At 39.3% G+C, this 142,432-nt stretch overlaps 9 protein-coding genes and 1 long non-coding RNA gene across 30 annotated transcripts; 6 read left to right on the forward strand and 4 right to left on the reverse strand.

Annotated features, from left to right (window-relative positions):
• The first annotated feature begins 21,760 nt into the window (after positions 1–21,760).
• LOC101168570 (kelch-like protein 38) lies at positions 21,761–25,876 on the forward strand. Of its 2 annotated transcripts, XM_020710049.2 has the most exons (6): positions 21,761–21,978; positions 22,511–23,731; positions 23,815–23,956; positions 24,046–24,151; positions 24,435–24,508; positions 25,108–25,219. In XM_020710049.2, exons 2-5 carry the CDS (start codon positions 22,512–22,514, stop codon positions 24,482–24,484), a joined length of 1,518 nt encoding a protein of 505 aa, XP_020565708.1. In that variant the 5' UTR covers positions 21,761–21,978; position 22,511; the 3' UTR covers positions 24,485–24,508; positions 25,108–25,219. The 2 variants fall into 2 exon arrangements, with proteins under 2 accessions (XP_020565708.1, XP_004078088.1); XM_004078040.4 differs by lacking the exon at positions 24,435–24,508 and having other exon boundaries at positions 21,791–21,978; positions 25,108–25,876.
• Positions 25,877–29,694: 3,818 nt separating this feature from the next.
• On the forward strand, positions 29,695–35,614 carry fbxo32 (F-box protein 32). Its single transcript, XM_004077769.4, has 9 exons — positions 29,695–29,934; positions 30,409–30,530; positions 30,726–30,775; positions 30,897–30,989; positions 32,577–32,670; positions 33,109–33,293; positions 33,386–33,568; positions 34,275–34,418; positions 34,539–35,614. Exons 1-9 carry the CDS (start codon positions 29,825–29,827, stop codon positions 34,620–34,622), a joined length of 1,065 nt encoding a protein of 354 aa, XP_004077817.1. The 5' UTR covers positions 29,695–29,824; the 3' UTR covers positions 34,623–35,614.
• A 695-nt stretch (positions 35,615–36,309) lies between these two features.
• Positions 36,310–39,835, reverse strand: prelid3a (PRELI domain containing 3A). The gene is made up of 7 exons (XM_004078041.4): positions 39,448–39,835; positions 39,023–39,191; positions 38,845–38,934; positions 38,664–38,734; positions 38,415–38,517; positions 37,548–37,622; positions 36,310–37,408 (listed from the first exon to the last, which is right to left on the reverse strand). Exons 1-6 carry the CDS (start codon positions 39,480–39,482, stop codon positions 37,563–37,565), a joined length of 528 nt encoding a protein of 175 aa, XP_004078089.2. The 5' UTR covers positions 39,483–39,835; the 3' UTR covers positions 36,310–37,408; positions 37,548–37,562.
• Positions 39,836–40,615: 780 nt separating this feature from the next.
• Positions 40,616–47,425, forward strand: LOC101161285 (elongation of very long chain fatty acids protein 4). 3 transcript variants are annotated; one of them, XM_023964399.1, is made up of 7 exons: positions 40,616–40,681; positions 41,491–41,573; positions 42,667–42,854; positions 42,979–43,059; positions 43,596–43,767; positions 45,327–45,454; positions 45,575–47,425. In XM_023964399.1, exons 2-7 carry the CDS (start codon positions 41,507–41,509, stop codon positions 45,899–45,901), a joined length of 963 nt encoding a protein of 320 aa, XP_023820167.1. In that variant the 5' UTR covers positions 40,616–40,681; positions 41,491–41,506; the 3' UTR covers positions 45,902–47,425. The 3 variants fall into 3 exon arrangements, with proteins under 3 accessions (XP_023820167.1, XP_023820168.1, XP_023820166.1); XM_023964400.1 differs by having other exon boundaries at positions 40,652–40,732; XM_023964398.1 differs by having other exon boundaries at positions 40,658–40,856.
• A 2,377-nt stretch (positions 47,426–49,802) lies between these two features.
• LOC110016634 lies at positions 49,803–58,724 on the reverse strand. 3 transcript variants are annotated; one of them, XR_002874896.1, is made up of 6 exons: positions 58,646–58,724; positions 55,689–56,089; positions 55,490–55,613; positions 50,939–51,018; positions 50,644–50,833; positions 49,803–49,957 (listed from the first exon to the last, which is right to left on the reverse strand). It is a non-coding gene; the product is annotated as an uncharacterized LOC110016634 (long non-coding RNA). The 3 variants fall into 3 exon arrangements; XR_002291949.2 differs by lacking the exon at positions 58,646–58,724 and adding an exon at positions 58,355–58,547; XR_002874895.1 differs by lacking the exons at positions 49,803–49,957; positions 50,644–50,833; positions 50,939–51,018; positions 58,646–58,724 and adding exons at positions 54,827–54,941; positions 58,355–58,548 and having other exon boundaries at positions 55,056–55,613.
• On the forward strand, positions 50,728–71,839 carry LOC111948921 (protein SOGA3-like). Of its 13 annotated transcripts, none has more exons than XM_023963983.1 (12): positions 50,728–50,870; positions 51,727–52,494; positions 52,624–52,848; positions 52,933–53,091; positions 54,124–54,195; positions 54,363–54,682; positions 54,813–54,972; positions 55,096–55,162; positions 55,338–55,884; positions 55,965–56,091; positions 56,378–56,522; positions 64,134–64,423. In XM_023963983.1, the coding sequence occupies exons 2-12, from the start codon at positions 51,772–51,774 to the stop codon at positions 64,232–64,234; spliced, it is 2,646 nt and encodes an 881-aa protein (XP_023819751.1). In that variant the 5' UTR covers positions 50,728–50,870; positions 51,727–51,771; the 3' UTR covers positions 64,235–64,423. The 13 variants fall into 13 exon arrangements, with proteins under 13 accessions (XP_023819751.1, XP_023819750.1, XP_023819752.1 ...); XM_023963982.1 differs by having other exon boundaries at positions 51,731–52,494; XM_023963984.1 differs by lacking the exon at positions 50,728–50,870 and adding an exon at positions 59,713–59,880 and having other exon boundaries at positions 51,524–52,494; positions 64,134–64,345.
• Positions 71,840–73,092: 1,253 nt separating this feature from the next.
• Positions 73,093–77,209, forward strand: echdc1 (ethylmalonyl-CoA decarboxylase 1). 2 transcript variants are annotated; one of them, XM_004077772.4, is made up of 7 exons: positions 73,093–73,302; positions 74,088–74,153; positions 74,447–74,622; positions 74,685–74,827; positions 75,159–75,211; positions 75,286–75,366; positions 75,447–77,209. In XM_004077772.4, the coding sequence occupies exons 2-7, from the start codon at positions 74,089–74,091 to the stop codon at positions 75,862–75,864; spliced, it is 936 nt and encodes a 311-aa protein (XP_004077820.1). In that variant the 5' UTR covers positions 73,093–73,302; position 74,088; the 3' UTR covers positions 75,865–77,209. The 2 variants fall into 2 exon arrangements, with proteins under 2 accessions (XP_004077820.1, XP_020565709.1); XM_020710050.2 differs by having other exon boundaries at positions 73,287–73,302; positions 74,451–74,622.
• Positions 76,719–81,249, reverse strand: LOC101165757 (E3 ubiquitin-protein ligase rnf146-like). Of its 3 annotated transcripts, none has more exons than XM_011485061.2 (3): positions 81,145–81,249; positions 80,488–80,547; positions 76,719–79,031 (listed from the first exon to the last, which is right to left on the reverse strand). In XM_011485061.2, exon 3 carries the CDS (start codon positions 79,017–79,019, stop codon positions 77,892–77,894), a length of 1,128 nt encoding a protein of 375 aa, XP_011483363.1. In that variant the 5' UTR covers positions 79,020–79,031; positions 80,488–80,547; positions 81,145–81,249; the 3' UTR covers positions 76,719–77,891. The 3 variants fall into 3 exon arrangements, with proteins under 3 accessions (XP_011483363.1, XP_004077822.1, XP_023819754.1); XM_004077774.4 differs by having other exon boundaries at positions 81,099–81,220; XM_023963986.1 differs by having other exon boundaries at positions 81,094–81,211.
• Positions 81,250–81,273: 24 nt separating this feature from the next.
• Positions 81,274–82,824, forward strand: mdh2 (malate dehydrogenase 2). Its single transcript, XM_004077775.4, has one exon. It carries the CDS (start codon positions 81,417–81,419, stop codon positions 82,428–82,430), a length of 1,014 nt encoding a protein of 337 aa, XP_004077823.1. The 5' UTR covers positions 81,274–81,416; the 3' UTR covers positions 82,431–82,824.
• Positions 82,825–83,880: 1,056 nt separating this feature from the next.
• On the reverse strand, positions 83,881–94,856 carry rspo3 (R-spondin 3). Its single transcript, NM_001252249.1, has 6 exons — positions 94,757–94,856; positions 91,069–91,263; positions 90,491–90,634; positions 90,234–90,380; positions 89,917–90,099; positions 83,881–84,098 (listed from the first exon to the last, which is right to left on the reverse strand). Exons 1-6 carry the CDS (start codon positions 94,854–94,856, stop codon positions 83,881–83,883), a joined length of 987 nt encoding a protein of 328 aa, NP_001239178.1.
• Positions 94,857–142,432: the final 47,576 nt, after the last annotated feature.

A 142,432-nucleotide genomic window follows, 5' to 3' on the forward strand; every position in this document is an offset into this window, starting at 1 on the left:
AGCAGATGTGTCTTGTTATTCCCTTTTGTCTCATGTGTCCACCTCAAAAGGACATTATGAACATGGAATGTATGATTGTTGTTTATGTGCCAAGTGTATGGTAAAGTATTTGCAAGGATACTGTAATTTCCAGGCACTCATGACATATGGGTGATGCTGTCATACGTGTTCCTTACGCCACACTCTAGTCATTAGTAAGGAAGAGGCAGGAGGTCACACTTATCGCTTGTATAGCACTAACGGGACCCTTGCATGGTGTGCAGAGTTTGGAGGAGTAGAAATAATGAAAAATTAGTACTTTACGCTTGTGTCTCACCTGCTTCTTTCTTGTGTTAGGTCTACGCTACAACCTGTTGGCTGCAGCATGTCCCCAGAAAAAAATGTCTATCATCAAATTTGCACTACAGGCTTACTGAGCAGTCTTCGACTTTGATATTCATTGATATTTTCCCTGCAGACAGCACATATTCACCTGTAAGAGTAGTTGTGACTGAGACATAAGCTTTAAAATCTCCCCATCTGATACATATCCCGTTTTACTTTTTCAGTATTTTCTATTAAATCCTGTTTCTAGTAGTTACCTTAAAAACCAACTAATTTAATAAATAAATCATAAAAAAGAGTCAGAGAAACTTAAAAGTGGAGGAACAGCTTGGAGATCAGTGTATTCATAAAAAAACAAAGAGGTGGCAGAGTGGTCAAGGTCAGGCCAAGCATGTCAGGTCTTGGCTTTCAATAATGAGCCTGTGTTGGAAACTAATAAAGGCAAAGCCAGCTTAGTTTCACTCTGTGGCTGCCTTGACATCATTTTCTCAACCATAGAGCTGCATTCGAAGATGTGGATTTGCATTGTTCAGGCCGGCTTTGGAGAAGAGAAAGAAAATGCAGCCCAGCTGCTATTTGCTGTAAGTCAGGATAAATCCGAACCACCGCCCTGTCCGCTTCAGGAAACAATCCAGATAAACACTGAAAACATCCTGTCTTGGCACATACGCAAATAGAAACAAGTGTGTTCTCTTGCCAGTGTGGAGTTGCACTTTTGCTTCTTGGAAATTTGTGACTGCAACACATTTTAGTAGGATAATTGCAGCATAGCAGAGATGGATAGTTTTCCCACAAGTCCTAAAGTTTATTGCCTTATAATTATGAGCCTAATTACAAAGATGTATTACAACCTCCCCTGTGCTAAGATATGTGTGTACAAACATTTCTGGCATGCACACATCAGTCAGGAATAGTGTAGCTGATGATTAAAATCTAAATATGAAAATTGGAGGCAGTAATGACTTGCCTTCACAAGCCTGAGCATTTGCTCTGGAGCAATGATGCAATTTCCACTCTGTAGATGTTGGGATTTGTTGTCAACTAAGCTCCGGATGCCATTTTTCCCAAGTTTTGTTGACAGCAAATAAGAAATGAAGCCTTTAAATATACAGCTTTAAATTTGTATACCTTTCAAAACCCTCTTTAAAAAAATTCTATAATGGCTACATGGAATTATGTTCCTATTTGTTACAACTTTCAGCTGTGAGGATTTTCTACAGTACATGGAACTATCACCATGAATGGTGGGAATGGAAAAAAAACCAGAACATGAGCACAATAATTGTTACAAGACTTTTCTGTGTCATGTTACATCAACTGTTTTTGGCTGTTTTAAGACAATAACAAACATTTCACAGAACATTGGTTGTTCCTGAGAAGTTAAGAGATTTAATGCCAACTTTTTCTTACTGTCAATTACAGGTGTGAGAATGACCTGGATGACTGCAGACAATGAGTTTGGGGTGATTAGAAAATAGAGGAATAATTGGTTTAGGAAATGATTGCTTTGGAAGAATACATGGACAAAAACAGAATAGTGAGGAGAGAGAATGGGTTGGAGGAAAGAATGATTAAATATATGACAACTATCTATTCACTGCAGGTAATTGATGGATGGTTTAGTGGAAGGGGATGGGTTGGTGGCTACAGGCCTGTAAGGGTAGAAAGTAGGGATACAACCATTGACTGTACTCCGTCGCCATGTTGGAACCAGAAATCGTTTATAATTGGTTTGAGTTAGTTTGGATCAACGCTTCTATGGAAACCACTCTCCCCAATCAGGAGTGAGCTTGTTGGAAGTCCACACCCCTACTCCTTGAGACCAGGCTGGGGGAAGAATCTGTCAAACACTCTGAATGTTCAATGTGAGTCCAAGTACTTTTATGGAGGCATCTGATTGGTCATATTATAACTTAAATGACTTGCAACAAAGAAAAAACGTATATAGTGCAAAATAAGCTAGGCTGATCAAAAACATGCTTAAAAAAAGGTAATAAAGCAAGAATGGTTCTTCTGACAAATATTTATTTCTCAAAAGAAGTCTATGGGATTTTGGCTTCTTTGAACCAGTGGGTACTTCCTGTTTGGAACACCAGGGGGGAGGGGTCATCACTCCAATTCTCATTTACAGTCAATGAATAGAAAACAGAGTTGACGGATTCCATCTTATCCGTGTCATCTCTTCCTCTCTATGTCATCCCCTCATCTATACAGTCAATGGATAGAACATAGAGATGTGGGGATTGCATCTTCCCATGTCCTCCCCTCGTTTCAATGTTCTCTCCTTTGTCTGTACCTCTACAGTTAATGGCTAGAACATAGAGGACAGGTAAGATGGAATTCAATGAATAAACAAATTAAGGGGACGGTTAATAAGACCTATTTTGTGATGCCAGTGGTTCATTGTGTGTATAAGATATGGCCACTGATGAAGTATATACATTATATACTTGAGTGAGCAGCTGTGGTTCTGAGGTGGAGAACTAATTTTTCAGCCAAAGAGTTGATCATTTGATTATTTGATACCCCAGTCTAAGTGTTGACTTGCTACCCAGTCAATGTTGTATTTTTTTTAAACCTTGTCGGTTTGGTATGTCTCAGGAATCTATAATAAATAAAAACAATATATTCCTTCAAGTGAGGAGATCAGAAGCCAGCTTTTTTCTTTGAACATTGGAGGAATTTATTTGACAAATTCTGAACTTTCACATGTGTATTTTGGATATTCTCCAAACAAGAACAGGTGAAGAAAAGAAAAAACAGACCAGAAAAGGCACAAAGATGTACTATGGTACTATGTACTCAAGAGTCTCCTTTCTCATATACGATCTGACCACTGGAGTAAGTGTATCCCAGCATTGCGATTGGCACCTTTGTCTTGTAGTGCGTTATGGTGATTGAATCATTCGTCTTCTTGTGTTGTGATTTGTTGGATTGTTTTGATCTTTAAGAGGGAATCGGATGTCTGTGATATCATTATTAATGATAAGAAAATCAATTGTCTCTAACCACCATCATTGCAACAACACCTGATGAAAGACAAAGAACTTTGGAAAACTTAGATTGTTGTTTTGCTGCCTCCTTGGTGTAAAGGTCTGTGACTTAAGGCTATATGCCTCTGGGACATAAAATCTTAGTGTCCTTGGGTGAAAGACTGAACCTTTAGCTTGGTTTGCTGGGTTAAACATGTTTAGGGTATCCATATGGCAGCTGTGTGAATGTGCGTCCTTGAGTGAGCAGATGGACATGTGAACTAATGTGAAAACCCTTTTGAATACCAGTTGATAAAAAAGGCTGCAGACCTTTTACCAAAAACATTTACCATGTGACATATGAACCTTTGAAATTTCAATATGTACAAATGTATTTTTATATTTGTCTAGTCCCAACAAAAACTGTTGCTTCCTCTACAATTTTAGCATAAAACCTCTGCCAATCAAAAATAAAAAAGTCTTCAAACTTTTGGAAATAACTATTATAATCCACACAAAGGTGATGAACTCCAAATTTGTGGCAGATTTTTAGTCACAGAAAAACTAACAAAGGCATGCAAGCAGGCAAAAGTGCACATTTTCAGCCTAAGTTTTCTACTTCCTGTTTTATCTTTACTTCTTTTTCTTTTTTTCATAATTTTTCCTTTTTTGCCAGATGGTTTTCAGAGTACTCCATAAGCTTTTCTTTAATATTAGCACTGCACTCACAGACCCAACCAAACGAGACAGCCAAAGCCTAACAAGTTAACGACATAAAAAAAGAAAAAAAAAAAGTAAACTTTCATTGAAGTTTATCAAAGTGCATTCTTTTCTTTTCGGCAAATCCAGTTATGCTCTTGATCTGTTGCAGCAAACCAGTGATAAGTGTGATGTGATAAATACTCCTCAGGAGGCTCTGAAGAGGGGAAGGAGGAGGAAGTGGGGGAGATAATGACACACTGTTTCTAAACAACTGCAGGACACATCTCCTGGTGGTTTCCTGTACAGAACATTCCCTCTGATAAACAGTCACTCAGATACATTAGGTTGTACATCGGTATCGCCAAAATTTAATGTTAGTTGTTCTCTTTTACGTTTCCAAAGTCGTTCTAGCTCAGTGAGTTTGTTCAATCATTAGCATACATGAACCAGAGGAACCAAGGTTATCTGCATGTTGAATCTGTGGAGTGGGTTTGGAGACTCAAAGTTGTGGCGAACCGTCTGAGGGACCAGGGTTTTCATCAGAGAGACACTGACAGTAATTTCCTTTTGGCAAAAGCGAGATAGAGCGTTGTTGCCCCACAAACCATCTGAATGCAGAGTGCAATAGCTAACACACATCCCTACCCACACTTTCGATGCTATCACGCCTTCTCCAACACAGTTATTCAAGTGAACAAATATTCAAATTTGTGTTTGGCATTTTCACCACAACTTCCAGATAAATAATTCAGAGGGTGGCGTGAACTAAACACAGTGGATCAGACAAAAGCCAGCTTCGGTCTGCCTGTGTTGAATGAGCAACCTGTGAGTGGTTTTCCTCTTTGGATAAACTCTCATTGACTTTAACAAATGTAGGTGTGATGTCTGAGCAGTAAATTAGTAATGTTGGGAGCTGACCAGTCAAAACCATGACCCGCAGCCCTATCTCTCCCCCCCGCGTCATATTCTGCCCCCGGTCTCCATCCTGTCATTAGTAACTACAGGCTTTAAATCCTTGATGATTCTTGGTGGAGTGTGAGAGCGCTCTCCAATCCCCACATTTCTCTTTACTCTGCCAGTGACGCTCATCCCCTTGGTGTCACATCCTGAAGCCCTTGTTAATCCCCTGGTGGCATTGCGCGAGGGGCCCCAGCTGTCTGATCCCATGCCACGCTGCTTCTTTGCCCGTGGAGTTTGTCGCCCTGCTTGGGATGCTATCAACATCACCCAGTCCCTCGAAGTCCAGCAACTTCTTAAATTCTTGTCCTCTTTCTCACAGACCCCCTTTCTTTCTCTCTGTGTCTCACTCTTGTTTTTGAGCTGTTACTAAGTAAAGACTTTTGTTTTCTGTGTTTTTTTAAGAGGTGATGTACTTTTCCCTCAATCTTTCACATAAAACAAGAAAAAACTGCCGTCTCCCCTCCTGTTCTCCACTAAAAGCTGAATAGAAGTGCTGCAGAGGAGATTGAGACAAATGCAGCCCAGAGAAATTTGGACTGAGAAGCTGAGGGCAACAGATTAGACATCAGAATGATTGCACATAAAGAAAACTCTGTTTCAATTAAAGATGCTCGACAATGCATCAGTATGCAGGGTAGCTTTTGCAGTCTTGTTCTGGCATGAAGAAAGGAGGCTGGAGGGAACAAAAAGAAGGGGCGTTTAGGGCTGGTGGTGTGAGGGAATGACTTGTGCTCTTTTCTTATTTTCTAAGCTCTATGGTGCAGTTCAACAAAGCAGTGGGCTGCAAAACAATTTTGGACACCTTGGTGATGGCCACCCACACTGCAACCACTCATTTTTCTGCCAGGAATGTGGACACAAAAACAATAAATGCATTTTTATTCACCTATCTGCTCATTTTAACCCTTGTGCTATCCCATGGGGTCAAGATGATCATTCACATGTTATCCTTACCGTGACAAAGGTGGATAAAGGTGGAGAAGATCCATGGAAACCAGTGACGATCACAAATCATTGAAGAAAAAAGGTTCAGAGCACTGTCTAGTGGGTCTAGATGACCCAACTCCCAACGTTAAAGTGCCTAGGATAGCACAAGGGTTACATGATGAAAAACAAGTTTTTCATAGTAAAAACAAAAAACTGTTTAAGAATAGATACAAATTTACTTCCAACATTACTGCATTGCATTAAAATGTATTTTTTTAAATCATAAACATAAAATACTCAGCTCATATTTACAGAGACTTCATTATTAATATTATTATTAATTATAACTATTATTGTTATTAATAATCTTCACGGGAAAAAAAAACCTGATGTAGTTACAAAGTTACATTAAATAAAAAGAAAAAGATTTGAAACACCAAATTCCCAAAACATCTTTTGAAATAAAACTAAAACCAATGTTTTCTCTAAAATTTATATTCCCTTACAGACAAAATTAAGTCAGCATGCCAAGGGTTTAAACAAAATAACTGATGTCATAAAAATTCTTTGAAAATTTGCAACACATTTACATCAGCCACTGTTGAACAAAAACATGTTTTCAAAGAATAAATTTGTTGTTATTTTTTTACACTCTGTGAATTTGTAATGTTAGTCTTTTCAACCTCTGTTGTGTTACGGGTTAGCACATCACTTGTCGTAAAAAGTGTTTGCATTGCATTTAGGAAACAAAAAGGGATTTACAAAGAGTGACTAATCTAACAGCAACCCAGAGGAACCAAAGCCTAAAAAATATTCAATTGAATGAAAAACAAGCAATTTGGAGTGGAATAAAAAAATATTCACTTGTTGCATCAGAAAGTTACACATCAAGGTCCATGTGACCTTTTTATTGAGACTAGACAACAATGCAATGTAAACTGGGATCTGTTTTGCAATGTTGATGTTCTGGGATGAGAACAATAAAAAATAAATCTTGAAAGTATTTGTGATGAAAATAAGCCATATCATCGTTACTAAATGTTGATCGATTGTTTTGTCTATATAACGTAAATACATTTTCAAAATGGTTTTGCACTAAGTTTAGTCGTTGATCATAATAAGTACGTGATTTATAGTTTTATTAATAATAAATTGCTGCACTCCAAAAGCTATTGTGCAGCACAAAAAGGATTGAAAAGGAGCTGCTTTCTACCTTGAATTGACTGCCTGTAAAAGCTTCTGCAAATTAAAATGTTTTCAAAGAATTTTTGAGAGCTTTCTCTCAGTCTGAGTGAAACAGTCAGAAGGGAGAGAATAGTTTAGAAAGAAAAGAGAGAGGGGGGGGGGGGGGATACCAAACAATAGCAGTGAAAACCAAAAGAAAAAGCTCCCAGCTAAGACACCAGGAGACGACATGTGGAGCTGACCCCATTCCCAACTTCTCTTTGCGTGGCATCATCGATGTGACATGTATTTCCATTGCAGCTTCAGATTCTGGCCCTGCCATTACTTCCCTTTACCATGCTCTCTGTTCTGCCAGTCACGATCACAGGCTGGTGCTAACGTTCAGAGCCAACACGCCACACTGCTCAATCCGTATCATCCCTTTTTTTTTTTTACTGCCATGAAGATAAAAAAGAAAGGGAAGTCAATGACAATTTTTCATCAATCACTCTTTCTTTGTAGATTTCTCTTCTTCGCTTGTGTGTGAGGGTCCAGGATTATCTCGCGCAGTTTATTGGAGGTCAGAACGAGTATTTACGAGTCTGCCACAGAGTGATGGAGATGATTTGAGGAAAAGTATCGACAGGACTGACACAAATGCAGTTTTTGAACTAGGAAAAGTGGATTTGAGATTCCACTCTGTTGACATGGAGCCCTTTTGAGCTATTTATAGCTGAAAAACACGTTTAGAGAAACAACTGTGAGGTCTTGTTTGCTTTTGTTCACACTGCTTGGTTGTGTGGAAACTCAATTTATTTTAGAATACGTGGAATTTTAATCATACCTTTGATCGTTTTTTTGTTTTCCTTCTTGTCACTTTGTTGGAGTGAGGTGCACTCTAACTTCCCTTGAGTGGAAAATGGGGAGCAAACTCAGTGTTTGCTAACAAGCGTTTGTAATTGGTTCCCAGCGGAGTGCTTCTGTTTTCCTTTGACAACTGAAATCAGCCCCCAGTCCCATCACTGGACTGAAGACAGAGATACTGGTGGGGCGGATGAACAGACAGGCGGGGAGACGAGAGGCCAACGCTGAGAGAATGTGAGCAAATGACCAGCATAGAAATGAGTCAAAAGCCTTTATATTCTCTGATGGTTTTTGTTATTTTCAGGTGCATCAAAAAACATGGAACATTATGAAAAAGTCCTACATTTTCTATCAGTCGTTTCACAGAGAAAAAAAAACAACAGTTTTTTTATATGGAATAATTGCTCATAGAGGAAATTATTTCCAGCCTTTATTTCTTTTAATTTACCAAAGATACCAAAAAAATTAGATTTGGTGTCTCTGAAAATTTGAAAATCAAGTCTAAACAATTAAAACCAATGTTTTCAGCATAAACGTCTATGGATTCCACTTAATAATCCTCTATAAAAAAAAAAGTTATCCCTGATGCTGGAGCACTTTATCCCACTAAACCTTTTCTTTTCTTTTTTGGCCAATAAATACAACCTTTATTTAACCAGGTAAATTAATTCAGAATCAGTCCACCTGTCGTGGACACAGCACTCTTCTGTGGCCCCTTGTGAAGGGCGTCGATGAGAGCAGACATGCCTATGATTGCCCACTGTCCCAGAGTGAGAAACCTTTAAAGGCTTCAGAAAAACTTTGCAGGGGTTTTGAGTTAACTACCTGATTTGAGGTGTCACACTACCGGGGGGTCCAGGACGCAGAGGTGGGAAGGTCAGCCTCTTGATCAGAGGGTTCCCTGGTTTGGTTCCCGCCTTGCCTGCCTATGCGTTGAAGACAGTTTCCATGCGGGAACCTCCCAAATGGATAAATAAAGTTGTCTATCTACCCCACATTGCTGTTGGTGGTCTGGTTAGTGCTTAGCATGGCAACTTTGCGATCATCAGTGTGCAAATGAGTCTGTGATCAGGTACATTTTTTTCTAAGACATTACATTTTGGGTTTTATATTCTGTAAGCCATAATCCCTCAACTACAATAAACAAAGACTTGAAATGTTTAAATCTAAGTGATGAGTTTATGTAGTGATTTAATTTTTGAGAGGTGCCTGTCAATATTTTAACCCCACCATTTTCGTTTTCAGCATTAAAAACTACGTTTTTTTTTAAAAGGAGAAGTCGTGTGCAATATATATTTGGATTTTGTCCTGTTCAAAACAAACTTGTGATTCAAAGTCATGACCATAACTGAAATGTACACAGTTTTGCCCACAAATTCTTTTTACAATTTATTTTGCATCCTCAGATAAAAAGCAGCTTTGAATAACGCAGAAGTTCTCACTGTGCTGAATTCAAGATTTATATTTTAGATTAACTCACTGTTCTACACCCTGCTTGAATATTGCACTGCAGTAGCCATCATGCATGGCTACAACCTTCCCAAATATTCAAACACTTCATCCATGGGCCCTGCCTTGTGCCGATGGATGGTGGTATTATGTGCGCTGGAGTTCACATGAATTTTGCAGGAGAGATTATGGAGGAGCCCGGGAGCTGCAGCGATGGAGACTGAGAGCTAATACCTCAACGGCAGTGAGACTGACATTGATGTGGGGAGGAAACTGGACAACACATTATGTTGGGCTTGCATCCCAACAGCACTTGATTACAAAATCAGAATGAGGGTGCAGAATAGGCAGATATGCATGCATTGCAAAGATTTAGTCTATCACAAAAGCTTACCACTTTTACACAAGGTGACAACCTCTATATCCTGCATTTTCTAGACTTTAGCTCTTAGCTCCTAGTACACAACAATACTGGTCCAAATAATGTGATTAAATGAAAAAAGTGTTTAACATTAAGACGATAAATTATGGTGTTGGCCTTGAAACTAAAACTATTCAATGTTATTTAGCTTTATGCCACACTCCCTGATCAACAAACATCTATAAACTCAATTTGTCGGCAAAAGTAAAGTAAGTGTAAGAATCAGTATAAATTATTCATGTGAATGACAAAGATCTTTCACCCATTAACTGCTAATAACACACAGAGGTGCTACACCATGTGCGAGAAGCACCCCAGGGTTGCTTTAAGCCTGGGATTTCTATGGGAGTCTCTGATGGTGATTTGCATCACCCCCTCTAGGCACTTTCATCCTGACCTGGCAGCACTCTGCACGTGGCAGCACAGTAGCCAGTGCCGTTGCCCGGACAACAGATCACTGGAATCCAGTTTGTGAGAAAGGAAAGAAAAAGAAAGACGGAGGTGAAGGCACAGAGGGGAGTCTGGGGCGTTTGGATCATTGCTGAGGGTTTTGGCCAAATGGTGATACACCTGGAATGCAAGGGGAATGTAATTAGTGGGTTGGCTGGGAATAAAACCCAATGCTCTGTGGTCAGGTGGTGTGAACTCACATATTGTAAATGTGTGGCATTGAGGATGTCGGCATGCTGAGCTTATAAAGGCAATTTGTGAAACCCCTAATTCTGGGGATGCTCTATTATTGGGTTATGGAACTAGAGACTGTGATTTATGATTTTTCCAATTTGGGGCTTCGGGATATATTTTTCATTTTTTTTAGATCTGTTGTCGTTAATGCAATTAAAAGACATTTCAACGATGTCTTACTGCCATTAATGGATGTATGTGTTGTTTCTCTTTGTAGTTAATTCCAAACAAGCACACTATGAAGAAATAAATAAATAATGAGGTTTTAAGCTACTTTCAGTTTCTTCTATACCCAGAACATACTAACAGGGCCACCTTTTTAAAAATCAAACATTTTTTTGTTTCTTGGGGGACAAAGTGAATTTTTTTTTTCTTTTTTCTGGCACCTCTCTTAAAATTTTGATGAACTTCTGTTCCTTTTGTGATTTTGTTTCACTGCCCACAGTAAAACATCAAACTGATGTGACATCAAAATTGAATCTCAATGCGTGTTAAGTGACACCAATTTGTTGTTGTTTTTCTGGAATTTTATCCATGCCTTGGCATTTTACTTTAGCTATAAAGGTCCAGTGTTACATTTACTTTTATTTAATTTTTTACTTTTTTCTTCTCTGTTACTTAACTTCCTGTTTTGATAAAATATTTCTGAAGCTTTCTGTCCCTGCATCATTTTCACTTATAGCATGGAATCGTGTTTAAATTTCTGGATTACTTATTTAACATTCTTCTAATGTTATTTATAAAAAAGCAGGCTTCTTGGTCATCTGAGACATTCATTTGATTTTAGGCTCTTTATGACCATGTGTCCATCTGTCCATCCAGTTTATACATTTACTGCATGCTTTGGAGAGTTTTTTTTTTTTAATCTTTTGAAACTGCAAGACTCCTCCTCTCATTCTGCATAAACCAGCCCAATGCTTGAAACCTCTGGGGAGATGAAGAGTTTCTTCTCCTGCTACATATTAAATCTAAGCCATTTTCTGTGACTGTTGCATGTTTTTTATATATATATATATATATATATATATATATATATATATATATATATATATATATATATATATATATATATATATATATATATATATATATATATATATCTCAGGGATTCCACAGAGACCCATACGGGTTTGGGCTGGCAGCTGCGTGATGAGAGTGGGAGCTGCGGTCTGACTGATAGTTTCTAATAATGCTGAGTCGCTATACTCACATTTAACCATGGAGCATGGAGATATTGTAACAGTGGCGCTCTGTTTTCCTATTATCATCAAGCAAGGACACAGGTCATAATTTATGACAACAATATACGGTCTTCATTGTGTCTTTCTAAATGTCCTTTCAGTGTAACATGACTGCCTTTCGTGCTCATTTTACACAGATTGAAGCGGGTTCTTGACTGGCTGCATTTGGTTTACTTACGCTGGATTATTAAATGAAAACAATTTATTTATGTTTGCTGATATGGCTGCTTTCTCTTGATTAGGATTTTGGTTTCTTCTTAGAGGGTATGCACCAAAAACCTTCTTGATCTGCTCTCCTTGAATTAATCTTGCACCTCTTTAGGCAGTGCAAACTTAAAAAGATGTTTCCAAAAGTACTTCATGTTATCAAACCATGATAACGTAAACATGAACTTAAATATATTCTCCATGACATCAACATGTATTTAGCATTCGCTGATTGTCCAATATCTATAATGCAGATCCATCTGATTCCTGGAAGTCATCTGAGAGCTTTACCTTGAAGTGCATCTCATTCTGTACACATCATGAGCCCCCCCCCATTGATTCATGGATTAACATGCATTGCTCATAAACAGTCTCGCCCTGTGGATGTTTTAAAAAAACAGCTTATTTCGAGGAATCCATGGCTTGAGCTCTGCTTGTGCAAACCAAAAGCTCCCCAGCCTTAGCCTCTTTATCTGAATAGTTTGGTGCACCAAGGTGGTGATCCATTCTAAGCAGGTAAAATGGCAGTTTTTTTGCAGCACTTTCCCAGTGCATTGAGTGAAATAAAAAACAAGCTGCAGGCAAAAACTACATCCGCCTGAAATTATAGTGCCGTCAATCGTTTTCAAACAAATTTCACGTTTTTTTTTAATTATTTTGTCATAAACTTTTTTAATTGATAACTTAAAAGGTTTTGTCCAACAAAAACTGCATAATTTTTTATTTGGTCATTTAAAAACTTCTATTAGAATATCATAAACAAAAAAATGAAAATTTATACCCTCACAGCTCAAAAACTGCCATCAGTGGTGATTAAAAAAACTCAAGTTCACTCCCAATTTTATTTTTTGTTCAATCAAGTGAAGTGAATGTTTAGCAATTTCTTTTACATAAATAAATTTTCTCCCAAAACCAATACAGTCACTTTTTTGTATCAAACATTGATGACAGTGTGTCTAACACTCAGGTCACAGGTCATGAGATCATGTGAGTGTCAAGCCCCAATAAATCCTGCAAACCCTCTGAAAACTCTTGAACTTGAGCAGCACTCTGTTAACATCACCTGAGATTTAGTCCTGTCAAGCAGGGCTTGACTTACTGTCTGACTCTGTTTTTATCATATCTGAAATCCCTTTAAGGAATTATGCAGTACATTTGAATAATAATTGAAAAAACATTTTTTTTTTTTGCTGTGGTAACAGCCCAACCCTCCAGCTGCTAACTAAAGGTTAGCTCATCTGTGTGCATATATCCTAAAATGGAAATGATGTCACACCAATCTTAAATAGGTGTCTTTATCTCTGTAAGATCACAAAATTATCAAATGACAGAACGTGATCTTCTGGCTGCAAATGAAACTTACTTTAAAATTGTGGTCTTTTCTACTTTTTTTTAAGTTAATTTTAAGGGTTTGATCTACTTTAAGTACATTTTTTTCAACTTCACTCTTTCAGTATACTCTTCATAAACTCTTTGCTTTCTATCCTTTACTGCCAAGTGCTCACAAGTTCTTTTTTTCCCTATTCTTTATTAAAAATGTTTACTTTTTTTCTTTGGATTTATAGTTTTGTTTTATTAGAACAAAGTGAATCAGCTTTCACTGATTTGTACAGGTGGTTTGACAGAGATTTTCTTCGCGCTGAATCCCCTTCTTCCTCGGGCTGGGGACCAGCACAGTGGGACCCAGACTTGGGCTCCCTTGTAGCTGCATAGGTTGGCACGATCTTGTTCAAGGACCCACAATGGATGAAGCCCCCCCCCCTGGGAAATTAACCCTCCAGCTGCCAAATATTCCAAAATGAATCCAGTTTTAAACAAGAGACACACTTTACATTACTTATAGGCAAAAACCAAAACAAAAAAAAAGATTAACATGAGAGTTACACATTTAAATTGGTAATCCTTTAATAGCATAGCAACACAAGGAAATCTCATAGGTCATTTTTAAGGTCAATGGACACTGGCTGAACAGCAGTGTAAACATGAAGTGCAGATCAAAAAATTCTACTATAGTGTGACCTTGAACATGTGAAAAAAAAACAAAACATACATCATCTAACATTTAGTCTCAGCGTTCTTTTCTTAAAATTTCGAGAGACCTCTCTGTATGGACTTTGCATGCTGTCCCCGTGTATGCTGCAGCTCCCCCCCACAGTCCAAACACATGCTTCATAGGTTAATTGGTGATGCTACAATGCCCCTGGGTGTGCATGTGAGAGTGTGACTGTGGAGCACTGCAACAGACTGGAAACCTGTTCACACCCTGCCTTTACCCAACAGTAGCTGGGATAGGCTCCAGCAGCCCTGTGACCATGGAAGGATGGATGAATGGAGTGTTCCACAAAATTACTACATTGCTTTGATGAGCAATGTATCTCATCCCTGACTTACTAATGCAAAGTTTACAACCATTAATATAATATTTAAAAGTTCCAGATTTAAAAAAATAACACAAATTAGTCTGATCTGTCCATGACCTGTTCAAGATAGTCTATTTATCACATCTAAAGATGTAGTTTAGATTTTTAAATTGACTAGATGGTACTTTTTCAGATGGAAGCCTTTAATCCAAATGAGACTCTAGCTTTTTCTATTGACTTTTTGTCTCAGAAAGTTTAGTTTTGGGAGGACTAACTGCATACCCAATCATCGAATCAGCCTGGCTGGACAAAACACTGCCAACAGTGGACGTGCTTTGACCACCTATTGTCATAGCCCAGCCAAGTTACACAAAAGGACATTCCATTCATTTGGACGTTGTTTGGAAAAGTGAAATAACACATTGGTGCCCCCGATAAGGGGGAGGAAAGAATGAGGAGCGTGAGAAGAATGAGGGAGGTGGGGGAGGTGGAACAGGTTTCCAGGAAGAAACTGGGATGATGCCAGGGTGCAAGAATGATAAGAAATGAAACCAAGGAAAAACTTGAGGGAAGTGATGGATGGTCAGCGGAGAACGTCAGGAGAATGAGAATCTCATCAGACTTGATCTAAGAGTTTAGCAATTTGAGAAATTTAACCCTTGTGCTATCCTAGGCCCTTTACCATTGGGAGTTGGGTCATCTAGACCCACTAGACAGTGTGCTAAACCTTTTTTTCTTCAATGATTTGTGAACCTCACTGGCATCTAAGATAGCACAAGGGTTAAATAAAACACTGCAAACGTTGCTTTGTGCTTAAATGAGGACACAAACCCCAAAACTTTTATTTCATAAATAAATCAATATTATTATTATTTTTTTTTCTCTGGTCAGTAGATTATAACAAAATAAAGATATAAAGAGATTTTTGATAAGGAAGATTAGTATATTTATTTATCTTTTGTTTATTAATGACATTTATCATTTTCATTCACTACAAACACGAGACAAGCCTGCACTTCATACTTCAATTTATAAATCCATAGCTTAAATTTTTCTCTCTTCTAACTTTTAGGACAAACACCATCCAAACTATTAACTTCCTATTTGTGGTTGTCAAAGTAATAACCCAAAAAACACAAGGCTTTTATTATTCATTCTTAAAACAATCCCATTCTTGGATTATTAATGTTGGGAAATGGGTTTGGGTTACATTTTGAAACAATTCAAATTGCTTGGGGTTATAGTTGTTTCATTTTAACCCAATTTATGTTGCTTTTTTTGACTTTTTAACTTTTTCCTGAGTCAAAATAACCCAGAAAAAAATGTTAGTCCCCTTCTAACCTAAGAGTTGGGTTAAAAACAACTTAACTAGGCTTCTTTTTAACTATGGCGTTTTAAGTGTGCACCTTTTTATTTAAAAAAACAAAAAATAAAAAGATTAGAAAAAACATTCTGTGAAAAATGAGCCAGATCGCAGACACGTGTTTTTTTAGTGATTGAAAACATAATTTTAGATTTTACAATTTATTTATTGAGGCTTACGAGCTGAGCAGAATCTGTTGCAAATTCAGCTCTGACGTTTGTATGATTTTCAAAGCAGTTATGATGTGAAGTCTTTCAGCAGAGAGCTGAAGTGGAACCAACGGAAGAGGTTGGGTGCTTTTCAGTCACAACAGTCCTCTGCGTCTCTGCTAGTCTTCCCGTTTAGAAGTAAGTCTTTGGCCAGTGTAAAAAAAATGCAAGACTCTATTTTCACCGGTGAGAGAATATCCAAATTATTTGTTATAGCTTCTGTTTCCCCCTTGTATTGAGAGCCAGCCTGAGCGGCAGGTCTGTGTTTGGCAGCTGTTCCTTTCTAAGCAAACCCTTCCTCATCACACACACTGCTACATCTCAAAAAAGACAATCTTCTTTTACTTTAGCCTTGATTTTACTTTTGCTGTTTGATTTGTGGACTTCTTTATATTTTGTTCTCAAATCTTCATCATCAGGTTCATTATACTTTTTCATCTTCTTACTGTGGCTTAATGTTAGTTTACTGTTGGGTATCAAACATGAGTTTCACTTTCTTTGCACGTAAACACTATTTCACTGGGTAGGCTTTTGTTGTGGCATCTAAACTGTTCCCTTCTCCTAAATTATGTAGATTTAGGTGTTTTTAAGGGGAAACATTTTAACTACTGAGGTGGCTTATTTTTCCATTTTGAAAGCATGGGATTTTATGACTTAAAAACAAGCGAAAAACAACAAAATCTAGCTCTGGTTCCCCCAAACACAAACCAGTGTGTGATATCACACAGCCTCTGTTCATCTAAAACAACTATCTTGTTCCTGTCACCTGCAAACTCAAAATCGAATGAATGCATGTCAGTGGATCTCTCATGATCCGGGAGCTGGAAATCCATCCATCCATCCCCTTGATGTGCTATAGCCATATTGGGGTCAAAGGGATGCTGGCAGGGTAAACCCCATGACAACAGTCTATCACAGGGCCTCACAATCATTCCAACACATACACATACATGCACAACTGTAGGACACTTTAGAACAGAGGTGTCATACTCCAGACCTCGAGGGCCGGCTTCCTGCTGGTTTTTCAGAAATCCTGCCTTATCTGCTGCTGATCATCTGAAGCAGGTGTGTTGGAGCTTCAGTGGCCGGTTGGTTGGAGAACATATTGAACCGTCGAGGCCTGGATTCTGACATCCCTGCTTTGGAGTAACCCATTTACCTTGGAAGCATGTTTTTGGAAGGATGGGAGCAAACCCAGGCATGCATGGGGAGAAAATGAAAAGTCCATAAAGGAAGGCCCCAGCTGGGACCCGAACCTTCTCGCTATGAGGTGGTAGTCCTAAGCAGGGCGCCACCTTGCAGTATAAATGCAGGTTGTTGGGACAGAAGTGTGAATATTTGATTTAAAAGTCTATATCAGGGAAGGCATTCAATGTTTTATTGTGTACCATGTTTGTGAGGCTTTAGTTTATGTTTTAAACAGTTAGAATTTAAAAAAAATTCTAAAGTCCCACTCAGTCCCGCTTTTTAAATCTGCATTTTTCATCTGCTCCCGATTCACAATGATTTGAATATAGAAATACTCAGAAACATAATGTTGAGCCTAAAATTCCACAAGAACATTTTAAATACACCAAAAACACAATTGTCATTGGAGTGGGTCTTTAATGATTTCAGGAACCTGTTTGGACCCCTGCAGACATGTGTGATATTCTCTTGTTGTCTTTTGTTTATATTTAAAAACAGCCCATTGGAGGAAGACCTGATTGGAAACAGAGTTGCTGTTTGAACCGTCTGCACACCTCAGGAGAACAAATAATGTACCATAGGAAATATAACAACACTTTGAAAATCAGAATAGTCCCGAAGAAAGCCATACAAAAAATGCTGACGTGCCAAACTGGCTTTAAAGGTAAGCAGTGCTTTTTTTTTTTGCGTGTTTGTGCATTTCTTTCCTGTACGTCTGTGAACTCACTGACCTTCTCAGCACCACACAAGTGCGCTTCTGCTTTGTTTTTGAAACCTGACAATTTCAGCGCATGTCCCTGCAGCTACCACTCCCTCTGCGACCGTCTGTTTCTCTGTTTGTCAGAATACAAAGGGAGAAGAGACACAGAGGTCTTCAAAGACATCTGAGTACTGTAATTTCACCTCCGGCAAACCTGCCAAAATGTCCCTTTCCTCCCTCCAGTCTCCATGTTTTTTCCTCTCTGTGTCTCCTCACCTCCTCTGTCTTTGTTTTTCTGCTTTCTCTCATGGCTTCACTCTTTCTCCCATCGACCCCCCCCCCCCCAAAAAAAAATAAAATAAATAAAAAACCATACCTCAGGTACACCTGGCTGGCTGCTTAGGGCTGACACTTTAAAGACACTGGCTTCAGCTTCTGCTGCAAGCGGAATATCAATATCTGCCTCGTGCACATACTTACATTCACTCCATGTTCCAGAGAAACATGAAGTCACCAAATCTGCCAGCCCCCTCACTTTATATCCCCTCCACCACAAACCCACCTGGCGCAGGAAACTCAGTCAGAGCAGACATTAATGAAGGCCACACCTGCCATTTTCCCAGCTGAGCCGATGGAGGGTCCTTCCAACATACGAGCAAAAAAAAAAAAAAAAACCTCTTTCCACGTTTCTTAGCGGTACAATGGATTCTTTTTTTTCCTTTCCAAATAATGTGTCTTGAGTGTGTTGGGTACATCAGAAGAATGTTAAGCAGCTAACTGTAAGCCCCTTAAGACCACAGTGCTGCTTGTGCAACAGTTTATATACAGAAACCCAAACACACTCGATTTTAAACAGCCCCCCCACACAGAAACACACACCCTCCTCATCCCCGGGCACCTCACCTGATCGCTGTTTTTTCTTCCATGTATCCCTGATTTTTATGTTTAGTTTGTTTGTTTTTCACTGAACACTCCTCTGTAGAAACCTTTTTCATTTTCTTGACGCAGTGCGCTAATAACTAAACTTTTCTGTTGTTTATAAAAGCCTCATGAGCAGGGTCCAAACAAAGCAGAAAGTGAAATACAGTGATGGTGGTTCATGTGGTTATTGCAATGATAACCGTGCGTTGCAGACAAAGTGGAGGAACAAAGTCGGTCTGCTACTTGGCAATTTGCATAACGTTGGCCTGACACCTAGTGGATGGAAAGATTTCATATGAAATCTGACGTGAAGATGAAATAAACCTTCATTTCAAGCTCTGTTCTCCTTTAATGAACCAAAGGAATCTCCATTTAGGAACATTGACCACTTTGCTACAATAACATCAGGGAAAGTGTAAAAGCTCCCCAAATATGTTATGATTATTATTACTTACCTCATGCTGCAAAAGTAATTCAGAAGTTTTGTTCAGTTTTATAACTGTCACTAACCAGTGGGGTCTTCAAATGGAAAAATCCACTTAGAAGGCTGGATTTTTCTCAATAAAACCTGCCCACGTCAAGTGTTGATGCTTCTGGTTTAAGTGGCTGTAAGGATTTCAGTGCAGCCTAAATACTACCGCATCTTTCAAAGCAATGACTCATTCAATGAAAAACTCAAGGACACAAATCAAAGTGCAGTGGCCACACTCGTGTGGAAGCAAAGCGAGCTGGGGCTGGAAACCTCAGCGAGCTCAGTCAAGCGCGGAATCGGCACCCAAGCAAAGCTATCTAAGCAGACATGACAGAGTGTCAGTGGCGTGCACTTCAGCCTGAAAATTTACAAATCAACAACAAGAGAGACATTTTTCTGAGAAGCTTCCAGTTGAAAGGAAAACAAGTCAAACCAAATCCATGGCAAGGCTGTTTGAAAAGGTGCTGGTGGCCAATAAGATCCCTAAGAAGCAGGATTTACAAGCAGGGTTCCTTTTTAGTTCACATTGATTTAATAAAAAAGGCCTTAACTAAGCACACAAAAGTAAAAAGTGATCATTATATCTGCTTAGATGGAAATAAGATTTCCAATCTCCAACTTTAGGCCAAACCAGCCTTTTTTTTTCATTTCAAAGCAATTCACCCTTAATAGCTGTATTATAAAACACAGCAGAAGGCATAACAAATGTTTGACAGAAATGTTATATTTGTCCTAAACTGAAGAGAAGCAGCAAATACAGTTTGGACTTGATGTCCACTTTGCTGTTAATTAGTATTTAAGTCTATTACATTTTGACAATGATAAAGATTAGCAGTTTCTGGTAATGCTGTGCTGCAAAGTTTGCAAAAAGGCTCCTGTTTGAAATAGAAATTATTAACTACAATTGACTTCTTCTTTATGAGGTGACTATAGCCTGTTTAAAAAATGGAGGGTTTTACGCCAATGATCTGTACGTAGTTTGATGTTAAAGGGTAAACTTGATTTAGTCAAGTCATTCTCAGTGTTAACACAATGACCCCCCCCCCCCCACACACACACACAAATCATTGTTGATGATGTGTTTTTAACGATATTGTAACTTGTTTTTGTGACAACACACAAAAATGCCAAATTGCTATCTTGTTTGCTGGAGCAGTAGACTGAGGGTTGCAGACTCAAACAGACTGAATGAACTGATCTGAAAGGTGCTGTATGTGGTGGGAGTGAAGGACAGGACTCCTAAGAGACAGTGGAGCATCCTGGATAACTCCAACCATCTATTCCGTCTGCTCCTGGACCAATGCAGGACCACATTAACAGCTAGACTAAGCTTTACCTTGACAAGAACTTAGTGCCACAGAAGGTCTTTTCTTCTTGTGGCAAAACAATTGTGCAACCCTTTTAAATGTACAAACTTCTTTAACCCCCTGACAGCATAGTATGTATCATTTTATACACTGCTAATTTGCTCTGCACTGTTTTTTTTAAACCACTTTTTGTTTTTTTCACCCATGTTAAAATTTGATGATAGGTATTTTGCGTAAAAATCCAATTTCCTCCTACAATAAATATAGGATTCTGACTCAGATCAGTATCGCCACTAGATGGTGCTGTTCGGTTATTGCTGCCGTGTTAAAAAGTATAGCTATGGATGTACTTACTTCACAACAGCTGTGCAGCTGATTAGACACCCTCACATGTTTTTGTATCATTCATTACCCCATAAACTGAAGCAGCAAGAATTTAAACTGACGAATGGGTTGCGCAACATTTATTCAGCTGCACTCAAGCAGTCATGGCGACTGAATCCTCTGTTTGTGTCTGATTTGTAGAGCTCAGTAAACAAGCTTGAGTACAAGGAGAAACATGCCTCGTCGGTGACTGCGATAAGTGTTTTGCTTTTATTGTTTCTTTTTGCCCACATATGAGAAACACACTTTCATTTTGCTCCAGCTTTAAGGCCCAGGCAGTCAATAACATTGCCACCTTGTGGGATGTTCTCCACATAAGCTGCTGCAAATAAGAATGTTTGTGTCTATAGAAGCATGACACAAATAATATGTAAATGAGCAGGAATGCCGATATGCAAGCATCAGTTGTGGACACAGTTAAATTAGGATGAATCGTTGCTAAAACAAAATGGATACGTTTTCATTTTTTCCAAGGCCCGTGTTAAACTCTTCTCATCTATTTCCATTTACTTTCATTTGAATATTGCTACACTTGGTATGCTTGGAGGCCCAGCCAGAAACATTTTACTTGGTCTTGTTCCCTTCAATTGAACGCTGATCTCCTCAAACCTCTGTGTTTATGTTGCTGCTGCAGTAACACGATCCAGCTTTTCCATCTCTGCGTGTTCCAGCATCAAGCCAGCACCTGACAGATTTAGTGTCATCAAGTGTCACTGCTGTATTATCATCAAAAACATGTCCCAGATAGAGAAAAAGATGACTGGGGGATTGAAAAAAAGAAAGAAAGCTTGACTGTCTATGTGAGAAAGAATGAAAGGAAGATGGGTGGAAAAGTAAAAGTCAGAAAAACAACAGAAAAGAGAGTCATTAGGTTCTGAGATCAGACAGATACTGGGAAACCTTTCTGACATGTCACATGTGAGTCTGCAGTGGTCCTGCCAAGAGAGGCTCTATTTTTAGGGGAGGAATGTACACAGGCCTCGTGGAAAGAGACCACGACAACAAACAGCATGCAACCCGTGCCCTACAAAGAGGGAGGCACATAGAGTTGCAGAGCATCACCAACAGGAAAACATCAAGAAATTGAGATTTGTTCTGAGAATTTGCCCTAAAGAAAGCATAATCCAAGGAGTACTATCTGAGAAAAGAAAGGATACAGGTAAGAGCTACTTTGTAGTGAAGCATCTCAATATGCAAAGAGCAACTGCCTGTCTACTGAAGCTATGCGAAAATCACTGTATTATTTGGCGCCACAATACTTTTAAAACTCAACTTTTCTTTTTGAAGACTTCAAACTCAAATGTTGCATGAAATGGATTCAGAAAAGATTCAACCAACTCTTGAAGGGTGCTGATACCCAGATGCAGCAAAACGAATGCATGACGGCTGCACAGAAGAGAAAATGTGCATTTGTAAAATGTGCATTTGTTTTTGCAACAATTGTGTTGTCACATGTGCTCTGTTCATGAAGATATAACATGCAGAATAAAGCCCAAGTAACAGTTAATGTTCTAAAGCCATGCATTAAGGAACTAGCAGTTGAAAGTTGAGCTAACAAAACAGACTGATGCTTTGGTTTCAAGTTCTCCACATAGAATTTTGTTCCAGATAGGCTTTTAAAGAACATGAAAATCCAACACTGTTTCAATGTGATTGACACCTAAATGGTTTTACACTTTGTTGCCTTCCAGCATGGAGACACCTCAGACTGAGGTCCACCACTACAGAGACAAGGAGCAGTCTTCCAGTCTGCTTTTGCAGCTCAACAGACTGAGACAGGAGAACATCCTGACTGATGTGTTGCTGTGTTCGGGCACCACTCAAATCCCCTGCCACCGGGCTGTCCTGGTGTCCAGCAGTCCGTACTTCAGAGCCATGTTCTGCCACGACTTTGCGGAGAAACAGAAGACCAAGATTGACCTAAAGGGCATCTCACCAACCATTCTGAGCAGCATCGTCGACTATGTGTACACCGGCCTCGTTAGTCTCAGAATGGATGTTGTGCTCCCTCTGATGCAGGTGGCGTCCATGTTGCAGTACATCCGTCTTTTTGAGATCTGCTCAAGTTTCCTTCAGGAGCACCTAATTCCAGACAACTGTTTAAGCATGATAAGACTTTCTGAAATCATGAACTGTAGCAGTTTGAGAGTAAAAGCAAAAGAAATGGCCATGAAGAGCTTCTCTGAAGTGTCAGCATGTGAAGACCTGTGTGAGCTCTCCCTGTCAGAGCTGATGGGGTACCTGGATGATGACAATCTTTGCGCAGAGGAAGAGCAGGTCTTTGAGACGCTTGTTGCTTGGATCCACCATGACCCCATGTCCAGGCGTAGGACCATCAGTGACCTTTTCAAAAAGGTTCGCCTTCGACACATCCACCCAACCTACCTCTTCCAGTTTATAGCAAATGACCCTCTAATCCAGTCCTCCACCCTCTGCACTGAGCTCATAGACTCTGTGAGACGCCTCATGTTTTGCGTCGACTTAAAATGCATCCAAAACTTTGCTGTTGACTTTTCACCTCTCTGGCACGCCCCCCGCCGATGCACCTACCAAGAAATGTTGGTGGTGATTGGAGGGAGGAAGAATAGCGAGCAGACTTCAAGGGAGGCTTTAGCCTTCGATGAGAGTAGCCAGAGATGGAAATTGCTCGCTAAAGTGCCCGTTCGTCTTCACAAACCATCCTACGTCGCGCTTCACAGCGTCCTGTATGTAATCGGAGGCTTGACCACAAACACAAAGCACAGCCAAGTCAGCAAAAGCGTCTACACGCTGTCTCTCAAGAGCAACCAGTGGCGAACTGCAGAGTCAATGCTGGAGCCACGCTTTGCCCACCAAAGCGTATCATACCTGCACTTTATTTTTGTCCTGGGGGGTCTCGGACCAGACAGACGATTAACAAGCAGTGTTCAAAGGTACGATTTTCCTTCAGCACCTCTATAAGTATAAGAAAATGCACTATTGAAAGTTGACAACATTATTATAATGACCTTTAAAGGTACAACAGTATGTTCAATCAATGGGAGTGGATAGCGCCCATGCCGGAAGCCGTCCTACACCCTGCAGTTGCAGCAACAAACCAGAGGATCTACGTATTTGGAGGAGAGGATGTTTTGAAGAACCCTGTCAGATTGATACAGGTAGGGGTTGCTTGGACTGTCATGTTTCTTTTAGGGAAAAATGTATTATGCTTCTTTGCTTAACCTGTGCCTCCTGACCGCCACTGCAGGTGTATCACATAGGCCGGAACATGTGGTCTAAGATGGAAAACAGAACAGTGAAAAATGTGTCCGCTCCAGCTGTTGTTCTGAAGGAATTAATCTACATCGTTGGAGGTGGGTGGTGGAGCTGTGATTGATAACACATAAGGACATTATTTCTAAAAACATGAAAATCTAATGTGATAAATCATTAATAATCTAAATCGAGTCAAAGAAAAATTAAACTAAAATAGTTTCATACTACACGTTAATAAAAACAGAATAGCAAGGCCATAAGGCAGCGTCACACAGCCAACTCTTACATTTTACACAAATGAAATTTGGTCTTTCGTAAAACATTCGTGATATCGATAATTCATGAGTGTTCCTTATGTTCGTCATTCATTGATGTGTGCAGATATCCATATAGGGTTTTGGCCAACAGGGATTTACGTGAATTCGGTTTGAAGCTGTTCAAAAAAAAATTTTGAGGTGAGAATTATACAGTTTCTGCATATTTTACGTATAGTTGAATTATTATATTACGCAATTATGCATGATTTTTGTGAAATGCATAGCCAAATATGTGACTTTAATGACCCTTCCATGTATATCTAACAGACTTTTCACGCATGTACCACCGATGTATAAGTCCTATATCATCTATACAGCGCACATATCATGTTCAAATTATATCATTTATGCACAAATCTTTGGGCCAGATTTGGCTTTTACGTTGATTCATGTGTTCTTTGTGTGGATTATTTGTAATTCCTAGTTTTAATGTAGGTTTTTTTGTTATACATCTGTGAAAATTTCACATGAAGACCCCAACTTTTCTCATTTATTTCATGTATTTTCACGTCTGACCAATTTTCCTCCATGCAATATGCACAAAATGTACTTATGGCTGTGTGACATTGCCTTTAAAAACACAATTACAAAGCATACATTTCTAAAACACAACAATAGGGCAACAACTTTATTAAAAGCTGATCCTTTTATTAAGATTATGAAACAGGTTTTACATAATAAAGACTGCATCATTGCAAAAGCCTATCCCTCTAACATTAATTTCTCCACTGACGCAGGATACACTAGGAGAATGCTAGCATACGACGCCAAGACCAACCGCTTCACCGTGTGTGCCAACCTGAAAGAGAGGAAGATGCACCACTCAGCCATTGTTCTCAACAACAAACTCTATATCACGGGCGGACGCTACCTCACAGGACAAGATGATGTGGAGGACTCTAACTCCTTTGAGGTCTACGACTCACTGACAGACTCTTGGACGTCAGCAGGGAGCTTGCCACACAAACTGTTTGACCACGGCTCTGTGACTTTGACGTGTGTCTCAGAGACTCGAGCGAAACAGAACTAACAGAGGCCAATTGTGTAACAAGATGCTTGTTTTTTATTTATTTAAAAGGGACTTCACTTTCTGATTTTGAGACAATACATAACTAATGTCTATGTAAAACAATGTTGACTTCTGAAAAGGTGATTTTCTTATTTAAACTATTTTCTATGTTTTTATCCATATTTCTTTCACCTCAGGTTTAAACCTGCTTAACTTTGGAAAAGGTAAAAATGTAATTTTAATTTTTTGACAGTTTTCACTGGAAAAGTGTCAAGTTGTCAATCTCCCGGTTGAATGGTGTTTGGTTTGGTCCACGGTGTGAGGCCTGAAGTCTGATAACACAGTTTCTCCAGTGAATACTTACTGAACTGAATGTGATAAGTCTGCAGAACAATCTGTTGGAACATGTAGCCCATGTCCACTAATGCTTTTGTATTTTTGTTTTCGGGTTTATACGTTTGTTTTTGTACGTAATAAACACATTTCTTTCCAACATATAGACCTTCTCCGTTTCTCTAATTATAGTATGTAACAGCAGTGCTTAGTCAGCTGAGGGGATATTTGAGCAGCACACGTGTTGCTTATGTCTCACTTTATGACTGTTTGATCCCCCTCCTAGTGTGTCCATCAAGGACATAAATGTGTCCAGACAGGTTTCTGCACTAAACACAGGGGACACAAGAAAACACAGAAAGAACATTTGATCAAGAGATGGAAAACATCATTAGACAAATAGATGTTTCACGCATACAATGATCCTATGGATGCAATCAGATACTTGTCTCTCATTTGATGTGAATGAATGAGTTTATAAGAAGTACAAAGCAGTTGATCGGATGTTTTTGTTTCTGCCAGCGAATGGCATACAGGGGTGAGAGGGTGAGAGAGGTGATGGGAGGGGCTGGAAAAACTACAGGTGATCTGATGTTATTTCGAGTAACAAACAAGGGAACAAGCATTACATGTGGGGCGTAGGGCTCTGTTTGCCAGAGCGAGAACTGGCAGATCTGAGGGAAGACTAGAAACCTAAGTGCCCCATTTCACAACAGAGAACCTGCGAGAGTGATGAAAGTCATGCAGGAGGAGCAGCAACAGGTGGAGGAGGTGGTTGAGAGGGTGCAGGAACGTGTTTGTTTGTGCGTCTGCTTCCGTGTAGTTTGGAGAGTTCGAGCAGGACTGGCCAGCTGTCATCTCTCTTTACCACATCAGCTGTGGCGATGGAGAAATCTGTGGGAGGAGGACACAAGTATCGACATTCAAAACCTGTTCTAGTTAGATAACAAGTCTGTATTTCCCAGACATAAATAAATAGATGCATACTACTGACACAAAAAAAAGAATTTAGACAACAGCAATCTAATGCTGATCTGAACTAAACATGCCAAAACTTTCTGAATCTCTGTAGAATATACTGAGAAATCTTTCTCATTTTGTCTATTGTGTGACATTATTGTTCCTCCTATTGTTGTTAGGCCACATTGTTTACAATCATCAAGCAATTTTGGGGGTTTAAAGTCCCACTCCAATCATTCCTTTGATCTAAAAGCGGTCCCAGTGGTCTTTTAATTACGGTTATTCAGAATTACGATTAGGATTGCGATTATTTGTCATGTTTTCTAGGACATAGTTTCTGCGAAGTGGCAGTAGTTTATCAGAAATTTCCCTCTGACTTGTGGCAGGACTGTTGGCCCGGATTTAGTCCGACCCCACTTCCTTTCACCCATTTGTTTACATGCTCTCTCGCTAATGGCCCACTGACTGTAGCTTCTACATTACAACTAAAACTACAGCCTTTTTCCAAATCATTTTTTGTCTTATCCTGATTCACAGCAAATTGAATATAGAAAAAGTCACGATTTTCAGCTTCATTTTCTTTACATTTGTCCAGACAAAAATGAGAAAAACGCCACAAGAACTTGTTAAAAACACAATTTTCATCAAATTATGTCTTTAAAAAAATATTTAAAATTTAACCAGAACTTGTAAAAGTAACTTTTGAGCATGTTTGATAATTTTATTGGAATATTTGGTGTAAGACATAAAATATGGCATTATTATTCACTATAGAATAGTGCGTAAACACCTTGTTTGAAAAAAAAAAATACACACAAGATGAGGTACATACGTTTTACCATGTTTTTTTTATCTTTTAAATCAAATTCAGGAATTTTTATTTCAACTAATATGGTTTTCTAAATATGACCTATTTAAAATTTATGAACAGTGTTGACTTTTGCTTTCTGAGAATAAAAGGTGAACTAACAAAATGCATGACTCTATTTGTTTTTCATTCTGCAGAGTAGAAATTTCTACTAAAAATAAGGGGTGCATTTAAATGCAATATCTGATTTAACTGAAAGGTTGTAGACTTTTCTTGGTATGAAAGATTATGCTTTATATTTCTATTTAATAAAAAGAAGGATGCATTTTTCTTTAGATAGTGGGTTGGGCGGCACGAGATTTTCACACAAAGATTAGCCATCAAAAATCCTACCCAGTGAAAAAATACCTGAAAGGAATTTGTCATGTCCCTAAATCAAATCATTGAGTTTGTTTTAGTATCAAAACAAAATATCAGAACAGTGTAAGCTGGAAAAGGATGTTACTCATTTTTTAAAAAAACATCTAAAAAGGCAAACATCTATATGTACATTACTCCAGTGTTTAAGACTAAAATCTAACAGACATGAAAGGTCTTCATACAAAGGGTGTTGTTAGAGGAGCAGCATAAACTGCATTACCTTAATGGTGATTCATGTGACTCTGATTAAAGGCAACTATCTAATTCACTGATGCTCATCATTCACTGATTAAACAGAACTAAAAATATCTGTTTGTTAGGTCATTGCACAGTTGTCAACTGACCAGGCACTTGCTGGGACTTTCCATGTCATCCTGTGATTCAACCTGCCCTTTAAATAGTCTTTAAATAGTCTCTCGGGACTCAAAACGCCATCAACAATACCTCAGCAGTTCACACAGCATTAGCCATTTATTCTTAAAGTTCCACCATAGACTGTAAAAAGTCTTCCACTTTCTACCACATGCCTCAACTCTGCTACCCACTAGAGAAACAATTTCAGCTCTTCTGCGACACATATGATCAGTCAGAGCTCTGTCGGCTTATATATCCCTGTCATACACAGTTTTTTTTTTGTCAGATGTCAAATTCTGCACAGCTCATAAACAGATAGTATGACTCTTTGAAATAGAGTGCAATCAAACTCAAAACACAGCCTTGCTGTGCTGAAAGGGGACGGTTCTTGGAAAAAAGACCCCACTCGTTGTCCACAGCATACAGCCACCATGCTTTGTCCCACACACAAGACAGACATTTGTGCACAGCTTCTATAATGAAATTCACAGTAATAAGCCTTTCGAGGACTTTCAGGAAATGTTTTTTAATTATTTTATTATTTTATTGAATTTTATTGTGCTTGTCCTTTATATGACAGATGTGACATTTCTTATTGTCATCAGACTGTCGATGACCAGTCTCACTAACACATCCACTGCGGATGATCTGGAGCTAATATGATCAATGATATGCTGCAAAATCAGTGAGTTGAATAAATTAATATTTTAAAAAGTATTTTCCAATGTAAAAATATTTTTTCCAATACAACCAAAGGGTCTAACTGCTTGACAGAACTTTCATTGCACAAGTCAAAATCAAATCAACTTGGTCAAGGCTCTTTCTGTCTTGGTGGATCAATTACAAATTTAAATACAGTGGTAAACTTCCAGAGATTAGTTTTACAGTCCAAAGTGCATTTTCAAGAAGTTATAATCTATAGGTCAAGCTGTTAGTAAATCAGGGGGACTTTATTGCCATTTTCAAAGTTCAGAGGTCATGACAGAACTCCTCAATGCATGATGTAACGATGCTCATTCTGCAGACAGCTGTGGGAGATGCTAATCAGCCTCATTATTTAAAACACCCGTGATACATCCATACACAACCACAGGCTGGTAATGTTTGAAACTGGTTTGAATGGGAGGCTCATGTTAAACTCAAGCATACTTGAGTAATCCTGCTACAGAACCCTTACATAACAGCTTTCAAAGTTTGTTTTCCTTCAAGTCTATCTCCCCGTTTGATCATTTTTTAAATCCGACTTCCTTGTTGTCTTCTGTGTCCCATCCTCCGTGACATTAAAACGCTCAGATTCCCGATGCCATTTCTCCCCCCTTCCCAGAGGTTTTGCAATGCTTGAGATGGTAAACAAAGCCACGTGTTGCAGCTAAGTTTCCAAAGGGGGCGGGGCCAATGAGCTTCCGGGTTCAGACTCGGAGGATAAAAGCGGAGCTGCGCAGCGTCAACAGTAGGATACAAACCGAGGATAAAACTGCGCGGCCCCAGAACACTTTTACTCTCTGACGCTTTCTACATAAGTTTCAGAATTTTATTTTACTTTTTTTATTTTTATTTTTAAAGATTCGGGATGCCTTTTCTGGGACAGGACTGGAGGTCACCGGGTCAAAACTGGGTCAAAACCGAAGATGGTTGGAAGAAGACAACTTTAGAGGAGAACAATAAAGTCTCGATGGAGAGGTTTGTGCTGAAGCAATGCATTTAGCTGCAGAAGGAGATGTTTTAGCAGACAAAGATTGTGATGGAAGAACTGGCCTGAGTGACACGCTTGTTTTGCTCCTGGTTGCCAGGCTCCCTTTTTCCAAACTGAGCTATTAATAACTTCAAAATAAGAGAGGGGCTTAAAACTTTTGTGCCTGTCTCTTCCAAACCATGGCTCTTATTTTCTCACGCTACATTGCAAAAAACAGGAACCCTAAACAGCTCTTCAAATGTGTGTGTGTGTGTGGGGGATCTTATTAAAAAAAATTTGTGGATGTGGAAAAGTTTTTCTTAAACTATAAGGGTATTTTGGTATTTTTCTTGCAAGACATAAAATGAGACAATTTTTCCTGAAACAAGTCACTTTTTTCAGTGTAAAGGCTTAAATATAGACCTTAACTTTCTGTATCAAGCTACATATTTTCAATTAATCTGTTTGTTTTTCACCTTAAGCTTCTGTAAAGTCAAAGAGGAGGAGTGTTTCAACAAGGAGAACCTGCTGATCTCTCTTGGTTATGAAATGTCTGCAAAGAAGAGGAGAAAAGACTTGATGAACAATAACACCAAAGCACCTTGTGAGTCCCTGCAGTATCCAAAACATACACAAACATCATAATAAAATACAAGATTTCACCTCCAGAAGTATTTTAAGGGGTGTATTGATTATTTATGATCACTCTGCCCACACTTCATGAAGTTGGTCATGAGTCTGAAACTGTATCATGTGTGTGTGTCGGCCTTCTATTTAAACCCATTTTCCCTTCTCCCAGATTTCCACAGGGAAAAGTGGATTTATGTTCACAAGGGAAGCACCAAAGAGGTAAACCATCTCAATTAGTTTCATATTAGCTTTTTCCAATCTCATTTGCCAAACCTGCCAAAGAAAACTATACTCGTGCAGAGAATTGCAATCTAATGCCCCAATAATTAAATTCTCTAAGCGCCATGGATATTGTACGCTGGGAGAGGCCTTCAACCGCTTGGATTTCTGCAGCGCCATCAAGGACACCAGAAGATTTAATTACGTTGTCAGGGTGAGTTCTGGCCTCTTCTCCTGCTATTTTTTTTTCTTGTCTATGTGTTTCTTTCTATGGTTAATGTGTATAGTTGGAGTGGCTGGGAGCCTAAAGGGTGTGTGAGGCACTGCGAGACTTATCACGGCTGAGCAGATAGGCCTCTCAGTGTTGATGATAATGACCCACAGAGTCTGTGTGTGGGTTTTTAAAAAGCCAAAAACACTTTGGCATCTGTTTACTACACAATCCGTTCCAGGAGTCGTTTGTCTTTGTACAGACCTGTCTCTTTCTTTATTCATTTTTTGTGGGTAATTAAAAGTTTCAAATATGATAGTAAGGATTTTTTAATTTAAAATGTTCCTATTTCGACTTTCAGAACATAACTGTTATTTTTAGAGTTTTGTGACATGATCAAAAACAAAGATCCACTTTTCTCCAAGCAATTGTAACGACATGCTGCATTTGCTGCACACTGGAAATGGGGGAAAGATGTGTTTTGTGGTCTCCTATGTTGCTCAAGAGGCTTTTGCAACTCTGGAGGTTTAAAAACTCCCCCTGATGGTTACCTGGTGACTTCAGACTCATTTTCAACAAGCCTTTGGGAAGGATTTCACTAACCTTTGCAGTGTTGTGTGGCTAAGCCTAAGAGAACAATATGGCAGTGTAACTCTAGTGTCCGGCCTGGACACAGTGTGCTAGGTCACTGCTCTTCACTGCCGCACCATTTCCAGGTTCGTTTAACTTGGTCTCAGTTACACAGATCATGTTCTTTCAGATGGACACGTGGTTGTCTCTGATCTTGGGGAGCTTATGAATGAAGGGTATTTCAAGGAAAGTGATCAGCGAAGCACGTTTCTCTGTATAAAAGGGAAAAACTTTGAAATGCTGAGGTGCAGCTGCATCCAAAAGGACGGGAGATAAGGGTTTAAGGAATATTCATGAAAGTAGCAGACAGGAGGGAATGTGGAAGCTTGGCAAAGCTGGTTTAGGAGAAAAATTCATCACTATGAAGCTTTATTGGACTTTATAAAAGCCTCCACATTTATTTTGGTTCTACTTGGGATATTTCTTGATACTTATCTCCAGCAGGAAACTTTTAATGCTTCTCTTTTGGGGCTATAAGTAAGCTGTGTTTGAGCTGGAGTTTCTCCATACCACAGCATCTGTGACATGCTGAGATGTTGTCCTGGAAGTCTCCGTTTGTTCACTCCCCAGTGGCATCTACCAGACAAGTGCGCAGACGCGCATGCACATTCTGTCAGGTGATTTGACTAACCATGACAGGATGATCAGGAGGCCGCTGTGCAGGCTGTCTGGGCCGCCATCAAACACCTTTCCAGTAGCTTCGACTCCCCCTTGAAATGAGTCCAGCCGGAGCCAGGATTTGACTTTTGGGCTTTGTTGAATGCAGCTCCATCTCAAACTAACAACCACGTGGAGCATTCCCATATTTGTCCATGGCAGTGGTTATTGTCAGGAGTGCAAATGCCTTTGTAAGAATGCAGGCTAACGCACGCAGAGCATCCAGGCTGTGGAACAGGGAGTCTCTGCTCCAGACGGGCTGAAATTTATGTTGTTTTTCCCTCTTCTTCTTTTCTGCTGCAGCTTCTGGAGCTTATCGCCAAGTCCCAGCTCCCCTCGCTCAGTGGAGTGGCACAGAAAAACTACATGAATATTCTGGAGAGGGTTGTTCAAAAAGGTGAGCCCTGTCACTCTTTATTTGTTCTTTTAACAGCAGGCAGGTGCCTCAAAGTTTCAGGCTTTCAAACACATGTAAAGCTAATTTAATTGATGTTATAAACTGAAATAATGGGGTTAGAGAGAGGTATAAGACGTAGAATTGGGTTGTTTGCTTTAGCAGGTGAGCAAATGAGTCCAGGCGTCTCTGAAGAGAGATGTAGATTCATGCAGGAGAAAAAACAGACCCTCTTTGCACGCCACAGTGTAAACTGAATGTTCCCTCTGCTAAACACAGTTTTGTGTTTTGTTGGTTTTGGGAAAACCTGCCAAGGATTACAATGACAGACATATTTTTTTTTTAATTGACTCTGCAAATATTAGGTGTTTGCATTGGAACATGTAGAGTTTGAAACTTCTATAAATTTTCATAATAATTGATGTAGAAAACCCTCCACAGTCCTGGATGACCAGCAGAACGTCCGTCCCATCAAAGAGCTGCTGCAGACGCTCTATGTCTCGCTGTGTGGTCTGGTTCAGGACATGGGCAAGTCTGTCCTGGTGGGAAACATCAACATGTGGGTGTACCGCATGGAGAACATCCTGCAATGGCAGCAGCAGCTGGACAACATCCAGATAAACAGGGTTGGTGTCACTAGACTGTCCTACAGAAATGTTTTTTTGAATTTTTTTGGTGTGTGAATTTCCATGGTAACTGTTTCTAATGTCCTCCTCAGCCCACATGCACAGGCATGACTCTGACTGACCTGCCTGCCAGTCTGCAGCTCAGCATTATGGATCGTCTGTCAGATGGCAGAGACCTGGTGAGCCTGGGCCAAGTGTGTCCAGAACTGGGAGTCCTCACAGAAGACCGGCTGCTGTGGAAGAAACTCTGCCATTACCACTTCACAGATCGGCAGGCATGTCATCTTTTTACACATCTGAATAAATCATGAAAGGAGGCAAAGGAACATGCACACTGACGGAGCTCTTAAAGACCCACTCCGATGAAAATCAGGCTTTTAGTATGTTGTTGTGGCATTTTCTCATGACGGAGGACATTTAGAAGGAAAATAAAGCTTAAAATTGCATTTCTGCGTATTTCTTAGTTCTGATCTTTGTGAATCAGGAGCAGACAAAAAAATGCAGTTGGAAAAAGCTAGTAGGTTGCAGAAAAATGGATCCATGTACGTTTTTGTTCTCCACATCCGAGCTGGTGTCTAGCTTAAAACTATACAGCTGTATAGCTCCACTATTGTTTGCCAATTTTGTTGCACCAGTAATGTTAGGTTGGGTTATGAGGAGCTTTAAGATCACGAGAATGGATAAAACAGACGGATGATGGGAAGTGAATAGTCCCGCCACAGCTAAGAGGCAAATTTTTAATGAACCAGCCGCTCTGCATAATCTATGTCCTAGAAAATGACGCAAGCCTTTTGAAACGAGCATAAGACCACTGGAAATGCTTTTACAATAGATCAAAAGATGATTGGAGTGGGACTTTAATGAGAGATGGTTTAAGTCTACCACTTGGGTGTCAATGAATGTTTTTGAATCAATTTTAGGGTTTCTCCTTTGGTCAACTTTTAGCATTTCCTTAAAGTCTGCCTTGTTTTTTTTCTTTAGATTCGCAGACGTTTGATGGTGTCGGATAAAGGCCACCTGGAGTGGAAAAAAATGTACTTCAAGCTGAGCCGCTGCTATCCTCACAGAGAGCAGTACAGCGACACCCTGCACTTCTGCACACACTGCCACATCCTTTTCTGGAAGGTATTTGATTGCTTCTGTCACTTGACTCTACAGCAAAGGTTCAGAGTTTATACATTTGTGTTTTTTATTCATTAACTTTTAACTCGACAAATGATCAAATAAACGTCACCTTGTTTTCAGGATCATCCCTGCACAGCCAACAACCCAGAAAACTGCACCATGTCCCTCTCCCCTCAAGATTTCATCAATCTGTTCAACTTCTGATCCCATCAATCCCTTCTCAACCCAAACAAACCCCAAATGAACTGACACGTTGTACATAGTGTACAGGATTTGTTTTGTATCAGAATGGTATTTAATTGTGATGGGACACAGGCGGCAGGACAACGTTGCAATTTATTATTATTATTATAATTTTATTTGGGGGGAGAGAACAGAAGCTTCTGTGAAGGTTCATTGTTGAATGTGAGTGTGATGAAGAACCATATTATGTTTTTGGGAGAAAAAGGGAGAGCAGCAGAAAGTGAATTCTCAGTATTTGGAGTTCAGTCTTGAATTAATGTAGTTTCTGAAGTTGTTTGTTTAGATTCCCTATTAACAATTTTTTATTTTATTTCAAACCTTAGTTTTAAGTAGGAAAAAGGGGACATTTATTATCTTTTTCTTTTATTGAAATTAGTAGTTAATAGTTCTAATATGAGGCCTACAAATACAGGGCGGTGCAATTTATTTAATGTTTATATATTGTCAGCAGTTGGAATACAGAATAGAAGTTCAGAGTAGCAAATGAGAAATTAATAAGAGTATTTTGTCTGTTTTCACACATTTGTTTTTCACTTTTTTTAAAAAATGGAATTGATATTGCTTTTTGTGTTGTTTTTGTTTGGGTGTTACAGCAGCAGCACTGCAGTAAAACATTACCAAAGATTATTTGTCATAATGTATGGAACTATGCACACTTTTTCAGATCCTGATGCCTTTTTTAAAATTTTTTATTTTACTTGTGACAGGTTACCTTTGGAAGCCTTCCTCTCTCGTTTCGTGCAACCAGCCAGCTAAATGTTTTTACTTATTTATCGAGCCTTTGCACTCTAGGTTTTGAGGAAGTGCACTTTTATTTGTATTCTTTTTAAAGATCCAGTTTACAGCCAAACCTGCCTTAGACACTGCTCAGACACCCAGGAATGGTCTACATGCTATGCAGTACAGTTTCTTTCTGTTGAATAAATAAAATTAAACCTTGATGTTGTCTTTAAGCATCCTGTATTGTCATTTGTTGCGTAAACTTGCTTGAAGGCTTGTGTAACCCTTGTGCTATCTTAGATGACTCCACCCTTACATTGACGTGTTATTCCTACCATTATAAAGGTGGAAAGATTTCATGTAATCCATGGACACCAGTGAGGTTCACAAATCATTGAAGAAAAAAGGTTCAGAGCACTGTCTAGTAGTGGGTCTAGATGACCCAACCCCCAACGTTAAAGTGCCTAGGATAGCACAAGGGTTAAGGGGAAGCAAAACAAGTGGAAGCAGTCCTGCAGGCTTTTGTAGCAAGCTTGCCATCTACTTGTCATGTTGGGAAATGCAACCCAATTGGCATTAACTCATTACAAACTGAGAGGAAACAAAAACAATGTGTTGTAAATACTAAGATTTTTTTGGGGGGGGATTAAATACACATAATAAATTACGTTTAGCACCTTGACTGCTCCAGAGTATTCCATTATATTCAAGTTTTTTCTGTTTTGCTTTAACAATGTGTAAGACCTAAGCATTAAGTTTCAACATAAATTGCAATTTCAAAGAGAACCACTTTTTACTTAACAATTAAAATGCTATAACACTTTGTCTCATTAACTCTAAACTACTTAATTTTTCAAATAGCCTTTTTCAAAAATGTTCCTTCAAAGTTTTGACAACTTTAAAATACCAGCTAATTGAAAACATTACATCAGGTTCAAAACTTCATTTATTCTTTCATAGTGACAGAACAACAACCAAAAAAGTAAAAAAGTAAACTACAGTTTTGGACAGAACAAATGTTAAAAGCAATGTGTTAAGTAAAATGCAATGTTTAAATAAAAAAAGTAAACAATACAAATACTTAATTTTTAAATCTAGAAAATATTTTTAGCACATAAATCTTATGCACACAGCGGTGCAGCATTGCACTTAGTTACTTTTAGCATCTACATGTATTTTGTAAGAGTTAGCACTCGATTTAGAGGCATGATGTGTAGCACTGACAGAAGGCATGAGAGTGCTTTCAAAGCAATAATACACTGGTATTATTTCAAGGCCATAAGAAAGGGAAAGGTCGATTTTGTCCATCCAGTCATCCTGCCACTTTCAACAATATATGTCACAAACAAGCTGGTGGAAGGAAAAGCAATCCCTTCTTTTTTCTTTGAAAGAAATCAGTGTATTTGTACCTTGAAATGAAGAATTCCCCTTGAAATGAATATCTGCTGATGATTTAATCTAAAGTTCTTTGACAAAAACCTCAAAGAAATATCCTTTCCCCTAATACCTCACCGTGATCCTTTAGTTTTTTCTTCTTCTATCATGCAAACATTTTACAGTTCGTGCTCAGCTTATTACATCTATAAGTACATCTTGATGATTTGAACAGATTTCTAGTTTGAAGTATACTAAAAGATTTTATAAATGACAAATAAAACTATGATTTCTGTTGCATAATCAACATTGTACCATCCCTTTTTTTTCAAACGGCGTCTTCAGTGGCAGTTTATTTCCACTGAAGATAATGCAGACGGTAAATTAAACGTAAATGGAGGGAAGCGATTGCAAGCTTGACATATTTTCAGGAGTTCTGCTCAGTTTTTTTTCTTCTTAAATAGTAAATTAGTTGATGAATGCTTCATGAGCAGTTAATTACACACTTGTCCTGTTTGCTTGTTAATGTTCTGTAACCATTCAGCTTTGGCCAAAGATTTCCTTCCTTCCACCCGTAACAGGTCCAGGAGAATGCTGGGGGTGCCAGTCTTTTACACGCCGCAGCCTAGTAGTCTTCACGGTAAACCTTGACCCTTAAATATGCACATAAAGAAACACCAAGAGTCATATTAACTCATAAAACATGCAAATGTTATGCATGTTGGCAAAAAATATATATTTGTAATTTGTAACATTGTATTTAAAACAAAAACTGAGAAAATCCAAGCTTACCAGGGTTGGTAAACATCAAAGAGGTACATTTTCTCTTTCAGAGTTTTGAATAATCCATTCAATTGCATCCCAGCCCTGAAAGTATACACAGAGGGAAACTATTAAAGGGGACACTATGCATTTCCATAGGAAAAATCATGAAAATAATTGCAATAACAATAACTAACAATATGTGCATCCATTTGCCAGAGGAAAGCACGCAGCATAAACAGTGTTTCAACATGTGTGTCTGAGATTACTATTGGGCCACAGTTGCATGCAGAATATAGGAAAATAATCAAAAGAGGAAATGATTTCTTAGGTTGGAAAAAGGCTTAGGCTCAAGTAAAAAAAAATCTTTAACATGTGTTTCCATTATAGATAGAAACGACATAAAAACAGCACAAAGCAAACATTCGACCATTATTTTTGACAGATATTACACCATCTCTCAGTTTTTCAAATGTCTTATTCATGTTACCTGGAAAAGATGTTTTTAGGGTCATTTAAGACTATAATGTTGTTCTTGAGTTATTGTTTTATGTATCCTGGAAGAGTATTTTCACCTGCCAACACAAGCCCAAATCAGGATGGATCCTCTCCCATGCTTTTGAGTTGGAAAGGTTATGCATTATGCATCCTTTAATTGTCAAGTCTACTTTTTAAATAAGAATCAAATGCGCATTTTTAATTTTTTTTAATTGAAATTTTTCTTGAAAAAGGTACAACTTGAGGAATAACAATATAATTTCTAACATATATATTTTTTAAGCAGCATGCCTTATAGCAATATAGTATGTTTCCAGTTTTTAGACCTAAAAAGCATTCCTACATATGACATGTTTGACCACTGACAATAAAATAAACATGAAGTCATCTACTTATTACCTTTCGGGCGTTGGCAGACATACTCCTGACCATCATCCCCTCTAAATAGCTGCTTAGACTGACTCCTTTGACAGTGATGATTGCTTCCTGTGTCAGAACAGTACTAAGGAGAAGGCGAGGGACAAGCACAGGCAGATGGTATGCGATAAAAAGTGTTATCACTGTGACATTTTCCAGGTCTTTTTTCTTTGGATTCCCAAACAACAAAAAAGACAAGATCTAGAAAATGGGCAAAAGAGGAGGACTTACACCCCAGGGTTTTCTGGGTGTGGTCTGTAAAGAAGCCTCTCATCCACTGATATAAGGTTGGTAAGAGTAATCTGTAAAAAACGTCACAACATGAAAGCTATTGAGTCAGAATGCATTAGACTTTGTGGCATGAACTGGGAGAGGAGATGCGACCAAAGCAGTACATTCTGTGGGATCTCACGTTTGTCGAGCACAACTCCATCTTCTTCTCGTCTGGATCAACTATAGAGTGTTCCTTCACATAGGTCTGCGTCTGGTTTGTTCCAAGTATCTACAGACAGGCAAAGTCAAATGAGAGAATGTTTTCCAAAAGCGGTTTGGAAAACAGATTTTCTGTCTGGTTAGTGTGTGAGACTGACCGCACGCACAATACCCGGCAGCCCCCACTCAGTGCTGAGGAGCCTGTGGCTGTGAAGGCGTCCCTCCGCATCCAAAGTACGGTCCAGCACGTCAACCCCTACCACATTGGGGTTCATGGGGTTGGGGTATTTCCTCATGGCAGCCTTAATGACAGTCTCCCAGGGGTAACTAACACAAAAAAACAACAATAAAGACAAATATTTGGACTGGAATAAACAGCAAATTCGATTTTATTGTAACAAACTGACATTTTAGTGGCTGTGCTATTAAGTGTTTATAAAAGGAACTGCAGATATGACACAACAGGAAGAAGTTTACCATGAATCGGTTAGATCCTATTTATAGAAGCAAGCATGCAGTTAGTTGGTAAAGGTGTGAATGAGTCTCCGCCCACATTTATTGAAATAGCGCCTGTAAGACCAACCTGAAAACATGTTCCGTGCTCCAAATCTTCATCATTCAGAAAGCTCTTCTGTCCAAATCAATAAAAAATAAAACCAAACCAGGCTTAAAAACTCCCAAAACTACATTTTACCGGACCACTATCATATAAGGAAATGGGACCGGTAGCAGAACTGGGCCTGATGCGATGAGGCTCGCAATCGTCAGAGAGCCAAAATGCATTTCAACTCCTGTTCTCGTGTGACTGTCGAGTTATCGAGGTAAGGGCCCAAAAAGAAAACACCAGACGATAATTTACGCGTCACGACAACAACGCCCGGAAAACACGAACGGGATAAATAAAGGGGAGACCAGAGAGTAGCCGGTGCATCGGCGGAATGACAAGAATCAAGCACAGGGAATTAAGATACAGGAAGTTGGTCCTGACAGAAAAAATAAAACTCCTGCTGACTTCTCAAGGTTCACCCATACAATTAAATACTATTTGCGAAACGTTTAATGAACATTTTTAAGTTCAACACAGCACAAATCACGGATTTGAATAGTAACCAATTCCAAACAGGACCACTTTCCACACTTTTCCCACATAAACATGTTCACGATACTTTTATTTTGGTACGTAAACAGAGACCAGTCCTCGGGACCATCTTTTCCGGTCTAAGTGCTATCTCCGCGAGACTTCACTTCTGCTGCTGTCCGCTTTCCCATGTGCGCATGCGCAAAGCATCCTTCTATCATCCGCCCCGCGGACAAGTGGAATAAAAGACCAGACGTCAAGCCGCTCAATAACACATTGGAACAGACCGGAAATAATGTAATAATACTTTCCACCAAATGTTTGAAATGGGATAATGATTTTTGTGGCCTGCTTATATAATTTGGAACAAATAGGGACTTACTTTTTACTTACTTACTTTCATGGCACCTTTCTATTTCAGTTCTTTGATGTAAAGTAGTTGGTTTTTGATAAGGGATTCGAATTTTGAGAAGCATAAACATTTCATAAGAAATGTATTTCAGTTTTCAATTTTGCAAAAAGACTATATATATTTTAGGTAAAAGGAAAAAAATATATATTTGAAAATTTAGCTGTATGTTTAATACAAATTTAAGACAATTCTTTGTTTTGTCTGCTTGAACGTCTCTCTGGTCTATTATTTTGAAAGTATTACCGGATGCGGCATTTTTTCTCCGCCGTTTGGGCAGACGCTCGTGTTTCGGGGATCTGGGGTGCCATTCGCTGAAGCAAATCTGCGGTCAGTATGGTCCCTTAACGAGAAATTCGTGATTCCGTCGTTACTTAAACGGTGCGTTCTGTGGAGAAATTGATCTATTTCTTTTAAATAAATAATAATCATAATAATAATTAAAAAAACCGATAGATGCTAAAGTAACACAGCCTCGATGACCTTCTAATAACATACGGAAACGGTAAGGCGAAAAGCATCCTTATCTTCTCGATTCAGCAAAAAGGAAAAGCGATGGCGAGAGATGCTGTAATCTCTTTTCTAGATCCTGCAGCAGACACGATCTGGAAATCACGAGCCATCGGTTCAGTGTATGAAATGAACTAAAGATAATAACAGATTAGGATTTTCTCCTCTCTCCTTCTAAAGCTGATTATTATTAGGCCTAACTGTGGCGGATCGTCCCGTGGAAGGCCAGATTTCATGGTGCAGAAGGCAAATTCAAAAGCTGTCATTTATATTTTGGGGGAAAATAACTAAAAAGGGTTCTATGCAAGGGATGTGGGCTCAAGTGAATATTCAGGGATGGTTGTGTCTTTGTCAGGTACTGCAGGGGAGCGCGCAAAATGTGCCAAATCCTGCAGTGGCGCTCCATCCACGCTTAGCTGCATGAGGAGAAGGGGAGGGGTGGTGATGTTTGATCTGTAGGATTGGTGGTTTAAAAACGCAATAAAAATGTTGTTAATATTTTTTTTTCATGTGAATGTGTCTAAAATTGTATGTTCCCATTTATGTGCCGCACATGTGCTGTTTTAACCCGGGTCTGTTTGTGTAATGCTTTTCTAGCCCACTATTAAGAGTTGTCTGTTTGATTCCAGGTTGACCCTCACAGTCATGGAGATTGTTACACATTTAATCAATGACACCATTGAGCTCTACAAATGGTCCCTGACTATTGCAGGTAATGAAAAAAACTAGATAATGAAGCTTCACCTGTATCCACTCTACTTTTTTTGTAGTTGCATTCAAAAAATAAAACATTTGCAACTTAATTGTTTAGAGTTGATATTTTACTGTCTGTGAGAAAAAGTTACAAAGCCACAATGTCTTTATTAAAATTGCTATAATAGTCTATTTTACCTAAACAGTACTTTAATTATAATGTAAAATAAAGAATTTACAATTTAAATGATTTTTTTTTGTATTTACCGAGTTATTCATTATATAATTCTAAATTATCTTGTGTGTGTTTGCTTCATCTTAACTTAACAAGATCTGTTAATAAACCTTATTTTATCTAAAAAATTTTTTTATTGTGTAATAAGCTTGTTGTTCCACTTCGAAACACTTAAAGGGGACTTGGGTTTATATGACCCAGTAAAGTATTAAACATGATACTTTTGTTCTATTCTTTCTGCAAACAACAGTGTTAGACAATACTAGCATGCATCTTGCAGGTTCTAAAACCCTCTGTGGATTTTCTTCCTTACTGGAGATCTAAGTATTGCAGACAGTCCAGTACCCTCTATTATTGCTTTTATAAAAAGAATTTCATATTTATTGGTAAATCACATGGGCTGTACTGTCATGTTGTACTCTTGGACATTTTATTCTTTGGTTTTCCCTGTACAGTTCTTGTAACAAATGTTGGTATGCATTTCTAATAAATTAGGTTGTATTCTACCAAAACACTAAAGGTTTGTTTTGTTTTTACAGAAAATAAATATGATTTACATCTAATTTGATTCAACAAAATTGTAAAAAAAAAGTATATATATATTTTATTTTTATATATATATATAAAAAAAAATTTTTCCCTGTTTTTTTTTACCAGCTTTTCTAAATATCCAGTTTTGTCGCATTTTGAGGAAAAGTGTGGAATAAAATCAAATTTATTATTAAAAGCTTTCTAAAGACATAAATCTAGAACACAATAGCATTAAATCAAAGTGACAGCCCATCACAGGAAAATAGAACTTCTCCTTGACTTCACCTTCCAGTGATGTAACACTGAACCTACATTTTGTGTTAAAATATGTCAACGTATCTTGCAGACAAACGGGTGGAGAAATGGCCTCTGATGGACGGCCCTCTTCCCACTCTGGCCATCAGCACCTCTTACCTGCTTTTCCTCTGGCTCGGACCCAAATACATGAAGAACAGAGAACCTTTTCAGCTCCGCAAAACTCTGGTCATCTACAACTTCAGCATGGTTTTTCTTAACCTGTTCATCTTTAAGGAGGTACTTATTTGCCCCTCTGGTGTGTGAGTCTCCTCAATAATCCCATCGCATATAACTGTTCCTCGGAGCTTTGCTTTCGCCTCTCTCAGTGTTTCAGCAAAGACCTTTTTTTTTTATTTTTTAGCTGTTTATGGCGGCACGAGCAGCACAGTACAGCTACATTTGTCAGCCTGTGGACTATTCGGAGGACCCTAATGAAGTCAGGGTGAGTCTTTCGTCTCTCTGGGACACAGAAATTTAAAATTTAACACAGTGATGGGCTAATTTACAGGCCCTGGTATGTACCTTGATCCTTCTAGTTCTTTTGTACTTTCCAATGAGTTTTTCTAGAAGAAACTAAATACCTCGCAATACTTTTACTGACAAATTAGCATTGGAAGCTCCTCTGTTTATATATCATCAGGAAAATCCACACACTCTTTTTAGAAACCTGATCAGCTGGCATTCACCTGAACTGGGATCCAGTTTTCAGAAAGGTGGGAGCTGATGGGTGTTCAGTTTCACCTTCTTCTTTTGCTCCATGACGTATACCTGCCTAGAGAACAGGGAGTGTTTTGGTCTCAGGTGACTTTGGGGTGCAGAGTCACCAGATTTAAATACAAAACACACCTGTCCTTTCATTCAGTTCCTGTGTTAAAACCTCAAGTATGAATTGAAAAATTGCTTTCCTCATTTTTCTCACTTTCTGTCGCCATGGCCTCGTGCCCCGCCCACCCATTCAACGGCCGGTCTTGGAAACAGATGGCTGGAGCTTTGTGGTGGTATTTCATCTCAAAGGGCATCGAGTATTTGGACACAGTGTTTTTCATCCTGAGGAAAAAATTCAGCCAGGTTACCTTCCTGCACGTTTACCACCACTGCACCATGTTCACACTCTGGTGGATCGGCATCAAGTGGGTGGCAGGAGGACAGTGTAAGTTGCTCACATTACAGTAAATCCCTTTGCTACTCATCTTCACAATGCAATGGATCAGAATTACACAAAACATATACATAGACATTTTTTCAATGATTATACTACTTGTTTAAGTAATAAACATACAAACCAAGTAGGGCTGCACGATATGAGGAAAACTCGTGATTTGTGATATCAGTGATCAACTTTGCGATGACGATATAACTAGCGATACGTGAACAAAAAGCAAAACAACTAAATACATTTCACTGCAACGGTTAAATTTAAAGAAGAGTCAACATAACTCAAAAATACTCCAAATGACCCACATCTACAAAAGAGGCGAGCATCTAACATAAAAGGGCTCCATTCGATTGGTCAAATGCATGAAGGGATTTACTTGATTCAGTTAAATACTTCAAACTGCCATAAGATTGCTTTAGCACATTTAAGGTAACTATTTATCGCAATTTTCGACGACTATTGCGATATGTGTATTGCACAGCTTAATATGCACAGCTTAATATGGAGATATCAATAAATGTGTAATTCATTGTGCAGGCCTAAAACCAACAAACCAGTTTAATGTTTGAAAATGGACAAAGACTTTTACCTTTTCTCTTTTTGGATTTTCTCTTTGCGTTAAATGTTAATGCAGTTATCTTTCTGAGATATTCGAGCTTGAACCACAAGATATTTGTCTGCACTCACGTGCACAGCTTCCTGTAAAGTGTGCAGAGAAGACAAAAAATGTGCCAAACATACTGGTTTAATTTATTTAAACATTTTCATGTCATTCTGTAATTAAATTACTTATATGATTATATAAATGATTTATATAACACAACAATTTAAAAAAAAGAAAAAAAGTTTGCATGTGATGTCATATACTGTAGTACAACCAAAGGTCGACTTTATTTTTTAGCGTATTCTACCAACAAAATGTTTTTAAAGTGCTGCATAAATACATTTTGTATCAATAGGCAGAAGAAAGGAATATAAAAAGAACAAAGAAGACTGCATAAAAATAAAAATATCAAAAATAAATTACATTTAAAAAAAATAACAAAGGCAAAGATGAATTTTAAAAGTGAGCTTAAAGTCCCATTCTGATCATCTTTTTACCTATTGTAAAGGCTTTACCAGTGGAACAACCACACCCCCTCACCTCGTTGGTGAGAGCTTTTTATTTAAATGCTCCCCCACTAGCTTACTGCCTCTCAAACCCCCTACCTGGCATTACTGGTGCAACAACATTGGCGAGCAATATTAGAGCTGTACGGTTTTGAGTCAAATTCCAGCTCAGACGAGGAAAAATAAAAAAACATTTTATGCTTTTTTTTAATGCTTTTTTTGTATTATATTCGTTGATCTTCTTCTGATTTACACAGATCTAATTTAAGAAATATTCAGAAATGCAAATTTAAGTTTAATATTCTTAATATTTGTCCTCCATCATCAGAAAAATGCCACAAAAGCACGTTAAAATTTTTTTTTATTAGAGCGGATCTTTAAGATGAGATTCCAGATCGGGAGGCTCAGAGAAAATGATTTTGCTTTTATTTCCTTTTTTGCAGCTTTCTTTGGGGCTCACATGAACGCACTGATCCACGTCTTGATGTACCTGTACTATGGCTTGGCCTCCTGTGGACCCAAGATCCAAAAATATCTTTGGTGGAAAAAGTATTTGACCATCATTCAGATGGTAAGGAAGCATGACCCTGGTGAAATCCAGTTTCCATTTGAAAGTATATATGTCTGAACACAACTAGAACAAAATCTGAGCAGAAAACAGCTGAAATGTTTCTCCCTTTTTGTCTGTCAGGTTCAGTTCCACTTCACCATCGGGCACACGGCTTTGTCTCTCTACGTCAACTGCGACTTCCCCCACTGGATGCACTACTCCCTCATCTGCTATGCCATCACTTTCATCATCCTGTTTGGCAATTTCTACTACCAGACCTACCGCCGCCAGCAGCCCACGCGCCGTGAAACCGCCTCGTCCTCCAAAGCAGGCAGGGCTTTCTCTAATGGCACCCTGAACGGGCCCAGCAAAGCAGCCGGTGGACCGGCGCTGATGGGCAGCAAAGAGGAGAAGACCCAGGAGAACTCTGGGAGGAGAAAGAGGAAAGGACGTGCTAAAAGGGATTAGGAAAACAAAAAAGATATGAGGTAGGGCCATGCTTTTTGGTTGCTTTTTCTGAAACATGAAAGACTAAATGTAAAGATGTTTCTCATGAGTGTGAGGTACTTTTTAAAGCCATGATCTGAGTTTTAGAGGAAGAGCGAGCCAGGATTGCTCAGAGGAGAGGGTTGATCTGTCTATGAGAGGTGTCAATGGTCATGAATGAGGTGACCACCATTCTTAAAAAAACAAAACAAAAAAAACAGTGGGGTGTGGGAGAGCCTTTCTCCTCTTCATTGCGGTGCCAAGTTACATAGATCTGGTTCAAAGGGTGATGGACAGCAAACATTTGAAACAGAAATAACGCCTTACAGGCTTTTTGAACGCGCTTGGAAACTTACCTGTAAAAGCACCTGGTTGTATTTTTTAAAAACGTAGTTGTAAAAATGCTGCTGTATTAAGACAGGACTACAAATAAGAACATTCAAACAACAATTCCTGTTTGAATGCATCTGACTGCATTAAGATCCTTGGTATATATACATATATCTAAAAGTGATAATCATGTGCACTAACACCCTTCCATCTTGTTTAAGAGACTATTAAGTTTACACAATCTCATACATCAAAAGTTTTGAAATGTAGACACTTATTTTTAGAATTCTGTCCATTTTTGTGTAGATAAAATAGCATTACTGAGAGGTTAGATTAAGTTAAAAGCAGAAAAAGGAGGTTGACATTGTTTCAGCATCTATTTAAGATTCAAAACTTGTCAAAAGGTGTATCTCAGAATTTTACGGTTTATTTGTACAACCATCATCCATTCCACTTGTGTGTCTTGTGAACTGTAATGAGTAGTATCCAGATGGAACTGATGATATCCCGTGTTTTCTCCTGGACAAAAACACAGCGGGAGTTTTGTCCTTGGAGGTGTTTATCTGTCTTTTTGTATTCTATCCTCTCTGAACTTGTTGTTTGTCTTAGACGCGCCGGTCCAAACCAGGCCTCTGTGGTGTTTCGCGCTCTTTTGTAGTTTACATCCAGTCCTGACCATGTTCACTTCCTTTAGCACTGTTTTCTTAAAGTCTGTGTATATTTAAACCCTTTTTTGCAGCTCAGATCAGAGCTGGCTTGAATGTACATTTATCAAGGAATATATTTGTATGAAAATAGGTTTCTATACAGCAAGAGCTGTTGCCGCTCTGTATAGACGCTTTATGTAACACCACTATAATGAATACTTTTGCTCTTTCTTTAATGACCAGAGCAAAAATCTGCATTCAGCTTTTTTGCTTTATATTAAATTTTGATGTTATTTATTGTTTTTTTCATTGTTGTCTGCAGATTTCCATCTAGCTGAGATAGACTGCTTGTTTACTTCTGTTTTATGTGCATATCATGTGGTGAAATGTTGTATACGACACACTGACTGGACAACTATTTGTCCAAGATTCTTCTGCTTTGATTAAATTGTTTATAATTTTCCTTTTTTTTTGTATCACAACTTTGAATTTTCTTCAGTCAATATTAAACTGATTGCCTGTAAACATGTCTTTGCCTCTCCTTTTCGCATATATACTTTTTCATTTTTTGCCAATTTCTTATCAGATTTTTCAGTTTTTCTTGGACTGGTATTTTGTTTCTACCACTAGAGGACGCTGTGTTCTAATTAGATGGAAGATCGTCATAAGCCTTCAGGAGTTAACATTTCCTGTCACGTTTTGAAATGAAAAACACAAAATATATGATTTTCCTAATTACCCTACAGTTAAAATTTTTATATTATATTATATTATATTATATTATATTATATTATATTATATTATATTATATTATATTATATTATATTGTATTACAACACATTACATTATATTATATTATATTATATTATTTTACATTATATTTTATGATATTATATTATATTATATTATATTATATTATATTATATTATGTTACATTACATTACATTATATTATATTAAATTATATTATATCACATTATATTATATTATAGTATATTATATTACATTATATTATATTATATTATATTATATTATATTATATTATATTATATTATATTATATTATATTGTATTATATTGTATTATATTATATTATACTGAGTCACCTATTTCTACAGCAACTATACACTGAATTATGTTTAAAATGGGTTGACACAGGCTGATGGAAGTTTACAACACCTGACTGATTAAATATACTTTAACTTTTTATTGTCCAACATTATTGTTTTTGCTCTTCTGTAGGACTTTTCTTTTACCCCAAACAATAAATATATTAAATTGTATTTTACCACATACACATTTCTAATACCTCTAAAATAAAGCATGTTGAGAAAGGATAAACAAAAAATAAGTGTCTTATGGCATAATCGTTCACTTGGGATTTTATCATTTTAATGACCTTGGACAAAGGTTTCCATGGAAACGAGACACAGTAGCTGGTTGACCCCCATCCCTTGTCTCCTCCACCCCACACACTCCCTTCTCCAGGTAATTCTTGAATCAAATGAGGACTGTACAGGCAACATCATATCAAACTATTGCCTAGGGTTTAATTGAATGTGTGTGAGTGTGGTTTTTACATGTTTGTGTGTGATTGTGAATGCCTCCACTGTTTGGAAGTGGGAGACTGACAAGAGCAAACCTAACGCTTTTAGGTTTGTACAAAAAATATGTTTTCATCAGCAAACTCCTCTTTCTCCTCTTGTACTCATTTTAACAGAAAAGTAGTTTTTATTTTATTTTTAAACTTAGGTTTTCTTTAATTAATGTTATTTAATGGAAATACTTTAAACTTAAAACAATGCTACCAGCTTGAATAAAACCAACATTACGTTTTGCTCTGATTCAATCTGTATTGCATATTTATTTCAATGCCCAAATCCTTCAAACTGACAAAATGCAAGATTTTAAATCATTTTGGATCTTCTTTAGTTAAACAAAGCAACAAAACCGTGAGAGGAGAAGAAAGCCCCACATGATTTAGACATAGACCCTGTCTAATAGAAGTAAATGATTGAATAGTTGAGTGACAGAAGGAGGTTGGGGGAAGTGCTTATTATGTCCGCCTGACCCCGAACATCTGTCACTGTATTCATAGAAAATGGATCATCATGGACGCCTGATTGGTGCTAAAATGATTTTTCTGTCAATAAACCCATTAAAAAAGGAATTGTCTTTTAACAAAACAAGGTGTTATGAACAAATTGTGAGACAAAAACATTGGGAAAACTCTGATGAAAGCTAAATCTGTGCTGTGCATTTTTAGAGCAGAGCAACGCTCTGTTAATATCTGCTGCATAATCGTTTGTCTGAGCCACTAAGGTGTGATACAAACTACACCCATCCACTTCCTCTGTTGTAAATCTTTTAACAGCCTCCTATACAATGAAAAAAACTCTCTTCCTATGAGGCAAATAAAACAGTGTGGGAGTGGAATTATATTTGGAAAAGTGCAGTAAAAAGCTGTCAAACTTTCTAACGCTGGTCTGTTTCCACTGCTCACAGCGACAAAACCTTATGCACACTTTTTTCAATTTCTAATAGGAAGAACAGAACATTTTAGTGGATTAAACAACAATGTAAACATCCACTCGAATCAAAAGCTTGTTTTTGGTGTTTTGAACATGTTGTTGGTATTTTATCTGATGAAGGAGGACATATGTTAAGCGCATTAAGCTTAAAGTTGAAGTCTTTATTCAAATCCTAGTGAATCAGGTACAGACAAAAAAAGTTGTTGAAAAAGTTTGTAGTAGAAACTACAAGCGACAAGCCACAAGCTCCCTGCTCCGCTCCATTCTGATGCATCCACTTGCAGACAAATAGATCCATGTACGTCTTTGTTTTCCTCGTCTGAGCTGGCATCTGGATCAAAACTGTACGGCTGCATATAGGTCAGATATTGCTAACCTTTTTTTTTTGCACCGGTAATGTTAGGTGCTGTGAGGGACTGTGGGAGATGGTGTAAACAAAGGGATGATGGGAAATGAGGACAGGCTTACTCCACAACAAAAGTCCCGCCAACAACTTGGGGGGGAACTATTGCCGCTCTGCAGAAACTATGTCCTAGAAACAATTCAGAAAACAATTTTGATTATGATTTTGCCTAAAAACTACATAATCACAATTAAAAGACCAGTAGAAACAATTTTAAGTAAATAAATGATTGGAGTGGGACTTCAAAAATTAGTTTTTAAAATTACATATTTTAGAATATTTATGCAAAAGAAAAAAGCCTTGTCATGCTAAACTACAATGCAATAGTTAAAAAATAAATAAATAACAACCTTAAGAACAAAACACATACTTAACAACATATTGATAAACCTTGGAGTTAATTTGTGTGTCCTGAAGCTTTTTCACTTTACTCTTAAAAAAATAAAAATAAAATAATGTATCGGAATATATTGGTTGCCTAAATATTCAAGAACCCCTTGACCCTTAACCCTCTTAATTTCCTCTCCTCCATCTATGCTGGGAGACCACTCTAACTAAGGGAAACATTTTATTTTATTTTTCCAATTAATAACTTTTGTTGTATTAAAAGTCGTTTGTACTCACAATGTTTGAGATTAATGTGGGTGTATCAAATCTTGATTATACTCTCACACTGAAAGTGTGATGGGAAATCAACCATTTATTCATAAAACTTCCTGTTTGGGTCACATTGTCCGCATGTCAATCCCATATCAAGGTCAGTTCCCTCTGAAGAAAGTGAGTTTGTAACAGCAGGTGACTGTGTCCAATCACACCTCAGAGAGGGCAGACCAGGAGACAGCAGGAGCGCATGTTCACTGTGGTCCTCCAATGGGAGAAAAGCTCTCAGCTTCCATCCAGAGCTTCCCGGCCCAGTGGTGATGTAATGTCATGAATATTGCAGCAGGCTGCCTGCTGTCGGGGAGGCGCTCTACTCAGCATCTCCTCTTCTTCTCCATCACAACCCTTCAGCATTTGACAGAAGAAAAAAAACATAAAATAGGTAAGGAAATCATTTTTATCCTCATCTTTTCAATATTTGATGCAAATGTAACAAAAAGAGCAGATTACCGATAAGGTTTGGATGATCTACTTCAGGCCACCAGGGTAGGTTGATTTATTCCTGTTCTCAGTTCTTTATAGGTAGAAATCTGAGTGAAATACAGTTGTGGAGTTGAGCCAGTTTCTTTCTAATTTACAGTTTCTCCATCAGTCAAGGTGAATATGATATTGTCACAGATTATCAGGGGCTCAGTTGTTTGCACTTTTACAGCCATGGCAAAAACCCCAAAAAACCCTAACTTACACAGCTGTCCAACTGTGAAATAGCTCCGTTTGATCCTCAGCTTTTAGCAGTTGTGTGGGTCATCATATCTTTGACTCTCTGAGTCATCCTCCATGAGAAAGATAATGGCTGACAGGAAGCAGCAACATTCGCCATGTCTTTGTTGTGGTTCTTATTGTTTTTGGAGATTTTTTTAAATATAATTTCTGGTTGATATTTATAAATTGTAGTTTAAAATGTGTGACTAGGCAAGCTTGACTTGCTGCTGCTGCAGTTCACAGACGGCTTTGTCACCCACTCAATGCCATCTGCGCGCATTTTACGCAAACCTGAATGGTCTAATTAGTTGAGCAGCAGCTGATCTCACACAAAGCCACGTCGCCTGCTCAAAGAGGGTGGAGAGGATGGGAGAGGAGGGAGGGGGTACTTTGCTTAACCACCTGCTGTCAGCTTTGCACTTTGGAACCATTTTTGCATGCCTTGTTCCTGCAGGAAACTCTTTGATTTAGGCTTAATTTTACAACTGTTTTAGAGCTCCCGTGTTTAAATGGTGACTGATTGTTATTACTGCAAGACAGAATGGATGTTTTTGAGAAGGAGCTGAGTCTCTGACACCGTGATGAACCCGGCATCTTCCGACTCGCTCCGGCAGCCAGACAATAGCAGCCGGAAGCAACAGCGTTCTTCATCTCCAGCCGGTCTAAAGGAGAGTGGATGTAAAGGTGGACAGAAAGGCAACAATACAGCAAAGCCCATCACATTGAAGCAAGGGGGAGGTGGAGGAGGAACAAGAGGCAGTCGAGGTCATTCTCCCGTTTCTGCGGGCAGGGAGCGGCAGGCCGGGGGCGCTCCTGCCACTGCCAGCAGAGGCGCGGCCGCTGTCCACGCCGCTGGTGCTGAAAGCCCCACGCAAAGCAGGCCCGCCGCGGCCGCGCAGGAAACCGGGGAGACACCCCGCCCTGCTGCCGACGCCCCACTTACCCCGAGAGCAGATCCGAGCTGCGTTGTCTCAGACCAGCCCTGCGCGTCCAAATCCCCTAAACTGAAGAACAAAACCCCGAAAGGAGGAGAGGCCAGCGGGGCAAAGAAGAGCAGCAAGAGCGCAGTGGGCTGCGGACCCGGTTTCTGGAAGGAAGGATGCTTGCAAACCGAGCTGATACAGTTCCACTTGAATAAGAGCTTGGGGAAGAAGGGGACAAAGATGCAGGCGAAGTTTGCATCCCCACCGGCTTCAGAGCCGGAGCTGTCACCGGAACCAGACAGCCCGCAGCGGGCGCCTCAACCGGACCAGAACTTACAGGACGAGATCGAAAGGCTGGAGGATGAAAACGAAGACCTGAAGGTAAAAAATTAAAATTAACCTGAATATCTGTTTATAAAAGGGATGCACCTGATGTATTTCTGTAAATCTGACTGGTCTGAATCCAATGATGATAATAGAGGACACTTTCACATGTAATATTTTCGCCAGACTGAAATAGAGGAGATGCGGGCTGAGATGGATGAGATGAGGGACACTTTCTATGAGGAGGACGCCTGTCAGCTGCAAGACATGCGCAGAGAGCTTGAGAGAGCCAATAAGAACTGTCGGATCCTTCAATACCGGCTAAAGAAGGCCGAGAGAAAGAGGCTCCGGTTCACAGAAAGCGGCCAAGTGGATGGAGAACTTCTCAGAAGTTTTGAGCAGGACCTGAAGGTGATTCTAAGAGAACGTCCTGTCATACATTAAGATCACTCTTTTGACTTTTCTTCATAACTTGGCCTTATCTTGTGTTCCAAGGTGGCGAAGGATGTGTCCGTGCGCTTGCACCATGAGCTGGAGAATGTGGAGGAGAAAAGGACAAAGACAGAGGAGCAGAATGAGAAACTAAGGCAGCAGCTGATAGAGGTGGAAGTCACCAAGCAGGCTCTGCAAAATGAACTTGACAAGACCAAAGAGGTGAGAACGTCTGAACACATGAAGAGGCCTTCAAATAAAACTGAAAAAAACATTTTAGGAAAACAGATAACAAGAGTGTAACAAATCATTTTAAAGATTCAAATCATATCATAATTTGTGATTGAGGATTCCATTCACTTTCTGTGTTGATTCATTTTGAACGATTCGATTCACTGGCCTAAAATCAATCCACAACATCTTTAACCAAAACTTCAACTATTGTGACTGCAAAAATATATACCTGGGTACTGAACAGGGCTGCCGAATTTTTCCAGATTCTTTGTGTTTCTTGCAAGACAATCAAGAGTAAATTAAAAATATGTACAAACAAACAAGTAAAAAAGAATTAATGGCAAATCCAATTTATTTTTGTTTCATAAAGTTCAGCCCACTGTTGTTTTCCATAGCAAAATAATACAAAAGGGACATTATTAGAACATTCGACCACGTTGATGGTGAGATGTCTTTGCAAAATTCCAAGTTTCCACACACTGGACTGGAATGATAGCTTGATTAATTTTTTGCTGTCATCACATGTGTTTCCAGCTGTGATTCACTTGGTTATTTTTATGTTACAGTAAAATAAACCTACTGTACCTCAATCCAAATGGTATATTCCAATATTAGTTATGTTTGTTTGATTTTTAAACTATTTTATAATGGTTTAGGTCAATACAAATAACAACTTGCCTTAAATTGGGTTAAATTGAAACCACTCTAAACCCCCATAAATGAGTATTGCTCCAAAAAGTAACCCAAAAATATGTCCCATCATGAATAACCCAAGAAATGGGTTGAAAAAATAAATCGTTATACTCCTAATAACAAATATGATGTGAAACAATGATGCCCCTTTAAACATTTAACTATTTTTACTATTATTCACTGTATTTACACATTTAGAAAAAGGAAATAGCACTCAAGAGCAGACTCTTTTTTTCATGAATGAGCTTCATTGTTAGATGTCACTTCCTCAGTAAGAATCAGATAGCTTACAGTAATGGTGGTTTCATGACTTCTGTTGTCCTGTAGCTCTCACTAAAAAGGAAAGGAAGTAAGGATGGACAGAGAGCAGAAAGAAAGATGCCACAGACTCCTGTGGAGGTAAGTTACAACAATGGTACTATCAGAGATGAAAACACAACGTAGAAAACGCAGTATGAACCTCTGAGCTTAAAGTTACAATAAAAAATCATTACTCTTCCCTATTCTCTGAAAGCATGCAGACATTTGAATTCGCTATGCAAATAAACAATTACTTTCCTTTATAGGAGGAAAATGAGGATCTGAAATGCCAGCTAGCCTTCATCAAAGAGGAAGCCATTCTCATGAGGAAGAAAATGGCAAAGATCGACAAAGAGAAGGATCGGCTGGAGCAGGAGCTGCAGAAGTACAGGTCTTTCTATGGGGATGTGGACAGCCCTCTGCCTAAAGGGGAAGCTGGAGGGCCCCCCACCACCCGCGAATCTGAGCTAAAGCTTCGCTTACGCCTCGTTGAGGAGGAGGCAAACATCCTGGGGAGAAAAATTGTGGAGTTGGAGGTGGAGAACAGGGGACTGAAGGCTGAACTAGATGACATGAGAGAGGAAAGGTAATGCAAGACTCCATTTAAAAATGTAAAGCAGTCCAATTGTGGATAGTTCCACAACTTTTTACCAAATAATTGAATCATCAATTTTCCCATTTGGGTCACTGATAAGTCCCACTCTTGTTTCCTATAGTCTGGCAGCAGCAGGTGTGGATGGTTCCAGCAGCGGCGGTCATCAGAGTAGGGAGCAAAGTGAGGCCCTGTCTGAGCTGAGGCAACAGCTGCAGCTGGTGGAAGATGAGGCAGAACTTCTTCGCAGGAACTTAGCAGATATAGAGGAGGAAAACAAAAAGGTGGGGTGTGGGATTCATTGGAGAAGCTCTCTGTATGTCTGCTGCAGGAATTGTGAAACAAATCGAGACATCATTAAAAATACCTGAATGCAGCCTAGCAGTGACATCCAGTTTACTCTGTAGGTGACAAGTGAGCTCAATAAACTCAAGTACAAGGCTGGGTCCCACGAGGCCGGGTCAAGACACGGAGGTTTGCAATTTGCTTATTTTTTATCAATCAGGGAAATACACAAAAAGTAACTAGATGACAATCTATTTTTAGAATCTCATGTGCAAAATAATTTAAAGGGTTTTATGTGAAAACATTCAATGATTTAATGTGTAATTTTCTGTTCTGCTTTAATTGGTGTCTCTTGCAAACCCAGGAGGAGCCGATCCAGCTAAAGTGGAGGCCCTCCAGGAGGAGCTGAAGGCAGCACGTCTGCAGATCAATGAGCTGAGTGGAAAAGTCATGCAGCTCCAGTATGAGAACCGGGTGCTGCTCTCCAACATGCAGCGCTACGACTTAGCCTCCCACCTGGGGATCCGCGGCAGTCCTCGAGATAGTGACGCAGAGAGTGATGGGGGGCGGGAAGATGACACTCCCTTGGCCTCAGCATCCTCTCCTCGCCTCCTTCCCCCTCACCGAAAACGCGAGGGCCCTGTTGGGGGAGAGAGTGATTCGGATGAGGTGAGGAACATCCGCTGCCTCACCCCAACGCGTTCCCTTTACTCACCTGTAGACAGCCGTTTTTTATCCAGAAGCCTGAAGGACCGGCAAAACTTGATAGACATCCGAATTGAGGCAGAGAGGCTGGGCCGGACCATTGACAGGCTCATCGCTGACACCACCACCATTATCGCTGAAGCACGAGTGTATGTCACTAACGGGGAGCTCTTTGCCAGGCTGGATGAGGATGAAGAGGGTGGCAGGTATGACAGCAAATACAACCCTCATGGTTTTAGAACAATTGTGTCAAGAATTAGGTGAGATTTCTGCTTTGGCTCCACAGGATCAGGGAGCATGAGCTGCTGTATCGCATCAATGCTCAGATGAAAGCCTTCAGGAAGGAGCTGCAGAACTTTATAGACCGCTTGGATGTCCCTAAGCAGGAGGATAAACAAGAGGAGCCTCTATCTGTAAGACACATCAAAACCGTTTAACATCAGGGACATTCAAAATGATCTATTTTTGACTGCCTGTCAATCTGCTCTTCATCCCTGCCTCATTTAACTGTCAACCCTCCAGATGTTTCAGCCCATTATTTTACTGATCCTCATTTTGGTTCTGTTTTCCTCCCTGTCTTATGCAACCATTTTTAAATTAGTTTTTCTTTTCACCCTGTTCTTTGTTCTGTAAAGCACTCCCTCCATATTATAAAACATTGTTTCTTTTTCAAATCTTTTGTTTTTTCATTCATTTCAGTTCTGTTGTAGAAAACATATTTCGCATCAAGTCACTCAAGGAACTGGACATTTATATTCCATATATGACTCAAGTAACCCAGCTGCTTGGATGCTTTCAACAATTATTTTACTCGGCATCATCTGGGGCAACAGCGAAGTGTCAGGTGAGTTTGACGATCATTTATCATGTAATTTCTCCATAAAGCTTTTGTTTCTGTGAAACATAAACCTCACCAAGGCTTGCAAGCCTGGAAAAAGTCAGATACTATCTTCAGTTCTTCTAGTCCATTGGTCTAGCTTTAATCCTTGTGCTATCCTATGGGGTCCAGATGACCCTACCCTTACATCAACGTGTTCTCCCTACCATGACAAAAGGTGGATAAAGGTGAAGAGGATTTCATGTAATCCATAGATAGCAGTGAAGATCACAAATCGTTGAAGAAAAAAGGTTCAGCGCACTGTCTAGTGGGTCTGGATGACCCAACTCCCAATGTTAAAGTGCCTAGGATAGCACAAGGGTTAACACTATATGAGCAATTTGGTCCAGTTTCTTACTGACCAAAACCCAGCAAGTTATCATTTAGAAAAATAAACGCTATTAATGTTTATGTAGCCATTAAGACACTCATTTATAAAATGCTGCTTAAACAACATTGGTGTATGCAGTTTTAATAATAATCCCTGCATATAAATGCAATTAAAGGTCATTAAAGGCAGCAACTAGACACTGGACCAGCAGATGATAAGAACATGTGCTATATATTTATTTATATTTATTCTAATACCAGTAGAGTAAATCTTTTCAGTAACATGACGAAATTCAATGAACTAAAACTACAAACCCATTGTTTATTCAAATCTTCAGCATTTTTTAAAACCCAAACAGCCACAGTGGATGGATAGATAGAAGAAGTGCATGTGGCTCTCAAGCCCCAGGTTGTAGACTCCCCTGTTTTTTTTCCTCTTTGAGAGTCATGATGCTGCTTTTGAAAATTTCATTACCGGTATAATGCTCATTGTTTTTCCATCTGTTTGCAGTTTTCTAAATATCTTTGGTTTTGTTGCACAATAACCATGCAACCTTTGTTTAGTCTGACAGTTATGGAATCTTTCCCATGCTTGGAATGCCTGGCATGCTTGCATTTTTCAATAGACATGATGCATGAAAGTGGTCAAGTGCATCTCTTTGTTTGGGTAACCCTCTTTTTTTTTTAACAAGTAATTTTTTACCCTTTTTTTTCTTCAAAAAAAAAACATGTACAAAGATCCATCCTGGGCTGCACTGGCATTTCACCCACATTTTGTGTTTTTTCTTGTGTAACATTCACATGTCCTTAAGAAGAGTGTGTTAAATCAGGACCAAAATAAAATAATAATCTATGTACACATGGTTCTGTTTAACCAAAGGACCTGACCACCGCGAGGGAGGCGGAACCGGTCCATTTCTTTCATCCCACCGGTGGGATATTTCACGTCACGCCGTGTATGAAGGCCAGCTGTGGAGGAAAGAGGAGGAGGAGAGGCGGGGTATAGAAGAGGGGAAAAAGGGGAATTTTATCACAGTTAATGAAAGTATCAGCTCGGTTGTTGGTTGTCGCTGTGCGGTTGTTGATTTTAACAGTGTGGTTACATTCCTGTAGCTTAAGTTTCAGCTCGAGTGTTTGAGTGTGTGTTTTGGGGCTTTATTGTAGATTGTTTTGACTGCGGACCTTCGCTGTAACACGGTAAGAGTTGAGTCATGTGGCACGTGCTTCGTAGTTTAGTGTACTTGAACTTGAACGCATCATGAGCAGAAAACTGAACTAACATTTTACTCAGTCGTTTTACGTGATAAGGGACTCGCAAGTCAGAAGTCCATGCATTTATTTATAAAGAACGCTGCTGGTCTTATGGTGTCATTGCTTTGTAGATTAATGAAATCCCACCCTCTTTGCATTCCTCGTGATAGTCACCCCCTTAAAACCAAGGCAGGCAGAAGATGGGAAGTTGTACTTACTATAGTGACGTAGACAAACTTGTTTTGTCCGGTAAAACACATAAACATAATTAAACTATTCGCCTCTACTCCCGGACCGTAATAAACTGGTAGACTTGTTTTAACATAGGTGAAAGTTAGCAAGAAGCGCAGCACGTGAATAATTAGTTGCCATGGTGATGGCGGCTACGTAATGAGAGCGGTCAAGTGTTGATTAACGGTTCCTTTCTGCGCAGACTCCTCCTTAGCTATTCCGACTTTAGGAAAACAAACTCCTGGTAACAGGAGGTAAAAATACTCAGCTTCTCTTACATCAGTGCACTCCGCGATATTTTTGGGAACTTCTCCCTTTTGCCTCGGACACGTTACCCACTTCAGGCGTCTGTCTTCGACTTTTCGGACTAAAGCGGGAGAACAAATTTCCCAAAAAAAGGAAGGCGATACGGTGAAATTGAAGTGTTTTAAAGGACTAAAAAAAAAAAAAAAAAAAAAAAATTTGCACCAGAATGACGACTTGACCGTTTCTTTGTGTAGTCATGGAGGACAGCGGAGTGTCCGGTGCGCGTCCGTGCGCCGGCGCAGTCGGGGTGACGCTTCCCGTCAGTGCTGCTGTGTGGCCGACGGGGGATTTGGCTGAGTTTGGATAATTTCTCCTTTTTTGTGGCTGCAGAAGAAAAGCCTGCCGAACTGTACAGAGCAGAAATGGAGGCTAACCCGGAAAATTTTTGAACAAGTTATCATTTTATGGATTTTTAATATACATTTTTTTGCATATGAAACAATGTGGAGTGCGTTTATAAACGGCTCAGGACTCCAAGGTGGCAGCAGTGCAGGCGGGGGGTATGTGCCCTCCCAGGGATGGGAGTTTGTGCCCTGCCCCAGGCTCGACAGAGGCAGGGGCAAAAACCTCAACCCTCTGAGAAGGATCTCCTCTCCACCTACTGTCTTCAGTCAGACTAATGATGCCCAGTTTGGTGCCTCACCAGGTGGAGGAGAGGTTGGAGCAGGGAGCCCTGTAGAGATCCTCAGGGGACAAATGCGGCAGGGCCCGGAGCCCCAGCAGCAGCAGAAAGCACAACACTCCCGGCTTAAAAGGAAGTTTGAGGACTTGAAAAAGCAACATGTACTAGACAAGGAAGAATGGACGCGTGAGAAGGAGTCATTGTTGAGAGAAGTGGCTAACATTCAAGTAATGGGAATATTGAACAAATTCAATTTGTGAATTAAATTATTGAAATAGTTTAAAATGTTCATAATTTTCATCAAAATGTTAGCTTTTGTTTTTAGTTGAGCGACTGAAAACCGTTGTTCTATTGTGGCTGTAGCTGCAGAGCATTGCTACTGTTTAATCATTAGGCAGCTTCTGTGTCCCCATATAGGGAGGGGAAAACAGGAGAATCCTACTGGACCTAAAGACTGTGTTGGAGGAAGTGCAGGTAGAGGTGAAGAAAGAGGAGGAGAAGAGGAGTGAGCTCCAGCTGCAGTACACCCGAGACAGATGTGCCTGGGAGCTAGAGAAAGCGGAACTTAAATGCAGGATTGCACAGGTAGGATATGTGATGCTGAGGAGGACTCAGAGAAAACTGTCGGATTGCATTTTCATGTTGCTATCCTCTGGATATTTACAGTTAACTATCTAAAAACACTGCACATATAAAAGGATTCAGTTTCAGTCTGCAATGTTTTTTTCTGTGCATATTCTCATACATAATGGGTGCAAATTAGACTGTGAGAAAATGACTTTTGAAGGTAAGTGTAAGAATTGCCTCATCTAAAGACCAACTCTGATGAAAATTATGTTCTTGTTGCATTTGTCTAATGATGGAGGACATGTATGAAAAAAAATATTTCTGAGTAATCCTTTATTCAAATTGCTGTGACTACAAAAGATGAATGAATGAATGAATGAATGATCAGAGTCAATCTTGTAGACATTTGCACTAAATAAACACTTCATGGTTTACAGCTGTCTAAACACTGAAACCTATATTGACCTCTTGTCAGTTAATGAAGTGTGGGCTTGTTTTACCATAACAGCTACTTTAAAGAGTGAATATGGTTTAAAGAAAAAAAGACACGATTAAGTTTGCATGCCAGTGCTGTGCCAGACGGCTTTTTAAAGCGACATAGCCCTTCAGATTTAGCATTATTTCCTGTTGAATCTTTCAGCAAAGCAGAGATCAACACCTCACAAGACCTGTTTAATCTAGATTAAATGAAGGGGAAAAAAACACAATAAATCTTTTGATTTAGTGAAATTCTGATCATATTTTACTTCCCCATATTCAGAAAATCTTTTTCCAGAGGAACAACAGGTTCTTTATCTTCCAGTAAAGCCACATTTGATTCTTATGACAGATTTAAAATGGATTTAGCCTTCACACAGAGCTTCCCTTTGAATTATTGGGTTATTAAATTGCAGCATAAAATCTGTGAAAGTCTCTGAAGCACAGAGCTGGAAATTAACAATTCATTGTGCAGAGACTACAGATCCCAAAGATTTAGTACAGTAACAGTTTAAATATTTTACAGGATTAACTAGAGAAAACTACAGTTAGCCACTTGTTTTTTTCTATTCTTCTTGACCTATCCTCAGTATTTGAGGACACATGTGGACAGACATGGTTAGACTCAGCATATACTCCTCCTGGCTAATAGCACAAACAGAGCAGGGGAAATTTGTCTTGGAATGCGAGCATACTGGCCAGAGTTTGCTCTATTGTTAGAATTGTTTTGTCTGTATGCCACATCCTGCCATACCCCGTTGGGCAAATGTTTACCAAGTAATAATCTGAGGCTTCTCGTGTGGTTTAGAATGCAGCAAAATGTTTTAAAAGTCCTGTTCAGTTGCTGACCAATGAACTATTTTGACACATAGACTTTTCTGCAAGTATGTTTTAGTGCAGCAGCAGTAGGGTGGTAACCTGTTTTTGTTTTCCGTTCATGCGCTGATCACGTAAGTAGGGCACTGTAACGTGGGCTTATAAAGACCTAAAAATGCTTGGTGAGTCCAGATGATCTCGTCTGCACACTTTTTTTTTTTTTTAATGACCCTCTCTGTATCTGAGCCATCTCTGATTATTTTTGTTCACAGAAGAACAAAGGAGGAAGTGGTTAATGCTCAAAGACCTTTATGGTTCTGCAGCAAGAAGGAATTTTAATTCAGTTGTTTTTCTTTATCAGCAAGAACTGCAACAGCAATTGGAGGCTTTAGCCTGAGTCTGATAATGATCGTCTACTGTTCCTGTTAGATATGGTTCCTGCTAGACACTAAGTATAAAGACGGCCCAAGTTAATCTGAACTAATATGAATGCTTTTTAAGATCACAAAAATGAGAATACTTTGTCATGTTTGGCTCAAATGTTCTGGAGTACTTCTGTCGCCAAATACCAACAGTCTCTAAGGCCCCATTGGAGGTCGGGGCCTAGTGTTTTCAGGTATACAGTACTTCTAGGCATCAGGCTGATTTATGAATGCAGTTGGCAGCTTGAAGACATCTTACTCTTTCTCAGCAGCCACCTCCCCCTTCTTTCCCTTTACCTCGGATACCACCCTCCCCTTGGAATGCTGCATTGTACGAGGCTGCATATCCACTATTTATAGTGGGTCACCCGGGTGACACAGTTACCTTTATATATCCTAAGCTACAAAAGTGGCACTCTAGCTATCAGTATATTGCATTTTCTTTTAATTTAGGTATGGATGTTATCCTTTGCTGGGAAACTTTTTTTTTCTGCCATAGAAAACAGTTTTTGGCTCCTTAAATCCAAGTTTACTTCCCTCTTTTTACTGTGTGTTTATGTACTGTGGCGTTCCATGCATGGCTGACCTAGTACAAGTCCTAAGGAGACAGAGTGGCTTGTTTTTCTGCAGTGCAGCTTCTTGACCCCCAGGCCACATGCAGAAATAGCACCATGACCGAGGCTTGAATGAAGGCCTTGGTTGATGCCTGTGGTTGAACTATGAAATAAAACATTCCACAGCGCTGTTCTGCAAACAAAACAAAAACAGTCACAAAGGGAGGGCCAGGAAAATGCATTCATACGGAGGCGGTGTCTTGGAATTTTTGTACAACACCAAAGCCAACACCTCTCCCTTTTTTTTGTAACCAATTACAACACTTCAATTTTATCACAGGGTGTAAAGATTTAATTGTTTAAACTGTTTTTTTTCCTATCCAAATTTTAGAAGAGATGTAGCCTATCTTTACAATTTCCACGAGTAAACCTTTTATTTATTTTTTTTTTTCGTCATTTCCAGCATAAATGAAAGAATCTGTAGCTCTATTGTTTAGTTCTTCACCATTTGGCATATCCTTTTAGGAGTCACAACAGCAAATCAACTTTCAATGATTCACACAGGTGGTTTAGCAAAGATTTTTACACCAGATTCCCTTCCTGACACAACCCTGTATTTTATCCTGGCGGCACAGGGGAACCCAGTCTTGGGCCCCGTTGCAGCTACATAGTTGGGCAGCGCAAAGGGTCTCGCCCAAGGACCCACACTAGGTGAAGTTTATTGGGAATCAAACCCTGATTTCCCATGAGCCAGTCCTGCGATTAACAAACTGAGCTATCCAGCTGCTATCTGCAGCCCCATTTAATCTTTGATTTGACTTTAATTGTATTGTCTTCTTCCCAGAAAAATAAATTAACTTGATACAACAGATTCCATAAATTCACTGGAATTCAATACCAATGCATATTTAAGAAAGGGAGCTGTCTCATAAACACTACCTGTATATGAGGACTGGACCAAGTGAGTGTGATGTCATCCATAGAAAATGGCTTAATTCTTGCTCCAACAAAATTAAGTCAATTGAGTCTTTTTTCGGATGATGCCGTCATGTTGGAGCCTGATGACATCAGTAAGGAGTGATTGGTCTGGGTTAATCTGAACCATCGTTTCTATGGCATCCACTCTCGCCAATCAGTTGGGAGCTTGTTGGAAGTCCACACCCCATCACTATAAAACGGGCTTGGGAGAATCTGTCAAACGTTTTGAACGTTCAACGTGAGACTACATACATTTATTGAGGCACCCGATTGGTCAGTTTATAACTGGAATAACCTGGGATGAAAAGAATATAATGAAAAAATATTGAATTACCAAGAACATGTTAAAAGCAGGCAGTAAAACAAGAAGGCTTATTCTGTCATATATAATGTAATTGCTGTTTTGGGATTTGGGGTTCTTGGAGTCTGGTGCTTCCTATTTGGAGCGCGAGGGGGGAGGGGTTACTCTTTCCAGTTCCCTTAAACAGTCAATGCTCATAACTAAACCAAAAGTCAATTTAATCATGGCTAATAGATTCAAACATTTTATTTTTTACAGAAAGGGATGTCTGAGTTTTTCTGTGAAGTTGTATTACTGCAGTCTGAAAGGAGCCACATCTGCAGAGACAATTTGCTCTGCGAGAATCTGCTGCATCCTGCAGTGCATCCTGTGTTAGAGAAGTACCACGGAACAGATACTTGAACCCTGAACTTGTGATGCACCTCATGGTATTTGACAGGATATTTGTACTGCTGAATCTGCCTTACTCTTCCTTTATATGAACCCAATCACACACACATCCCTCTGGTGCATTATTCCCCCACTTCCTCCAGCTTCTCTTCCTGCCACTCCTTCATTTTTTGATTCCACATTTGACATTTTCTCCCACGTCTGCCTGTAAAATCATGTCATCTGTTTTTTTAAATGTCTCCTTAACTTCAGTCTAATGTTTATGTCATTGTTTTTCTCCACTTTGTTCTCCAAATCATCTTTTTCTCCGCCTCTGTCATCTGATTTTCTCAGTTGGAGGCAAGAGAAGCGTCGAGGTTGGTGAGTGGAGGCCACCAGTCGGCAGCAGGTCTCGAATCGGTGGTGTCACGGAGTCCTCGAGAATTGCACGGTGAAACCCCAACGCTCTGCAGAGAAAGGGAAGAACAGCGGAGGATCCTGGCAGACACCCAGTCGGCAGCCATGGACCTGCGCACTCGTCTGGAGCACAGCGAGAAGGACTGGATGAAGGAGAAGGCTGAGTTGCTGGAAAGATTTGATATGGAGAGGCAAGAGTGGGAGAGCCAGCTGAGAGACATGCAGAAGAAAATAGAAGACGTAAGGATGCTGCCATAGATTTAGAAGCATTGTTTTTATGCTAAGTTAAAACAAATTAATAATACTCCAGTTTCTGAAGGAAAATAGTTTAATACAAGAACACAACTCAAGTCCATTGAGGTGTTTTTCTTAATTTAGGTAAGTCTGTTAGTAAAATTTCTAAAACAAAAATTGGGTTTAGTGATTTAATTCTTAAAGAATTCTTGAAGAAAATTTGATAAATAAAAAAGAATAAAGAGAAAAAAATGTATCGACAAAATTTTTTGCTCTTTTTATTTTATATTCTAACAAATATGAAGCTCCCTTTTTTTTTATTTCTTGGCAGAATGTATGGTAAAAAAGTAATCTTTTCTGATATTTGTAAAAGTAAGTGTACTTTGAAACAGCCAAATATATTTTCCTGTTTAACAATGTATGGATTTAAACATTCATTTATATAGATGTCAAATGATAATAAGCAAATAACCCTTCAATACAGTTGAGTTTTAAAAAGGTGAAAAAAATTATAATTCTAAAATTACAAAACTAGTTTGGCCTAAAAAGATAATTCTGAGAAAATGTAAATCCCACTTGGCTTACTGCACTTGAGAAAAAGCTGATTAGTCCTTTAACATGTTGTTTTTTTCCTTTTTTTTAAATATAAAATAATCTATTTTTACATCTTTGAAAAGAATGCTAAGAAACTGAAGCAATTTGCCATGAAGCAGCCATGTGGTTTTCATTTATTCCTTTCAGACCAGAAAATCAGAAAGCAGCAGCTGTGGATGAAAGCACAGTAAAAGGCAGCAGTTCCAGCTAGATAATGGTTGATGAGAAAGACGCCCAGTCAAAATGAATTATGAGAATTCCACAGTTTGAGGTCAAAGTTTATTAGAAAGAATTCATTGAATCATCACTGTGCCAGAAACTTCCTGAATAGGTTTGGAATTTTTTTTACTGGTTTTGTTTAGATTACTTTTCCTTAACCATTATGATTTGTTCTTTTTATTATTTCTTGTTTTATATTAATAACATCTCTTTGTTTAAATTTATAGTTGTGTTCTGAGGTCAGAACCAAGCGAGGAGGAGCGGGACTGACTGGGAAGAAGCAGGATGAAGATATGCATCGACTCAGCATACGTTCAAGCAGCACTGGCTCCAGTTTACTCAGTGACAACTCCCGCTCTGATCTATTCAGCAGCAGCACTCAGTCCGAACCAACCAGAAATGCACCTTCACCCGGTTTTGGTCCTGACAGGATCGTTGCCGACAGCAATGTTTTTGGTAACGCAGAGGATCAGTCTCACTGCTTCCAGTCAGACAGGCTCTCTGGATTAAACCTCAGTGAGCTGAGAAATAACGACAACTTAAAACTGGAGCTTCAGGAGCAGCTGAGATGCAGAAGCCCATGGCAGCAAGATTCTGGGACTGGAAATAAGGGTGCTGTGGATACAACTGAGCGGGATGCTTTTTGTCATGGAGTTCCTGGCTGTAATGGACCACATGATCCTAAAAGCAGTGCAAAAGGTGTTGATGATGGTTTTCATGGAAATGCTGCTGGCGGAGGACTAATTTACCACAATGACAAGAAGCAGAACGCCACTGCACTCAATGCTGTGAGTGATTTGAGCAGTTTTCTGATGGCACTTTTTTCCCTTCTTGTTTTACTAATTAAATGATTACCTATTATTAACTATGCCCTCATCCTTTGGCTGCTTTAAGTGAATGCTGAACTACCTTACAGTTTAAGATCCAGCTTTTATTTGTGAAACTTATCTTTCTTTCAGGCTTTGAATGAAATAGCACGCGTTAGTGAGGAGCTTTGCAGCTACCAGGAGGAGATCAGAAAGAAGAGCGGTAATAGAAGGTACGTTTTCTTTTGCACCAATGGAAAGTTGTAAGAACTAGCATCATTTGACGATTATTATGCATTAAATATTTAATTATTGTTTTGGAGAAGAAAAAGACTTTGTGTATATTTTGAGAATGTATTTGAATCTTAACACTCCAATTCTTTACTGGTTACAGCAATCACTCTGAACCTGTCTGCACGTCTCATTTAATTGGCCCCAGCAATAGCTGTCTGCAGGAAGATGAAGCTCCATTTGACTTCAGTCAGATCTACAATGAACTCCGGGCCCTAGAGAAGGAAAACTGGCTCACTCTGTCACCAGAAAACACCTGGAAGTCCAGCAGAGGGTTAAGCAAATCCCAGGGGACCAACATTGCCGATCTAGACAGTTACAGGAAAATGCAAACGTGTCCTGTAGTCCACTCTGAGGTTGATATGGTAGCCCCACCAGTCCCACCCCGCTCTTCTTCCTGGAATCTGACCACTGTTGATGCAGATTTGGAACTCTATATCCCAGAATCCCCACAGGCCACATTACAGAAGTGCCACAGCCCTTGTGTTCTAATTGACAGAAAGTGTAGCAGCCCCTCTATTGTCAGGAAGTTTGAGGCTATGCTGCAAGAAAACGAAGGAAAGGTTTTCAAAGATGGCGTGGTGGTTTCCTGCCCCGTCCCTGGTAACTCCAACTGTAACGTTGGTTGTTGCCACAACCGCTGGTCCTGTGATCCAAGCAAGTTCACCCGCAGTAACTTATCTGCATATGATTCAGTCCAGAAGAGCTTCTCAGAAATCAACATACTGAGTGCCGGCAAAAGTTTTCATCTAGACTGTAGCTCCAGTGATACAAAGCTGCAGATGCCTCCAGCTGTCAGAGAGTTACCTGTAGATTTGCTTCTGACCTCTCTGCAAATGCCCCCTGTCCACCCCGACCTTCATGGCTCCAGAAGAAACATAATGTTGGAGAAAAAAACAGCTGAGTTCAACAGAACTTTGTTCCAGGCTGAGATGGGTCATGGAGCAGATGCTAGTGACAGCGTAGATATCACAGACACCAGCCCTTTGGCTCGCCAACCAGTCCCTACCACACCTGATGGTATTTTACATCCAAAGGAGACTCTGTTTGAGCCAAATTCTGCATATGGCAACTCAAGCGTAGCAGAAGTAAAAAAAGAGTCCTTACCTCCACCCAAACTGGAGTCCAGCATGGAAAACCCAGAATTCCAGTCAAGAAAGGAGATTTTTGCTGCTGAAGTTCAAGAGGCAAGCATAGATCAAGAAAGTGTCCTCTCAACTGAACAGGAAGCTGGATTGAGTGAAACTCCGACACCCCCAAAGAGCTCTGCACACCATTGTGAGATCGGGCACAAAGTTCAAAGGGCAAACAGTCCTTCCAGAAAGTCACAACACAGAGTAGGAAAGGAGGACTTTTCTTCCCCTGTAAATAAGAAGCCAGAATATCTGATGGAGGAGGGCAGGAACGAAGATCCTAACCAAGACAAGTCTCAGTCTATCAGAGCTGCTGACCCACACCAGCAGTCACCTGCTAAGAGCAAACAAAAACACAGGACACAACAAAGACACTTGTCTCGTCCTCCTTACCAGTCGGACTCCATCAGGTTGGTACCCAGAATGATGAGTGATCACCCCTGGAAGCCCCTGACTCTTGCTGCATACCCACGACCAGAAGGCTCCAGGTCAAACTATGGGGCTGTGGAAAGGATTCTGAAAAATTATGAGAGTGCAGCTCGGGCACAACAGAATGAGAGCCACCAAAGTGAAATGGGCCCGTGCCCTAGCTTCCTCTTTAGACAGGAGGAGATCATCTCAGAACAGGACCTGCAGGACCCTCCACCTTCGCCTCCTGCTGTGGGACAACTGCAGACATCCCATACACTGCAGACACAGCTCAGCATTCACAGCACCACAGGGGTGAGGGAGCTCACTGAGAGGGTGAGGAAAACTTGCTTTAACTTATGTTTTGACACCAGCTGAGCAAACTGTTCTCCCATGCAGACATGCAGCTTTCATTTGAAACAAAATGTGAGACAATTGTCATTTTGCTAAAATGATTTGGGTCCAGTTTTGTTTCAAGGTCTGTTCTTCCAGAGGACCTGGATGAACCTAATTTCCTTCGGCTCTTAAACATTAAGCAGCTGCTCTTGAGTTTGCACAGCTCTATTGGGAATGTTGTTTACTTCTGGTAGGAGCTAAGAGACAAAAGAAGGCCAAAGCTTCCATTACGATCTATGCATCTGGGCCATTCTGTTGCTTAAAGGCTCCTATAGACCTGACAGTGTGGTGGAAACTTGGCAGGGGGTGTATTGCCCTCACTGGCTGGTCTTTTATCTTTTGGGCTTCCATAATGTCTCACAGTGGAAGCTTTTCTGGCCTTCGTGTTGTAACTACAAAATTATCTACAAGAAAGCCAGCAGAATGACTGCTCTTGGCCCAAGTAATTACATCACTCTAAAGTTCCACTCCAATCATCTTTTGATCTGTTGTTAAAGCATTCCCAGTGGTCTTTGAATTCTGATTACCTATGTTGTTTTTAGCCAACATCCTGTATTGTTTCCTAGGACATAGTTTCTGCAGAGCGGCAGGAGGTCATCAGAAATTCACTTCTGAGTTGTGGTCCCCCCCCCCCTTCCTGTCACTCATAACTGAGCTCTCTGTTTACATGCTCTCCCGCTAGCATACAGCCCCTCACACCCCTGCACCAAATATAGTGCGCAGTAATGGAGCTATCCAGCTGGAAAGATCTGAACCAGACACCACTTTAGACGAGGAAAACGAAGGTGTACGTGGATCTGTCTGTCTACACGTGGATGCATCAGAATGGAGCCCAGCAGAGAGTTTGAGGCCCACTCATTGTATTTTCTATGTAACAAATAAATCTTTTTCAAACATCTACTTCATATTTACAATGACTTGAATAAAGAGACACTCAGAAATGCAATGTTGAGCTTAATTTTCTTCATAAATGTCCTCCATCAGGAAAGTGCCACAAGAACATGTTCAAAAACACCAATTTCTATTGTAGTGGGTCTTTAAAGTCATTGGAGTCTGCTGTAGTATATCTGGCCCCAGTTTAACTCAACTTCCTGAAACAAACGCTAAAGTAAAGTGCTGCATTAGCTGAATTGTCAGTTAAATTGTTGATGATTCTGGCAAAGTGAAAGACCTGTCGGAACTGTGTTTTTACCTTTTCACATGCACACACGGACACTTTCTGGGTAAAATCTGCCTGTTCTCCCTCGTAGGATCAGGAGGGTTAGCCGATATATCAGTCGGAGCCTGTGACAAAATTTCAAGTATGTGAGTGTGTGACTTATGTACGCAGAACGGTGAGATTGTTCTAAACATTAATTCCCTTCTTTCTTTCCAGGAAGATGATGAGACTTTGGTTGCTTCTCCCTTTTCCCAGAAGAACTTTTCAAGGCCTGCCTGCCCAGCTAATCGAAGGCTTCCTTCTCGATGGGCCATCCGCCTCCCTACTTCATCCTCCTCCAACACTTCCTCCCCATCTACCACCCCGGTCGCGCCACCAGCCTATCCCCTCCAGAAGAACCCTTCCTCTTTTACTTATACGCATGCCTTTCACATAGATACCGTCATCATTCGACCTCCATGTCACTGAAACTTACTTTGTTTCTCTTTTTTGCGGTGCATACTAAACACAGATCTTTACTGCTATGGACTCAAGAAGTGCTTTAGTTTCCAACTCACTCACAGTTTTTGTCATTTGGTGGAGCCTAACTGGGAAAATAAAGCAAGTTCAGTTAGTTCACTGTTGGAATGACGCTGATCTCTAATGCCATCCATCTTCATAAACATCCTGTACTCAGGTCTAGATTCTAGCTTTGAATATTTTAATCTTGCTAGCATACCAACTATATCCTGTTTTATAGACTGTATTTTCACATTTAATAGAACACTATCAGATGATAACACTCATCTTCTGCATTAACATTGGTAGGATTTCCTTTTTTAATCAACACATGTTTTGTTAATAGTACATGTAGCTGAATCATGTTAAACTCATTACAGTGAAGCATTTCCACCTAAACGACTTGATGTGCTGAATAAAGCTTTGTCTATTGCTTTTTTGCCTTGGCTTTGTGATACTTTGATTATGACTCATGTGTGACTTTAAAAATATTTGCTTTTATTTTAAAGAATCTCTTTTGTGTCAACAGAAATATTGAATGTGTTTTTTACTGCATTCTGCAAAAGACCTGTTCTCAAGATAAAATAACACCAAGGACTTTGTTTTTTTTGTTTATTTTCTTATTACATTTTCAGACATGCCTAATGTCACTTTTTTCCCAAATATGCATGCTTCTTAATTCACTTTACTTATTATTACTGTTTTGACATCATGAAGATGGACACCTGCTTTTATGTACAACAACTTCTATTGTCTGATTTATCACAATCTACTGCAGTTGAAATGTGTTTTTTATTTACTGAATTTGCTCAACAAATTACATTTTTGAGTAAATATTTGACCAATTTACTACTTCAGCTGCAATATTCTTTTTTTGTCTCTTTGGATCTTGCAGTAACTGAAAATCTGTCAAGCTTTTGACAGATTTATGTAACTGACTCAAGAGGACTGTTGCATGTCCAACCAGCACAGCAGCAAAACCAAATGACTGTGTGTCTGAGGTTTGTTTGTTGTCAGTGCTGCTTTGTTGAAGCTTTTCCACTGAGGCTCATGACATTTAAGAATAATCTGTGAATTCCTACAGATGTTTCCCAAAAAAAATGTGCATCTTACATTTTTATGTCCCTGAAAAAGTGGTAAAAAAAACATTTACCCTTTTTGCAACTGTACATCAGTGCTGCTTCCATTCACTCCCCTTCTGAACGTGACACCACCACACACATACATGCACCCACTCACACCCGTGACCCTGAGGGGTGGACACCCAGCCCCTCACCCTGAAACCTGGCACCCCTGGCTGACGGGATTAACAGGTGCAACAATGTTGTGGTGCCAGAAATCCTACCCCATGACTGATATATATACATACAAAAATATTTTCATTCTTTTCTGATTCCCAGCCAAGCTCTGTGTTGGCTGTCTCATCCTGCCTTCGGTTGTCAAGGTTGAGAAAGGAAGCAGATTCCCACCACTGTGCTGTTCGCTGCACCTCTGGAAGTGCACAGGGGCTGAAACCATTATGTGAGCTGTTTGAGACCCAGACTAGCTCAAATTCAAACATTTCTGCAGTGACCTGAGCTTCATCCTGTAGGCACAGATTGCAGTTTCCCAAAATAATCAGCTAAAGAGGAGACAGACATTTGTGTCAGCATGTTTGCTCTTGTTTGTGCTCAGTGTTTTCTTTTTGATTTCCGTTCTTCACAAGGTTCTGAACAAACCTCGGTTTGCATTAGTCTGGTTTCAGCATAGTGTTTGTGTGACAAAATATACAACCAAAAAAGGATTTAATGGATACACTTAGTTTTTGATTGAATGACTCTCCTCATCAATGCTTAGAGAAAATCTCAGGGACTGACTGCCTACTTGCCATTCTTATTGCTATAAAAATAAAATATGTTGATTTGATTTTTTATAAGGGTGCTTTTTTTTTTTTTTGCCAACCTGCTGTGTTGCTTTAAAGCTGTGCTGAATGCAGCACATTCCCTCACTTCCTGTGGAGCCCCAGACAGCTGCGTATTGATCGGTGCTCTGATGGATCCGTTTAAAGGCCATGTTTGGAACACACACACCTACACACAGTTGTTTGTGCAGCATTTGAGCATTCGAAAGAAATTTGCATCCCCCACTAGCCTAGAGTGTAATTTCAGACAGCTCTGCACAATAAGCTGCTTTTTCACTTTCAGTGCTGAATCTCTAAAATCCAGAGACACCGTCCGTTTTCTGGTTGATCACATTCTCAGTTGTGTGACAAACGCAGACTCTTCTCCAGGTGCTTGACTTCACAGACAGAAATGTAGGTTGTGGACTGGATGACCAGGCTTAATGTTCTGGGGCAATCAGAAAGGAGAGACAGCATGTCTGGGATGCCTGTCTGTAAAGAGAGCCACCAACCTTTCTGAATTCCTTCCTTACTTTTAAATAGACCAAAGAGTTAAGGACTTAAACAGAGTTGACTCAGCTGCACTCTTGGACACAGTGCAGAACATCTTTGCTTATGTCTGTCCTTAAGTTATCCAATAGTTCGATCGGGGAAAATCACACAAAGTTCTTTATTGATTACAATTCTCTGTAATACTTAAATTTATTAAAAAGGATAAAGCTAAGTAACCTAAAGAGCTTCAAGCAAGAGACAATTTTAGACTCAGAGTTGGGCAGTGAAAAGCTGCAGTTTACGTACAGGAGCAGGATTTAAGTTCACAGAAGACAGAAGTCGAGCCAAAACCCAGGAACTAATCAATTTTTGTAACACATTTCCCTTCCTTTCCTTCTTTTCTGCTGCTTTTTTATGAATCCTATGATTCGTGTCTTGTTCTTGTGGGTATTTCTGGCCTAGTTTTCACCTCTAAGAATCCTACTTCATTAATGGTTGCTTGTCTGCCTCTAATCAATTTTTTTCCTGCATTTTTCTTTGTCATTTAGCCCAAACTTTCAGCCTAAGTATAAATGGATTGTATGGGGTTGTATATTAATTGGTCTTGTGATGTTTTAGCATTTCACATTTTATATCTCTTTCAAAAAAGTTTTTTTTTTGTTTTGATATTTCATATTTTTGCAAGTTGTTTGAGGAAATGGACCCAAACAAGAAGATCAGGGATTTTACCTTAGATAATTAATTCTATAACTTTAGTTAATAAAAAAAAAAAACTCTAGATGGTATTATAAAAGTTTTATCTGTGTAACTATTGTCTCACTCTATCGTTTTGTGAAATTTAGATTAAATCAAATTTATAATGAATCTCACCACTCCGCTTAGCGCCTCCTTGTGGTGGAGTTTGCACATTTCTCCCGGAACCTAACAATTCCTCAGTGGTTCTTGTTTCTAGTAATGCAGATTTTAGTGTAACACCACACAAGTGTCACCAAACAAGGTTGGTGTTGATCATTTTTACGATTATTGTTTTGTATAAATTATTATGCCACAGACAAATGATGATTTTTTTAAACTATAAATGGCGTTGGCTCATATTTACATCCTAAATTGTTAAAGATGAGGGACGAAACTTTTGGATTTTATTGCTATCTAGGTTATTACAGACAAAAATATTCTGTTATAATTATAAGTTATAATGTATAAACATGTGTAGTGTCATTGTTTATATATGTCATGATATATTTATTGTATTGATATTTGTTAATAAAAGGTTATTGTTGTCAGAAACAATAACTGAACATTTTAAATGCCTCTAGTTTGTTCACATTGTAATTATAACGAATAAATGATATTACCGTCTCCCAATTTTTCGTTTTTTCATTGCCTAAAATTATGATTAATAATGCATACTACATTCAGTCAGTGCAACGTTTTTTAATCACAACAGGAACAGCCCAGCTCCATCAGATTTCCGAGGGGTACTTTAACGCCACATCTGTGAATTGCAACAGAAGTGGAAAAAATTTGATGCAAGAATAAAATTCAAACATCCAAATAACACTTTTTTAAAAATATTGACAGAGTCCAAGTTTGGTTTAATTAGCAAACAAAAACAATGCGTATTTTTTTTACTTATGCATTCACCTAAGTCATTTTTAACTAATGTTTGCACAACAAATGACATGATAATCTGAGTAACCTGTTGAATGAAGAAGACTTGTGACATCCAGAGGTGGGGAGGTCATGTTTTTGCTTTGCTAAGGAAAATAAAATGACTTGCAGGATGGTTCTCAGGGCACCAAGGCCACGTTTCCTGAGGAGTATCTGCTGCTTTGGGTCCTGGGCAAGGTAATGATAATAGTGTCCCATAACGTTTCTGGTGAAAAACAAGTCTTCTTATCATGAAATCTCACCAGGCAGAGAAAAAAACACATTTATGCTTCTGTTTCTACAAGCAGTCCCATCCTTTTCTGGTGCTTTCAAAGCCTCATTTACATTTTTTGCTCAAATTCTGTTAAAATCTTACGGTTTTTGCTTTTTTTTTTGTAAACTGCTCTATTATTTTGCTGCCTAAATTGTGTTTTGAAGCTTCATTGTCTGCAGTTAAGGATGTAAGTTATGTTTCACTGTTCTTTGTCAAGGCAGCTGCAGCGGCAGAGCAGTGGCTCTGTTTATTCCAGCATCCACGGCTTCAGCCAGGAGGAGATCAAAGAGAAGCTGCAGGCCTTTCCTGGGGGCTCCATTGATCTCCTGAAACAGGACTCTGGCATAGCTGTGCTGACCATCAACAATCCTCCTCGCATGAACGCCTTCTCCGGTAAAAAGACGGATTTGATCTCATACTGCAGTATGTGTAGCGTTTTAAATTTGTGTTTTCAGGTGCCATGATGGTGGATCTGGAGGAGAAGGTAACCCAGCTGGAGAACTGGACAGACGGGAAAGGTGTCATTGTTCAGGGTGCTGCTCAGACGTTCTGCTCTGGATCTGACTTAAATGCTGTCAGAGCGATGTCTAACTCACAGGTAGCAAAGGAAGTGTTTTCTCTTTGTTTTTTTGCCACACACTAAAAAATACAATCTCAGAGAGACACATATCTGTTCGATTGTTCTCACATCAGGAAGTGGAGCTTAAATGAATGAAAGCTTCAGCTGTCGCTCAGGTGACCTTAATGTGACTTTTTTGAGCTCATTTTCAAATGTGCTCCTCCATCACCATGCTTGACACTTGGTACTTGTTTGACATGTTTATATGATGTGTGTTTTATGGCGGTGTTGGTCTGCATCTTTGCTATTCTCTCTAGCAGCATCTTGTGGGCTTACTTGGTATGTCTGAACATTTTCTTTTCTCTTCAAGGATGGGATGAAAATGTGTATGTTCATGCAGAATACTCTCACAAGGCTGCTCAGGTAAGCGTTACTTTTGTTCTCTTTAGTAAAATGTTGCTGGGAAAAGGGAAAGACTGTAGTTTTTCTTTATGCAGGTTGCCTCTCATCTCTGTTGCCCTGGTGGAAGGTAACGCTCTTGGAGGAGGAGCAGAGCTTACAACCGCCTGCGATTTTAGGTCAACAGACATAAAGACTCCTGTATCCATTCAATCATTGATCTGATGTCTAATATGTGGCATGTTTCCTTATCTTTCAGGTTAATGGCCTCAGGAAGTGTGATCCAGTTCGTGCACAAACACATGGGTTTGGTCCCAGGCTGGGGTGGAGCTGCCCGACTTGTCACCCTGGTTGGAAGCCGAAACGCATTGAAGCTACTCGGAGGCGCTGTAAAGGTGGACTCTGACCTCGGCGTGCACATCGGCCTAGCCGATGGAGTTCTAAAGGTCGACCTGGACGCTGCACGCGCTGAGACTGGCCTGCAGCAGGCGGAGAGCTGGCTCAGCCAATACACCAAAGGACCTGCCCCAGTAATCAAGGCTGTGAAGAAAGTCGTCTTGTCTGGGAGAGAGCTCTCGCTCTCAGATGCTCTGAGGACAGAGAAGGATATATTTGGGACTGTCTGGGGAGGCCCAGCTAACTTGCAGGCACTGGCCAGCAAGTCCAAACACAAGTAACCCTATCTTAGTGCCTTTAGTCAACATTCTTATAAGCCCCATCCTGTCCAGAAGTGTAGGGAAATGTTTGATTTAATTTGAGTTGATAGAATTTTGGACTTTCAACACAGGACATTCCTGTGATGAAACAATATAATAAACATGTCTAAAGACTAGGCTTCTGTAAAGAGTAACATCACTAAGCAGAGGAACTTCTGCTCTGAAACAAACAAGCAGTCTTCTTTGTTTGTCCTCTGACTGCACCATTGTGACACTGATTAGATCAGTCCAGCTGAACTGAAGGAGCAGGAAGCACTCTGTCTTCAGGAGAATAATGCTGCTGCAGGCCTTTGTTATCTGGATTTGTGGATCATCAGCTGATCCGTCATATACCTTAGCAGCCATGCAGTTCCAGCCTCTGTGACCTTCCCCTTGCTCTCATTGCATTTCTCTGCTGGATTAATTTTCATTAACCAGGGTTTCAGATTTAAAAAAAGAGCTGAAATGGCATCAATATGAGGCTCAGCTTGTAGTATAAATGAATCTGCACAGCAGAAAAAACAGATGCTTTAAGGGACATGAAATGGCTCAGGGATGCAGACAGACCCTTATCTATTGTTTTCCCTTCCAGAGGGTCTGCTCCCAGACTGAACCTGCACCTGGAGTGGGACTGCTAGAGTCCAAAACCTCCAAGACGTGTTCAAAAATGAGTCAAAACTACCAACAAAAGAGAAAGAAAAAAAAAATCTAAATGACAAAAATGTTCTCCAACTACGAAACAGAAGAAATGTGAACAAAAAATCATTGTAAATAACATTTTAGAACAATGAAATGTTTAGATTTCTTCTTGAAAATGTAAGAAAAAGAGGAAGCTGAACCGTTACACAAACTTTATTCTTCAGAATGGAAAATCTAAAACTGAGCAGATGATTTCAAATTACAAAAATAACCACTTGATTTTTTTTTTGCAAAATGGCCGAGACCAATGGCATATCACTGTTGGTCACCTCCTTCAGACATCAGCCATGACAGGACGTAAAACCAATTTGCAAATGAAATACAAATATTTAGTCAAACTAAACCCGAAGGACATGAAAGCCGAAAGTCCTGCCAGCTAGCAGTTGTTAAATAACTCTCTCTTCAAACACGCACAAATCACAAAACTCCAAAAGCTCTTCCAAAGATTCACCGAAGCTACAGGCGATTCAGCGTTGAAAGGAAAAAACAAGAATGAATCACATTAAAAGGCAAATTTTAAAGGTTGGATTTTAAAGGTTGGATTAGTAGTACCAGTGTGAACAATTAAACATGATTCTCAACCTTTTCTAAATGTTTACTTAAATTCCAATTAAAGAGGGTCCACACAGTGTGTTTCCTTCTGAGTTCAATCTAAAAACACCCACATGTCATTTTTTCTCCATCTGTGCTAAACCACTTAAACATTTCCATCAAAACACAACCAGCTCCAAAATAAAACATGTTCAAAGATTGACAGTTTCAGATTTTTTTTAAAGAAAGGTTTGAAGTTTTCAAGGATGAAATCATTAGTAAGAGTGGTGAGATGACTTAAGCTGGGATGAGTCTGTTTCTGCGTGCTATGTTAGCTGAGAGAGTTAAATTGTACACGTTTACAATGCAGCCATTCATTCAAATGACTCTGTTCCATTTCCAGAAATAAACTTCCCATCATGCCTTCTGTTGTGTCAAGTCACAGATGTGACCAAGAGAACTAAAAGCTCTCAGTTTTGTTTTCTTTAAATAATAAATATCAATATAACAGCTTGCTGTGACACAAGAGAATGAATGTTTTAATATTTTAAATCACTTTCCTCAGCTTTACCTTCATTTCAGTGATGCTAAAATAGATTTAGAATGAAACTCACAGTCCAGAGGTTCACAGACTATGAAAAAAAACAAAACCCTTTATCTCAATTCTTCTGTACCAAACCATTCATCCCTGTTAGATTTGTAACCAAGGACAAGCGGCATGAAGTGGGAAATAAACTAATGGAACAGGAACATAACCATTTAGCATTGGGTGGTATTATTTACAATTTTGTACACTGGCCATCAGGCATTCTTGACCTTTCGCTGTTACTGGATGAAGAAGAGGCAGACTCTGATCGAGGAGCTTCTCCATCCTCTGGAGAAAGTCTTTGTCTCCAAGGCTGGTCGCCCCGGGGCCCCACACTCTCACCATATTCCTCTTCCTCTTCGTCATTACTCAAATCTCCGGAGCCAGACTGATCCACAAAGTTGGGAGGACCAGAAGACCTGGACGTTGTCGTTTCCTCCTCCTCTTCTTCTTCTCCTTCCCCGGCTTCAGATCGCTCATGAGAGGGGGTTGGCCTGGGACTGATGTGCAACTGGGAAAGTGTCTCTTCCAAAGCAGAGCTAATACTGGGGTCAGCCTGAGCCCCGAGGGAGGTGGGAGGCCGGGCAGGAGCTGAGGGGGCTGTGGCAATAAAAGGGATTCCTGTAATCGGCTGCTGTAAGCCTGTTATTGTGATGTCGGCTCCATCAGCAGAGTTCTCTCGATTTGCCACCCCCATGGCTCCACTTACCCCCTCTGTGTCCAATCGCAGCCCAGCCACTCCCTTTTTAGGGATATCTAAAACATCCCTCTTCATTTTGCGTCTCCGGCCGTGCTCATTGCGCCTGTATTGCACCATGTTCTCCAAGTCAGCTACATACAGAAAGCCGGCGATCAACATCTCTGCCGTCTTCTTGCCTTTAGAGAAAGCGTCCTCCAGCTCACGGCTGGTGCGCTCATCATATTGCCACCAACCATTACGGCCCTCATAATACCAAGCATGATCGCTCGATGCCCCACCCCGACCGCCAGCCGACGCTTTCAGCTCCTCTGGAGAGAGAAGTGTAGGCCTTTCCAGGAAGTCTTCTGGTACTTCCTGTCTGCAGAGAGCACAGCGTTTGCTCTGCCAAGATGCACCCTTTGCGCACAGGAAACAGAAGATGTGTTGGCATGGTAGCTGGACAGGGTGGACACAGCTCTGCAGACAAATGGCACACTCTGGGACGGAAAGCGCCGGGGACGGGTTGGTGGAGCCAGAACACGATGATTCTGCACTGCTGCCACTTCCACCACCACTGCTGCTGCCCTTCTTACTGGATGGAAGTGAGTTAACAGAGTGGTCAACCTCTCCACAACTAGCCATCCTTATGAAGTGCTGTAGGAAAGAGACAGGTGTATCAATGAACACATGAAGAATATGAGTTTTACCTCTGTAAAGGTAAGAACATCACTATTATGTACATTGTCTCAAAAAATTTGGAAGCAGCTAGCTTATTTGACAAAATGTAGTTAACAACTACATTTAGATTGGATTTACTAAGAAGCTTCATTTTTGTTTTAAATCCAACTAATGACCTTTACCAGATTTTTTAAGACCCACCGATGAAAACCATGTTTTAGTATCTTTTACTTCCTCTAGTAGCATTTTTATCATGATAGAGGACATACGTAAAGAAAATTAAGCTCAAAATTGTTGAGTATCGAGTATTTCTGTATTCAATCAAATGTGACAAAAAACAAAAAAAAGAGAGCACGTTTGTGACAGAAAATATGCCAGGTGGGCCACAAGCTCTCTGCTCCGCTCCATTTTGATCTACTTGCAGACAAATAGATCCATGTACGTCTTTGTTTTCCCTATCCGGCATCTGGATCAAAGTAGGGGTAGGATTATATAAACTCGCCTCTTCCCACTCCTTTTCAAGCAATAAATTAAGATCTATTTGACTTGATCAATGATCACTATATTTAATTAAGCAAATGTGATTGAAGTGTCTTTTTTTGTTGTATTTTCTGTTTTTTAAACAATGCATTTCAGCATTTCTGTAATGAGTTTGATCAATCTGTGTAAATTCTTTATTTCATTGACTACAATGCTTGAAATAAATCAATAAATCAAACAAATAAACACTGTACGACTGGATAGTTCAAATATTTCTTGCCACCGGTAATGATAGATTGGGGATGTGAGGGGCTGTAAGCTGGTGGGAGAGAGTGCAAACAGATGGGTGGCGGGAAATGTGGGCAGGCTTACTCCAACGGTCCCGCCCACAACTCGGGGGCAAATTTCTAATGAACTCCTGATGCTCTGCAGAAACTATGTCCTAGAAAATGACAGGTTTTTTGATTTGGCAAAAAAATAAAAAAGGCGTAATCCTAATTCAAATAACAACGGGAACACTTTTGGAATAGATCAAAAGATGATCAAAGTGAGTCTTTAAGTACTTTTATCCCACTTGCAGTTATACTAAAATATAAATGCAACAATAAAGCTGTTAATTAAACCAATAATGCCAATCTCAGTTTGCATTTATAAGGAATAATTGATGGTAAATAAAAAAAATAAGTGAGAAAAATAACAATATATAAATGTAACATTACAGAGTGAAAACTAAATTGACCAAAAATAAATAATATAAACCATGGCACACATGTTTTATTATTTATTTATGGAATAAAGCTATCAATGCTTTGGGGACATTTAACACAATCTAACTATAAAGAATGAAATCCACTTTTGCAGTTAATTAAACTTAAACGACTAATAGTGAATTTCAAACTGTAAAAGCTCATTGATATAATAAACCACTGATGATGTGCAGTTTGATACTCACTCAAAGATGCTTCAATATTGATGAATCATGAGTAGAGCTTTAAGATCGTCCAATTTTTCACTATTGAGACAAAAAAAAAAGTAAATTTAAAGGTCAGAACAGTTCAGCTGGTTGCAGGTTCAATGCAAGACATTTCTATGAGAGAGAGAAAAGACAAAGGCAATTCTATTAATCGACAACAATCAACGAGTTGTGTCGGTAAGTACGAACAGACAGCCCATTCTTATCCAGCACCGAGTCATATTCAAAGGTAATTTATTAAAAACACCAAAAAAATGTATCGTATTACTGACAGTCATAGGTTGTTTTTTTTAAGATGCAAAGAAGACAAACAAAAACTTGCTAGCAAAAATCACCAAATAAACCAAAGAAAAACCATAAGGCCTCGCAACGTATTTGCCGTTCTTTTATGGTAAACGATAATTGTGTGTACAAACAACAAAGTGAATACCAATAAAACTGAGCTATGAGGGCTAAGTGAAGTCCGCGAGCTCCAGTAAATAGACGGAGTTCATTTGACGGTGCTAGCTTCTTTTCTTAGCAGGAAAACAAAAACAGGAGAACTATGTTCTCTTGCGACACAGATCGAAACAACTACAAACTTACCGTACCTCTAAAAATGGCTTATCTTATGTCGTTTAATATTGTAAATCGTACCGTCGTAGAGATTTCCAATGCTAGTACATCGAATTCCAATGTTAACTGGCTTTGTTTTCTTCCGACAGAGGATCTGGGATAAACTGGGCGACGTAACTGTACGCGCTTACGTCAGTGGTACGTCAGTCGGTCCGTGCCTACGACCTTTTCTGTTTCGCGCATGCTCATCTCTTCCTGTTAGCTTGTGGCTAGAGGACGTTGGTGTCACAGAGGAAAGGGGCTCCCAAGTAACTTTTATTTCTCAACAAATTGCGTGAAGTGACAGAAGGAAGATGTTTTCCCGTGCCGTGAGACCAACCGTTAGCTTTGCGCGGTGCTTGTCCACCTCTTCACAGAACAACGCCAAAGTTGCGGTGCTCGGAGCTTCGGGCGGCATAGGCCAGCCTCTCTCCCTGCTGCTCAAGAATAGCCCCTTGGTGAGTCATCTCTCCCTGTATGATATTGCCCACACACCTGGGGTCGCCGCCGACCTTAGCCACATTGAGACAAGAGCCCAGGTGACCGGCTACATGGGGCCCGACCAGCTCGACGCGGCATTGCAGGGCTGCGAAGTCGTGGTGATTCCTGCCGGCGTGCCGAGGAAACCCGGCATGACCCGCGACGACCTGTTCAATACCAACGCAACCATTGTGGCCACCTTGGCTGACGCCTGCGCTCGCAACTGCCCAGAGGCTATGATCTGCATCATCGCAAACCCTGTGAACTCCACCATCCCCATTACATCAGAGGTCATGAAGAAGCATGGCGTGTACAACCCCAACAGAGTGTTTGGTGTCACAACCTTGGACATTGTCAGAGCCAACACCTTCGTGGCTGAGCTCAAAGGCTTGGATCCAGCTCGGGTCAATGTTCCAGTTATCGGTGGTCACGCAGGGAAGACCATCATCCCCCTTATTTCGCAGTGCACACCCAAAGTGGAGTTCCCTGCTGATCAGCTGTCTGCCTTGACCGGCAGAATCCAGGAAGCTGGTACAGAGGTGGTCAAGGCCAAGGCAGGAGCTGGCTCTGCTACCCTCTCCATGGCCTACGCCGGCGCCCGCTTCACCTTCTCCGTCCTGGATGCCATGAATGGAAAGGAAGGCGTGGTGGAGTGCGCATTTGTCAGGTCTGAGGAGACTGAGTGCAAGTACTTCTCCACACCTCTCCTCTTGGGGAAGAGCGGCATTGAGAAGAACCTGGGGCTGGGCAAGCTGTCTGCCTTTGAGGAGAAGCTGGTGGCTGATGCCATCGGCGAGCTGAAGGCCTCCATCAAGAAGGGCGAGGATTTTGCCGCTAATATGAAGTAAACCCTGGAGTCATTCAATATTTTCAAAACCCAGCCACAGTTTTGATGGATCATTTGTTCTGTCTTAAAATGCATCAGAGTAACTGAAGTTCTGTCAGTGTTTCCTCTTTATTAATTCTTGGCAGAGTTGTCATTTTAGTACATTTACCTTTTCCTTTCCAGACATGGCTTTTTCTTTGTGATTAGATTCTGAAATACTGTACTGTGAATGTTTAAAATGTTGTTTTGTTTTGTGAATGTCAGAAAAAAAAAAATCAAAAAATTAAATTTTTGTGTACCTGTTCCCTGCTGAATAATACAGGAGGAAATACTGTCATGTCTGCTGATGCACATACTGTAGTTGTTACTGATGCAAAATATTCACTCCAAAAATAAACAGCTGCGCTTTAAACAGGGTTTTTCCTCATCTTCTTTCCTGTCGGCTTGATAGAGCACCCGAAAAAAACAACAAAGAATTTCTCTACATTTTCTTATTGCACTCAACTTTAAATGTATCTGTAGTTTACCCATATGCATCTTACTGGTCTATTAATTTGAATACATTCATTTTCTTAGAACTTAATTAATGTGTAACTAATTTTATTAGAAAGTTTACATTTTGATAAGGAAAGCAAATGACAAAGGTCAATGTATTTCTAAAACACCAAACAAGTTAATAGACTCTATAAAACTTAATACACAGCAGTTCAGTAGGGTTTTTTGGGGGTTGACATGAAACAAGACAACAGACATGGGTACAATCTCAGTTTATTTGACAAACAGAAGATTTTGGGGTTTAGCCAATTAGCACAAAATCCACTTACACACTAAATAACTTGTAGATTTGATTTACTTCTCTGGGAAAACGTAGCTTTTCTGCAAAATTTACAATATACTTTTTGGACTTGTCAAAGTCACAGGATGCAAGCTGCCTCACATCTGTCATTTCAAAAAAATAAAGAGAGGGCAAAACCAAATGTTTATTTCTCTAGCAATCATGAACAAGATGGGAAGCTCTAAAGAACAGGTACAACAATAATAATAGTTCTACATAATGCTGTAAAATCTACATTCAAAAAAACCAAGATGTACAATTATGTACCAGAGTCCCTTTAAATAACTATATCAACAACAGCGCGTGTCTCTCAGTACATCCATCTGAAATTATTCTCAATGTTTCTCAGTCTCGTGGTTTTCAGAGGAGACGCTCTGGAAGAGGTGAAGGTCAGACTACTGGATAGGAAAATAGAAGACTTTACATAGTCTGTAGTGGCTAAAGCCTTGTGGCTGAACGTGCCCCATCACACTGGTGCATTAAATAGTCTGTTCAAATCATACAGGTAGCAGCATAACCCTGGAAATGGAGGGGTTAAAGAGGAGAATAGTGGGTGAGGATGGGGATGCTGTGGAGCTGGAAGGATGGGAAGCTAACAGGAGGGCTGGGAGCCTTTAAACGTGGTCAGTTCACGGCACTACTGCACAAGGCTGTGCTCGGGGGAGGCAGTCTCTGTGTTGTGGCCTCTGCGGTGTCTGTGCTCCGTTTTGTTCCTGTTCTCAGAGTTTTCCCGTTCGCCTGTGCCTCTGTCCCGCTCCCGTCCTCTTTTCTTCTCTCTTCTCCCCTCATCGCTTTCCTTGTCTTTGCGATTTTTGCGATTCCGTCGCTCTTTTCGCTCTGGATTTCTCCTCCCTCCTAAAAAAAAAAATGAAAAGAAACAAAAAAGGTTTTGATCAGTTGAGATACAAAAAAATTGGACTTTTAAATAAGACATTACTGAGCATAGCATCAGTAAATGGTTAAAACGGAAGTCAGTATGGACGTTTCCGTAGACAGGCCCATTTATGTTCAAATCTAAGATATGTCAACAGTTTGGACATTATTTAACAAATTAAACAGTATGTTGCTTCAATCTAACTTGTTTCTTTGGATTTCAGAGTCCAATACTTGTTTTTTATATCCAGTGTTTGAATTTATTCCAGGCTAGAATTCATTCATGCAGCAACATAAACATGGAAAAAATGAAAAACGAACTCAACGTCAGTGGTCATAGGGTGCAGTTCTCCATTTCTACCACTAGATATCAGTAGCTAATCGCAGATTCTGACAAACCCATACGTCCATCAGCTGCTGTCTCTCTCAGTGATGAGCAGACCTTTGTCCAAAATAGAAAGCCCCTTAAATAAACTCCCAATTTATCTGTTCTTGCTGCGCCATCGCATAAACAGAACCGACCATTTTGGAATGCTGGAGGTTTATCTCTGCTCGAGCCACGATTATTAATGATAATAACAAGATCTATCCTCAGGGAGGCTGGAGACAGGACCTGCGAGTGAAAGCAGTGGAGGCCCTTTCCTGTTGTTGTACCACTGCCGCTCATGTGTGAGTGGAACGGAGCTGGACAACCTGCTAGCTGTTGGCTGGCCGATGGGGGATTGTGAAACTGCTGAAGTAGGCAACAGGCACAGACACAGGCAGAGAGAAAAGAGACAGATATCTGTCTCTTTCTCCTGTCTGCTTTATGTTTCCTCCCCAATAACACTCATCGGTGTATTAATCAATGGAAGCTTCCGCAGGAACAAAATGAAGGTATGACTCATACATTTTGGGACACAAAGGTGTCCTCGCACTCTCTGTTTCATCTCTTGGATACCCCAAAACGAAAAGGAGTGGGAATGCTGAGGCGTTTTCTTAACTGTATTACAGGGAATCATTTGACAGTCCTATCAGTGACAGTAAGGGGAGATGGTTTTATGGATGGATGGTCCACTGACTCATTTATGCCCCCCGTCCTCTATAAACACAGGAAGTTCCCTTGGCTCTCATTGTTTTCTTTGTCCTAACACTGTAACTATTTACAAGTTCAGTGGATTAGTCATAGTGTAGCCCCAGTGCTTTTATTTTAGTTATTTTTTGTAGAACTAGAGGAGAAACCTAATCCATGCCAGCGTTGAGATAATTAGGAGACTGTTTATCAAACCAACCTGCATTTAGTTAGCTGGAACAGTTTCCGATGGGCTTGCTGTAAACTATGCATTGACGTGTGTATAACGGTCCCGATTTGAGACACCTTTGGAGGGTTTGGACCGAGTTCAAAATACATTTAGCACATACCCAAGTGTCAGCTTGTCATGAATAATTTCAAATTTGCAGGCTTTGCTGTGAGGATTGCCTATGGAACAAGATGAAAATGTTCCAGCGATGTTAGAAGGTGGAATGTCATGTTGCAATAGCTTTCTTGAGATGAAGTAAAAGAGCTTCTTCCATCTACTTCTATATCTGATCTGCACCGAATTGGCACTACTAGGCTTTTACTGTAGCTCAGAGTGAAAGCTGAAAGTCAGAGAAAACAGCTTATGATCTTCCGTTCTGATCTGTAACTAATTCTAAAATGTTTTTTCGCAGGGATTTACTTGAAAAAACTGGGCTCCTGCTTCCAAGTAAAAATAATAGCTGCAATGCTGAGATTTAGGATTCTGCTCTAAGAGATTTAGTGTCATCAGTAGGCTAATCCAAGAGTTTCACCAAGTTATTTAAACTGGTTTCAGTTTATTTCTCAATTTCTGTGATTGTTGTAAAGCTTCTTTGTTAACTGATGTGACTGAGTTCAATTCTCAGAGTAGCCAAGCTTTTTCTGAGGAGTTTGAAAATGGTTTTTGACAAACTTTTTATCTGTGACTTATTGATATCACCAGTGCTGTTTAAATAAGTCCAGCCTTATGGACTGTTTCACTTTATAATCAATCAGGATGGAGAGGCCATCACAGAGGCTTAAAGAGTAAAGAGATTACAAAAAGGGTTACCACAGCAATGCAAGGAAACAGGAATTAATTTGTCATAACTGAAGCAGCAAAAAATGATAAACCTCTGTATGAATTTTCACTTATAGATAATGTAGACTTTTTTTCATCCAGTTCCGCAGAGAAAGCATCAAGCTGTTTCTCAACGCTAAAAATGCAGTGAAATGACTGAAATAGAATAAACAGTTACCTAATTCCAGCTCCATTTTCTCTGGTTCTTAGAAGAAAACTTCCATGAAACAATCTCCCTTCACTGTGACAAAGTATAATGGCTCTTTGTGCTGTAAACCTGTGAGGTCCGACATCACCCCGGTACACGATGTGCACCAATTTGTTTTTATTGTTGCAGATTGTCGACCTCATTCTTCCGTTAAGAGTAGTTATAAAAATTATTGTGTCCTAAGTGGTGCAAATACTATCTACTGCTCAGTATTTGGGTGGTCACGTCCACCCGGAGACTTTGAGATTCTGGGTTCAAATCCACAGTCGGGCCATACCAAGGCTCTAAAAATGAGACTCTGTGCTTCCAATACCTGAAATTCTGCCCCATGGGTTTGATTGGGGATTAAAACACCTATTGGCTGTCAGGTGGGGTTGCACCGTGGCTAATAGCTCCTCCAAGAGATAGACACTCATGTGTGACGATCAATGGGACTTTGACTAAACTTAACTGTAAATGTCTCAAGTAACAAAGTTGTAAATGTAGTTGAAACCTTCCTATCTCTGCATGTACATTTATGTGCTGTTCAAACAAACCTGATGGACTGACAGTATCTTTGGTACAGATTCTTAAAATTAAGAACAAGATGGTAGCAAAAAACAGGACTCAACTGCACTGAAAACACAGACAAGTTGGACTAAAAGGGACGTCACACACTACTGACAAAATGAATCCAGTGAGGATGAACAAAAAATAGAGAGCCAGAGGACACAACAACGCAAAATAGGGTTTAAATCAACAAGGTGACAGCTGTTTGCAAATTAAAATCACAAGAGAGAGCAAAGGACCACTGGGGTTAAGGGGAAGTGAGTCTCCACATGAGTGCATGGTCAGAGGTCCAGTGTGTGTTTTATGATGGCACATCCTCTGCAGCAGGCGTTCTGTCGTCCGGGGAGCTTTTGGCGGGAGCCAGGCTTGGATTAAAGGCTTGGCCTATCCCACGAGTGGAATGCCTGCAGTATGGCTGCCAGGATGTCAAGACAGGGGCTGTGGGTGTGAGCCACATAAATGTGTTCCACTGTTGTGGGAGCTTGCTTAACTGGAGGCAACAGCGTTAAGCAGGTTAAGGGGTGCAGAGCTCGCCGTCTGTACATCCATAGATGAAGATAGATGGGTGAACAGTTCTAAAATCTGGAGGATGTGTGTGAACATTTTACATTTATGGACTAAGCTGGTGCAACTTAAACTTTCGATTAGTGTCAGATATTTATTACAATTATAGTTTTTTTTAAAAAAAAAAACAACTAAGAAATATGCAAAATAATTGTCTTCATACCAAAGCAAAATTGTAGGTTTTTATCTTTTAGACTTTTAATAGAATAGAATAAAACTTTATTGATCCTACAAAGGGAAAATGATTTTTGTAACCATAGCTCTATTACACAATAAGTAGATAATAAAACTTAATTTGCAAAGTTACATTTTTTATTTTTTGGTAAGATAAGCCAGGTGAACAGAAATAGTGTGAAAACGCCCATGACTTAAATTTTGAAGCTTAATGCTTGTGTACTGATTAAAAATGATTAATCTGCATACAGTTCCCATGTTTATTTCAATGACATTGGGCTGGTTCAGGCTTGCCAGGCTTGGACAGTTCTCACAATGAGGCCGCGTTTGATTGTTTTCAGACAATACTGAGCCAAAAACAACAATTAGGGAATGGGCGAACAAATACTCTTAATAAGTGTTTTTGAGAAACATTTTGTTTTTTTTCTGCCATGAAGGAAAGAAGGGCTGCTATGGGATTGAATTTAACAGTTTGAACAATAAAGCTGAAAATTGTTGCAGAATAAAATGGAAATTTTGGGGGGAATCCATGTATATACATACGTTGTTGACGTTCATAGTAAATTAAGTGGTAGAGAGATAAAAACGACGATTAGAAAAAAAAAGGACTATGATCTAAATTAAAACAATGTGCTTCAGAAATTAACTAAAAGAGTAGATGATATAAAAAAGAGGGAGTGGCTGTGAGGGGAAAGTCAAAAAAAGGAGGAAAGGAAGAGCTAGGATGTATCAGTGTCAAAGGGTGGATGGAGGATTACAAGAGACTCTCTGAGGCCAGGTCATTGACCTTCTAGCGTGTGCAAAACGTAAACAGAGAGGAGAAGATGCACCAAAGCAGATAATTAGCTTCCATTGAGTGAAGAGATTGGGCAATAGGGTAATCACATGTAAGTGTGTCTGCTCACTTCTTCCTTCCTTCCTCTGACCCCTCTACCCCTTCAGCCAGCTCTAACTAGATCAGCTGCTTTCCACCTTTTTTTTTTCTAAACCTTTTGCCTCGATGGGACTGACCACACCAAAGAAAACACGTGGGATGTGTGTTTTCTTTGGTGTGGTGTGTTTGTGTGTGTGTAATGGGTGATGGATCAGTGAACAGATGCAGACTGAAAGTGGGCAACGGGGTAACAGAGGGTACTTATCTTAGTCTGACTTACAAATCATGTTGGTCCATGTTAACTCTGCTTACTAATTATCAGCAGACCAACTGCTGCCTAGGTATTTCAGTGAGACAAAGTGTCTGCATCCACACATACAAAGGTTGGGAGTCTGGACATTGGCTTTCAAGCCATATGAAAAAAGTGTGTGAGTGTGTGTCGGAGCAAGGGAGAGGGAGAGATAGTTATTGTGTTTCTGTCTCTTTGTGTGTATTGGCAGCTGTGGGGATAAACCAATACTGATCCCCTGGTCGCCGCGTGCCTCCCAAGGGGAGGATGTTGATGTTGAGTGGACTGTTTCTGTTCCAGAGCCAACGGCTTTTTGCTGCATCACACACACTTTGACACACACTTGTGCACCCGTACACACTCACATTGTTTGTTCTGTAAGTGTGAGGCCCCAAGGGGCTGAATCCCAGCCTCCAACCCTGTCTGCAATCTGTCATTTAACACTACAGAGCCCCCAAAAAAAAACAACCAGTCGTATCCGCCAACTACCCGAGGAACAACGCACACAAGCTCGCACACAATGCCCGCGCAACACACAGTGTTTATAAATGCACGGTATCAGATTTTATACAAAGACTAGCCCATCTGAAAGCAGTTTTAACTCCGTTTATCAGAGATGATCGTACTATTCCCTGTTCACTAAAAGCAATGAAAGCGGTTTTACTGTTTAAAATCTGAAAAAGGTCTTGTGGGAAAGAGGCACAATAAACTTATTGCAACATCACACATGTTCACTACCCCCTACTGTCCTCACTTCAGCCACAGTGACATTTATCTGAATAAATGAACAAAGACTTGAGCTCAAGACCACCAGCTCCCTGTGATTGTGGAAGCTGAAGCAGCATGGCCTGGAATTCACAGAAAACTGAAGGACTGCCAAGTGTCACAAATCCAGAGGCAGCAGAGAGGGTTGTAGTGACGGGTCAATAGCAGTTACTGCTTGTGATACACACAGTCATTTTGTGTTCTGACTCATACAACTCAAAAGCAAGTGTCGGATCGTTTAAAGGGGGTCAGAGACACTTAAAAATAGTACGACCTACCTGAACATCTCTTCCTTTTAACCAGACAGTCTTTGACCTCTGTGGTCAAAGGGCAGGGTCTGCCAAACTGTGATGGTGTCTGAAGGATCTGTCTCATGCGGGCCTCCTGGCCCCGTCGATTGCAGGTTTTGCTGGATCTAATGCAGGGGCTCCATTCGCTCCACTCACCCACCTGGCAGTGCACTAACAATGGAAAGATATGATATGTCAGTATGAAAAACATTTTCTAGAAGGCCACATTTTGTTCTTTTTCTAAAACATGGTTTTTTAGTTGGTGACATGTACAAAGGGTCCTGAAACAGACACACTTGTCTCACCTTGTGGTGTACACTCCATAAGTCTGTCGTTAGGCTCATAGTCTTCTGGACAGATGTGGTAGCATTTTCCATTCAATTGGTAAAAGCCTTGCCTGCACCGCATACATGTCTCGCTGTTCACACACAGCTCACACTCTGCAGGGCAACCTGCAAACATAGTCAGAGTTGAACTTGTTTCCATGCACCAACTATGAAACGTAAACGTGGAAAGAGCAAGTGGACACATTCTGTCCTCTTCTCTGATCAACTGAACTCACTGAGAACACACTCCCTCTGTGTGTCGTTGTGAACCATGCTGTCAGGGCAGCTCTCCTGGCACTTGCCCAGATGAAGGTAAAATCCCGCTCGGCAGCGTGTGCAGAAGTTCTTGTCGAAGCAGGAGTCACACTCCGACCTGCACTCTGACAGAGAAAAACAGACCCGCAGCAAGAGTTTATTTAAGCAGGACAAGTTATTGTGTGTCCTGCACATTAAACATGCAGGGTGTCTGCATGTGTGCGTTTGTGCTCGTGGAGGTGTGTGTGTTAAAGAGTGCAGGTCTGGTTTAAAACCGGACAGCCAGCTGCAATCAGATTTATGTTTAGCTTGGTGCTATGCAAAAAGGAGAAAACCTGATGTTTTTGTGTCTAAAGAATACATTTTTAAAAGAACTCTCAGTGCTTATATGTTTGCTTTTAACCAGAATTCAGCTGACTTATAACAGCTGCAGTTAACACACAGGTGTGTAACTAAAACAACACCCAGCATCATGCCAACTGTCAAATGGGAATGTGCTCAGTTCACTTTCCATTTTTTGAAAAAAATTTTTTTTCCATGAATGCACATCTTGACTCACTTGTACAGGTGTTTCTCTCAGGGGAGCGAGTACCATAGAAGCCCGGTGGACAGGATGTCATGCACACTCCGATCTGCTTCATCCCGATCCTCTTCAAATGCATGAAGAAGCGTGGCTTGCAGGATAGACAACCGTTATAGTCAGAGCAGGTCAGGCAGCCACCCTGCTGGCACCCTGAGCTCACTCCAGAGATCGCTGTCGGCATAAATAAAAAGTTGCATTGTATAGAAGGCACTGTACGATGAATGACATATGTAAACCCTGGTATCTTATCAAGCACTGAGTTAGACTGTTGAGAAAAACCCAAAGTAATGTGATAAAATTAGGCTACATTTATTTTATTTTTTGTTTGGATGCCACAAAACAGGTTTAAAAGATACAAATACTAGAGTGGTAAAGATTGAAATACTTGACATTATTTGGTCTTTAAATACTATTTACCACTGCAGTAATCACTACTTAAATGCTTTCACCTCTACATCATGTATTTTTTGCTGTAAGGGCACTTATATCTTGTGAACAAGGCTTTTAAATTGTACATCATGAGAACATTTACAAGGTGCACGAGCAGAATCCCTTTTAGTCAACAACGGTGGTCAGAACATTCCAAAACTCCATCTTAAGGCACAGAGCCAAAGTGAGCTGCAAGTGAGTTTATAATTCAATGCACAAGTGTTGCATAACAAAATCACGGATGACAAATCACCTGCTGAGGGTAAAATTCCTCTTAGAATAGGAACAGAAGTGCTTTATTTTCCTACATGTCTCATCCAAGGGTTTACTGAAATGGATCAGAAGATGCACCAAACTTTGAATTCTAGGAACCATGGTTGTAGTGGATATGGAATTATTATTATTTTTTTTCTTAAGGCTAAAAATAATAAAATATGGGATGTGAGTAGGGGTTTCAACACACAGTATGTTGAATTCTTGGGGAAAACTTCTCTTGATTTGGATATAGAAAGTTGTGGTTCTAAACCACTAGACTTTGTGGGGAGTTGTGAGCTGTTTTAAAGGTAACCTGAAGACTCAGAGCATCACAAGACCCACTTTGATAATCTTCAAATCTATTTTCAAAGCATTCCCAGTGATCTATTCATTATGATTACGCCATTTTTAGCCACTGTTTTTTTAAATTGTTGTTTTCTAGGACATAGTTTCCACAGAATGGCAGTAGTTCATTAGACATTTGCCTCAGAATTGTTGAATTCTTGGGGCAGAGTAAGCCCAGTCACACATTTCATTATCCATCTGTTTACACTCTCCTCCACTAGCTTACAGCCCCTCACACCCCCAACCGCGTTGCAACAAAAATGACAAGCAGTATTGGAGCTATCTAGCTGTACAGTTTTGAGCCAAATGTCAGCACAGATGAGGAAAACAAAGACGTACATGGATCTAGTCGTCCACAAGTGGTAGTAGTTTCTACAACGACTTGCCATTGGCCATTATAGTTTCTAAGTCACAGTTAGAGGCTTTTTGGCATTTTTCGTCTGCTCCTGATTCACAACGATTTGAATAAAGAAATACTCATCAGAAAAAACCCACCCTTTTTTATTGGAGTGGGTTGTTAAAATATTTACTTAAAGATATTTCAGAAAAACATGTTTTCAAGAAAAATCCAAAGAGAATTGAATAAATATTTTGCAATGGTTTGCTCTAAAGGGCTTTGGTCACCTTGTGTATCACAGGAAGAATTTCCTTTCTTGGCTTTTTCTTCTTACCAGTGGCTTGTGCTTTTTATGTAGCTACTAGCTTATAATAGATCACTTTGTTTGAACTATTTTGACTCCCTTTACAAGTATTGTCCAATTGCCCACACTCTTCCTGTCAAGCCGCCCTCACAGAAACTTCACAGAAACTGTGAGATACTGGAATTTGGCCCTGCCCTTGCGCTCATGGAACCCCGGGTGGACAGTAGCATCTTGTGCAACACATCAACAAAGATGCATGTGAAAAAAGCACAGATGTTATAAAACATCTCCTAAACTATCCAATATCAAGATCTTTCTCATTACCCTTTTAAGTGTACACCACACCAAGGCATTGGTTTTTACGGATGCATCATCACAGACAGGAAACTTGGATGCTGTCTGGCCTGGTTAACTGAATGGTCATTGACTCCATGCTCGCTCTTTCTCCCTCAAAAGTCTGCACTCCTTCACCCCTTCCTTAACTAATCCCTCCATCCTCCCTGATATCTCTAGGGGTTTTAGATATGGGCATCCTCGGAGGAAGTCTGGGATTCTTTGAAGAACACATCAATTAAAAGTTACTGAGTCAGAGTGGACTGGACCCGATCCACTCCTGATGTTGTCCTTCTATTTGGACAACTGAAACATTGTTCATTGGCCCATGGTTAACTTTTTTTTGACTGAAGTTTTTCAGCAAAAAAGCTACGTACTGGTTTATCATTTTGCACAGCGGCAAAGTAACCCCAGACTAACAAGGAATCTGAATTCACAGAAGGCATCTTAGCTAAAGGGGAGTTTAGTTGAAGAAGACAAAGAAAAGCTTTCCAAACAAGGATTTCCTCTTCCTTTCTAATGAGGCTTTTTGGACACCAAACAAGAACAAATCTGTAGATCCTTGCACATAAAGTAGACTTTCCTAATTAAATATTTCTACATTTGTATAGCAAACACAGTCAGGATTAGCAGAATTAATGCTGGATGTAGCAATCACTGGTAATCTGATCTACGATGTGTGACCAAAGGCAAGAAGAACACAAAGAAGGTTCAATCCCAGGTGGCAGGGATAAAAACGTCTCTCTGAAGGTCAACCCTACTGCATCATAGACAGTTTTAGCACACGCTGGCAAGTGATACACGGAATATTCCAGTTATCATTGCTCTTCTGCAATGGAATTAATCACAGAGCACATCTGGAGACCCTCAATGATAAAGTCAATGTGGGCAGTACAAAAAATGCTTTATTGATTCCTATTTTTCATAGTCATGAAACAAAATGAAAAAGAAAAATCTGGTTAAAGATTAAGAGATTATACATTATGCTAAACCATTATGAAAGATGAAAGAAGTTGGACCCCTTACGTTCATTTTGCATTAATTTTTAGATCCTGATATGTCTAAGGATACAAGTGACTGGTGGCATAGAGAAGAAACCCCACTGTCCACATCACAAGAAAGGTTGAAACTGCCACAAAGTCTGAAAAGTGCGCTGAACATGGGAAGCAAAAGCTTGGATGTTCACATGAGCATTGAACAGACTTTATAGCCCTGACAGCAGCCTGGAAAATGCTTGAAGTCTGCTGCGCTGGCCGCTAGAGAGCGACGGGAGGCAGGAGAGTGCGCGTAAAGAGGCGCAGCGGGCCTCAGCTGCCACTGTTCAATTGAGCTATTAAATCACTTAAGTGCGCACAAATGAGAAAAATTCACACTACTGTGCAGTCTTTGAAATCCAAACTGTCCTAGGAAATTTGTTTTTGCTCTTAAAACTATTGTTTGATAACCCACAAGTCTAAAATTGCACACGGTAAGACAATGTACCCAAAACAATCATTAAGAAAGTTCAAATAATAATTGGGGTTTCTCTGTGGTTGCAGAATCCAACAGCTCCTCATAAGAAGTAGTTTTGACACAAATGTAACAAATTTGAAATAAAGAGCAAACATTAAAGAATAAAATCTCTCACTTGTATGACCTCACTCAGGCAGCGTGCTACTTACATTTATGCTGCGGGTGCCTGGAGCTGCTGTGCGGCTGACAACCAGTGAAATCCATGCAGTGCAAGATGATCAAAACAAAGGAGATGACTTGTAATTGCATAGTAGCCCAAAGGTGAGACTTGTAAAGCCAATGTCAATGTTCACCGAAACACTTTCTTTCACTTTTTCCTCGCCCCAGACAGAGGCAGAAGCTGGAGTGTGGATAATTCCTACACGAAACAGGACGCCCAACTATGTGGTGTTATGTGGTGGTGGTAGTGTACGGTGGCCCAATGATGCCTGGGCCGCTTAGACTGTAACATCCTGTATGGGGTCCACATATGGGCCAAAAAAGCCGGACTGCGTCAGGGATCCGTTATCCACGCAGTGATGAAGACTATTCCCTTGGAAAAACATCCACACGTCTCAAAAAGGAGGACTGTCATCTGTTGCGCGCCAGGGAGAGATAATTAAAGAAGAAAAGATGATATCAAAGCATGCCCGCAGGGGTTCTCAAGAACTCGGGGGTAATAAATCCATTTTTCAGAACTCCAGAACTCTTCCGCTCGTGTCTCAGCGGAGATGCGCCGTGCGTCCCGGTGCGCCTGGATGATACGCCGAGCGCGCAGAGGGTCTCGCCTTCACCTCAGCATCCACTGAAGCAACCATGCGCGCACACTCAGAAAGTGAAAGCCAACACAGGATCGAAAAGTTTCATTAAACTGTAAAATGTGTTTCCTTCTCTCACAGGCGCGCCTCCCTCTGCTCGCTGCAGCTGAACCGATGTGAATCTCCGCAGTTTCAGCGCCTTTCTGCTTTGCGTGCCGGACCCATTTACCCCCCCCCCCCCCCCCCCCTGCCCCCCTCTCCCGTCCCGCTGATGACTTCAGCCCCTCCACTGCCCCCCTCCCCTATGAGCTATGAGCTTTAAAGTTTATTTAGAGGGCACCCCCACCCTATCCACCCCCCTCGTCAGAGACAGAGGGAGACATGCTGAAGTTATTTCAGCGAGGGCTCAGACGTGTACTGTGCTTCTCTATGATTCCCTTTTGGATTTTCAATAGAAAGCGCATCCTCTAACATGATGAGTCCAATGCAAAAATAAACAAATAAATAAAAAAATAAATAAATACATTGTAACCCTTGTGCTATCTTAGATGACCCCACCCTTACATTGACGTGTTCTTCCTACCATTACAAAGGTGGAAAGATTTCATGTAATCAAAGACACCAGTGAAGATCACAAATCATTGAATAAAACAGGTTCAGTGCACTGTCTAGTGGGTCTAGATGACCCAACTACCGACGTTAAAGTGACTAGGATAGCACAAGGGTTACAAAATGGATGGACGTGTAATTTTTTTCTTTTGTTTAAGATGGCAGGAGTTTAATGCTGAGGGGAATGAGTGCCCCCTTTGAAAAGGCTCCAGAAAACAGCCACATCAACCGAATCAAGGAAGAGGATTTTTCTTTAGTTTTAGTTCAAATAACAACAACAATAATAAACTTTTCTATTTTATGTCTAGACACTTGAGACTTTTAAGATCAATTTATTATCAGCAACTGGACCTATTTTTAAAAATTGTTTAGTTACATTTCCCTCTAAATCTTGCTTCCTGACCAAAATCTTTGACATAAACAGAGTGATCAAAGCCAAAATCCCCCAAATTTCCCCTTTTACATCGAAGAGAATAGGATGGCTTTGGTGGTAAAGGAGGAAATCTTTATTAAACTCAACGTTATCTCACGCTATCACCTCTAGAGGGAGTTATTTCCATAAAAGCATGGCAAAACGGTTGCGTTCTCAACATTTTAGCTGGGTACCAGTAAGATTAAAGACAGCCTCAGCACTTGACCTCTCTCTGATGAGTAAAAATGAAATGTTGTTATAAAAGAATAACATTTAGGATGCATTACCTCCCAGAGTATCTCACATCAAGGAAACATAAATACAGTGTCAGTCCTAGTTCGGATAACACAGTTGCAGACAATGTGGTGATAAATGTTCTCGTTAGAAAAGCTGCCCCCTGGTTTGGTGAACTGCAGCCTGGGGAGACCACAGCAGGTCGTGGAGAGCGGGGCTGAAGCCTCATTTGTCTAACTAGAGTGTTGATGTTTGAGGGGAACAGTATGCACGACTCCAGTGCTTTTCCTCACTGTGGCTTCTGGTTTTCCATCAGTCACTGCGCTGAGGAAAGCAATGCAAACACTCTGTGGTTTTTTTTTTCTTTATGGGAAGACTTCCCCGTTTGCCCTGTTCTAACTCAGAACCAGGACAGTGAGACATAACAGAGATTGATGCATTGTTTTAAACTCTTTTACCTTTGCAGACTTTTTTAATACAAACTTGCCAAATATATTAAGGGGAGCTTTATATGGTTTTAATACACACAGTTGAAAGGCTGAGTCACTTTAAATAGATATGTGGTAATCAGCTGAAAGGCCTCTACTAAACTGTTTCATACAAATGCACAATCACAGGTAATGAAAGTGTTTTGGTTTGGCGCATAAAAAGTTGAAATTTTTTCTAAACATATTGAAAAAAAATTAATATAAGAAATTTTGAAACCTCTTTCTCTATCTCCTTAGGGGTTAAGGAGAAATAATGCCTGCCTTTGTGTCAGAGCAAGCCCCAACAACCCCCGGGGGTAGGAGCACGTGCGTCTGGCTCTGTGTGGGTGTGTATGTAGCACTGGGGTGCAGAAGGTTAAGGTCACTTGGTCAGTCCCTGTGACCATCCAGTGAGAGAATCAGTCGACACCTGTAAATGAAGTCTGGCAGGTGCAGAAACCCCGCTGACCAGGGTTGGATGCACACAACAAGTTCTTTTTTTTAATAATCATACATTGTACTAATTAAGCAGTAGTTCTGAGAGAAAACATAAAGTTGGATAGTTTGAGTCTATACACAGCTCAGCAACCTAAACGGAGCAAAAGTGGTAACACACTTTCTCTTGTTTCTTCAAACAGATGGTCAATCTGACATATTTCACAGTGTACTCTGTAACAAAACTCTGTAAAACAAAATTTACCTTGAAAAACACACAAACACTTTTTAAAAGTCTTTACATTTATGGGGAACAAGATGGGAAGGTATAGCCAACTAAGTTAAGCCTTCTTTTTATGACTGTTTTGTTACTCCAAGCAGTCAGATCTGTGTGCGAGTACAATATCATTTAATAAAGACATCAGCAAATATATTCTACAGAAACAAATCTTGCCGCTCATCAGATTCCAAAATCCATTTTTAAATTACTGTATCTCCATTTTGCAGTAAAACAAATGTGTGCCAAACATTTAAGCTACTTGACAATTTTACCAGGAGTTCACAGCAAGGTCAAACCATGCAATGCTTCGTAAAACGTCAAAGAAGTCAGATTTTACAGGCTTTCACTTTCTAAAATGTGAAGGAGCTGAAGATCCAGCCACCAATCTTCCAAAATCCTGTCTTGCGCTAAAAAAAGTTTTGTTTTATTTAGTTGAAAGTGGGGCTATTTACGAAAGCTGTCTATCCTAAGGTGACATTAATAGCTTTTGTGTCTTCAAATATGTACACAGCCCAGTGTAGAGTTTCTGTTTCAGACTAGCTTTATTTTTCCTCTGTAAACTTAAAAAAATGAGAGAACATTTTTGAGAAACTTACATTTGCAGCCATTTGAGACTAAAATTAACATTTTTACATACCTCTCAGTTCAAAACTTTTTTCAGCTTCCCTTTTTGGTTTTAAACCTAAGCAGAAAAAAAACACAACTCTTGTTTCAAGAGGCCCTTTAGAGTCACTTTTGGTGCAGTATAAGCAGTTTTGTCATAACACTTTTATTAAAATATTATAAAGATATTTATCTTTTTGGTAAACTTGCTTTCAGTACCTTTTGAAACACAATTTTGTTTGATCGGCTGAAACCTTCAATGCAAACATCCAAATTATTCCCTCAGTGTCAGATATAAATAGATTTGTCATGTAACAAGGCAGATATCTGCATTGTTCTGTGCTTGTGACACTAAAACCTATTAACTTCTATCTTATTAGGAAAATCATGCTCTTAATCCTCAGCTACATCGGTACAGCGAACAAGGACACTTCAAAGCCCTCGCTGCGATCTGATCTGTGTGAGTTTTCATTCCCTAGCCCATGACTCATAAGATTCCCAGATGACAGTGACAATGTTGATCCATTGTGCTGTCATCAGCTTATGAATTAGACCGAGCTCAGCGCGGAAAGCACTTGACAGTGCGCGTCTCAGTGGGGTCTGTGAAAACATAGCAGTCTGTGGCATTATGAGCAGCTCTGTATGACAGAACATCAATTAAAGCTGCACAGATCCCAGTGACAATCCTACACATTCTCTCGGCATGAAGCAAAAACAGAGGACAATGACGTGGAAAATGGGCTTTTGTGGGTGGGGTCACTTCTGATATATTTCTATGGACCTTTAAAATTTTAGCAAGACAAAGGTAAGAAAAATTAGGTTAATATAAAGAAGGATTAGACAGGTGTGTGATTAGATGGAGGTGGGGGACATTTGCCTTGCTTGTGTGTGCGTGATTTAGGGGGATCACTTCTTCATAAGAGACATGTTAGTAAAGGACAGATAATCACTGTTGGCACGAGCTGTCAGCTGCATACACAGAGGGAATGAAGGTCACAGTTTGGTACAGAGAAGGTCAAAAGAGAAAGGTGGTGTGTGTGTGTTTGCGTCTGTTTGTGCATGTGCACCATTTTTCAAAATTTGTATGACAACTCTTGCCAAACCAACTGCATTTTAGTCCAAAATCAAACTGCTTCTTGTGTCAAGCATTGAGATATATTTTGAAGACCGAAAGAATCGTTGAACAGTTTAATTTCCAAGTAGGACAGAAGTATAGAAATGGATTCTCCATGGGTAAGAGGGTTCATGCAATGGGCTGGCAACCTGTCCAGGGTGTACTACATCTTCACCAGGACAGGCTGAAGCAACCCAGCAAGAAAATGGAAGGATGGATCTGAGAGTGATATTATTACACAGAAGATCCAAAGTGATGAAAATGAGAAATCCAGAAAATCCCATTGTCTGATTTTTAAAGAATTTATTTGTAAATTATGGTGGAAAATAAATATTTGGTGAATAACAAAAGTTCAACTCAAAACTTTGTTATATACACTTTGTTGGCTATGACAACAGTCAACTGTTTTCTGTAAGTCTTCACAAGGTTTTCACAAACTGTTGTTGGTATTTTGGCCTATTTCTCCATACAGATCCCCAAAATGTCAGATCAGTGATGTTTTGGGGCTGTTGCTGGGCAACCCAGACTATAAACTTCTTCAGAAGATTTTTTAAGGGGTTGAGAGCTGGAGCTAAGTCACTCCAGGACCTTGAAATGCTTCTTATGAAGCCACTTCGTTACCAGGGCAGTGTATTTAGGATCATTGTCTTGCTGAAAGATCCAGCCACATTTCATCTTCTATGCCCTTGTGAATGGAAAGAGGTTTTCACTCAAAATCTGACGATGCATGGCCCCTTTCATTCTTTCCTTTACACAAATCAATCTTCCATGATGTTTTCACCCCCATACTTTACAGTAGGTATGGCGTTCTTTGGATGCAACTTTGCATTCTGTCTCATTCCAACGCGACGACCAGATTTCTTACCAAAAAGTTTAGTTATGGTTTCATCTGACCATGGGACATTCTCCAAATGCCCTTCTGAATCAACCAAATGCTTTCTAGCAAACATTAGACAGGCCTGCACATGTCATGGCTTCAGCAGTGGGAGACGTCTGGCACTGCAGGATTTGAGTCTCTGATGGTGTAGTGTGTTTTGCTACAGCAAACCTTTCAACCACATCAGCACCAATAGACTTTTGGATACAACTCAAAAGTACTCAGACATGCACCATTGTTCCCTGTTTTGTGCTGTTTAAATGTTTCGTTTTGTTAATAAAATTGATTGCATTTTACTTTCATCGCTGTCTTGTGTTTTCATTTACATACCTTGGGCTCCCTGAGACGACTTATTCTGTGTATTTCAACTAGCGCCTAGCCCTCTAAACATCAAAGGGGTACATGATCATTTTGACCCACGGGGTGAGATCTTGCGGGGAGCCCCAGATTGAGGGAGATTATCAGTGGTCTTGTATGTCTTCAATTCCCTAGTAATTACTCCCACAGTTGATTTATTCACAGCGGCTAACCTATTGCAGATTAAGTCTTCTCAGCCTGGTTGACAGCCAGCAGGTTTCTGGTGTCCTTTGATAGCTCTTTGGTCTTTGCCATAGAGGAGATTGGAGTGTGACTTTTTGAGGTTGTGGACAGGTGCCTTTTATAAAGATAAGTTCAAACAGGTGTCATTCGTACAGGAAACGAGTGGAGGACAGAGGATCCGCTCACAGTAGACGTTACAGATCTGTGAGACCCGGAAATCTTACTTGTTTGTTATTGACCAGATAAAATTTATTCCAGACTCATAGTCCAATCAATAAAAAGGACTACACAGGCCCACTATATTAAAAAACCACAGTGTCAAGAATACACAAGTTAAGAAGGAGTAAATATTTATTTTCCACCATATTATGCAAATAAATTATTTAAAAATTAGACTCTTTGATTTTCTGGAATTATTTTTTCTCATTTTATCTCTCATAGTTGAGGTGTATCTATGAAGGAAATTATAGGCCTACCTCATCTTTTTAAGTTGGAGAACTTGCCCAATTGGTGGCTGATAAATTCCTTTTTGCCCCACTGTATATCTTTGTTTTCCTTGTCTGAGCTGGCATTTGGCTCAAAACTGTACCGCTGGATAGCTGCACTATTGCTCGCCACTTTTGTTGCACCACTAAAGTTAGTTTGGGGTTGTGAGGAGCTGTAAGCCAGCAGGAGAGAGTGTAAACAAAGGGTTGATGGGAAATCAGTGCAGGCCTACTCTATGCCAACAGTCCTGCCCACAACTCAGAGGCAAATTTCTGATGAACTCCTGCCACTCTGCAGAAACTATGTCCTAGTAAACAACACAGGTTTTGTTTATGGTATAATCATAATCAAAATACCACTGGGAACGCTTTTGCAATAGTTCAAAAGATGATCGGTTTGGGAGTTTAAAAATATTATAGGCCTTTAAATGGGTTTGTAGTATTTCCATCAATGTGATCTTTAACAGCATAAAAATTAGTTATTTGTCTTATTTCGGAAGGTTTGGACTAGAGCAAATGAATCAAAATGGGGAGTTTCGGTGTATGTGTGTGTGAAGAAGAAAAGTTTGTGAGCAAAGCAACCCTCTCAACATGAGTGAGAAAGTTTATATTTTCTTTTCCCTCCTGCCACGCCAGTGTTGGGTTTCTTATGAAGCTTAGATGAGACAATGACAGCATACTGGGGATCAAACACTTCTACCCAGGAAATTTTAATCAGTGGGGCACCACTGACTGATCCCACTCCCCCCATTGAGTTGTTGCTTGGCAACAAGAGGGGCAGTCCATGGGTCTTCTGCAGTTGTGTCTATGTGTGTTTGAGAAGATCAGTGTGTGCTTAAGGGAACGTCTGGGTTATTTTATGAATCGGCATGGGGAGTCTTTCCTTTTTCCTCTGATCAAATCCTTTATGCTCTTTAAAAAGCAGGTGGCCCTTTAGCCCTCCACTTTTGTCCTGTGATCACTCAGCTCTGCAGGAACCTGTGTCAGGCATCCCCCCTCAAAAAGAGCCTGTCTAAAAGTAGGTGTGGGGATGAATGAGGGACCCTGTAATCATTATGGGAAGCTTTACAAGCTGCATCTCTCCTGAAAATCTATTTCATCATTCAAACGCCACAAATCAGCTTGGTTGACTTTTTCCAGGAACAGCTCCTGAGAAATTTCAAGATTATTGACTGAAGAAAGTTAAAAGACGGCAGATGGCTTGAGCTTTATTTTTCCAGTGAACAATTTCCTCTCAATCTAAGGGTTTGTAATGGAGGGAGCCTGAAATAAAACATGTGTGAAAGCACAATTTACTCCTTTGTTTCTCACCCAGGCAGAACAACATGGGGAAGGAAACTTTCCCATTAAACAAATAAAACGAGTGTCAAAAAGTTTTACATCCAGTGAGAGGAAATTGCAACACTTTCAAAATTTCTTCTTTAACAATGGTTCTGTATTGATTTCAGTTCAGATTTCAATAATCTTTTGATCTATTATAAAGCGTCCCCAGCGATCTTTGAATTATGATTATGCCATTTTTAACCTAAATTTAAAACAAAAAACCTGTGTCATTTTATAGGACATAGTTTCTGCAGAGCAGCAGGAGTTCATTAGAAAATTGCCTCTGAGTTTGGGCGGGACCACTCTGTTTCACATGCTCTCCCTCTAGCTTATGGCCCCTCACCCCAACCTAACATTACCTATGCAAATAAATAGGGATCAATTGTTTGTATAATGAAAACAAAGACGCACATCTAGTCGACCACAAGTGGATGCATCAGAATGGAAGGGAGCAGGGATCTTGTTGCGCACCTAGTAAATTTTCGACATCACAAACACACTTTTTCCAATGGCAATTCTTTTATCTACACTTGATTCAGAATGATTTGAATAAAGAAAAACTCAAACATGCAATTTTAAGCTTAAACTGTATCAGAAAAAGGTGTAGAACATAGTAAAAATTCCCAAAAAAACTATTTTCATCTAAGTGGGTCTTTAAAGATCTCAAAAGACTGTCAACAAAAGTCCTCTCAAAAGTTCTAAACATCAAGTCACTGAAAAAAGTCTTCTTTCTTTTTATGCTACTGTATGTTTTATAGGAGTAACATTATCCAACATAATACAGGGAATGTTAACTATCTTCATGTCACTACCTATCCTAAACTATTTACAGTTAACTTTTACATTTTGAGTAAAAGTTAACAATGAGCAATACACATGAATGATTGGAGCTATCCGAAAGAAAACATTTGCTTGTGCTCCACTCAAGAAATTATTCCAGTTTTTACACATGAGATTTTTCCATCAACAGTTTGCATGGGACAGTGAAAGTTATCTAAACTGTCACAGAGCCACAGGCGGGACACACCCAGCCCTGTATGTCGGTGGTTTAAGGTTTTCAAGGTTTTCAACACTCAAAAAAAGGAAATTACCAGCCAATTAAGTTAACGAAAAAATAACTTGTCATTTCAACCAGAAAATTTTATGTTTGTAAATCTTACGTGAATGAATCATGTCGATTGTACATAAAAATAATCCATTTAAAAGTTACTAATTTCAATCATGTTGATCCAACATGATACCTTTAAATTGGATGCATTAGTAATTGCAAGGAATTGTGGGATACCATTTTCTTTGTCTATCTGGGCAGATTGGGGTCTAAGTGTGAGTTTTTGTCCATGGGTTTTATTGTCTAGCTGTTTTACTCTATTTTAACTAGTGATTTAAACTGTTGTGTTTTTTTTTTTTTTTGCACCATGAGTTAAAGTTTGGTAGAGGATGAAGACCAACCCCCTTGTGTGGCAAACTGTTAATGTTCCAATACTTAACACAGAGTTCGCGGTAATTGAGCTCCTGTCTTGTGATGTGGGACTTTGCTGGGTAATTCATGTCTTTGATGTGAAAATTAACAGACCCATTGGTTGTAACTTTGGAACAACATATCAATTACAGATGAATTAATAAAATTATTGAAATAAATTGAAATTCAAGTTAAATAAACTTAATTTACTTAGGTTTGACCAATTGAAGTGATTCAATTAAATTGAATCAACTTTTTTCTTTTTAGAGTGAGCAACAACATCAATTTAAAGTTGGGTGCAACTGCTCTATTTAAATTGAATCAACTTAAATTTATTAGTTTGAACCTAAATACATTAAGTTGACCCAACATAAATTCATTAAGTTGAGCCAACCTAAATAAATTAAGTAGGACCAACATGATTCATTTTTGTTCAAGTAACGCAATCTAATCATGTGGAAATCCTTTCCATAATTTTTTTATGTTCATTCAAAGTGAACGTTTTTTGAGTGAAGGTGGCGCTCCCCTGTTTGCAACATCGTGCCACTCTCAGAAACATGACAAAAAAGTGCAATATTTCAAAGGTTGAGACACTGCATTAACGTGTGGTTATGACTGCATCATGTCTCTGCAAGTCATTCATGTCTTTTACTCTTCTCTTTCATTAATTTTGTTCCTCATTTTTATTTATGATCCTTGTTAGTTTTTGTTGTCCTCCTGTAATTTACACTGACTTGAGGGCTGCCAAAGAAATATTCCAATGTACTTGTTTTACATGTACAAATGGCATTGAGCTCTTATCCTTATCCTGTCCTTACATAACAAGGTCAAACAAACAAAAATACCCTACAAAATGCTCACAAATAGGCAAAAAATGCACTAGCACGAAAGAAACAAAATCCAAAAAGACACTTTATGAAATGATAATGCCTTTTGTAATGGTGTAACACAAATACCTTTCATAAAAAAAAAGAAAAACGGTTGGGCATACCAGAGATTGCATAGCAGCCATTCCTTCCAGCCAATGTTTCTGGTCATTTTAGATACCACCACATTTCTGTGGTATCCCAGAAGCTGCATCCTTCATCTCTGAATAATGATGAACACTGAGTCTATTTTGCAGTGCTAAAATGGCTGAATTATGTCAACATACGTGAGCAAATATTAAGTCTTACACTAAGAGTAATTCTTATCATTTTCAGTTTGTGCTTCTCAACAAACAAACCACAAAGTTTTGTCCTTTAGTTTAATTAACTTTTTCTGTGATCTTGTGGATCCATTGAGTTGGCTTTCAGCTCAATTATTTGCTCAGCACTGTCACACATGCCCTTGTGCAGTATTAAACTTAACATTTCTTAGAGAAAAAATGTAAAAAAGTTGCGGTAACACAAAAAGCCATCACAAATCTGTTCAGATCTAATCTTAAGCAGGCGTGTTTCAGTCGTGGACCATATTTCAGTCAGTATTACCCATGATTTGTTTTCCATAAAGCCATCATTTTAATATGGATACATGTATTTTTTTTAAAATATTTTTTAAAACTTTGTCAAGTTTGGTTGATAATTATTATCATAACCAACAAAACAAAGATTATTCCTTTTGTTGAAGACCAGAAGCTCTAGAAAAATTAACGACTATTGATCGTGAGAACACATAGTAATTCATTTCTTATTTGAAAAACAGTCAAATAAAAATACACAGGACCCATTAAACAGCTGGATCCAAGGGTTGGTGCTTTTTATTATTAAAACCAAAGCCCATTCTTGCTAAAGACCAGGGAGTGTCCATCTGGGGACATTGCATGTGTGCTGCTTGCTCAGTAAATCCAAATGATCTGGAGCGGCTGCAAAACATAAAGTAAAAGATAAAAGGGAGTGTACCGTGTCACAGAACGCCTGCTGTTAAGCTGAGTCTTTAAATGCAGTGAAAATCATTACATTCTCTCTGTTGGAAGTGATTTCATAGCCGTGTCTATGAAATGCTACGCAGAACGCAGGACTGTATTCAAGCAATAGATCGTGTGATCAGAATTTGCCACAATTCCTTTTTAAATCATTTATTTTAAATAGTAATATTACCAGATAAAGCCAGCATTAAAGTATTATATAAAAGTAATGAAAAACATGGTGTTCTATATAAAATGAGAGTGGAACATTCCAAAATAAAAGCTGATGAAGTGTTGGCATCAGAAAATATGAACCACACAGAATAGTTTTGTTTGTAATGATTAGCAGTGGAGGGGCTATGTAAGGTGGTAGCACATGTGATCTCTGAGTGGATAAAATATACACGCTCTGTGTTTATCCAGAGTGAACTTGAGTGGACAGCACACGTGTTTGACGTATGTGGAGCACATGAGTCCTGTAAAACACAACTGATCCTGCATCTGAAAGACAGAGGAGGGTGACTGACTTCAATAGCTGTTTATAGTCAGTGATAATGACCCCCACATAAAAGCTGCTGTGGGCTAATTATGCCAGAGAGCTTGGGACATATCACAAGTATTTTATTAAACAAAGTGAAAAATGCATTTCACAAATTAGTATTTGCATCTCTGACTGTGACATTTAGAGACATTTTAGCTTTGACATTACTTCAAGTTTAAAAGCTTTTAGTTTGTACCAAATGTATTTTTGGCAAAAAAAAGGTTTCCAAATGAACAGAAACAAAGAAGAAGTGTAAAAATAAATTACAGTTCATCCCTCTTTCACATCATGACTGTTAAATTAAAGCACTAAGTGTAGTTTTATGATAGCCTAAGAACACTGTAACAGCTAAAATAAAGTAGCACATATCTGTACATCAACGCATAAATGCAAAAATAAATAGTCTGCATAACATATGGCTTACCTAGTATTTTTTGTCATTGACATCGTTTAGGAGGGTTCAGGAGTTCTTAAATAAACTGTTAAAGACCCACTCTGATGAAAATGGTGTTTTTAATATATTCCTGTCGCATTTTTCTGATGATGGAGGACATCCGTAGATGAAATTAAGATTTCTTAAAATACGTTTGGAAATTTGGAATGCTGTTGGAAAAAGGTTATAGTTGCGTTGTAGGCAAGCCACAACTTGTAGACGACTAGATCCATGTACTTCTTTATTTACCTCATCTTACCTGACATTGGACAGCTCCAATATTGCTCATTATTGCTATTGCACCAGCAATGTTAGGTTGGGGTTGTGATAGGCTGTAAGCTAGCTGGAGAAAGTGTAACTAAGGGGATGATGGGAAGTCAGGGCAAGCTTGATCCACCACATCGGTCACGCCCACAACTCAGTGGCTATGTAGACACAAACAGACATGCAACAGGAGATTGGCTCCTGGGAAGAACTAATGTGCTGTAGATTTGGGGGCACAGCGGGGCTACTGATAAATGTGGGTGATACAGAGAGGTTTGTTGTTCTTGGCTGATCTGCTCGGTAGTCATTATTTAAGACCTTGGTGAAGACTAAAATGTTTTAGCTTCAACTGTTCACACCAAGATAGATTTCTCACCTTAAATTATTGAAAGCGTATTGATATGTGGTTTATAGAAAAGTATGTTGGAGGTAACAGCCTCAGGATTTGATGGCCATTATATATCTCAAATTGAAATGACTAATTGTTATCTCAGATAATTTCCTGCAGTAACTAGATGATGATGAAAAATAGTTAAATGTGGATTTGTTTTCCCATAGAGCATCACACCCTAGATAATATTCAAGAAACACACACAAGCTGGGTTTTCATTACACTTAGGCACAAAACTTTATCAAAATTCCATAAATGTAAAAAAAATTAAACACATTTTCCCAATTACACTGTTTCCATTAAATCATTATTATGCTGATAAACACAAGCCAACTCGCACAATAAGTCATTCAAAAACATGGCGAAGGATGTGAACAATACTTTGTTTTACAGCAGACATATTCAAATTGCTGCCACAGCACTAGCTCTTATCATGATCTATCAAAGTAACTCAATTCAATTTAATTCAAGTCAAGTCAATTCAATCAAAAAGAAGCCCATTGAGATGACTGTTGTTGTGAATTTGGGCTATATAAATAAAATTGAATTGAACTGAATCTATCAAAGTAGATGTCAATGGCTACGTTCACACTGCAGGGCTTAATGCTCAATTCCGATTTTTAGAAAAAATCCGATTTTTTTGCAAGGCCGTTCACATTTTCAATTAAGTGCAAACTTTTGTAATCTCCTGTGTGACCGTGAAATGACCCAGAAGTGACCCGCATGCGCAGAAGGGTACTCAACTGTGAACGATGTCACTCGTTGTTTGTGGAAGTAGCTAACGTTAACAATGGATGTCAACGACAGTGCTGTCAACAGCGGAGCTCTTTTTGCATAATTAAATTCATTTTCACAAAGGAGCCAGCACAATCTCAATCTTCTCATTTTAAGAAGGCATTGGAGCCAGGATCGCCTTTACCCACTGTTGTGGAATGGGGATGTGAATGTGCTGGGGCCGTGCGCACGTGTGTGTTTAAGAGAGAGAAGAGAGCACGTGCAGCGAGGTAGGGAATGAGGGGGTCAGTGGGGGGCGCATTCATGTTGAGTGTTAAGGAGGAATTAGAACGGTAATAAAAGAAGGCTTCCCCCAGAATAAATGCTATAATTGACTCTTTATTAACCCGTTCTCGAGAATCTGAGGGTCAGAACGGGGAAGTGAACCCCGAAGGAGGATCCGCCTTCGGCCCTGGAGAAGGTCTCCACCGCGCTTCTGACCACGGTCGGAAAGGAAAAAAAAGTCATTGAGGGAAAGGTTCAACACCACGCTCGGCCATTTAGCTGGAAATGTTTTCAAAAACCGCCTGGTTGCGATGAGAGCCCTCGAGTTTGGCCTGAATATAGCTGTCAACCCTAATATTAATCAAGTCGGTGACCTCTCTTCCCTTCCACTGACTGGTCTCAGCAACATCGTGCACCATGGTTGATGTTTATGTCCTCGTCCTGCCTACTTCAACGCAGAATGATGACGTTTGCAGCGTATCAATGACGTACGGGTCGGATACATGTGGCCTGGCCGTTCAGATGGAGGTCGCATTTCAAAAGATCGGATACGTATCGGATTCAGGACCACATACCCAAATGGCCTGGGTCACATTTGAAAAGATCGGATCTGTGTCGTTCAGACTGTCATGAAAAGATCAGATACAGGGGCAAAAAACATTAAATTTGGGTCTTTTCAGCCTGCGGTGTGAACGTAGTCAATGTCTTAGTCAGGCCATGGAGCAGCAAGCTCCTTACACGTGGGAGACTGAAGCGATTTTGGGAAATCATGATTGGTGATTTTACCAAGAAGCTGTGGATCCAACAATCCCCCCCCCCCCCCCCCCCCCTTTGATGAGCTGTGTGATGCCATGGGACCTGCTGTGGCGCACGCTGTGCAGTGCCCAAGGCAGTCAGTTCATACCAAGAACCATTGCCTTACCTACCTATCTACAAACTGGCTTCCTTGTTGTCATGTGATTATTTAATTTAAAAAAAATGCTTTCATTGCAGTTTTGCGACGTATGCCAGTTTTGAAATGCCTCAAAAAGCCCCTCCTCCAAGTACAAAAACTTTTTTTTGATAACTGTGAGTTTAAGGCGAACTTAGCGCAAATCTAATTTGCGCAATTTCACAATCATTGACACATCTACAGATGGGTCCTTCATCTTCATCTTCATTTTACTCGCTGAAGAAAAGGTGGTTACTGGCAGGATCTCCAGTTTCAGAGGAATTATAGGTTATTAGTCATAAGTTTTTGATTATGTGTTGAATAAATCACTGCTTTTTTGTCCAAAACCAGAGCACACCCTGTAACTTTTATCCAGACAGGCTTGGATTTTGTTGTTGGCTAATCAATCAGCAAAAACGAATTACTTGACAAAAAGCAACCAGAAGTTGGGTTTCATGGTGAATTTGTTGATCCATGTATTAAGGTGCTGAATCAAAGTTATGTGGCCATAATTTCCTTTTACAAGTCCACAGTGGCTCTGTTCCTGGCAGCTGTTGCATTGCTTTTGGTTGGTTTGAGAAGATAAAGCATTTTCTTTAGAGATGTGCAGAAATTGTTGTTTCCAGAGTTTTTTCTATTGTTTTAAAGCAGCTTTACAGCAAAGATTTTGAATCATTTTTTGTTAAAACAAACACTACATGTCAAGTGAACTAGACTGTCAAGTGAATCATTCATAATACAGGGCATTTTTGACTTGTGGATTTTTAAACTCTGAGCTTTTACGGTTACATAATGCATTTCACTGAGTCAATATATAAGCCATTTAAAGTACTCTACTCAACATAACCAGAGACTGATCATATGGAAAGAAGTCCTCATTCTATGCAAACAGAAAGTGAAAACAAAACATTTAGTGGTATCATACTAAGCTCCTTGACTTGTAAAACACCACAAACCTGGAAGCAAGCCAAGCAAAGAGCTTCAACCAGACCAGAAACATATTTCTGGAGAGGCAGGGGTTAAGATTTGTTTATTTATAACACAGCAAAGATTTAGAACTTGATAAGCTCCACTTTTAGAAAATAAAAAGATATGGAACCAAAACAAAGCAGGGAAAGCTGACAACCAAAATTCATAGACATGCACTTAAAATGCCACCCAAACAGCAGATTCATGGCTGCTCTTCTTCTCTTCTCGTTTTAGATTTAGAGGGTTGTATCCTGCTGGACAGCTCATTTAACTCAACCTTCTTTAATAAAACACTCTTAGAAATAAAACTATTTACAAGGTTTGGAGGTTTTATTATAAGAAAGATTTAACAACTACAAAGAATGAAAAATTAAATTTTATTTTCCATTTAAATGGATGTAAACATTCACGTATGAAAGACTGTTCCCCTCACTGCTAAGAAAAATGTAAAAGAACTTTAAGTCAGATTTTTAAATTTGCCATCACATTATGAGATACCATGTAGATACTATTACGAGATACTAGACTTTTTGAAATTACATTATGAGATAGTATTTACTAGTTAAGACTTTGAATCTCAACTTTTTGAGATGCTACCTTGTAATTTTGATTAAAAAATCTAATGAAATTGAATTAAAAGGCACGTTTTTTACAGTTATTGAAACTGGCTTCCATAGTAACAGTGATGTCTGCCATGTTTGCAATAATAAACATTTTTAAGGTATCAAGTCAAAATCATAAAATCACAAAATATATGTTTTGCCTTGAGCTTTTCAGGCCTGTCAAAAATGTTGTCACGTTCCTTTATTAACCTTTTTTCTAAGGTTTCTGCAGTTGCATTAGAGGGCCAAATTATCAGACCTTAAATATCTTGTCTATACAATTGACATATATTTAGAAAATTGTCAAGGTCTATATCCTGTGATGCCCCTATGCCAATCTCAGAATAAAGTTCTCCTAACATAACTGTGTTATAGTAAATCATCCTCACACTGTATTTTCCACAAGCCTTTGGACACAAATGTTGGAAAAAAAATCCTTTGGTTTACTCAGCTGTGGTCTGGCGCGTACACAGAAAAGTGTAGCGAGCACTTGCTGGTTCCCACTGCTTACTATGCAGCACAACCAGAGCAGTCCTGATAACCCAGAATTGTTGGTTTGATGTTAAGGAACATGTGGATGGATGACTGAACCAATAATTGTTTCCACCAAAACAAATAATTATCAGGAAAGGTGATGTAATATCTAGATTTGGAATTACGTCTTTATTGCAGCAAGTCAGATTAACAAAGTAGAACAGTTATTATGAAAGATTTTAAAAAAATGGAGAGGGGAGGAATTTTAGATCTTGGTACTGTAGCCCATTTATATAATTACCATTACACGATAAATCTGTCATTTTTAATTGTTCTATTTTGATGAGATAAACCTTTAAAATGAATTTCTGTCAGTTTAACAATGTTTCCACATACTTTTCTATCATCAAATAAATGTCTCCAAGACTTGTAAAGTCCGCGTTCATGGGTGTTCTTGTGTGTGGTGGTGGGGCTAGGAGTGGGGTGGAGGGTAAGTTTAATTGGTTTGGAAGAAGATTATCCTCAGGGTGCAGAGGGAATCTCCACTCTTAGGACTTATAAACACCTCAGCAAGGAGCTGTGTGTCTGTGTGTGTAGGCACACTGTGCTCTGTTTCTCTGTTTACACACCCACATGAGCACACTCCCTTTGGCCTGCACATGCCCTTAAAGAAGCCACGTTTGTTAGCACATAAAAACAGGTTAACACACACGGACAGACACACATGAACTATGAAGATACACAAATAGACAAACTCCAAAGTTTCACCAATGCATGCACTTCTTCACAGTTCATCGTTTAATGTCATCTCTTCTCTGGAACACAAATATGAAACCGTTTTTTTTAAAGTGGAGGAAAGGGTAAGTCAATAAAATATTGTATATGCTAAAATTAGGAACAACACTAAATAATTAAACTATTTACATTTTCCCCTCCCCCTACCTGGCCAATAAAGATGCTGTGGCCTCTGTTAATCTCCCTCCCTTCATCTTTTCTCACCCTCCTCTCCTCTCTCATCCCACTCTCTGCTCCTCTTTCTCTCAGAGTCACGGCTCATTGGAAGACAAACATCCTGACCCTTTGCACACCCCCCTCCAATCCCCCACACTCATCTATAAACTATCCCTCACTCCATTCCTCCCCCTTATACCTCTCCTACAGCTTAGCTTGTAACCATATCCTACCTGCAGCGTATCCTTTACGTATCATTCATCAACGTCAGCCATTCAGACCAGCTCTTGGAGAGCAGGGAAAAACACAACACAACATTAAATTAGTTCGAGAGAGGGAGAGAGTTGTTTGATGTGAAAAGGAGGTGTCCTGGAGAGAAGGCATGTGCGGAATTAGCAGTATGGCCCCCATGCTGAGTGGAGCTTGAGAGTCACTGATTCAGTACATCCCAGTATGAGCAGCAGTTTTGTTTTTCATAGACTGCTTGCAAAAGTTTAGGAATGAATAGTTTAAATCATTTACTTAAAGGTTTTATTTAGGAGCTGTGCATCAATGTTAAACAAGACTGCTTATATTTATTTATCCTACCATGCTGTTGTTACAGCACACAGTATATAAATTAATTGGAGCCATTGTAACATCAGACATAAAGGCAATGCTAAGGGTGACTTATGTTACTGTTGGCAGACACAATACCCATGGACTCAGAAGCCACCATAAGCCAGCCACCATATTTTTTTACTTCCTGAATTAGTTCCACATAACGGAAAAAAACCACCAACACCAGGAGCAAACGATGCTGGTTGAGGCGATGAGGACTCTATCTAGGGTTGTAAAAAAGAGTCAGGTAATCTGTGAAAGAAATAAAAAGTACCTATATGTTGTTTCCAGTTACCTGTTAAAAATCCTTAAATGCCAAGAGGAGGGTATCACAAAAAAGCCCTTGGGAAACCTTTGGCAAAGAATGTTTGATGTAAAATTTTTGTGAATATCCCATATTTCAATCGTTTCCAACACATGTTGGCTAATGTCAATATTTCAATGTTATTTTTGTTTTTTTATATGGCTGGATATAGATATGGCATGCGTCCAAAAGAAGTAAAAAATGAAGCTCAGAATTATATATTGGACTTATTAAAATACTATTTATGCAGAATAGTTTTTTTTTAAGTTAAAAAAATATAAAATGAAAAAAATACAAAATGCAATTTACGTATGCACAAATTAAGATTACAACAGCTTGAAACTACTTACACACACACATCTTTAAAAAAACACGCACGAATCCCTTGTTACGCACACACAAAGCCAAAGTTACGCACGGATCTACCGTGAGACTGTTTTCACGTCTCACAAATTCGTCCGTAAGTGCTGCGTTTAAATACCAGTGGAATGCTCGGTCATTAGAATTTTCCTATCAGCCTTCCCTTCTAAACGTATTTCCTTCAGTGGGTGTAGCAGGGCATAAAAAAACTGTAAAGGAAAATAAAAATTATTATCGGAGAATATGACGTTCACTTTTAAACGCTAATATATATATTAAAAGTATATTATTCTCCGAGACACCGAATTGATACAAAATGCGTAAAAGGAACGACCAGTAGGGGGCACTGTTTTTTTTCTTACGGAAAAATCAAAGGCAGTCAGACTGAGAGAGTCACGGCAAGAATGGCGGCCCATCTCGGTGGTCAGCGCCCCGAAGTAAGTAGCCTCTATGTTCAACACTAACATCTACTGTCTTCGTGTATTGATTGAGTCATTGTCTGGATACGTTTAGAAGGGAAGGCCAATAGGAAAAGTCAAATGACCGAGCATTCCACTGGTATTTAAACGCAGCACTCACAGACGAATTTGTGAGAAGTGAAAACAGTCTCACGGTAGATCCGTGCGTAACTTTGGCTTCGTGTGTGTGTAACAAGGGATTCGTGCGTGTTTTTTAAAGATGTGTGTGTGTAAGTAGTTTCAAGCTGTTGTAATCTTAATTTGTGCATACGTAAATTGCATTTTGTATTTTTTTCATTTTACATTTTTTTAATTTATACACAAAACGTATTATGTGAGTAACAAATCACGCACAAATCCAAATTTATACACAAATCCTAATTTACGCACGCACAAAGCAAGAATATGCATACACATATCCTAATTTACGCACAAATCAAGAATTACGCACGCACAAATCCGACTGAGTCTAATTTCTCTCCATAAGTTAGCATGTTCTCCCCGTGCATGCGTGGGTTCTCTCCGGGATCTACGGCTTCCTCCCACCATCCAAAAACATGCTTCATATGTTAATTGGCAACTCTAAATTATCCATAGGTGTGAGAGTGACAGTGAATGGGTGTGTGATTGAGGACATTCTACCCTGCGACAGACTGGCGACCTGTCCAGGGGATCCCCTGCCTTCGCCCACAAGTGGCCGGGACAGGCTCCGGCAGCTCCGTGACACCGAAAGGTACTAAACGGAATAGAAAATGAATGAATGAATGAATGAATGAATGAATGAATATTTATGCAGAAATAAAATATATAAGGTAGTTCAGATTGAAAAATGCAGTTTAATACCAAAGCTTAGAAGTTCACTTCAATTTAACAACGGCAATTGAAGAAAACAAAAGACTTTAATTTAAGTTTTAAGCTGATCTTTTAACTGTTCTGCAATCTGGTCCATCAAACGGGTAAATCCATGTTACAGCACATGTTACAGTTTTGCACTCTGTAACTGTTTTAAAGGGACAGATTTGGGACAAGAATTATAATTTGACATTTATAAATGTTTGCAGAGCTACAACTGGGGTTTTGTTTCTGTTGGTTTGCATAGGAAAGCTTAGTTCATCAGGTCTTGGCCTGTCTTCTTGCACAAAGAAAAAGAAGGTGGGCAGGGCATTTAAATCTCAGTTTAACTTGTAATAAAGTATATGTGTCTGTCAAAAAAGCCATGGAGAAGAAGATGACAAAAGTAAAGGGGTTAAGCCCCACATGTGGAGACAGCAGGAAAAAATGCAGGGTTTTCTCTTATCCAGTCTGAATAAAAATATTAATGTTGCTGTCTGTGTCTGCAAACCAGCATCTGATTGAATTTAAGGTCATGAAAACGAAAAGGTTTAGAGTCCGGTGGGGCAAAAATCTCAAAGACTGATCGTATTAGTGCAGCATGAAAATATACTGTATGTACAGTAGGTACAGGGAGATAGCAGACTATGAAAACCTGCTTGGCACTTTGTGGAAAAGCTGGAACAGGCAGTCTTTGTAGAAAACTCTTTGCAGAGGGGTTTTGAAACAACCATGAACTAAATACAGGATAAAGGGTCACTGAGTTGGGCAGCATTTTTCTGTGTTTCATTTTTCTATTTGGAATGAAGCATGCAAGATTAAAGGTATTTAGAAAAAGGAAACAAAATGATTTTCTTAAGGAAGCTTTGCGGCATATTTTTGCAGAGCTTTTGCAAGTCTTTGGTGAAGAATACAGTTTTTTATGGAGACAAGGTTTGGGGCAGCAGCATCAGACGCCAAAGCCAAAGCTAAGAAAAACTGGACAGTTTAATAAAGAAAGCTGATTCTCTGCTGGGATCAGGACTGCAGTATTTGAATTGATATTGGAAAGTAGACAGTAGGAATGAAACAGCACTCACTTGACTTGCACATTTGTAACACACATAAAATGCCCACGGACTTTTTCTTAAGATCAGATAAAAATGCTGCAGCAAAGTGTCCCTTGGGTTTTAATAATAAAGTATATTTGAATGTACACTTTTAATCCGCTTTAATAAATCATGCAGAATGCAGTGAATCTACTTAATATTTTCTATTCCACTGCAGTAAAGTACAACGGAGTTTTAGGGCCACCAAAAAAATAAAAATAAAATAAAAAGTAAAATTAAGAGATTTTATATCTTAAATTTAGGAGATAAAAACTCCTAAATTTACGAGATTTTAAGTCGTAAATTTAAGAAGAAAAAAACTCGTGAATTTACGTGATTAAAGTGGTAGTGAGCATACAGAGCAGCAGCAGGGGAAAGCCGCGCAGCAGCAGAGCAGACCGACTAAACTTAGTTGAACAGGTGAGCTGAATGTTTATTGATAACGTTCCAGATGTTTGGAAGCTCATTTGTTTGATTTACAATTTATTAAAGTTTTATTTATAGATGGTTGGTTTGCAGGATCTCTGCAGCCCGATGAAGCCGTCATCGGGTGTCCCTGCAGGCAGCTGTCCACTTGAATTCTTTCTTTCCTCCACCAAAGACCAGATCTCTACGTTTGTGTGATGCTTCCGTCCGAGGAGGAGCACTTTTTGGCATTTTCAACGTTCTAATGCTATGTTATAACAGACTATTTTCTTTCATCTTTATTGTTTTATGTTGAAACGGAACGCTTCATCTGCAGGAACACTGTAACACTGTTCACTTCCGCATTGGTGTTCGGATGACAGGTTCATGACGTAAGGTGTCAGATGAACTTCAGGGAATGTGAATGAAAAGGAAAATAAAGGCTGCAGTGGTCCTCTACACCCAAACGTGTCTCTGAGCTCCTTACTTTACATACGAAACTCTGCTTTACCAACAGCGACCCCCGGAAAGCCGGCTCCACTGACAATAATCTGATTTTGAGTCGCCAAAAGGTTCAGAATCTCTTTGTTTTTTAAACCTGTAATCCGGAAATAAAGCTTCACAAAAGGCTCCACATATTTTATCTTCAAGCTTGGCTCCGATAAACGGAAAACTTTTCTCGTTAATCTATGACTTTTTTCTCGTAAATTTACGAGATTTTAAGTCGTATATTTATGAGTTTTTATCTCCTAAATTTTTCCATAACTAACACCATGTTGGAGCACAAGGGTGTCCATCAAAGCATGATGCTTCAGGACACCCTAGGCAGGAGGTCAATGATCGACTTTGTAGTTGTTTCAGCTGACCTCCGGCCTTGTGTCTTGGACAGTCGGGTAAAGGGAGGAGCAGAGCTGTCCACCGATCACTACTTGGTGGTGAGTTGGATTCGTTGGCGGGGAAGGAGGCCAGAAAGACTTGGGAGACCCAACGCACTGGGAGGGTCGGCTGGGAACGTCTGGCTGAGCCCTCCATCAGGGAAGTCTTTAACACCCACATCTGCGAGAGCTTCAAACAGGTACCGAGGGAGGCTGGGGACGTTGCTGCTCGGAGCGGTGGTCCCAAGGTCTCTGGTACCTGTCGCGGCAGTCACCCCCGAACCTAAGGGGATGCCGTCAAGCTGAAGAAAGAGTCCTACCAGGCCTGGCTGGCTTGTGGGACTCCAGAGGCAGCCGACAGGTACTGGCAGTCTAAGCGAGCTGCGGCCCGGACTGTTGCTGGAGAGACTGTGTCTCTCGGCTGGCGTGGGAACGCCTCGGGGTCCCCCCAGAGAAGCTGGAGGAAGTAACTGGGCTGAAGGAAGTCTGGGCATCTTTGCCTAGACCGCTGCCCTCGTGACAGAGTCCCGGATAAGCGGAGGAAGATGTATGGAAGGATGGTTTTTCATGGTTAGATGTTTAATGCGAAAATTTGAAATTGCCCCTAAATTTTGCAAAGATGGATTACGCCCATTTAAAAAAAAACGTTTTTAATAAAAATCTGCATCAGGATGGCTTCCACCATCAAGATGAGGTGACGAATTTAATAGTCAAATTGAAAACGTCTAATTTAAGAAACTGTTTTTCAAAAAAATGCACAACAAATGTTGACCCAGCTGACAAAATCCTGCAACAACGGCAATCACTGCTCACGTCTGACTGATTACGTGGAAAACTCCGCTGTGACTGATGGAGAGTGAGCACGTAGGAGAAGAGGGAAAAGTGAAGAGATGAGATGAAGGAGGAGGCGATAAGAGACAAGCATGTGCTTTTTAGCTTGTTTGTTTCCGTTTAGTGTTGAAAGATCTCCTTTTATCTCGGCATATATACTGGTGTCTGTTGTCACACAAAGGGAAGCTAGATGTGTTTAATCTTGTAAAGACTTACAAAGAATGATGGGGATTTTCTGCTTTCGAACGTGTTCTGACTGATAAGACTTTCAGAGCTGTCTGTTTTTTTTTTTCAATATGTGGAGAGTTTTGTGGTACAACAACTCTTGTCAATTGTAGCAAGAAGTTCGCATTGTGCCACACTTTAAATTTTAGATAGTGTTGTGCATGGCAGTGATATCTGTAAACTTTCAGACCGGTGTACTTGTTGGCAAAAGATGAGCGCCCATTCTCAAAATGTGAGAGTGTAATTCACTATTGGAAAAAAAAAAATTATTTCTTTGTTTTTTTTGTGTAGCACCAAATATACATGACAGCTCTTCTTTGAGATATAACCCACCTTTAACACATAACAGTAGATGCAACAGCAATGAAAAACTGAAGGACCAAAACAAAGATGGAAAAATCCAACATTGCTGCCATCATTGTGCACGTACGACTGGTTTAACAAATAAAGCAACTTAGAACTTTATAAAGATTCTGCATTAAAGTAACTGGAGTATAACCTTGGAATGAATTGCACACAGAGATAAAGCAATGTCCAAACATTTGTCAATTTAAAAATAAACACAAAGAAATTATTTTCAATCTATACAATGTGGTCACTTTTGTTGTTGATGTCTGAGCCCCATGATGATTGTAAGGAATGCCTGGATATTTATTTATCATGATATGATAATGACATGCTGATGATTAATACATCTTTAGACAGATAATGATATTGATAATATTAATATATTATGTGGATTTTTTATTGTTTTGTATTTTTGTTGTTCAAACATAATTATTGTTTTATTAACTGTCAAAGAGACACTTAACTGACTATAGCTATCAGTGAGTGCATACAATGGGGCAAAAAAGTATTTAGTCTGTCACCAACTGTGGAAGTTCTCCCACTTAAAAAGATGAGAGAGGCCTGTAATTTCCATCATAGGTATACCTTAACTATGAGAGATAAAAATGAGAAATCCAGAAAATCACACTGTCTGATTTTTAAAGAGTTTATGGTGGAAAATAAGTAACGGTGCATGGCCCCATTCATTCTTTCCTTTACACGAATCAGTCGTCCTGATCTCTTTGCCTAAAATCAGCCCCAAACCATGATGTTTTCACCCCCATGCTTCACAGTAGGTCTGATGTTCTTTGGATGCAACTCAGCAAAAAAATTCAGGCCTCTCTCTTGTTTTTAAGTGGGAGAACTTGCACAATTTGTTGCTGACTAAATACTTTTTTTCTCCACTGTATATTTATTCGTTTTTTTTATGATACTGTCAAAATAACTAAAATAAACTAAGCAATGTGTTCATACTGAAGAACCTGGCTTTTAACATGTTTCCTCAGGGTCAGATCACACACACTAACATCTGTGGTTAATGTTCAACGATTAATTTTGGTTAGAGTACACTGAGATTTAACAAGATAACATTTCTTTTCTTTTCTTTTTTTTTTACTGTCAGCGCTGCGGTCAAGTTAGCAGATCCTTGACATCCAGGCAGCATGAGGTAGATGTTTGAACAAGATACTGGTGACATGGAGAAGTGGAGTTGTATGTTTGTTGTTGAAAAAACAAAAAGAACATGTATCAGCACTGAAAATTACCTCACTACAGTTTAGACAATGATTTATCTCTGCTGATTGTTTTCAAGTTAGTTTTTGTTCTTACTACAATGTCTGTGACAAGCTTTTTCCCAAAAGCAAAGCTAGGTCTATTGTATTGCATATATTCTTTTGTACATGATTTCGATTAATGATGATTGTATATTAGATTAGAAATGACCCACACGAGAAATTTGGTTGACCCCAACTGCTCCAAACGTACGCACAATAAATATAGTGAGGAAGCTTAGGAAATGTGTGCAAACCAAAAAACAAAAAGATGAGAGAGTTTTGGCAGTAAAAACTGTCTATAAAATTTTAAACCAAGTACTGTTTCTGAAGTGAATTCAATTCAAACAAAAAGCAAAAAACAAAGTACAGTTGTAGAAAAGGTGCTGCATGTTTTTTCATCTTTATTATTATTGTTCCTTTTTTTCATTATATGGGATTGTCTTACTGGGCTTGAAGATGTAAACACTGGATGCAATTTAGCTTCTTTATTTGCTTTGTTTTTTTCTGGTCAGAATGCAGTCATAAAGGTTTTTTTTTTGCTTCTGCTGCCTTTTGGGGAACTTCTTTCTGCTGTTGGTTTTAAAAATAAATTACACTCAGTTCTTGTATATGTGGGGAGTGTTGTTGTCACTGGATTTTGTTCTCCAGGGAGACAGAATCCCGTGACTGTGCAGGAATCCATTGAACAACCATTAAGTCTGTTGTGTAAATATATATAACAATCTTTTTTCATCTGCCTTTTCAAATGTCCATCACAAAGATTGACCTGGCTGCTGATTCAACACTTAGAATGCAGAGATGCATCTATGGCTAAAACATCAGAAGTATCATTATAAATTGTTTCATGCAGTCCCAAGGATATATTAGAGAGATACCCCACAAAGAATGTGTAAATGATTAAAATGTTTTTATAGTTCCTCATGGCCTGAGATGTGCACATCTGCACGACTCTCCAGGTCGCAGAGCCTCACAGTTGAATGCATTGTTTTGGAAGATCAGTCTTATCTGCTAAAGGTTGGACTTTTCTGATGAGCTCTTGCAGGTAGCAGCCCTGCTGCACACCGTGGTCCAGCTCCAGAGAAATGTAAACCAAGTGCAGTCACCATAAACACTTAGTACACAGTTTACCACGTGGATGGTGGAGGATCTGCTTCCAGGTGAAGATGAGATCTGTGAGTGGGTTTGTGCACTGCAGCTGATAAAGCCTTTATTGGTGCGTGCATTCATTTGTGAATTCATATGTTTGCCATGGACTTTTGAAATACCAGGCTGAGCGGATCGGTCAAAATAGGGTAAAGCGTCGAAATGTGCATCACAATGTGTCATGCTTACGTCAGTAAATTGAGATTCATTCAGGTTTTGCTTCAGTGTATGCGTGCGTTTTGGGGAAAAAAAAGGTTTAATCTTACAGAAATACAACAGGAATAATAGCTCAAATGTTCAGGTCAGCACTGTTAAAAGGAACTTGTAGGTTCTTCACATTCCTGTGTGTTTTTTTTTCCTTCTATGGTCAAAAGCTGGGCAATAACTAATAATTCTTATATGTCTAGTGTGGAGAAAAATAATCTTTTGTCAGAATACTTTTAAGCATTCTTAAGGCTTTTGCTAAAAGAAAAGTTTTTCTTTATTGCTATATATTTAGGATTAATTCTAGCAAACTTAGGTCAGTACAGCTTGAACACGGCTGTCTTTTCAACATATCCACTCATGACGAGACCCAAAGGTCATAACCCAGCTTCTGACAGAGAGATTGTTCAGATGCACACTGTAAGTCAGCATTACTGTGGTTTCTGCCTCCTCAAATTTTTAAACATACAGCAGGCTCTCGATGTTTGAATAAACAGATACATGCTCATACTCAGAGCAATAGACAAACAAATGCTTGTGAACACAAACTTTACTGTATCCACATACAAACAGAAACTCAACCACCAGAAGCTGAAAAATAGTTACAGCTCTCAGGATGAGTTATTGAATCAAAAAGTGGTTTTGCAGATTGCATCAGAAGGAATGCTGGTATTTAGAAGTCAGGAAGTATCACTGGCTTCATAGCCTCAGTGGTTAAACACACTCTGACCACAATCTTTAGATGTAATCAATACGTCTGATAGCTGCTCTATAAAAAAACAAGAAAAACTAAACAAACCGGCATGATTATAGGAAAACTCCATTTGAAGCAGGTATAATCTTCAACCTCATTTGTTGTGGGGACCCACTAAGAAACACTTCTAAATTAAATTCAAATTTGTTAGGAATGAAACAGTGGCAGAAGCAGCTGGTTTTAGGTATTTTATGACAGCGAGTTTTGCCTTTAAAGTAAAAACACACAAGTTTAATTTACAGTAATGAAACAGCTGGAAAATACTTTTATTGCATTCCTCTGCTTAAGGGGATCCATACCCATAAGGTTCACTGGCTGCATGTCAAAAATCTCCGCACTCAGTTCTGCTCTCCAGAGATGTTGGCGTTTATTTAGGCTTAACATCGGACTGATCTGAAAAATAATGCCTGCCTCTTTTGCCGGTCAGCCATCCAGGCCAGATTTAAGACTTTTAACTTTTTTCCTTAAAATTGCAAGCAGGTGTTCGTCCTTACTTTTCTCTCCTCCTGCTCACCACAGTAACCTCCCTCTTCCGGCTCCCCACCTCCTCTGTGTTAGCCTGTAACACAACTTCCCGACGTCCTGAACACTTCAAAGTTTTAACACATTCTCAAAGCCAAAAGTATCATTAAGATGTCAATTAAGATGTTGACACGATCATGCACAGCCAGGAAATCAGATTCCAATCTCTCCTCAGACCTCACAGCTCTCTCTCAGACATTTTTTTTTTTAACTGAGCAAAACAGAGAAAGGGGAACTATGAGCAGAGTAAAGTGGAATTTGAGGGTCAGCCAGACTTGGATGCAGTTCATTTATTCTGCAAACAATGGAAGCATTTCAAAATGCTTATTTTGAAAAATGAAGTGGGAAAGAGGGATAATGAGATTCCAGTTTTCTTGAATGCAAGAGCCCGCAAATATGTTTCCTTTTAACAAAGCCATTTATTGGTGTAGCTTCATTTCAAGCCAGTCCTGTTTTTCTTTACTCAAAAACCTACTAGGTGAGAAGTATTTCCGTTTAGATGTAAAATTTTTGTTAACTGATTAAATAAATAATTACAGCAGAGTAACTTGTTATCAGTTCTTGTTTTTGTATCTTATTGTATACCAGGCCACACAAGGCCATGTAAGGCTTAAATTACGATGCCTTTTTTTTCAAAAACACAAGTAAATAGTTTAAAAAAAATCGTAATGAAGGCTGTTTCTCTACATAGTAAATGTAAGTACATCTACTGTTCTTTACATTTGTAATTTCCTTTAGTTGTCTCCTTGAACTCAGGAAGTGTAAATAACTTAATTCAGTGAATTAAAAATTTCTTTAAATTCTCTGTTGCCTGCTTCATTCTACCAAGCTTTTGGCTTCATCTGCTCACATTTTTCATCACTCCTCAGTCCATCCTCTCTTGCTTCTTATTGTCATTCTTCATCCTTTATTTCCCAACAAATTCCTGAACCAAAAAGCACTCCTAAAGGTGCGTTTCTAACCCTCAGATAAAGACAAGTCTTATTTTTTACCCCTAGCAGTCTGAGATTGATGGGCCGTGTAAGTGGTCTTGTTCTCTCCAGCTATTAAACACATCCATCAACAGTATTCTCATTTATTAAGATGATTTAAACAGCAAATGGGAGTCTAAGTGCTGGATTGCATGGTCACTGCTGTTGCTTGAAGTGATTAAATAGCATTTAAGAGGTTTGGAATCTTCACTCATCTCCTCCCTCATATGTAGTTCTGACTGATACCAGGCTTCACAGGAGTGGCCATCAGTGTATTTGTGTGACTAAGCATTAAACCCAAATGTCATCCTTTGTTGAAAAACTGATGTTGAGCTGCAGAATCTTTTTATAAATCCCCGAGCGGAGTTGCCCTTCAAGAAAAATAATGTACTGCGGCGTTCGGCTCATTTCCTCCAAGCTAAATCATCCTGGTCAAGTGTTCTCCTGCACCTTTGAGACCCTGTATTTTGCATGAAAGGAGTCTTACACTTGGAGTCAAGATTTTAGTCATATATAAGCCAGAAATAAGACTTACAGAAATTCTTAAAGTAAAATGTTTATCCAGATTTAGTTTTAGAAAAATTGATGTTTCACATGAATCAATATAGAAAATAAAAACAATATTGGAAAGCTTAAATAAGCATTTCTTAATAACATTTTTCTTTCTTATTATTTTTAGGCCAAACTATAATCTTTTTCATTCTAGTTGCACTAAGGTGTCACAAAACACTGGTTTTATCAGTTAAAACAATCTGGCCAATTCTGGTTAGCCACTCTTTCTTTTTCAATTGATGAAATTGACAGGTTTTTCCAAATTTACACTTAAAATCATTATTATTACTGTAATAACAGCAGTTATTTTCTCTGAGTAAACATGTACAACATTTTTTCTACACAAAGGAGCTTGGACAAATCCAGAAAGTGACTTTTCATTTTCACTTAACTCTCCCGGTCTTGTGAATAACTGAAAATGTGCATACAGAGTATAAACATATCAGTCTTTCGGTTTTCATTTAATTCCTGCAGCCTGCTGCCTGCTACCCTTTGCTGGACTATAGCATTCCATCGGGACATTTCTTGTTTTCATCAGAAATCTCTGGATCTAGTCTATTTTAGATTTGCAGGAATGTTGTGGCAATGTTCAAGCTAGAATTTCTTAAATGTATCAATGCTTGCATACACACGCGCGCATGTTTATAAGTCCCATCTGCTCTTAAAAGCTATCAAGGCAAGCACCAGCTCAGTCTAATTGGAGCGTGGTTGTCTCAGCTTTCTGCAAGGTAACCAAATCTGCAAGTTCCACTGTTTCACCAGGAAATTCAAAGAGACAGGTTTCTTCCAAGCTCTGCCAGCAGGAATGTACGGTTATTAGCCACCTGCTCCAAAAATTTAAAACACACAGACATATGCACATACATATCTTAGGGTTTGGGGATAAGGATTACCTCATTTTGGGATCTCTTACTGAATAAAAGCTGTCTGTTCGTTCAAGGTCTTGTGTTTTGCAAGGCTTTGTTTCTGCTTGCATAGTTTTACAGGTTTAATTGCATGTTTGCATATGTACCTGTTATTTACATACATGTTAAAGTTGTGCACATGATTGTGCCCTTTTCTAACTGTGTCAGTCGTTTTAGTAACATGTAAGCCAAAAGTTGAATTCTACACCATTGGTGTAAAGAAACCCCACCCCTCTTTCCTGTCATCCATAACAGAGAATTTTGTTTATGCACACTACTGCTGGCTTAGAGCCCCTAACAACCCCGACCTAACATTACCAGGGGCCTGTTTCAGAAAGGAGGTTCAACCAACTCTGAGGTTAAACTTGAACTCTGAGTTGGTCAATCGGGAGATTAACAACTCTGAGTTTTCTGTTTCAGAGAAGCTGATCGGAGTTAGGTCAATCAACTCTGAGTGGACTGATTCGGAGTTTAGCGTGCGCACCGCGACTATAAGAAGCCATTATCAATGGAGCGCAGATATCACGAGTCACCATGGCAACCGTGAAAAAAAAGAGGTCTGCGTATTTTTCGCCAGCTGAACTTGACGTGCTGCTGCAGAGTTACAGTGAATATGAACACATATTCCGGAAGAAAAGCAACACCGCTGCATCTGCAAAACAGAGACAGTTAGCGTGGAAAACATAGCTGCTCAAGTTAATGCGCAAGTTTGCATTTAAATCATTGTTATAAAATATTGACTCTAATAACTTTTTAAATAGCGTAAGAAGTGAAATAAAAAATGGCGATATTTAGGTGTACTTTTGAAGTGTTATTCCTGGTGTAAATGCATGAAATGCTGCATAGTGTACAGAACCAATCTGGGGGAAAAATGCATTTAACGTTGATAATGTTTAGAGGACTTTCTTGTTAACCTTCCCCTCTTGCAAACGTTGATCAGTTTAATATTAATACATGCAATTGTGTTTTTAAAAGTGAACTTTTGTCTACTGTTGAACCTTTCGCTGCGCGAAGACTTCTCCTTTCTTTTCTCTCGTCTTTCAGACCGACCGTGGTCAGAAGCGCAGGGGAGATTTCCTTCAGGGCCGAAGGGAATTCTCCTTCGGGGTTCACTTCCCGTTCGAAACCCTCAACCTCCAGAGCGGATAAAGAATGACTCCAAAACAGTTATTCTGGGAATGACACCTTCTCTTTATTTAACTAAGTGCTCCGTCCTCCGAACACACAATATATACCACGCACACACCTCCGCTCCGTGCTCACACCCCCCCCCCCCATCTGCACCTGCACTCGCACCCCGCTCAGCAAACACACACTGCAACACTACCCTTGTATTGGTCAAGTGGTATAGGTTTATATGGGATTAAGAAAGTAAGCAGTACTAGCAAATTGTGTTTCCAAAAATTAACAGTTACATTAATCTAATTCAATGTCCCAGATTTCATTTTCATGTAGTTGCAATCCTGCAGGAATTAAAAGAACATGGCAGCAGCTAAAAATGAAGTATAAAAACATAATTCAATCAGGTCAAATATGAGCATGTCATGGATGTAGGCTTTGTTGACAATATTTGACATATGAAACATCTACATAGCAAGACCTAATGTTGTTTTCATTTTGTATATGTAATTGACTGCAACGAAAAACGGTAACGCTCAAACAAAAACGTATGGAGCAATGACAAAATATTGAGTCTTCTCAAAATCCTCGTACGAGGTAAATATAATTCTCTACGAAGTAATGCAGCCTCCTCGTCTATTGGGTCCTCCAAAAAAGAACAATCCATTCTTGTCACTTAGACCGTCTCTGTCTGTGTGACGGAAATTTGGACAATGAAGGTTAAAGCGAAAAATACCGCTTCGTCTTTAAAAAGGGGAGGGGACCGGCAGAAACCTTGAGTTTGGAGAATAAAACCTGCTCCCGACCAGGTTAGGTTCACAGCATAAGTAACCATGGACACTGACTCCGAGTATAAGTTACCTCTCTTTCAGAAACGGGTTTGACTTACTCTGCTTTCTCTGGTTTAACAAACCTCCCATTCTGAAACGGAAAACCCAGGGTTAACGCACTCAGAGTTTACACTTGACCTCCTTTCTGAAACAGGCCCCAGGTATACAGTTTTGAGCCATGTGCCAGCTCAGACGAAGAAAACAAAGACGTACATGAATCGTCTACTGGTGGATGCATCAGAATCTATGCCACATATGGCATTTTGTTCGCCTGTTCTATTTACACAATAATTTGAAATAAAGAAACATTCAGAAATACAATTTAATTATATATTTATACTGTATATATATAAATTCCAGAAAAATGCCACAATAACATGTAAAAACCCCCGACCAAAAACACATTTTTTTTTATAAGAGTGAGTCTTTAATTACCAAGTGTTAAAAATGATGTATTAGCTTTTTATTCAGTGTTTGTGTTGACACTACCACACGAGAACCATGACTTTACAATACATATATCGCCTTATTCTCTGACTGTCAAAATGGAAAGAAGATTTATTTTGCCCAAAAAAAATGAAAAAAGTTCTTTAAGATCACTCTTACCTCTCAGTTATTATATTGCAATTTATGTATTAGAATATTTCTTTTATTTCAGTGAATTCTATGCAGTATTACATTTTGTTTATAACACTGTTAATATGTTTCAATGTTTTTCAATGTTTCCAAACAACCACAGCTAAGAATCTTTGTCCTTTGACAGCACTATAGTTTTGTTTTCAGTATGTGATATTAGGTTTTGCAAATGCCTCGCAAGAAAAGCTGTTACATATTTTACACATAACTGCAGATAGAATCATGTGTATAGCAAGATAAAAAGAATCTAATTTGGAAGTTTTTCCTGTCTGGTCAGCTATCAAATATGAGGTGAAACCATAGCTAAAGCATTTCTGATTTTTCAGAGCCAATTGGGTTTTAACCACAATTACTGACACATGTAGAAATGTGAGGGCATTAGTATCAGTTTGTGGGCTGAAAAAAAACCCACTTCCTCTCTGGGAGTTTTGTTCCTCAGCTGTGATCATCCAGGATAGATCCCCCGAGGACTGCATATCTCAGATGTCTTGGAACACTGATATTCTGTAATTTTTTACAGTAAATGGTGCTGGTTACTCATCTATTCCGCTCCGCAAGTGAGCCCAATGTTTGATAAGTCACGAATCACAGTGAGATTGAACTATTACCAGGCACCATCATTGTACTGATAACAGCAGCAAAACACTGAAGAGATTAAGGATTTCTCGTCCCCGAGATGCAATGTTAAGATCACAGGAGCCCTCAGTGTGAGTAGCATATTGCTTGCAGACTGCAAAACTTCCTTAAATGATAACGTTCTGCGTTGAGATATTTTATCAGTTTGCCGTTGTTTGACAGAGCGATCGCAAAGAGTTATATACAACAGACAACAGGGGTGGAGTGGGTGGTTTCTTTTTATAATGGGGACTGTTTCACTGTATTTCCACATGCCCTCCAGGCAGATTCAGGGATTGGAGAGTGTTCAGGTTTACAAACCAAGATAGTTAGTCTAACAATGTTATCCTGAGAATCACACACAAAAAGAAACACACGATGAAACAAAACAAACAAGAGTTATACATAAAAAAAAAAGCTCCCAGTCATTGATAAATGCAGAGAGACTCTCTGCATTTTGCTTGACACTCTTATTTTTTACAAACTCTGGTGCAGACCAAACAAGCATTGTCTGCTTGACCATATGGGTGTCAGTTGTAAATGAACCCTAGAAACAATGTGAACAAAGACCACGTACAAAACCAAAAAGCAGACAGAAGAAGAAAAAGGAAAAGCATACAATAAAGATCTAAAGAAACGGAAAAAATGAAAAAGATTGATGCGACGTGTTGTTGTGGAATTGGCTACCGAGCCTGCAATGGTCTCGCTCTGTCACAGTGGAAGAAAGTGATAATTACACTAAGCATCATGATAAATAATACAAAGCATCATTTCAGAGGGAAAATTCACCTCTTACAGCTTGTTTTTGTCCGGATGATGAAGCTAAAGTTTGCGTCAAAGAAACTAAGTCCTCATGTAGTTTCCTAGATTGCTTTCTTTGCTAAAATATCTATAATTAACACTGATTATTAAACATGTATCAATAAATAAACAATGTCTTTCTTTAATTAATTAATTATAAAATCATTTATAAACATGCATTCAGCCCATATCAAGCAATACGACAAACTAGAGAGACAGACAACAAACTGTTTAAAATTAAAGATAACATTGTCCCTGATGATAATATCTGATATAGATACTGGCATGCCCATCTTAGTGCCATTTGAAGGACAGAGATCTTTTCTACTTTTTTGCTGTTGGTATCGATAATTATCGCTGTCCATTTGGTGTGATACATTTTCTTGTACTGTGCACATTTTCAGGTGGTTTGGTCTACTATGACTATTAAGAAACAAGTCTGGAGGACTATTAGGCTGAGATATAGCCACAGTTTTCCAGTTTTTTCTTCTCAGGGTTTGGTTGAGAACTTTAGGCTTTATTCTCTGATTTCATCTGGCAGGAGCAGTCCGCTGTGGTGGTGTGTTCCTGTAGCCCTGCTGCTTCATGGTTTGACATGTTGTTCCTTCACTGTCAGTGTTTGGCACATTGTACAGTGGTTATACAAAGTAGTTATTTACATGGTTGTTGCTTTTATGTCATCGGAAATATGTGTAGCTTTATGTTCTCTAATAAACCGCAGCATTAATAAATATATACATATAGGAAATACAAAGTCAGCCGTTACTACTTGCCAAAGGCACAACGTGTTAAAATGTGTTTTAGTTGAGTTTTATGTGAATTGACATCTTTTATGTAACTGATGCTAAAGACTGTAATGCTAAGAATAATCATCAAGGGTTGTGTTTTGTTCTGAAATACCTCAAAGATTGATATCGACAAGCAAAGAAAACAACAAATCTGCTTAGTTTTTGATGTTTACCTTCAACAAGGAATTTTTCTAGCACCTAATTTGGTGAATCTGGCTCCAATCAAGACTTATTCAAGTGAAAAACAAGTGGTTTGGTATCCTAACACTTCAGATAAACAGCTATTTGGTCTGGAAGGTCAGCCAAAATGTTCAGCTTTTGTTGACTGCTTCAGTGATATTGTGTACTGCCAGTGATTTATTTTCAAATTAGCGCAAAGAATTACGAGCGCTTGCATTCCTTTTAAAATAATTTTGGCTATAAAAAAATTTTTGCTTACCAGAGACACACATGCTGGCGCTGATGAACCTCTTGTCTGCAGCAGATGTTCCTCAAGGACTTTTAGTTTATTTTTTATTGTATTGAAAAATGTTGTTATTCCTACTTAAAAGAAATGCATGAGTGAGTTTTAAACGTTTTAAAATCCATTCCGTTCTTATAAAACAGCATGTGAAGCAGATCTAGTGTTAAAACCCCATAGCAGCATGGCAGGGTTTCACCATGTGTTTTTATTGTTCTCTGCTTACTGATGGGATTTTTTTGAAACAGTCCCACTCCAATTATCTTTTGATCTATTGCAAAATCATTCCCAGTAGTCTTAATCGTGATTATGCCATTTGTAGATAAAATCCCAGAATATTTTTCTGGGACAGTTTCTGCAGAGTGGCAGGAGTTCATCAGAAATTCATCCCCTTCTGCTAGATTACGGCCCCTTACAACCTCAACCTAACATTGGTGGTGCAACAAAAACGGCCAGCACCATCCAGATGCCAGCTCAGACAAGGGAAATGCTATTTCGGGCGACAGTGGCTCAGGTGGTTGAGCGGGTCGTCAAATGATCAAAGGGTTGGCGGTTCGATTCCCTGCTCCCACCATCCAAATGTCGTTGTGTCCTTGGGCAAGACACTTTACCCTCCTTGCCTCCAGTGTGGCTCCACTGGTGTGTGAATGTGCATGTATGATCCCGGTGATGGTCAGAGGGGCCGTAGGTGCGAAATGGCAGCCACGCCTCTGTCAGTCTGCCCCAGGGCAGCTGTGGCTACAACCGTAGCTTACCATCACCAAGTATGAATGAGGAGTGAATGAATAATGGCCACAATGTAAGTGCTTTGAGCGTCTGGAAAAGCGCTCATATATCTAATCCATTATTATTATTATTTTTATCTTAATTTTAACTTTACACACATCCTGCATTGTGAGAAAAATGCTACAAGAATGTATTAAAATCACCAACAACACCATTTTCATTGGAGTGGGTCTTTAAAAAGGAAGTTTTATAAAATATTGATATATTTTTTTACATGAAAGTATATTACATATAAACTAAAATGTTTTCAAAAATGTTACAGGAAATAAAATTTTTTAAATATGATATATATTTAAAAACATTTAAATATGAATCTGCTTTTAATGTGTCAAATCAAATGACTGGATACAGTTCTCTGTACCTGGTCTGTTTATTTGGGATGTCTTTTCTTTAAGGTAAAACACCAGAGCATCGAGTGTAGAGCAAAGGTCAACAGATGAACAGTTTCAAGGAAGAAAATAAACACAGAGACAAACCTAAATCCAGTCAGATAGACTTATCCATCCTTCAGCTGATAAGGAGGATGGGAGTAAATTTGCTTACCATCATCAGTCACAAATGAACTCCCCATCTGAGAAGAGAAATCGCGATGGGCTTTTGGATGCTGCTGATTTGATAAGGAACTCAGTAAGTTTTGCAACTGATGATGCAAGTGTGTAAGTGCAGGTCTCCGAGGCGGTGTCATAGGTTTCTAACTTAGCATCCGTTAGTTTTCTAATTTTACTGATTATTACTTTTACTTTTGCACGTTATTCTAAAATGTAACAAGACGATCATTTAAAAAGCAAAACGTCTTCAGTTTGTTTAAATAACTTACACTCATTGTAGCCTGCAGTTGAGGTTATCAGGTTGCTTTAAAAAATAAATAAAAACCACAAAACAGTGAGATGGGTGGCACGTTAATGCACACTGACTGACAGATGTTTGATTACAGCAGCTGTTAGACAGAATTTCAGCTATCACGGCCAAACAAGGATGAGCAAGCGGTTTATCAACATTTCAATCAGGTTAGCCATCCATGGATGCAGATAAATATCCTCTCTGCCTCATACCAGAGAAAATCTAAGGCATGTCTGGATTTGGGATAACCTGAAATTCACAGTACAACTAAAAAGTATTTTAGTCTCACTGAAATAAAAAGGTAAGTTGTCATTTATTATTATTATTTTTTTTAGACTTGTTAGTCTTTTAACTTAAAATTTGAGCTGTCAAACATTTTTTAAAGATGCATAAAATAAAGCAGGTTTTATGAGACACAAAAATGGTCAAATTTTTTTTTAGTATAGCATGACTATAGCAGAACATCATTTCTGTTTTACAATGTATTGAGAAGAAATTGATGCATTCTTGAAATTCCTCAGTGGTGTGTGCACATATTAATATTTGTGTGTGATTAAAAACAATTTGAACAGCTGGTGAGAGAGCAGAATTTAAAATGGAGCTGCCAAATCTGTGAAGTCAAACACACACACACACACAAACCCACACAATCCACGTGGAAGCCATATTTTGATACAGGTCAACATTTTGGCAGGTAATGATTTTCTCCCATGGGGGTTTCATGCTTTAGATGAACTTGCAGCTACAAGCCCTACATATGTATACAGTATGTCAGACTTGATCTTCAACACTCCCTCATCAAACCTTACATGTCATGTTAGGTTTCCTATTACACAGTTTGGTATTGTGTGTTGTCCCGAGTGTACGGAACCAAGTGGAAGTAGGAAGACATGATCTGCCCCCTTCACCTTTACTTACTTCAGAGGAATGTTCAGTACAACCTAAATTTAAGTCATTTTAAGGTGCAGCAACCTGCTGTAGAAGAATTATTGACTTCTGAGTTTCTTTAAAAGTTCTGCAAAGTTCATTAAATGAAAATTATGAAAATTTACCATATCCTAGAGAGCATATTCATTTTTTTCTAACCAAACACAACTTTATTTGACAGATCATTTCCTCTAAGAAAATGTGGATCAAAGAATAACAGCCCTTCAATTCACTTTTCCAGTTGAGTCTCACTTGCTGCCAGCCTGCATTAAGAGCCCCAATTTGATCAAGAATGAAAAGTAATTGCGTGGTTTTAACTGAAGGGTGTTATGATACTTGCTTCTGTTCTAAAACTATTAGCTGAGCAGTCCTTTAGTGTGTTCTGCTAGAACGTTCCTAGGAATGCTGGAATTCACAGGGATGTCTGTTCTTCTTCCTTAATGTTTGTCCCATTTCAGAATTACAGCTGTGTTCACACAGAAGAGTGGAAAGCTTTCATTACTATAACTTATTTAATTAATTTAAGTAAAAATACTGAGTTTACAATGATCACTTAAAGAACATTTTTACTATTAACTCTTTGTTGTTTTTTTAAAATAATAAGACTTTAACATTCACTTTCGAAATAATACTTAACATATATCTGCACTTACCACAATTTTTTTGCCATCTATTCAAATCTATATTGGTTAGTAAGACCTTTTTTGTTATTTTTCTCTGCAAGCAATCTCCCTTTTTATATTTTCGAGAACCTACTTTCTTTGCTACGGATTACTCTTTTTGTTTCAATTATAAATTAAGGAAGAATAAGCAGTGTAATACAGCGAGAATAGTGAGCAACACTAGGATGGGACAACTGTGGTGCAGTGGTAGAGCAGTCAGCCTCTTGTGGGTGAATGCCAGGGGTGGTTCTGCCTTACCTGCCCATGTGTTGAAGTGTCCTTGGGCAAGACACTGAACCCTGCTGTTCCTGGTGGTTGAGGTTGGTGCCATGTACGGTAGTGAAGCCGCCATCAATGTGTGAATGTGTGTGTGGGTGAATTGGACTGTGACTGTAAAACGCTTTGGGTCTTGATCGAGGCAGAAGACACTTCAGAAGTTAACGCCAATTGCTATTTAGGAGGACATTGGTAAGTTAATGCATACGTAATTGATAGAATTATGAAGGTTGTGATCACTTTACTCTTTGTTATTCTAGGGTGGATTTGAAGGAGGACAGAACCTTCAGCAGATGAGAGGCATGTCGCACAGCAGCTTCTTCAACAAACTTCAGACATCCCACAGGTTTAACAGCAAAAGCCTTTTAAATTCTTCCAAACTGTCAATTTGTTACCCTTTTTATGTTCCAACACTGAGTCTATTAAACAGAAAACTGACGTTTAAGGCTAGATTATCCTGGTGTCATTTGACTCTGTAAAGTATTTTTTTATTTTAGGATTTCAAGTCTTTAACACTGGAGTTTATGTCCTCTTTCCACTCTTCAACAGTTTACAGAATTAATGCAATTCAAGTGGATTTTGAAATGGAGAAAAGAAGCCTTGTCCTGATATGCAACACCTAACAGTAGTGAAGTGCTTATGGCATCAGCGTAAATCAGCTGATTCCATCGGTTTTCCACCATTATGCAACCATTTTCGTTCACATTGTGTTACATATCGGTGCAAAGCCAATATGAAAAATCACTTTTCTCTGTGTCAGAATTAGCGGAGTCATGCTGATTGAGTAAACGGAAGAGTTACAGCATGTCAAAGAGTGTTTGATCTTTAGGTTTTGCTGGCGACATGTCCGGTGTTGACCAAACATGGATGAAAAAGAAGAATGTACAGTTGCCCATCAGCTTTACAGTTTTTTCAAGTAAGACTACTTTCTGTGTTTACAGCAGTGGAAAAACTTTCATCCATATTATGTTTGAATCAATGAGAATTCTTTTTTTAAGGTGTACTGCCAAGACAAATAAAGAGCTAGTTTGATTTCTCTGCAGATAGGCTTTGCACAGAGAAAGATGAAAAGCAGGCAAACTCTTCACTGAAACTTTGTGCAGTTTTCTTTTCCTTAAAATGAAAACAACCACATTTTTTGGCAACTGCTAAGTTATTATAAAGTTATGATTTCTTAAGGAAAACAGATTTTATCCTTTTGTTTACCCGTCAGACTTCCAGAATAGTTTTCAAGGGCAGAATGTACTTTAAATGTTCGCACTTATCCGTTACAGAGGGAACATGTGTATTAGGGATGCAGAACCTAACAAGCAGCTGCTGCTGAAAGATTTCACCTCATTAAGTTTAATTTAAGGCTGATGTAAAGCCAGGGAATTTGGTGGACGTAACCCTTGTGCTATCCTAGGCACTTTAACATTGGGAGTTGGGTCATCTAGACCCACTAGAGAGTGCTCTGAACCTTTTTTCTTCAATGATTTGTGAACATCATTGGTGTCCATGGATTACATGAAATCTTTCCACCTTTATCCACCTTTGTCATGGTAGGGAGAACACGTCAACGTAAGGGGGGGGGGGGGGGGGTCATAGGATAGCACAAGGGATGATGCAGTCTTTAAATACTCACGGGCAAATTATCTGACATTGCAAAATGCAAAACAAGTGTGAAAACAAATCCTTACCAGTTTTCCTTGACCTGAGCAAAAAATACATTATTCTACAAAAAAGCTTTCCTGCCTCAGCTTATACTTTTGAATTGATGACACTAAAGTACCCATACAACAGTCTATAGCACTTTCTCTGGTGAACGTCAAACAACAAAGTAGAAGGAACAAATAAAAGCTCTTGTCAAGTATGGTGGTGGAAGTTTATGATTGGGGCTAGCCACAATGCCTGGACATCTTGAACTTATTGTGTCAACATGAACTGTAAACTAGCCCGTGTTCCCAACCCTGGTCCTCAAATCCCCCTGTCCTGCGTGTTTAACTTTTCCCCTGTCACAATTCTGCCCATTAAATGTGATCACTGACTTCAGTTCATTTAAAACTGTGCTGAAGTTAGACCAATAACATCATTTACATAATGTTTAAACTTGTTGCCGCTCGATTGCTTAAACTTCTGCTTATGTGCAGATCATTTTGAGCCCCTGCTTTTCCTGTTTTTCAATCAATAAATTAAAATTGAAGCAAAAACAGATGTAGAGGTTTGTCTAAGCCAAGCCTAAGGAATGAGCGTGTCATGCCTTAATACTTTAGTGGCATTCTTTTGGTTTAGCTGTGGTGCTAACACATTTCTACAATGAAACTCCCTGAATTGCTTCTGTCTACGTTTTAAACAGATTGTCTCTTTTTTCCTTTCTTTTATGAAATAAACACGAAGAAGGCCATTGTGTGGTCTGTTTTATTACTAAGATTGGTGAAAATTACTAAAATAAATACAAGTTTATATGTGAACTCACAAACAGCAACTTGTCAAGAGGCTTTAGACATAACTTACAATGGGGACTGTTGAACTACGAGGCTTATATCTCCCTACACATTCCCCTACAAAAAACATTCTTAAATACTTACATTACAGCATTTTTTTTATATTGTTTTTACCTAAATGTATTTTGGCTATATAAAAATTGATTATTATAATAAAATCCTACAGCAGTTATCATTTGATGTACTGTAAAAGTTTTCCCTAGTAGTCTTTTAATTTTGGATTATTTTGTTTTTCCTTGCCAAAACCAGATAAAATGGGATTGTTTTCTGGGACATAGTTCCTGCAAATTGGCAGTAGTTCATTAGAAACTTGACTCTGGGTTCTGGTTAGTGACTATTGGCACGGAGTAAACAGTACCCTTTTGAGTAACCTTTATTAATTATGAAGAGGAAACCCATTTTGGTTTGGTTTTATGGTTTAGAGCAGGGTTGGCCAATGATTTGTATTCTAACATCTGCTTGCATCCTTTGACTGATTGAAAACACCCAATTCAGGTAATCAGACATGAGTAAGTCAATGACATCTGGAAACATGTAGGAATACTGGCCATCAAGGCTGACAAGAGCCCACCCCTGGTTTCAAAGTGTACCACTTACAACAGGATTACTAAAGTTTTATTTCTTCCTTTTGTCACTTAAGCCGCCCAGCAGTACACTCACTGCAGGGCGGCTCACTTTAGTGTAACCCCAGTTCACATAAACTTTCACCTTTCTATTTTTTGAAAATCAGTGGGAAGTTCTCTTTTATACATTGGGAGCAGCTGGCAAGAGCTTTAATCTGAGAGACAACTCAGCGCTGAACAAAGGTACCAACAATTGTCCTGCTTGGGAATATGTGGTGATTCCTCTAAGAAACAAATAAGAAAGAGGCTACGTTTTTATTTGTTTATTTATTTATAGTTTGTTTTTCACTGTCACTTCTATCCAGCACCTGTCGAAATCTAAACCGTGCTTCTATATTTATGAACATATATCACAAGTCATTTTCATAGACCTATCAATATGACAGCTACTATTGCAGCTTCTTGACTAATAAACAGACATAAATAGAAGTCAAAATGTGTGTTTTTGAAAATTGTAAACGTTTTTTTGTTGTTGTATTAGGTTTTCTAGTTTTGCCTATCTGAACAGAAAATTCTTGCTTTATGGTTTAGAATCTGTCCTGTATTGCTAAATTTTCTGAAAATGTTTAGTTTAAAAAAAAATTCATTTTAAAATCGTTGTGTAACTCTCCATCAAATAACCAAATATGTTGCATCAATTTTTTATTGTTAACATTTTTTTTTCCAATCTCAACTCAAACAAGACAAAGAGAAATCCTATAAAATCCTTTAAATGTAACAAATGATTTGTAACAAAGGTTAAAAAGCATTACAAACATTATTAATGTAATTTTATTGTAGAAAATCTGCTGAGAAGGCCAGAAGTTTGGTGTGACTGGAGGTGGAAGCTCACCACAATCCAGCAATACATCTTTGTGTTAAAGAAAATATCAGTCTGAAGATATCCAAAAGACATCTCTAAAGCTTATAAACTGAATTTGGCAAAAAGTATAATAAGACTAGACATTTTTGAAGACTAAGTTGGACTTTTTAAGAAGCAGCAAAGTTCTCTTTATGCATGGGTCTTCTGGCTAATCAGTAGCTTCTGGACAAAGTAAGGTCACCTGGATCCAATGACCTGCTTGGAGAATCCAGCTTGTTGAACTTGTTGAAGGGGCTCCCTGTCAGAATTACACCAACTCAAATCTCTTTCATATACCTCCTCCTGCCTCCTACATTTTAATCCTCACAGGCCTGCTGTTCTTGTGTTCTCTCATTCTCTCCAGTTTCTTGCTTCAATTGATTTTGCACTAAACTCAGAAAATCTGGTTCCAATCAGAGTCCTTTGCCAAGCCAAACTCTCTTGGCCAGACACCCTTGAAAAGACTTCTGATTTATTTTACATTTTACATATCAGTCTCTTTGTACTTGTACTCTGCAGTTATCTCTGAACGTCAGCTTTTTTTGTTTTTGTAACAAAGCAAAGTAATTGTAACGTTTTGTTTACCAAAGAAACCAGACATCACCAATGCCAAGGCAGAAGAGGAATTTGTCATCGCAAAAGCCCCAATGTGAGGAAGCTAAGGACCGAGCCCTCCCCGCCTAGGACGGGGTTTAGCCTTACAGCGTGTCTAGAGACCAAAGAGGTCTTACACTGCTAAAAAGGCAGAACACAGCCACAGAGTCTTGCAATACACCATTCGTAACATTGGACTGAGGACCTTACAATGCCTGACATTGCACCCCAGACCACTTTTTTATTTTTTGATTCAAATGAGTATTACAATAAATTATTACATAGAAAACTCACAGATAACTTGAAAAAACTGTGAATGATTGTAATATGTGGAGAATTGTACATATGCAGCTCTATATCCCATAAGTGTGTTTGTTAGTGTTTGTGTGGCTCAGTAATGGACCGGCAAACTGTTCAGGGTGTACCCATATCTTTGCATGGAAATTGATAGGATAGGCTCCAGCATCCCCCGGACCTCAATAGCGATTTAGCGGGTTTAGAAAATGGATGTACATGTACTGATAACCTTGGCTATTCTTCAAATGAAAACACCAGAGAAAAGAACAGAGTTTCAAAAGTGAAGTTAACCCTTGGATGTGACAAAATGGGATCTTCTACACACATTTTCACAATTGTATGCATTTTGCTATATATCATCTTATATGAAGTATTTATAGTGTTAATGAATGTCTTTGCTTTGGTTGTACAAGAGTTCATGCCATTTGGTAAAACTAAAGATGAACATGAAAAAAAGATATACAGAATAACAGTAATTATTAAAACACATCATTTGGCCTGATAATTACCTGATGTAGTAAATCTTGTCGGGTGACAACTGCTGTGTCAGATGCAGAAACGTTGCATTTTCATCTGCAAATTTCCCTGGACAAGGTGGACAAAAGTTCTGGAGTTAGTTGCACAAATGTAAACTCTGAAGGTTTCATGTTTTATTTTTGAGTTACTGTTTAGTTTCATCGTCAGTCATTGTGTGGTATTTGTAGATTTTTTTCCCCCTTCCATAAAAAAACACAAAAAAAAAAAAAATAACAGAATCCACTGGAAGCCAAACCTAAAGTTTAACATCTGACATTTCTGGTGCTGATGTTATGAGTAAAACCACTCATGATGAGACAAAGCCTGTTTTTAACTCCCAGAGTTGATTACTTTTGCAAATATGAAGAGATCATAACAGGCTCAACAGATGTTTTTTTTCAGTAAGTAAATGTGAATGTTTTTGTATCTCTGTGGGTTTGTGATTGGATTGAGACAATCGGGATTATCCGTATCATGGCCATATCAACTTCCCTAAACAATAAACACACTGTTTTAATCTTGTTTCCCAAGATTCTTAGGAAACGGGGGGTCTTTCTCCCACATAGTGTGCTCTGTCATCACCTCATCCACTACTGTGTTAACGTTGACTAAATTGGAAAAAAATTCCAACAAGGGAAGCAATTTCTCTTAAAAAAGTATATTTACTGACAAAACAATCCAGAGCACAAAGTGTTTATATTCTTTGATTAATAATTCCTGCAAAATCCTTCAGCACATTTTCTGATTAGCCGCCTGTTCTTTATTTTGGAGAGTGTGCATGCACATTCTCAAGGAAAGATCTTCAAATCAGGTTTGTGAACGGAAATGTTAAAATACATAGTTGAACTGTATTGCACAGAAGTGTGTGAGTGCGTGCACGTTTGTTCAAGTGTGTCTAAGACCCTAAAGGCTCGATAAAGAAACATTGCCACAGTGGGGAAAGGCGAAACTAATCTTTGCCTTGTCTGATCTAATGAGGATTCATCTCAAACAAGCTGTCATTAATGGCCATCGTCTTGAAAATGCCCTGTCTCTCTTTTTCCTCTGTCTGAATCCTTGACCATGGCTGTCTGGAGGGAACCATAATTGCTAGTTTTGCCTGTTTTTCCGTCTGTCTGCACAGTCTCCAGCACCCTTGTTTGGACCTAATCTGTCTGTCTGTCAGTGCCTGGTAATTGGAGCTGTTTAAAGGGTCATCCAGCCCAGGTGGGCGGGCTGGGGGAGTATGTCTTTCTGTGTGTCTGTGTATGTGTGTTCATTTGCGCACTCTGGGATAGGAATGTGTGAGACTTCTCCTTCCCACGGTTGAGCCACCCATGACAAGCAGAATAAGGAGCACACGTCATATTCAGGAATCCTACAGGTGTACTTAAAACATTGCTTAAGAAGATCCAGATTACTTTGGCAACAGGTGGATTCATGCCTGTTGCGATCTTTTATTTTAAATATATATATATATTTGTAAATTTTAAGTTAAAACAAAAATAACCAGTAGAATTTTAGGTGAAAACAATGTGGGGAAAGTGTACTTGTAATACTGCCCTTGAAGAATATCACTCAGTGCCAAAGCTTCACGTTAAGATCAGGTATTCTTACACTGAAAAGGGCACAAAGGTACACGTTGTAGGTTTGAGACCTTGGTTCTGTCTTAAACATCTATGCCATGTTGAAGTTACAAGACTTGCCTTTTTTATTGCGAGCATGTGTTTCAATAAAACAAATCCCTTTGCAGGGACTCCTTTAAATGCAAGCACACTGATAGGGTACAAGCGTAAAATATACCAGAAACTTCGGTGCCAATAAAGCAACACATATTTAAAACCATCTGCTGGAAATCTACAACAGACCAAAGGAGAAAGAAGGCATTCATCTTTTGGAACAAGATGCATGCAATACCATATAGTATTACTTAAAGCTGTAGTGTAAAGATGAAAAAATATATATTAAAACAGACACAACTGAATTATGTGTAAATCTGTAAAATAAATGTCAAAATAAACTCACATTTTACGATAGAATTTGATATCCTACGGATTTCTTACAAACAGGTGACAGAAACCTTTGTGATTATCATTTGTCAGCCAGGAGGAGTCTGATAAAGTTCAAGTGTTTCAACTTTGATTTGTGCTTCCCTGTTGCACACACATGGCTTCGTTGCAGTGTCTTGTGTGAAAGTTATTTTGGGTAGCGGGGATAGGAAGGCCGTGAGTTTACAGAGCCAGTTCATGACTGTTGCAGTTTGTTGTTTTAACGTTTCTTTGTCGGTTTATGCAGGAGAGGTTGAGCTGCACGGGTCAAGTGAAGCCAACCATACTGAGCTGGAAAGAAATGACCATTTATCACTTTGTGATTCAGAGGGATAAGATTACCAAAGCAAACAGAAACAACTTTGTGAAGATAGATTGGAAAGCGAGGAGAAAATATCCCAAAACCATAGTAAACGATTTTGAAAGCAAATACACTTTTTTTTTAATAGAAGTTTTAATTTGGTGATGAAATAAGAAACATCTGATTATACATCTTAAATCAACTGATAACAATGCCTTCACAACATTCTAGGTGATCTTACAAAGGTGAATTCAGACAAAAGTAACAGCACTGACAAGTTTCTTTATTCCAGTCAAGTATACAGAGTAGATTAAAAAAAATGTAGGTTACAGAGTCCTGAGCCTCATCAGTCTGGAACCTGGAACAGCAGTGCACATGTTGCATGTTTCAAGAATTCTTCTTCTCTACGTAGCTGCATGTTGGAGAATTACCTGTCAACGTTTGGGCATGTTGTAAGTCGCATCAGGTAACAACCACAACACACTGTTGTGGTTTGGAATGGCTCGACCAACAAACCAGCTCCCTTGAAAAAACAGCTACTTCAGTCGGGATGGAAATAATGTTTCATCTATTCCAGCGGCAGTGAGAGGAACTGTTAATTGAAAGCAGGTAACATCTGGGGAAATTAGGATCGAACCTCAAGCCTGTTTACTCATGTCTTCCCTGTGTCTCTCTGTGGGCCTCTGGAGCTGCAGCAGAGGAGAAGGCTGGAGTTACAGAAACTGCAGCAATGTGAGGAATTAAATTACCAATATTACT

Source organism: Oryzias latipes, chromosome 16, assembly GCF_002234675.1.
Source record: "Oryzias latipes chromosome 16, ASM223467v1".
Lineage (NCBI taxonomy): Eukaryota > Metazoa > Chordata > Actinopteri > Beloniformes > Adrianichthyidae > Oryzias > Oryzias latipes.

Coding starts and splice junctions, on each gene's coding strand:
- echdc1 (XM_004077772.4), top strand. CDS start 74,089: ATGGTTCTCAGGGCACCAAGGCCACGTTTCCTGAGGAGTATCTGCTGC. Junction 74,623..74,684: donor TCGCATGAACGCCTTCTCCG/GTAAAAAGACGG, acceptor TTGTGTTTTCAG/GTGCCATGATGGTGGATCTG. Junction 74,828..75,158: donor GAGCGATGTCTAACTCACAG/GTAGCAAAGGAA, acceptor TTTCTCTTCAAG/GATGGGATGAAAATGTGTAT.
- mdh2 (XM_004077775.4), top strand. CDS start 81,417: ATGTTTTCCCGTGCCGTGAGACCAACCGTTAGCTTTGCGCGGTGCTTG.
- LOC111948921 (XM_023963973.1), top strand. CDS start 59,115: ATGTGGAGTGCGTTTATAAACGGCTCAGGACTCCAAGGTGGCAGCAGT. Junction 59,523..59,712: donor GAGAAGTGGCTAACATTCAA/GTAATGGGAATA, acceptor GTCCCCATATAG/GGAGGGGAAAACAGGAGAAT. Junction 68,218..69,652: donor TGAGGGAGCTCACTGAGAGG/GTGAGGAAAACT, acceptor CTTTCTTTCCAG/GAAGATGATGAGACTTTGGT.
- fbxo32 (XM_004077769.4), top strand. CDS start 29,825: ATGCCTTTTCTGGGACAGGACTGGAGGTCACCGGGTCAAAACTGGGTC. Junction 32,671..33,108: donor GGAGAGGGTTGTTCAAAAAG/GTGAGCCCTGTC, acceptor AACCCTCCACAG/TCCTGGATGACCAGCAGAAC. Junction 33,294..33,385: donor ACAACATCCAGATAAACAGG/GTTGGTGTCACT, acceptor TGTCCTCCTCAG/CCCACATGCACAGGCATGAC.
- LOC101168570 (XM_004078040.4), top strand. CDS start 22,512: ATGGAGACACCTCAGACTGAGGTCCACCACTACAGAGACAAGGAGCAG. Junction 23,957..24,045: donor ACCCTGTCAGATTGATACAG/GTAGGGGTTGCT, acceptor CCGCCACTGCAG/GTGTATCACATAGGCCGGAA. Junction 24,152..25,107: donor ATTAATCTACATCGTTGGAG/GTGGGTGGTGGA, acceptor CCACTGACGCAG/GATACACTAGGAGAATGCTA.
- LOC101161285 (XM_023964399.1), top strand. CDS start 41,507: ATGGAGATTGTTACACATTTAATCAATGACACCATTGAGCTCTACAAA. Junction 42,855..42,978: donor ACCTGTTCATCTTTAAGGAG/GTACTTATTTGC, acceptor TTTATTTTTTAG/CTGTTTATGGCGGCACGAGC. Junction 45,455..45,574: donor ATTTGACCATCATTCAGATG/GTAAGGAAGCAT, acceptor TTTGTCTGTCAG/GTTCAGTTCCACTTCACCAT.
- LOC101165757 (XM_011485061.2), bottom strand. CDS start 79,019: ATGGCTAGTTGTGGAGAGGTTGACCACTCTGTTAACTCACTTCCATCC.
- prelid3a (XM_004078041.4), bottom strand. CDS start 39,482: ATGATGAAGATTTGGAGCACGGAACATGTTTTCAG. Junction 39,192..39,447: donor AGCACGGAACATGTTTTCAG/GTTGGTCTTACA, acceptor TTTTTGTGTTAG/TTACCCCTGGGAGACTGTCA. Junction 38,518..38,663: donor CACCCAGAAAACCCTGGGGT/GTAAGTCCTCCT, acceptor CCTTCTCCTTAG/TACTGTTCTGACACAGGAAG.
- rspo3 (NM_001252249.1), bottom strand. CDS start 94,856: ATGCAATTACAAGTCATCTCCTTTGTTTTGATCATCTTGCACTGCATG. Junction 90,635..91,068: donor TGAGAGAAACACCTGTACAA/GTGAGTCAAGAT, acceptor TTTCTCTGTCAG/AGTGCAGGTCGGAGTGTGAC. Junction 84,099..89,916: donor TAAAAGGAAGAGATGTTCAG/GTAGGTCGTACT, acceptor TTTTTTTTTTAG/GAGGGAGGAGAAATCCAGAG.